The 144,179-nt window shown below is 37.3% G+C and overlaps 3 protein-coding genes and 1 long non-coding RNA gene across 7 annotated transcripts; 2 read left to right on the top strand and 2 right to left on the bottom strand.

Annotated features, from left to right (window-relative positions):
• Positions 1-37,771: 37,771 nt before the first annotated feature.
• On the top strand, positions 37,772-53,138 carry ALKAL2 (ALK and LTK ligand 2). 2 transcript variants are annotated; one of them, XM_068678478.1, is made up of 6 exons: positions 37,772-37,924; positions 38,481-38,815; positions 41,296-41,349; positions 41,454-41,534; positions 44,231-44,296; positions 52,493-53,138. In XM_068678478.1, exons 1-5 carry the CDS (start codon positions 37,920-37,922, stop codon positions 44,293-44,295), a joined length of 540 nt encoding a protein of 179 aa, XP_068534579.1. In that variant the 5' UTR covers positions 37,772-37,919; the 3' UTR covers position 44,296; positions 52,493-53,138. The 2 variants fall into 2 exon arrangements, with proteins under 2 accessions (XP_068534579.1, XP_068534580.1); XM_068678479.1 differs by having other exon boundaries at positions 37,774-38,125.
• A 3,387-nt stretch (positions 53,139-56,525) lies between these two features.
• Positions 56,526-71,825, bottom strand: ACP1 (acid phosphatase 1). Of its 2 annotated transcripts, none has more exons than XM_068678481.1 (6): positions 71,657-71,825; positions 64,567-64,640; positions 64,173-64,286; positions 60,352-60,413; positions 57,768-57,873; positions 56,526-56,899 (listed from the first exon to the last, which is right to left on the bottom strand). In XM_068678481.1, exons 1-6 carry the CDS (start codon positions 71,697-71,699, stop codon positions 56,822-56,824), a joined length of 477 nt encoding a protein of 158 aa, XP_068534582.1. In that variant the 5' UTR covers positions 71,700-71,825; the 3' UTR covers positions 56,526-56,821. The 2 variants fall into 2 exon arrangements, with proteins under 2 accessions (XP_068534582.1, XP_068534581.1); XM_068678480.1 differs by lacking the exon at positions 64,173-64,286 and adding an exon at positions 64,342-64,455 and having other exon boundaries at positions 71,657-71,811.
• An 81-nt stretch (positions 71,826-71,906) lies between these two features.
• Positions 71,907-115,964, top strand: SH3YL1 (SH3 and SYLF domain containing 1). 2 transcript variants are annotated; one of them, XM_068678476.1, is made up of 10 exons: positions 71,907-72,046; positions 82,093-82,203; positions 83,204-83,317; positions 83,819-83,883; positions 86,583-86,695; positions 91,683-91,811; positions 92,757-92,919; positions 93,664-93,736; positions 94,440-94,496; positions 115,373-115,964. In XM_068678476.1, coding segments are annotated over exons 1-10 (1,026 nt in total). In that variant the 5' UTR covers positions 71,907-72,045; the 3' UTR covers positions 115,573-115,964. The 2 variants fall into 2 exon arrangements, with proteins under 2 accessions (XP_068534577.1, XP_068534578.1); XM_068678477.1 differs by having other exon boundaries at positions 71,909-72,046; positions 92,757-92,907.
• A 15,932-nt stretch (positions 115,965-131,896) lies between these two features.
• Positions 131,897-138,640, bottom strand: LOC137853079 (uncharacterized). Its single transcript, XR_011094223.1, has 3 exons — positions 138,515-138,640; positions 133,315-133,386; positions 131,897-132,432 (listed from the first exon to the last, which is right to left on the bottom strand). It is a non-coding gene; the product is annotated as an uncharacterized lncRNA (long non-coding RNA).
• Between the last annotated feature and the right edge of the window lie 5,539 nt (positions 138,641-144,179).

The raw sequence follows: 144,179 nt of genomic DNA, 5'->3' as shown, positions 1-144,179 counted from the left end.
GATTAGGTAGTATTGTTTTTATAGGTTTTATCTAGTTATTTTAAAATAAGTAAATAAATAATAAATACATAAAATAAATAAAATAAATAAAATAAATAAAATAAATAAAATAAAAGAGTTGCAAAGTTTGAATAAAACATTTACTTACCTGTTAGAGGGTCAGTGAAGTTTTCTGCACAAATGGACTGAATTTTGAAAACTGTTGATAAAAATTCAAATTAACTTATTTGATGTTCGTTTGTTTAAATATGTGATATATTCTGTCCAGGTTCCTGAGCAAGCATAAAGATCTTCATGAATGAGATATAGGTTGTGTAACAGGTATGTACCAGCTGAAGAACAAGGTTTATATAGTGGTTTTGAATAACTCAGGATTTCATCTCCCAACAGGCATCATAGCAGTTACTCTTTCTTGCAGACTCAATGAGTTAACAAAGTATTGAACTAATTACTGTCTTAGGCTTCCTAACAAATATGTGAGCATTTAGACATCTCACTAATAGAGCCATTGGAAGAAGATAGTTGAATGGACAAGATGTCCATTCAACTCCAATTCAAAGAGTTGAATTCAATCCAATTCAATCCATTCAATGGACAAGATGTCCATTCAACTCCAAAGCTGGCATCTGTTGTTATGAATATAGTCTACAGTTATAAATCTATTCTCAAGTAAAAACAGTCTTTACTATTGATAAATAAATAATGTAATAAAATATTTTAGATAAAATCTATCACAATGTTATGGAATTCCCATTGAATGTTATGACTGTTAATATATATGTATACATGTATGTATATATGGCAATATATTAGTAAGCAACATTAAGTAACGAAATATATCGATATACTTGGTTATTAATATATATTGTGATAATACTAAATGTGATACTTATCTGTAATATCTGGAATTGCACTTTATTTTCTTTTTTTGTGTGTTTAATATTATGTATTTATATAACTGCAAATGTAATTTATATGCAAACATATATTTAATAATCACAGTTGTGATTTGTGTAGGATATAGTTCAAGATGACCATTCTGATGTTTCCAAGCCAAAGTATTAAGGTAGTTTCCTCGATGTTATATTTTGAAATTTCAGACTTTTCTTAAAACATATTTTCCAGTGAGCTTGATACACTGTCTTCCTCTGCTTCAAGTTTCAAAGACAATTAGGAAAAAAAAAAAAAAAAAAAAAGAAACAGACCCATTCATTAGGCTTTGTCTTACTGATGTATTCAAAAGGCCAAGGTAAGCGATTGGATGGACCTTGACTATAGATGGATTCTTCAACTCACCCTCTAGATAAACTAAATGAAGTTTCTCTTCTGAGTCTTGCTTTCTTGATAATGTACATTACAGTAGTCATGTTAAGGGAAACTATCTTTCAAGTTAGCTCTTGTGAATACCTAGTTTTAGACTTACGTTATCATTATCGTTGTTTATGCTACCATCTTTTTACCTTGTGAATTTTCTTTTTCTAGCATGGTTCTTTGCTCCTAGTGAAAGATAGAGCTCATAAAATACTTATCTTTCAGCTTGGTTTTCTGTCAAATTCCTTTCCAAGTCCTGAAATATATAAATCCAGAGGTTATCACATTTCTAGTACATCAAAACAACAGCTTAGAACTGTTGAAGTTTTTAATGAAATTCATTCTCAACATGATTCTTTCCATCACTACTGAGATGGCAATAACAGAAAAAAAAATGTAAGTCCATAATTAAAAAAGATTAATATATATATCACAAATCATCTAATAATATATTCAATCACAGTGGCATTCCATTGCAACATATTGTTAGCACCCAAAATTTACTTTCCTTTGTACAGTTTGAACAGTCAAAAAAATGGGAAATCTCAAAGGCGCTCAAAAAAACATGACTCTCGACTTTCTGGGAGAGTAAATTGACAAGATGCATGAAGACCATTAACACAGAAGGTTTATTTAGATGCAGGTTGGTGTCCCAAACCAACCAATGAGTCTGGAAGTTCAAATGAATGCAAATTAGAGTAGCTTTATTACATGGATGAGAGTGAGGGCATATTTTCTCAATCTTAGTGCTACACAAATGTAGTTGTCCTTTATCTGCTGTGTTGTGCTCTACAGATTTGCCAGTCTCTGTACCACATGCTAGTTCAATTTGAAACATGTATATTCAAACATTAGAATCTCAAAGCTCTATCTAGCTGATACTTAATCTCTTGAGGCATGTACATTTTTTAAATCAACTCCTCTTGGATTACATGTCTGGAGCAGTGAAGCAAGAACTGAAATAAATTGTCTTATGGTTCAGTTAAATTGTCTAATCACTGGGATAATGGATCAATTTTTCCTTTTCCTCCTTCTTTTCTGGTCAATAAATACTAATTATATAATACCAAGTAGAAAAGCTTGGCATTTCCTCCTCTAACACTCCTGGCAACAAGAAGGAACTTAACTAGCCGTTTTTCTGTCTCTTCCCACACAGGGAAGACCTGCTCTGGTTTAGGCACTTGAATCCAGGAGGGGAATGAAAAACAATACTAATTCAATATTATTGCTCAAAGTCAGATTGAGTTAATATGACTTGATGGGTCAGAGTAAATCTATTGCACTTTACATCCAGGAGTACCCAATTGTGTGTGTATAACTACCCTGTCTCAAATGTGATTAAAGTGTATTAGAGTAAAGCTCCTTCAATGAAATTTAAGGTAATACAATTGTCATGCAATAATGATGGATTAAGAACATGTACATGGCAAGGTACAACAGATCAGTTAACAACAGAGGTCTTTGTGGTTGATTCTCTTCACCTTGTACCTCATCTTGATGGAATTCAGTTCAGAATTAAGACACTCAAATGCAGGTCTCCACAGATGGATGACTGTAGGTGTGCTGTTTCTTTCATATTGAAGTTTCATTATTGAACTTTCATTATTGTCAATGGGTTGTCATTCAACATAGTTAATTGAACTAAAAGAGTGATTCAGCTCACCATAAAATAAATAACTGGTCATGTAATCTGGAACTGAGTTGTTGAATACCATTGCTAATTAACAAGAGGTGAACCACCCACACGAGATAATTATTTGTACTGTCTGACTACAGGAAGAGCATAGACTAACAGATCAGCCCAGATGTATAATTCTTGTACGACTGGAAGTGGGTGAAATAATCTAAATGATTTTATTGCAAGCTTTTATCTCTGTCTCCCTCTCATATTCATCCTGTGGCCACTTCTGCAAATTTCTCTAATATATTGCGAATTCTCTGCTAACATTTCAATCATTGTTAATGATGAAAAAAGAATAGATGGGGACTTACCCTGATTAAGTTTTTCTGAAGTTTCTGTAGACATTTTACAGGAAGATAAAGATAAATAGGTCTTAGTTTCTCATTGGAGAAATAATCAGAGTAAGCGCTGTTATCCTAAAGACTGTATTTTGGTTGCTCATGACAGTAAGAAAAAAAAAAAAAAAAAAGCAAAACTGGTAATAATGAATCACAGCTGAGAAGGGGAATGCACCAAATCATCCTCTTGGCTGTATTGATTACAGTGTACAGACAGCTCAATCTCTGATGTAATGGGAAGTACTGTCCATGGCACTTCCCTAAGGACTAAGGGGTTTTATGTTATTATACGAATGTCTTCTAAATGAGGATGAGGATTAATTCTCAGAACTCTGAAACAAAAGCTAAAAATAAGTTTTGTTCTCTCACTCTGTTGGATTTATTATATAATAACTCCCACCACTTTGTTCTCCAAATTGTAGCAAATTGGTCCTGTTTTTTTGACAGTTGCCCTTATCTCATGCAACCCCCAGACTAACTCTTATTTTATTTTGTATTGTTTTCTAAATTAAAATAGCAAATTATACAAATTCAAGCCCCCTTCTCCCCTCCTCCCTCCTCCCCCCTGCCCCCCAAGTGCTCTGTTGAAAAACGTACCATGAGAGTTGGGAAAAATATGAACTCTTGCTCCTTTTCTCAAATTCTGACATAGAGACCTGAAGTCAATAGTTTTTGTTTTCAAGGGATACAACATTGTGTTTTTACTGTTGGAAAGTGATTGATTAAATTAAATTCAGTACAGCTTTAGGTCTAGCCAAATATTAGCAAGCAAAAATCATATGCACATGTGTCATACAGGACAGATAGAAAGCAATGCCCTTGTCCAACAAGTGTTTAAAAATCTTCTAACACAACCCACCTTGAAATCTAGCACTGTAGACAACACATACTTGCAGCAGCTTGTAACTTTCTCCCCACATTGCAGGGAAGCTGCCCCTTATATAAACTTTCTTAGATACGGTAAAAAAAGGGATTTTACAGGGATGAGTTTAGATTAATTTCACCTTCACTTGAATGTCATAGCAATCACATACTGCTAGTTAGGAACTTTCTCTTCTGTAACATCACAAAGAATCTGAATAAGGGCACTCTGGGAGAACAGACTCAGCTAAGTATCTTTACCCTGCTACAAATGATAACACTACTGCAGTGTATTGGCCTTGCCTATTCACTTATATAGGTTTTTCAGTGTTTTAGCTACAATTATCATTCACTCTCAAATCCCTGAAAGCTCTATTTTCAGTCCTTGATCTAAGAAGTAGGCAATAGTTTTAATAATTGTTCTAAACTTCTGTTTACTATTCAGGTCTTTCACTTCAGAAACCCCCCAATTAAGAAAACAAGAAACAAACGTTTTAAATTTCCCAAGAAAATAACTTCCACATGGACTGTGTTGTACTTCTTTCTGCCAGTCGTTTCAACTAGCCCACAATATTAACCTTCATAGAACTGAAATATTTCAACTTCCAGTGCCAGATTGTCCTGTCCTTGTGAGAGAATGAGCTAAGCATATAGGAGAGAAAGGGGAAAGAACGAGCATATGACCAGACTGTTTTGGAACTACAGATTCAGTCATCATTCTGTTGGATATGTAGAAGCTAAAGGGACTCCTGAGATATGGCAGTAGCCGATGGAATGTGAGACAGGTGAAAACACAACAGTAACAGCAGGGGTAGTCAAAGGATGACCAAGCAAACACCACATGCCAGAGCTTTTCTGGTGGATGAAAAGCTTGACAGAAGCCAGCGGTGTGTGCTTGCAGCTCAGAAGGCCAACTGTATCCTGGGCTGCATCAATAAAGGCGTGGCCAGCAGGTCCAGGGAGGTGATGGTCGCCCTTGTTAGGCCCCACTTGTAGTGCTGCATTCAGGTCTGGGGCCTCCAGCACAAGAAAGATGTTTTAGAGTATGTCCAGAGGAGGGTCACAAAGATGATCAGACCCTGGGTATAGGGGATGGCATCCCTGCGTATGGCAGGAGGTGGTTGGAACAAAGTGATATTTAAGGTCCCTGCCAACCCAAGCCATTCTGTTATTCTGCGGTTTATGATTCTAAGATATGACTCACCAAAGAGGCTCATATTCCCAGCTTGTCCCATCATCTTTCAAAATGTATCTGAACAACTCTGTGAATATCAAAAATCATTCCTATTAGTGCATCCCCAGACTGCTTACTGGCATTACGGCTTCAAAGGCCACGGCTATATACAGACCAGTGTCTCTGGGTCCAGACAACCTGACAGTATCTAGTTTCATTCCAACCTTAGTCCAGCCATTTTGATGTCAAGCTATCTTATCAGGAGGTATACCTAGCACTCTGTCCCCCAGAGTGTTATCCCCACATGTGTATCTTTCCCTTTATATGGATACAGAGACTGTCCATCATTCTCAAAAAAAAAATAATATCCTTTAATAAGGAGTCAACAGGGCTCTTGCTGTTGATACATCTTGCTGTCTAAATATCAGTACCATGCATCAGAAGCATTCTCTGGAATCAGGTGCCAAATTAGAGAGGCAGGAAAAGATCTGTTCTAAATTAAAACACTACACTTGTCTGGACTGTGCAGAAACTCATGCAACATAGCTGGCATGTGTGCATAAGTAGGGAGATGTTCATTTGCTTTTAATGAAAAGGTTTTCAAAATACCATGAAGTAAACATTAATTATATTGATTATATTATATATTAGGGGCTGCTTACTTATGAACAGAACTAAGAAATTGTAATAAATGTTTTTCTTGTAGAAGTTCTACTTGAAAGAGGTATGTTGAAAGTTTTGTCCACAAGTCATCTGACTAAGATAAATGAATACAATGATATCTGTTAATTAATATAACATAATAAAATAAACATCACCAGTAAAACCAGGCATACTGGCAAAAGCGACTGTATACACCTCCAACACATCCACACCAGCTCCTATGTGTGAAAACAGAAAAATGTGGGCAGCATTACATAATTAATTCTGTAGTTACTGCTCAGATTTCAGTAGTAATCTATAAAGATTTATGAACAGTAGCTGACCTTCTTATGCAGTAATGTACATTAACATTATGCATGAGCCTCATAAAGCTATAAAATCGTTATGTACATCATCAGTTTGATAGATTGAGATTTGGCTAGAGAATCATTGTCTCCACAGAATCATTGTCTCAAGAATGGTGATTGTCTGTCAGCAGGACATACCATTCACATTTAATACCTTAAGATAAACAAGAGTCATTGTCCTGCCCTTATCTACTGAGCCAGTAGATATCAATGTGGAAGGTTATGAATTTGAACAGATACTATTTCTCCTTTGCAAATCCATGATGAATATCCCAATCACCCTTCTGTCTTCATATGTTTGGAAATGTTTCCAGGAGGGTTTTCTGCATCCCCTTCTGAGGTACTGAAGTGAGGCTGACTGTCCTGCAGATCCTCCCTCTTGCCCTTCTGAAGATGGGGGTGACCTTTGCTTTTCTCCAGTCCCAGTCACCACATCCTTTTAACGACAATTGAAGGTGGCTTCACAAGAACACCAGCATGCATGCCACATCCTGTCACGTCCTGCGAAATTGTACTTTTCCAATTTTTCAGATGTTCCTTAACCTGATCCCTCACAGGTGGGTCTTCTCCTTGGCCTGAGGGCCTGAAAATGCTGAAGATCAGTCATACCATTGAAAACCAATAAGAAAAAAATCATTGTGTACCTTGGCTCATCAATCATGTCCTTTGCCAGGAGGGCCCTGCCCCATTCATCAGTGGCCCATACCTTCCCTAGCCTTTGTTTTGCTTCCGATATACCCTTAGAAGCCCTTGTTGCCCTTCAGGTCCCCTACCAAATTCAACTCCAGATTAGTTTTTCTAAACCCATTCTTGCATGCTTCAGTGATGTTACTGTATTCCGTCTCGTGTTCTGTCCCTGCTCCCACTTCCTTCATGCCTCTCTTTTATGTTTGAGTTTACTGGGGAGTTTCTTTTGCATCCTGTCGTGGTTTAACCCGGCCGGCAGCTGTGTCCTGAAACCAGGACACATCCATGCAGGCCTCTGGCCACCTTTGCTTCTCTTCCCATTTGCCATTACTGACCATTCTTGGGCTTGGAGGAGAAGACAATCAAAAGTCAACCAGATCTCCAAGACCATGTTCTATGGTATTCTTCCAGGGAGAAGCCTGAGCAGGCCAAAGCCTGCTGTCTTGGACTCCTGCACTGTGAGTCCTGATTTTTTCCTTTTTCCCTCCTTTCAGGAACCTAATCTCCGCCATCTCATGGTCATTGTCGCTGAGCTTCAAATTCCCCACCAATTCTTATTAGTTTGTAAGAATCAGGTCCAGTAGATTGGACCTCTCCTTTTGGACTCTTCAGTCTCTTCTGGAAGGATGTTGTCACTAGTGCACTCCAGAAATCTGTGTTGTTTCTGCTGTGTTGCTCTTGCAACAGATATTGGGGTGATTAAAGACCCTCATGAGGTACAGTGCCTGTGAATGTGAAGCTTCCTTCAGTTGTCTGAAGACGACCTCATATACATTTTCTTCCAGATAAAGTGATCTGTTACAGCTTAGTTCTTGTTGTGTTTCAAGTATGTAACATAAGGCTATGTTACGAAATTTTTTATTTTTTTTCTGAGATAGCATTCTACATCAAGTAACCATGAAGAAGTTAAGTTCTAAATATCGACTAGAACTACAATTCACTTTTAACACCTAATCACAGGTACAGAGGTGGTTTGAAGATTTTAATACAACTGTGCTCTTCTGTGTTTTTTTTAAAGGTTAATACTGAGAAAATTCTTAGAGTCTGAGTTTGAATCATAATCACCTCTGCAAAACTGCAATTTTGACAAAGTAAAATTTCTACACTGACATTTTTCATGGAAGCTTTGAAGCTTTAATTTAGTGTTGGCGACAAATTTGGGGGAAAAAAAAATAAAAATTGCTGATATTTTCAGTGATGCCTAGTGACAGGACAAGAGGCAATGGGCATGAACCGGAACAAAAGAAGTTCCATCTGAACATCAGGTAGCAGCAGGTGACATGTGCTGTGCAGGTGACTGAGTGCTGGCACAGGATATCCAGAGGTGCTGTGGAGTCTCCTCCTCAGAGATCTTCAAAAGCCACCTGGAAAACTTGGTCTGGGTGGCCCTGCTTAAGCAGGGTGTTGTACCAGGTGCCTCCAGAGGTCCTGTCAACCTCAGCTGTCCTGTGGTTCAGTCATTCTGTGAAATATCTCCTCAATCAATTCATACGATTGCTTTAGTAGCTATCATACTGGAAAAGCTACTATAGCTAGGATTTTAGAACTCCTGTGAACTCTAGAAATAAATGGAATATTTTTGTACATATTACTAGGTCCCAGAAAATTACAGAATGCTAACATAATGCCAGAACATTTTTTCTTTAACATCTCTTTTTCTAGAGAGAAACCTTTCAATGTTTGGTTCAGATGTTGTCATTTACAACAACGTACAAAATTGTTTAATGTAATTATAATATATTTTTGTTGCGATAGGAAATTTTACCGTGGGCAAATAATAGTCTTTTTAATTTCATCACATGGAAAAACATAAATTACTGGCTAACTTTTGCAAAGAGTGAAGGTCAGGATTTTGATAAGTAACTATGGTTGAGTTCTTTGAATGAATTTTAGGTGCTTAATTTTAATGAAATAGTCTGTTAACTGAATAGCTTTGATCATGTGGTCTTCGTGGCACCATTTTTAATTGTCTAATTTTGCAGATCATACAGGAATGCTGAGATCAAATAAAAAATGCTTTGTAGTTAAATAAGTAAATAAATAAAAGTTTGAATATCAACATTGGCAAAAACAAGATATTTAATTAATTAAGAAAATTACTGATTAAAGAAAAAAAAAGAGTTCAGGAAATATATTTCATTGTAAGTCTATGAGTTTGTTTTTGTGAATTAGTCATTTATGATTTAAGAGCAACATGATTTTAAAATTGAAAGGCACACGGGGAGGAAAACTTACTGTGTAAACAAAATTCAAATCATCTGGTGTTTATTTGTCATTTTTTTCCCTAGTACTACCTGTTAAGTAGATAAAAATCACTCTAGATCAAGCACAAATCACACTGTTTCTGAAATCATTAAATTATTTTCTACCTCCTGAAATTGGCTTTACTTCTGTTCTCAAACCAAGCTGATCTCTCTTCTAGTACTGTTAAAATAACTTTTCCCAATCTCATTCCCTGTCCTTTATGTATTGTATAGCACACTGCCATCAGCAATGGATCTCAGTATCCAGGCACTAGATGCCCCCTGACATTGAAACCCCAGATATCTGCTATTTGCACTATTGCAATTATGTATATGTCCTTTGACTATTTGAGATTATAATTCCTAGAGATTTATTTTAATAATAATAATAATAATTATGATAAAGCTCTGCTGTGTTTGAATGGGCAGAATAACTAATCACTATATATCTCTGTTACATTAGTCCCCAGATCTGTTTTGTAGTCCATGACAGAGCCTGGAAAAGCTGATCTCTTACCTCAGTTATGATGTACATCATCACTACCTCTCTGCTGTTACACTTACCTTCTCTGTCCACCTTTTGCAGCAAACTCATCTGGTTTCATGTCTTACAGAACCTGGGGGTCTAGACAAAGTTCTTAGCATGACAGGAAAAGGAAATTGGTGTTTCCTTCCATTTTCTCAATTTCACTCTTTTTAAATTTGATCGTGCCACGGTTGCTGCATGGTTATGTGATTGTTCACCCAGGTACATTGAACAAATGTCTCTCACCATACATTTTCAGTTCTTAATTAAAACTCAAGCACCAAAATGTATTGGAATGATTATAGTGCCTCAAATTCTTACATAACTTATTACCAATGAGGATTAGCTTACCCCGCCAGCTACCTTCACTTGCTAGCAGATGCTGGCAGAACACTTTTTCCCTGGGGAGGTTTCTCTCCATCTGCAGTTCTAAACAGCTTTGGGCTCCTTTTTTTTTGATTTGTTTGTCAACAAAGATCAAAATAAAAATAAAAAATGTTCAAGGTTTCAAGCTTGTATCATTGTAGGCAAAAAAGGAAGTTATTAAGACTCCCTCCTCCAAGCAGAAGGACAAAATCATTGGGCAACAGAAATGTGCGCACATATCCTTGTCATCTCTTATTATGTAAGTTTTTGATATTGTCCTGTCAGTGACATTTAATGAACAAATCTGTAGTGGGTAAGGCTAAGATGAGATTAACTTTTTTCACAGGAGCCCATCTGGTGCTGTACTTTGCATTTATGTCTGAGACATTGTTGATAATACACCAGTGTTTTGACTATTGCTTGCAGAGTGTCAAGACTTTCTCTTCCTCCAAGTAATTTGGAGGTTAAAGCAACAAGCCAGGAGGGGGTGCAGCCAGGACCAATGGAACCAAACTGGTCACAAAGATATTCTACCACATGAGGTCAGCATGCTCAGAAGTAAAAGCAATTGGGGGAAAGAAAAAGAAAAAAAAAGAAAAAAAGAAAAAAAAAAAAAGGCATTTGGGCATTTGTCTTCCCAAGTAACCATTAGACATGATGGAACCTTGCTTTCCTGGAAATGGCTAATTTGCCTCCTGAAGGGAAGCAGTGAATGAATTAATTATTTTGCTTTGATCTCACATGTATCTTTTGCTTTACCTGTTAAGTTGTGTTTACCTCTAAACTGCCTTTATCTGTGTAGGTAATGGAGCACTGGCACAGGTTTCCCAGGGAGGCTGAGGAGTTTCCCTCCCTGGAGTTATTCAAAGGCCACCTGGACATGGTCCTGGGCAAGTGGATCCAGGTGTCTCTGCTTGAGCAGGTGTTGGACCAGATGCCTTCAGAGGTCCCTTCCAATCTCAACTATTCTGCAATTCTGTGATCCCAGCCCACAAGTTTTCTCACTTTTATCCTTCCAGTTCTCTTCCCCATCCTGCTGAGAGGGATGGAGTGAACAGACATGTTGTGCTTAGCTGTCTGCTAGGGCTAACCCACAACAAACCCTTAGCTTGGGCACTCTTGTGTCAGGCACTCTTGTGTTACATCAATGTAACACACTGATGACTCTTTTCTCTTCCTTACTTTCAGTCTTCTTGAAGGACAAACACCAGCATCATGTGTTCTGTGTTGGACTCTGAGCTAGGGTTACAAGTGTAGAATTTTCCTATTGTGGAGCACAAGACAGCCAACCCCAGCATATGGTTCAGTTAGTCAAGACAGGACAAGTAAGAAAATTACTGGGAAACTCTTGTTCCTTATGCCTTTTACCCTGCCACTTCCTCATTTACTGGCATTATAGGATTATGAAGTTCATTTTGAGTTTTTGTTTTGTTTTGTTTTGTTTTTTCTTTCCTCCCAGATAAACATCAATGTAAATTTACAGTCCTGGCATCAGCTATAACATTTAAATGCATATACTACAATACGAGATATGTTGTAACAGTGATCACAGATTCTGTGTTTATAACATTTTATCTGAAAGTTAATACAATTGAACAGATTGGAAAGATATTGTGCCCTTCACTGTCTGACTTCTATAATAAAATGATACATTAACCAAGCTACGTACTGGGTTTTTGCACTGTTTCTGCATGGTTTTATATTTTCTGTATCATTGTCAGCTAAGCAGCCTTTACAGTGTCATTATTTACACCTGTGAGATATCTTCAATGGTAGCATCTGAGAGCAGATGTCAGGCAGGATAAATCTAGCCTTGTTACAAAAGCCTATGATACACATATAAAAGAAGCTGTTCTTAGGAAGGCTGTCAGGTCCTTGCCCTTCTGGAGTCTGAGAGCTGTGTGGCGCCCAATGGAGTCAATGGAAAGCTTTTCATTAGCTTCAGGGAGCTTTGGATTAGTACTTCAAGTTTCTGTAGTAGCCCTGATCAGCCACTGTACAAATATTAATGAGATGAGTTGAACAATACCCTTAGAAGCTAAAAAGACAGAAGATATTTTTTCATCCATTTATTTATGATAAGGGTGAAGGGCCATGATGGAGGAATGTAAAGAGATACCACACAGTGTCTCAGGATGGGAAATGAAAATGCTCATTAAACTCTTTAAAAATCCAGAGGGATTTAAATGGGTGAGTTTCTATTGGCTCCCTAATAATTCCTCTTAAGGATAAATCCATCAGAGGAATTAGAGGGGTTATAATGGCTGAGGTTGATATATATTTGCTGAAACTTCTTTCCTGTCTGTCAGAACCATGCCTATAGGCTTTTAAGCATTTCATTCCCACCCCTCAAGTGGAAAACCACCAATGAATACTTAAAAGTAGCTTGAATATCAACCACAGATGATCACTTTAAAGTCTAAAATAAAATTATTTTCTCACAATGTTAATACATTTCCACAGCAAATTCTGGGTGGCAAAGAAGAGAATGGGTTCAAAAAGTAGTTAGACGTATTTTTTTTGGAAGAAAGGTCTGCCTAGCAGTATTACATATAACAGTGTGGATAAATAATGAAGTTTCTGTTGCACACAGTCCTGAGATGGAATACTTACGAAATATTGGTCTGTACCTTTTCACTTTTAATGCTATTTCCTAAGCACCCACTATTAGCTACTAGCATAGATAGTATCTTAGGTAAACTAGATGTTGGGTTTTCAGTGTGACATCAGAACTGTCTGCTAGTCTAGGTAGTAGGCCAGAAAGCTCATTTAGATTGTGATTGTCAGGTAAGGAGAGAGAAAATAAGGAAGATAGAACTGAGACATATAAAGACATGAGCAAATCAGTTGTGTATTGGATTAAGGTGCTTTATACAGACATGCATAGTACATGTTACTCATGTGCGAAAGAAAAAAAAAAATAATACTTAAAAAGAATTTACATTAGGTTTAAGGCAAATAGTCTCATATGTCTATATTTGGTAAGGCTTTATCCATTGTGTTGTCATTTTCCAAGATAGATGTTTTGGATAATATAGATTATATGTATCTTGGAGGAATTGCAAATTGCCATGTGCCTCCTCCCATGAGAAAAGCCTGGAACACTAGATAATACTTTCTGTCAAAAAAAATATCAAAATGCCATGGCAGTTATTAACTTTGTGAACCCTCAAATAATTTCCTAGTACAAAAAGAAAGAACACTTGAGAAAATACAAAAACATTCAGAATATTATTATAACATGAAGTATTGTTGATACACAAATATTTCATATTTGTTTGTCTGGATACTCTAAAACATTTTTCCAATAAATTGTATATTTTACAGTATATTATACAAACAGTAAGCAATTGGAACAATCTCTTAAATTTTTGAGTAGGTGAAATCATACATTGCATTTCTGAGCATGACATGATCAAGAAATCTTAATTTAACACTAGAATGACTGGATGAAATTTACATCCTGCCTCTATTACATTTAATATCAGAATGGATTGATTCTAGCATCCTTTTTTTGCTCTAACATTTATTGATTGATTAAATTTCATATTTTAGCTTTAGATGGAATATGATAGATTTCACAGATGAAAATGAATTTGAAATTTAAACAAGTGGAGTCTGATGTATCCTACTGAAAATCAATAAAGATGCATGTGGAATTTAAGAACACTATTTTAGTTCCAAGTAGTCCCTTGATTTCTTAACAACTTACCAGAAATGCAATTCCTACTAAAGGAAAACTCTCACTGGTGCAGCCGGAATCCCACTGTATCTGTTGCATTTAGTGCAATTGTCCATTTATTTCCTTGTTTGTAAAATGGTCCAATGTCTCTTGTGTTCCCCTTCTGTGTCTGCTATGTGGGAAATTTTATTTCCATCTGCATCTTGAAAAAAAAATAGGGTTGAATTCATCTTCAAGACAAGAAGCTGGATTGACCTTCGCTGCTAGATGCCCACCCAGCTGCTCTCTCACTCCTCTCCTCAACAGAATGGCATGAGAAAACAGGATGGAAAATTTCATGGATCAAGATAAGAACAGGGAGTTACTTATCAATTACCATTATAGGCAATGCAGACTTGATCTGGGGAAAAGTTTTATTTGTTGACAATTTAAAATAGAGTAGGATGATAAGAAACAAAGACAAAGACTAAAATACCTTCCTCCACTTCCCCCCTTTTCACAGGTTCAATTTCACTACTTAATTCTGAACTTCTCTACCTCCTACCCCCAGCCTCAAGTAGTGCAGGGGAATGGGGATTACGATCAGTTCCTAACAGCTCCTTCAACTTTACTTACTCCAGCATGAGGTCATTCCCACAGGAATCTCAATCTCTTGTTTTTCCCTTCTCCTCTGCCTGTGCAGTGTGTTACCCTTTCTTAAATATACTTTCACAGGCACCACCAGCTTTGCTGCTAGGCGCAGCTGTAAGTATGCATTCAGGGGTTGCATTTCTTTTAAACATCCTAATGGTTTTCTGTGACTATGGATAGAGTGTACCTACAACTCACTGGTGCCCAGAGAAGTGGGGTTCTAAAAAAAAAAAAAAAAAAAAAAAAAAAAACAAACAAAAAAAACAACATGATTTTTTAACCACACTACTTGACGTTTGATGGGCTCTCAGATCATGTTGTCAAAAGACTGTCAAGGCTTGTCCAGCCCTCAGACAATTACCTCCAATTCCTCCAATTATATGGTGATCATTATGGTCACAAAGAATTTGGACTAGGAAAGTAGGAAGGCCTGGAGAGACATTTTAGCACTACATGAGATTCTATTCTCTTTCTTGTCTTCTGGTTTCACACAGAATCACACAGAATTTCTAGGTTGGAAGAGACCTCAAGATCATCGAGTCCAACCTCTGACCTAACACTAACAGTCCCCACTAAACCATATCCCTAAGCTCTACATCTAAACGTCTTTTGAAGACTTCCAGGGATGGTGACTCCACCACCTCCCTGGGCAGCCCGTTCCAGTACCTAACAACCCTTTCAGTAAAGAAATTCTTCCTAACATCTAACCTAAAACTCCCCTGGCGTAACTTTAGCCCATTCCCCCTCGTCCTGTCACCAGGCACATGGGAGAACAGGCCAACCCCCACCTCGCTACAGCCTCCTTTAATGTACTTATACAGAGCAATAAGGTCACCCCTGAGCCTCCTCTTCTCCAGGCTGAACAAGCCCAGCTCCTTCAGCCGCTCCTCGTAGGACTTGCTCTCCAGGCCCCTCACCAGCTTCGTCGCCCTTCTCTGGACCCGCTCAAGCACCTCGATGTCCTTCTTGTAGCGAGGGGCCCAAAACTGAACACAGTACTCGAGGTGCGGCCTCACCAGAGCCGAGTACAGGGGGACGATCACCTCCCTAGCCCTGCTGGTCACAGTGTTTCTGATACAAGCCAGGATGCCGTTGGCCTTCTTGGCCACCAGAGCACACTGCTGGCTCATATTCAGCTGACTGTCCACCATCACTCCCAGGTCCTTCTCTGCCTGGCAGCTCTCCAACCATTCCTCTCCCAGCCTGTAGTTCTGCTTGGGGTTATTGCGCCCCAGGTGCAGGACCCGGCACTTGGCCTTGTTGAACTTCATACAGTTGACCTCAGCCCATCGGTGCAGCCTATCCAGATCCTCCTGCAGAGCCTTCCTACCCTCGAGCAGATCGACACACGCACCTAGCTTGGTGTCATCTGCAAACTTACTGAGGGTGCACTCAATGCCGTCATCCAGATCATTGATGAAGATGTTAAAGAGGACCGGCCCCAGCACCGAGCCCTGGGGGACGCCACTAGTGACTGGCCTCCAACTGGACTTGGCTCCATTTACCACAACTCTTTGGGCCCGGCTATCCAGCCAGTTTCTAACCCAACGAAGTGTGCGCCAGTCCAAGCCAAGAGCAGCCAGTTTCTTGAGGAGAATGCTGTGGGAGACGGTTTTTGGAGGTATAATAGCAAAACTGTATAGGAAGCTTCAGCAGTTAGCTCAGAATATTATTGTAGTGGAAATGGGTAGGAAGAACAAAAAGTTCATCCTAGAGTTAAGCTTTAGCATGCATTACATTAAGCATATGACTTAAACCTGGGTTTCTTAAAAATTTTTCCTGGTAGAAGGCCAGGTTAGATGGGACTTTAAGCAACCTGGTCTAGTAAAAGGTGTCCCCACCCATGGCAGGGGAATTGGAACTAGATGATCTTTAAGGTCCCTTCCAACTCAAACCATTCTGTGATTCTATGATTCTATGAAGTTCAGCACATCTTCTTTTCAAATCTATTATAACTTGGCCTCTAAACCACCCATTAAAAGAAAACACTCAATCTGATGATTCAGAAATACTTTATAACATTGTCTAGGCTATGATGCTGTTGCTTTAAAGAGACCCAAGTGATGAAGTGGTGCTAAACTGAACAGTTGCAAACTCTTAGAGTCTGATCTAGATTCTTTTGTTCTCTGTTTTTCTGAATTACTTCTCTGTAGCTATTGCAAAGAATGAGTTGTATGAGTGCTGTTAAGTAGGGCAGAAAACAGACAGAGGATGGAAAAGAACAGATGTCCTTAGAGAGCATCCTTTCAAACTTACAAGGACTATATCTGATGAAAGAAGTTTTAAACCACAAGAGTCTTTCTTTAGACTTAAACTAGAATCCTTAAACGAAACAACCCTATCACATTTACACAGTCAGATTTGTCTAAAAGTGCACACCTCTGACAAAGTTCATTCTTTAAGATAGAGATCACATCTGTAGAAAAATAGTTTTTTCACAGATTAGGTCTGTATTTTGAGGCAGCTCTTCTTTAATGAAGTTCATGTTTTATGTAGCTCCTGGACTTCCACTCTTTTTTTTTTTTAGCTTTTGTTTTTTTACTTTTTCTTAACTTTTTTTTCTTTTTTATTTTATTTATTTATTTATTTTTGACACTTGCAGTTTTGGATTACACACTTTAATGCAATATTGTACACATAGATATGATTGCTATTACTTCCATCATGCCTTCAATTTCCAAAACATAGCCCAAAGGAAAACTCTGGAGAGTTCAAACATGGCAGAAGTTTTTAAATTTGTGCTTTACTTTTTATGTTACATTGCAATTTCTCTATAAATACTTTTATTTCATAACTGAAGTTATTTTAGCCTTTGACAAGTAAACTTTCCTACTGATTACTCTATCTCATTTAATAATAATAATAAAAATGAAAATAAATTATTCAAATACTATTATATTCTAGTTGGAAATATGGCAGTAATAGTTATTTATCTTTATGGGCAATATAAAGCCAAAATAATCCAAATTCAATGAATATTCAGTAAAGGCTCAGAGAATTGTATAGTGAATTGTTAAAAAAATAAATAAATAAAGGTAATTGTGAATATAAATTTAAATGCTTTCATTTAAATACTTAAGCAGGCACTTACAAACCAGTATGGAAAAACTCTTTCCAACATGGTAAGAGGTCAAAACTTGTTGTCATCCATATTTGCAGCCTGACATATTCCAAAGCTGAGTAGGTCTACTCAGTCACAACAGTTTATCTTTAACTAGAACATAGTGACATTAATTGTAATAGTTCTGATGAAGCTACATCATGATAATGTAGCCCTGTAAATGGCTGTAATGCAGCCCTCCCCTTCTCCAACCATGCTGAGTTTTCTGAAAGCACTAGTGTCTCTAAAGCCAGTAACAAAATCCTTTTTTTTTTTTAGCAGAAATTGATTCAGAATCACAAAACCACAGAATCACAGAATGGCTGAGGTCAGAAAGAACCTTTGGAGGCTATCTGGTCCAATGCCTCTGCTCAAGTAAAGCCACACAGAGCAGGTTCCCCACGACCATATCCAGGTGGCTTTTGAGGATCTCAAGGAGGAGAGTCCACAACCTCTCTGGGAAATCTGTGCCAATGCTCCATCACCTGCACAGCATAGAAGTGCTGCCTGATGTTCAGAAGGAAATTCCTGTGCACATTGCCTCTTGTCCTGTCACTGGGCACCACTGAAAAGAGCCTAGCTCCATCTTCTCTGCACCTTCCCTTCAGGTACTTATATACACTGATGAAGATTCCCTGATCCTTCTCTTCTCCAGGCTGCAGAGTCCCAGCTCTCTCTGCTTTTACTCATAGGAAAAATGCTCCAGTACCCTAATGGTCTTTGTGATCATTTGTTGGACTGTCTCTCATATGTCTCTTGTACTGAGGAGCCTAGAACTTTTGACAAGCTTTGACAAACTTTTTGCATGAGAGCTAAGCTTGGTCAAATGAATTCCCTTTAGGTATAAAAGAATAGATTATATACAAAGTCACTGTAGTTTAGCTATTTCTCTGAGCCTTTAATATAACAGACTTATGACCTTTTTATGATTAAATTTGCTTTCAAACATTATTTTCCAGAACATTTTAGCTTCAACAGCTCACAAAGAATACAGTAGACACCAGTCCCCTGTGGTGTGCCACTAGAGCATACCAGATGGAGAAGGAAAGGCAGCATTAGAGAGTTCTCATCACTTTCCTTTGGTCCTTGAAACACAAGTCAAAGGGCAGGATTTTCCGTTAGCTTCTTTGATGCCTCTAACTTAATTAATCCTTGTTTTATTTAAATAACAATTCAGAGATGATTTCCCACATGTTATGACCCAAAATTAAGCAAATGATGTGAGATGGGGAAAAGAGTTCTGTCAAGAGAGGAGTCATCTGGCAATATAAGGTTATACTACTATTTCTACCTGTAACCTGAAATAGCAGAGGTAATTTTATGGAATATTTTGGAAGCATAGATAGATAACCAAATTGCAGACAAAAAAATCCTGAGTTGTTAAATAATTTATGGTTCACACATCTGTATTTTGTCCTTTTGTTCCTGTTAAAAAGTCTAGAGACAAATAAAACAGTTTATTAAAAAAAAAAAAAAAAAACTTCAGCTAAAAACCATTACTAATTGCAAAATTAGTTCACATACTGTGAGGGATTTGGAGAAACAGTCCAGATATATTCTTGCATTTTGAATTGCCAAGGGGCTTCTGCCATACTTTTTTCATTCTAAATAAAGAAAAACTCCTGTTAGCCTTATGGAGTCCTGATCCCTGTAACACATTCAACAGATGTCTTCTATTAGGAAGAAAACGCCTGTAGGGTTTAAGTACTGCCTAGTCAGACATCTTTAAATATGAACATATAAGGGCTGCAGATATTCGCCACATTTATCTCTTTTTTATGATGGAACTTCAGTAAGAATTTACACATGAATAAGGGAAACAAACCTGAAAAAAAAAAATCTTTCAGAAGACAGTAAACATTAAAGGAAGTAAATACACCAGTTAGTAAGCTTCCCTTTGTGACAGGTAACTCTATTAAATACAGTAAGTAGAAAGTACAGTAAGTGAAAGTACAAGTTTCAGTTGGTTCTTGCACACCTTTTTATTATTCTTTATTTATTATGTATTTATTTTTATTGTCATAGTTAGGTTAGATCCTATTAAAGTTACACTTTGCAACTAACTTCTAGGCCTCTAAAACTTAAACTCAGATCTGGTCTCTCAATAGTAGTTGGGATGCTGGGCACCTCAGAATAGGACCCGAAATAAATAACACGGAAGAGGCCAACTCAAAGCAACTGTTAGAAAAATTATTAGAAGAAAAGCATGTCTTTGAACATGTCCATGCTGTCAAAGAGCTAGGGATTTCATGTCTTCTTTCATAAAATCGTAGAATCACAGAATCATAAAATAGTTTACTTTCAGTGAAATACTAAGAATGCAATCATTCCATCTTTTCCTAATTAGTGCACAAATGTGTGTACGCACTCAAACACCCTCTGTGAAGCATGGGTAGACCTCACTTTGTTCTTCAGTCTGAAGGGGACCCGCATCCACACACAGACACATCTTAGACTGATGCAGGTAGTTCACCTAGAGTTGTTCTTTCTCAGCACAGCTTCTCAAGAGATGCAAAATGCCTGGTTAACACCAGCCAAAGCAACCTGTAAAATAATATTCTCATACATGTGAATATATACACATATTTTTATTTTTTTTCCAATGGAGTTCATGATCACTCCCTGGGCTGCATATGGTATACAATTCAGGTTCTCTGGTATTGAGACGGGGGCTGTAGCTATGCACTGCTATAAAGAGGGGAAGAAGGATTGAATCAGGCTTGGCAGAGCATGGCACAAAATTGTACACACTTGCAAAGGCTTTGTTTAGACAAGGGACTTTGTAATGGCTCACCACCAACCTCAGCCACATGGTGAAACAGAAGTAAAAGATTTGTGATCAGAGTTCTCCATACTTCATCTGTATGGAGTAAGCATGTGCCAAATGGGCAAGCTTTAGGGAAAGGAAGACTGCTTGTTAATTTAACATTTAGGGAGTTAAATTCTGCCTTTCCTAAATGAAGAAATACAAAGATGTGAAAAAATTTGTATACAAAAAAAAAAAGAAAAGTTTTGTTGCCATGCTACCAGCTGCAAAACTGATTAAAATACAAACTAGTTGATAGGGTCAATGTTGGGAAAGACATTGGCTATATAGAGATAGGGCAGTTGGTAGAGATAATACAGTTATTTTATAAGGCAAGACTATGATAATACTGTTCTTAATAGAGAGCTTTTTACATTTAAACTGCAGTAGTGTTCATAACTTCATCTCATTTGAATACAATTGAAGAAAAACAAGTATTTGTTGAAATAAATGTAGGATAAATATTCATAAGATGCATTTCTATGCTTTTGTTTCTAAAGAAGAACTTTTGAGGTTAAGGCTTTGCTAGGAAAAAAGTTTATTTATTAAGCTTAACAGGGCTATAAGTTTTACTAAGTGATCTCAAATAAAAAGAGATTGTTTGTACATCAGTAACAGTTGAAAAGACCCCAACTATAACTAAACTTTATCATGGTCAGAGGCAAAAAGAAATAAAGCACCTTTGTGTCTTAGGAGGGCTAAGGCAAGCATTAGAATTGTACCCACATCTTCCTGGGTCATATAAAAACAAGGGGACAGATCTTCACCCTTATGGATAAAAACTTGATTCTACATTGAAAATTGGGAAATATCTAAATTAAGGTTTCCTGTGTTATCTCAGTTTAACTTCTTTATATTTATTAAATGATCATCTATGTTTTTCCTAAATTTATTCAGTTGTGAGCAGAGCATGCAATGATACACTCAATTATTATTATTAAGTACAAAATCAATGTATATTTGTAGTACCTATGTTTTACTTGTTTATTGATGCTGAAATTGTCAGTAGAATATCTTCATTTTAAGTGTAAGATACATTGGTAACACAAATTAACATCTCAGAATCTAAAGCTCTAGGTCTCAATTATGCAAACATTAATTTTGTGATTTTTTTGTTTTCCAAACAGACAGATAATAAATCCAAAACAGTTTTTAATTACACAGTATAGGGAAATGAAGGAAGTACTTTAAAATTTGATACTTTAGCATAAAACAAAATATACATATATACTTTACCATATAAGGTGAGAGAAAATGTTTTATGTTGACATTTTTTCAAGTAAAAATTTGGACTGTTTCTATAGGGAAAAAAACAAACAAACAAAAAAAAAAAACCTTGATTTTGACCATGAATCCCAAGGTCTGTGTAATATTGTATTATGATAAAGTAAAAGAACATTGAGCATTTTTTAGTAAGCATAGGTTCTGGGTTAGAAAATCTCCTGGATATGTTATGTCATTTAAGAACTCACTCATGAATAGAAAATGCAATGAAGCATCTGCGAAAAGCCAGAAACATATCTCTGATATGGAAAACATAATATGGTTTGAATTAAGATTGGAGTATTGATTTTTTAATTCTGAAGGTGGAGAGCAACCCTGCTGATATGGTGAATCGGTCATGCAAAGTCTATTGTTTAATCTATGTGAGAAATTTTGGCAAAGTTTATTTTGGACCGTGAAACATTTTATGACAATTCTCATATTGTTATGAAAAACAGATTCATGTATTTTGTAATAAAGATATGTATATAATATAAGGATGTACATTAAAAATATCCCCTGCTTCATGCATGACATGGTCCATAACTGTAGAAGACAAAAAAGATTTGGGTGGCAGCTTATCTCTGGAAAGCAGAAACTGAATTTTTACTTCCTTATGTATGATTTGAAGGCCTGAGACGTTATGATTAGCACAGTCAAACAGGTTAGAATGAATACAGAAGCACATAGCCAACAAGTCTCGTATTAAAGTTTGGTTAATATGTTATTTCTATTTGAAGATGAAGATCAGGAACTACTAGAGATGTGGGCTCTTTGTAAAAAGAAACAAACAAACAAACAATAATAATTGAAATATATAACCTACTTTTACCAGCAATCACATCAATATTAGATACTAGACTTTCCAAAACTATCCATCATCTTGATGCAGAAGATGCAGAACTATATTGTGATCAGACGTCTTGGATCTAGAGGTCTAATCAGAGATCTCTGATCACTTCTAGAGGTCCTGAGTTATAGTTCCTGATCTATAACACAGGTATAAAAGTTGCTATAAGTAAGGATCTGTAACTTAAACCTGCCTCAAATTTACTGAAAACCCACTCACTTTTATTGCTAAAGTCCTACCCTAGCCCTGTGATATTTATATTTTCAAATCCACTATAAACAGATTTTTGGCATCTTCTGTACCATTCTCTAACTAAGACATCAGTCCTTCTCTAGCATTAAACACAGTTTTCCTCTAAATGACAGGATTTGTTTTAGTCCATACAGGATGCAGCAATTAACTTTTGTCAGTCACTTATTAACTGTTATGCTGCCTTACAATCATTACAGCGTCCATCCTAGATTTATGTGAAGTATTTTCAAATAAAATATAAAACCATTTACCCAGGCAAATGGTGTGGGAATTAAGTTTTTTTCAAATTTCAAATCTTTCCCTCAGCTTTGCTTTAGGGGTCCATAAATTCCTCAGCAGAGCCTCTTGGCTCCTTATTGGCCTAGCAACAAACTCAATTTCTTCATCTGTTTCTCTTACCTTTAATTTATTTCTATTCCTAATCCTCATTAGAACAGTAACTCCTAAAATGCAACCATCATACCTAAAGACTCAAAAGAAGTATTTCTTTTTCCTAACAACATTCAATCTCATTGCCTCTGCAAAATACATGCTAAAAGACTTCAGTCCCTGCTGTTCTTAATATTGGTATATATATGATAAAATTAGCTCAGGCTCCACCTTTTCATAGAACTAAGATCCCTCTCCTTGCAGAACTAACCTTAACTTCTCATTCAGATGAAAAGCAGCTACAATTTTAGTTCTACAGATCTGGCAGGAAAGATAAAGCCATTATCCCACTCTATAGTATCTGTTATCATAATCTGTTATCATAATCCTGATTCTTTTTTTTTTTTTTTTTTTTTTTTTTTTTTTTTTTTATTCTGGTAACAATAGTCTCATCCATAGGAAGAAGTCTCTAATGAGCATCATCTAGCAGATAGTTCTGTGGCTATTTCAGAATGCTAGTATGCAGTTAAGATACAGGAAAAGGTTGGGGTTAAGCCAAAATGAGAATTTACTGCATTATATTGTCAAGGTATGCTACCTGGCAAACTGGGATTTGAGCTGGACCTGGCAAGGTCTAGTACCTTACAGTTGAGTCCTGGGTTATTTGTAGGCTGTTAATAAATCTGAAGGTAAAACCTCTATTGGTAGTAATGTTGGGGAGAAGAGATGATGAAAAATTGGCGTCATAGCTGTATTTTGTATTGTTTTCAACTCTGTCCAGTCCCTCTCCTCCAATTTTGAGGTTAAGTTTAATAGGAGTGATTTATTTCTTAAGGTTATTGCTGGACATGCAGAAATTGGATGAAAGCTGGGTCTGGAATACCTGTATCTTCTTTCTCCTGAACCTTACCCTGAAATCAAAATATATATCTACTTTTAACCAGAAACAAGAACAAAGTGTTTGTCCTGGTGGTTTCAACCCTCATCTTAGCTCAGCGTGACTTGCAGTATGCCTGCAAAATCAAATTCTTCAGTGTCTATTCTGCCAGCATTAAGTGCATCACTGTTCCTAATCTTTGCTCTCAATTTGCATGTATTAGTCATAACTGCCACAGAAGAAACCATGACTCTCCCACTCCTGTTTGCACCAGCTTTTATTCCAATAACATGAGCCTTTATTCCAATACTGTATTATTAGCTACCCGGTCTCACTTTATAATGCTATGAAACTGGTGGGCACTAATATCCAACCTAAGGATTTAGGGAGGAATGAAATATCCTGGCCATAGCTAAGTGCCTAGGATTTTGAAAAAGGTGTGAGGTGACAATGTAAGACACGGTAAAAATTTAACTTTTACTGAGTTCTACAAGACTTGAACTGACAGCAAAACTTGAAAAAAACTTTTAAAAGCAAAACTTGAACTGACAGAGGTGGATATGTTCAATGAAGTTACTTCCAGTTTGTAATTCCCATATATTGAATTCTCAAGATCACTGACTTATTGAAAATGATAAGCTTGCAGTTTTAGTAAAGGTTCCACCTGCCAGCATAACAGACATAAATTCAGTATGAGAAGATTGCTGGATTTGATAGAGTAAATGATTAATAGCTGTTTCTCTAGCCACTGCAAGTACCCTTCAGTATAGTAAAGATGGGTTTGGGCTGAATGTGAGTGTTCAACACAGGCAGTTTGAAAAGCTCACTTTATTTGTAGATCTTACAAGGTCCACTGAATAGGAAAAGTATTAGGAAGAAGTAGTGAGACAAAGTTTTGTGCTAAATATTGTTTGCTTGCTTTTGCTTATCATTATGGTTAAAATAATAAAGTATAACAGCAAGGACTCAAGAACACTTAACTGTTACATTCTTATAACATTTCAACAGGGTGAACTATGTTTCTGCTACAGGTCCCTGTTAAGAAGTTTAACATTTGATTTCTACACAGTACAATTTCCAAAACCTAAATCTTCTGCTGGATGAAAGAAGGAACAAAGATCTAGGTGAAGATCTTTACAGAAGTTAACCAGAAGTAGGCTGTTGTATTTTGAATGAAGAAGAACCAGTGCTGGATTCAGGCTTAGATTGTAAAAGAAGAGTGAAAAGTTGAATAGTAAGTATGTTTCTTGAGCTTAACAATTCCTCAGAGCCGTCACAACTGCCTTCCATGAATTATTTATTCAATATGGATGGTATAGGATTAACATACTTACAACAACAACAGCAAAAAAAAGTCCTTTGCATTGTCTTATTTATTATTATTTTATTTATTATTATTTTATTTATTAATATTTTATTTTTATTTATTTATTTATTATATGTTTATTATTTTCTATTATTATATATACTATACTGTCATTTATTTTGTTATTAAAGACTTTTATTTTGACAGATGGCAGCTTCTGGGACTTGGTAGAGTGTTATTGCAAGACATTATCAAGGAGCAGAAAAAGTGGGCTGCTCTGCAGGAGGAGGAAAGCTGGGAGGAAAGCAGATGGAGCAGTAACTTGACTGAAAGGACAGACAGTCCCACAGTACCCAAGAGCAGAAAAAATCTACTGACAGTAACTAGAATCAACCAATAGTTCAGTGATCACTGGATAAGTTCAATGTGATAAGGTAGGTCTGAGGTCAAGCAAGATCAAGTCAGCATGATACACAGACAAGCACACAGCCAGACATGGGCAAACCTATGCTCAGAAAAGGACCAGGGGCAAGGGCCTGAACTGAAATTCAGCTCCTGAGCTGAATTCCTGAGGTCTCCATCATAGCTTCTCACAGCGATCTCACACAACTCTCTTCACAGCAGCGATCCCAGTTTACGTGGCTTCACTGTATCTGGTCTTCACCACAGGTGGTCAAACATGTCAGAAAGAAAGAAAGATTGCACAGGCATTGGTGTTCTCAGGATCCTGACAGCAAGGCTGGGGAACACATATCAAATGTTTTCACAACAAACTCCTATGATTAAGAACTGATTTAATGCACAGTAAAAGGAAAGAGGCACCTTATAAAGCAGATTAGCCTCTCAGTTCATTTCACATGGGAGTTAGTTACCCTTACAATATTATTCCCCATTAAAGTTGTTGTAGACCATGCAAGAGATAAGCCCCAGGTCAGCCTACTGTCCTTCAGTAAGGACATTAAAATGCTTCAACGTCCACAAAAGATAATCATGGCATCAGATATACCACAGTCAATAGTCTCATCTCTGTCACACTTTATAACTAATGTCATTGTCATTTATAACTAATGTCATTGTCATTTATAACTAATGTCATTGAGTAATCTCATGATTTCATAGACCTCTATCATGTACCCCTTTAGAACATAATGTACCCCTTTAGCATATAATTTCCTTGTTGAACAGTCTTAATATATTTAGCTGTTCCCTGTACAGAAGTTATTTCAAGTCACCTCTGTTAAACTTTTCTGAACCTTCTTCAGTTCTAGTCTATCTTTCTGCAATGAGGAAGGAGGATGCAACACAGCTGCAGATCACCACCCTCCATGGAAAATAAAGAAGCAGTTTTCATTTTGTTCTCTGTTGTGTTTGTTTGTTTGTTTGCTTGTTTTTTAATAGTTCTTAGTATTATCTGATTTTGAGCACTGAGATGACATTTTTAACAGAACTATGTGATTCCAGGATGTCATTCCGTAAGAATAGTAATCAGCTCAGAGCTCAATCTACTCTCTGTGTAAAATTTAGATTTCCCATACAATTTACTTGGATGTATCAATACTAAGTTTCATCTTCCATTATAGTCACCACTCATTTAGTCTCATAGTGTTCTTTTCTGATTTTTCATAGTATGACTTTCCTGATTAGCTTGGTATCAGTAAACGCTGTCACAGTTTCCAATGAATGTCTCATCTGTGAAATCAGGAAATTACGAAAATCTCATCTAGAAAATACCAATCATAGCTCCAATCCCTGAAAAGCTCTACTTAAAGTCTTCTTGCACTGTGAAAATCAACTCCTTAGTTGAATCTCTCTTTTCTGCATTGTAGATTATTTACCTATGCAAAGGCTTTGGTTCTTATTGGATTATTATTATTATTATTATTATTATTATTATTATTATTATTATTATTAATAATAATAATAATAATAATAATAATAATAATAATAATAATAATAATAATGTAGGAGCATTTTGAGAAAGTTTGTTGACAAAATCAGCTAGATTTCCCTAGCACATGTAGAATCTTCAAAAAAAAAAAAAAAAAAAGAAAACCAACACAACATGTTAGGCATGACTTTTCTTTACAAAACCTGTGTTAATACAAAATGATAGGCAGCTAAAATCACCTGAAATATAGGAAAACGGATAACAATAGGAAAAAAATCCATTCGTGGCACAGATAAGGGTGAGGAATTCTAATGCACTGCAAAAGAAATGAATCATAGCAATGAAACGGGCCTTTTAACTAGATATGAATTGTTAAATTATTAATAATGTAGAAAAGGAACATTTATTCAATTAATACTTTTGTTCTGTCTTTAGAAGGAAGCCGGATAAGATACATGGATCACATAGGAATAAAGGAAAGATAAAGATCTTACTTCACTAGTAACTGAGAAAGATATTAGACAACATCAAAAACAGATAAATATCTTACAGGCTCATAAGATGTTTCCAGTAACACTTAATTGCTTGCTGAGGAAATATCTGGCCTCCCGATTTTATTTTATTTTATTTTATTTATTACAGTGACAATGAAACCATAGGAGATTGAAAATACCTTTTTTTTTCTTGTCACCATTCATGATGAGGAAATTGAGTGATATGGATGCTAATTGATTAGCCTAATTCCGTAAATTAATAGAATTAAAATAAACAATTAAAAGATGGGATTCTACTTAATGTCATTCAAAAAAGATTTTATTAAAAATAGGCTTTGTTGAACAAGACGAGATGGACTTCTACACAGTAGATTTTCTTGACAAAAGTAACCACACAGATATCATATTATTAAGGAGTTAAATATGTGTTACTAGTATAAGAACTCAGTGGTAACCTGTAGCAAAATGATAGGATGAATTTGCACTGGAGTTTGCAAACGAGATATATGAAACTGTAAATCCAAAGACAGCAGTGGTGATACTGGCATGCTATGAACTCTTGATTTTTCCTATCACAAGAAGATGTTGTGAAAAAAAAATGGAAGAAACACATAAAAGAACATAAAAATATTTTAAGGGCTGTAGAAAGTGTCAAAAGAAACATTTTAATCTAAATTGGAACAAGATAGGTCATCAGGGGTTCTTGCCTTGAAAAACATGAAAATCTATTAAAATGGGCAAGTAAGCACAGTAATTTCTCTCTGCTATCTTCCAGTAATCTGTGAATAATCCACTGATGTCTGAATAGTTCATTGGGGCTGGCTTCAGTAGGACTCTTTGATTAAGTACATGGATATTTCATCAACTGAGAGAAGTAGGACCTTCAAGGTTTACGTGGTTCCACTGGGTCAAAAATCACTTGAGTTTGATCTTCCGTACGTATTCCTTTTGGGTATGATAAGAAAGAGTCATGCAGTTTCCCTTTCATGTCAATAAAATTGTACCTGTTTTCCACATTACCTAGAACAACTAATCAGAGCATCCATTTGCACCGGGCACACATATGATCAATACTGGAATATTGTTTCTTTTTCTGAAGTATCCTGTAGAAAACTACCAGATCCACTTGACATTCTCACAGGGTACACTGCTGGCAGATAACTATTCTGCTGTTGCCTTCTCACCTTGAATACATACTAAGAAGAATGAAATTAAAATGCTTATTTTTGCCATGAACATACAAACCAGAACTCTTTCTGATGTTTGTTTGTGTCCCAGTCAACTGCTCACCTAAAAGCAAATTTCTGCAGAAATATTTTGCTTTTTATCAACCGCTGATAAATCGCAAACACATCTTCCTAGTAGGTCCCACCAAACAGATTGCTTCAGTCAATCAATTGAGGATTTCAGAGACTTAACAGTCAACGTCAAAATCAAGTTTCTTGGCATAGTCAGTAGTTGCAGGACATCATCGAGCCAAGAACATAAAAACTTTGGAAAATCTAGTTAGATTCAAGCTTTAAAGATGCTGGAAAACCTTTCAAGTCTTGATTCAAAAGACATTCTGTTCCAGATGTTCCTTGTACTAGTCATTGTTCTGGGGAACTCCCAAGAGTGCTCCCATTAAAGAATTAGATGGGTACCTCATTTAATTATGGAAAAAATCATAGCATACGCTGTGATTTCCTTATTATCTTTATTATTTACTTTCCACCATCAATATTTTTTTATGAGGCTGTCTTCAAATCAAAGGAAAGATGTTTTGACATGTTTTCCAGAAAACTTTTTTTTGAAAACTTTTCCAGAAAATGGAAGATCCATCTAGTGCCTAATCACAACTGCTTACAGTCAAAACCTTTGAATACTGTCCTCTTGCTCCTCTAACAACCAGAAAACAACAAAGAAAAGGAAACAAATAGCTCCGTCTGAAATTACAATAATTATTAATTAATTTTTTTACTCTAAAATTCCCCCCCCCCCCTTTTTTTTTTTTTCCTCACAAAGAATAATTGCAAAGGTCACATCTGCATTGGTCAAAACTAATCAAAGAACATTCTCATTCTATGACAGTCCCTATTAGAAACATCTGACTTCATCTGCTGACAGAACAGAAACTATCGAAGTGGTAGTTCCACTAAATTTGCACTGTAGAACAAATATAAGATGGGTGTAAACATATCTATGGTCAGTACCTGATGACAGCAATAAAAGTCCACCTGCATTTCTTTCACTACAGAGGCAAATTCTTTGGTATACCAGAAAAAAAAAAAAAAAAAAAAAAAAAAAAAAAAAAAAAAAAAACATAGAATTTGCATACAAGAGTAACAATCTCTCAGTTGAATACTTTAATTGGAAATTAACTTTTTAAGACAAAAGCTTTTCCCTTGTGGTACTTTTTTTCCTCTACATCATTATAAAAATGCATAAAGACTTCCCCAGATGACAGTGCCAACTGGAAAAGGTGAAAATGAATGCTTTCATTATCCAGGCTGAACTCCATGTAAAACCTAAATGAATAATATAAATAGTGAATCATCAGTTAGAATTTGGTGATAGTGAATAAGTACAAATTCAACAACATAATCATAGTTATATGTGTGTAGTTTATATTTTTTTTTACTATTTTCTTCACCTAGCTGCAATGCAAAACCAAAACCAAATTGGAGTGAAGATGGTAGAAAAGACCTGTATATTGCGATTTTTGGAATATGAAAGTTTAACACTGTGAATGTTAACACCAACAACTAAAACAACACATGCAAATTGAAGATTGGCTTCATTTTGTAATGAATGTCAAATCCAAGTAAATTTTAAGCTTCTGAACCATTTTGCATTACTGCCAAATTGTTCTGTGAGACAAATTTGTACAAACCTGGTCTTTTAGCTCTAAGATTAAAATGTAGAAAATTATTATAATAACAAAAATTATTATAATAACAATAATACAAATTCAGATCTATAGAACATTTCAAATGGTCCCAAAACAGTACTATTCTGTCATGTGTGCAAATTTCTTCATTAAAAAAAATAGACAAGAAAATTTTGGAGGGAAATCAGATGAGAAAAGAGGCTGACGAGAGCAATTGCAGTAGTAAAATGTTGAGTAAATACAGTACAGCTTGCTGAAAATAATGTAATGTGAGGCAAACTCATTTTCTGCCTTAGGAAAAAGACCATCTTTTCAAGGTCATACAATATTATTTTTTTAATTTTTGTTTCCCCCCAGGCCACAACTAAAGATATTGGCTATTTTGGTCCATTGCCATACACGATCTAAAAAATCTCATGCTCAAACAGACAATGTATGGAAGGTGGAGAGAAAAAAAAAAAGGGGGGGGGGGGGAGATATTTTTAGATCCTGTTTTGCAACTAAACTGATGTCACTGTGTTTCTTCCTTATTTACACTGATTCTTTACTGCCTCCAGTGGAGGCTGTGTACAGATGCCTGACCATATTTTTGAAGCTGCTTATGAGCTCCCAGATTCTGATGCTTGCTTTACTCCAGTTTAAGCCATGATGCAAAAAAGCTCTTGCAATTTCTTCCAGCTGGTAGGAGACCTGAAAGGGACGACTGGTTTGAAGCTGCTTGCATCCACCCTTGCAATACAGGCAGAACTCACAGACTGTGCCTACACCAGAAGACAAAGCCGAACACTGTCAGGGAGGGCTCCTGGCACTGCAGTCCAGCTGTGTATGCTGCTGGATTGCTAGAGTGGTCCCTGACACGTGGTTGTGACAACTCTCCCTATTCCAGATTCTGTGGTAATGTTGGGAAGCTAGGCAGTCCAGGAAGTAATGAGTAGTTTGCATAAGGCTGTCCTCTCACAGGGAATAAGAAGGATGGGTTGTGGCCTATCCTGTGCCAGCTGGCACTGTCTTTAGCAATGGTCTTGAGCACATAGTATTTACTCCTACAAATGTAGCCTGTATATGCCAGGTCCTGGATTTCCTGCAGTTTGGCTGACTCAAGATGTTTTCTTTCCTTCAAAGGACAGCAGTCCTCCACGCAAGAGGAGACAATACTAACACATGGGCTAGTGGGCAATTTCAAGTGGACTTGAAGTGATTCGGTACCTAACGTGTGCAGAAAGGCTAGGAGTCAAAATCTTAGATCAAGATCATTCTTTATGTTTCTGTGCTGCTGCTGAGTAAACTTTAGGACTTTACCTGGAAGGCAGCATTTTTTCATTATGAAGCTGGTCACAAACAGGCTGCAGTGTACTTTCCTATGTATGTGCAACCAGTGTGCATTCCTATGGGGAATGCAATGAGGGTTTCTGGAAGGACAGAACCACTGATTATTTTGTAGGACTGTGGTCTTAAAGAGTATGCTTGCCTCTAGACAAGCAGCCTCTAGACCATGATTTTGTTGATAGGTATGCTCTACATGTGAACCACCAGTCACAGAGGCAGCTCAGAAAGTGAGTAGCACATTTGCCTACTGATGATCCAAAAGAGGAAAAAGGGAGGAAAAAAGTACCACAGCTTTTAAAAGTTCTAGTTGTTTGTGCATAGCATTTAGATGCTGATAATGAGTGAAATACCTTCTCATTGCCTAAGATGGCTTTGTTTTTCAGCGTAAATCTTTTCAGAAATGGTGCAAACACACATTGAGATAACATTCTCAAATTTAGGCTGTACTACCAAAATATGTTATCATTTATCACCAATGGCTCTACAAAACACATGTGATTCACTTGTCTTTTCAAGTTAAGATCTACTGTTGGGAATGAAGGCAGCAGCTACTCTGCCTCTAAAACTACTTTCTTATGTACACCAAAACCATCCTCTTTCCTTTTGCACAGAGATCAGAGCAGGCCAGCAAATGTAATGCGTTCTATCGCTGAGACATCATCTAGGGCTTTTACTCGTACTCTTAATTTGATATGGAAAAGCAGTTTCTTGCAGCTGCAGCTATATAACTCTAAGTGAACAGATTTAAGTCAGCAATCAACATACAGTAGCAAGTAGGCTTACATACAGCAGTAGGCTTACTGCTGCACAGTAGCTATAGAACTGCCTATGGCCTAAAATATATGGTTTTGTTTGTTTGCTTGTTTTTAATGCAATTAACCTCCTGCCCTCTCTTAACTGTTTAAAAGTTAGGTTTCTGGTGTATGTTAGTGTCCCATTCCCCCCATAGTCAATAGTCAAGAGAAGGTTGACTTTCTTCTCTGAGGCATTTATCCTTACTCTGCAAACTAAAGTATCTCTGAAAAACTACATACGTAATTCAGAGTGGTGGTCTCTGGACTTTGAGATTTCAGGGGAAACTTTGCACTCAGCGAAAGGTGGCTAAGAAAGGTGAGACTATTCTCATAAGGCTTGAATTCCTCCTGATGGTTCAGTAGGATTTGCACTGAAGCAAAATTGTAAAACTCTTTAAGATAATTTTGCAACTGTTTTAATGACTGTTGGCCAACACAGAGACATTTTTAGCCTTGGATTTACACACAGAGAAAAGATATAGCCAGAAATCTGTTGGTGGTATTTTTAAAATTTTTTGCCAAATACCAGGCTGGCCCTGTTTGTAATATCAATAAAACATTTAGGAACTATATCAAAGTTCTTCAGTTTTTGTTGCATTGACGGTTGATAGGATTTTAATCTTGTTGGCATTTGCATCAGGTAGGAAGTTGGGGAAAGCCCTTAAATACTCAATTGGCTTTAATGTCCTTAACATCTGTTGAAGTTTTTGTTCAAGTTCTCTGGTTGATTTTAGTGCTATAGGAATTCTTAATGCTTCATCTTTACTTTCCCCAGCAGCTGTCATTGGGTATTGCTTCTGAGAGTTGGAGGCTCACAGAGATGACTGAGCCAGGAAGATAAATATTATTTTATCTGAATTACAATACATTATATTGAAAACATATCATACATTTTCACAGCTTGGAGAAGAGATTTTGGAAAGTATCATCTGTTGGATGCAATGTATATTTTTGCATAGATTTTAAAACTAGCTATCATACATGTAGATTCCAAAATAATGCTTACTTGCATACCGTACTGACAGAAAAATAACACAGTGACACTGGCCAGAAAGAAAATCAGCTTGCTACCTGCCTGTGTAATTATTCTTTAATCATCAGGTAGGATAAAGTTTCCTCAATAAGGAATTATTAACTTTTATATGGGATAAGCAGCTTAAATTATAACTAGTATCTGTGACTATCAAATCCTCATTTTTATAAAGCATGTGGTGAATATTTTGGAAGTCCAGTTGCCATGTCAACCAGCAGATATCTACTCAATTAACTCAATAAAAATTGCCATGTATTTATCTGTAGCAAGATAGACGTACAATCTGAAGATTAAACACTGCTTTTCTTTCATGAGGAGTGAGAAGTCTGCTTTAACCCAACAGTGTAACTTCAAATTTTAAGATTATTGTAAATAGTTATGATGTTTAAGGGAAAAAAATGTATTTCAAAATCTGTTTTGAGGTTCTGAGGTCAATAAAAAGTAGAAAAAGGAACATTTTCATAGTCTAGTCATATGAATGTCCATCAGAATTTTCTTCTAAGCATACGCTGTATTGGTTATGAGCCTGATGTAGACAATCAGCTTTGCTCTGCAATCACTTCAGAAAATGTTGCACTTGCTTTTATTAAATATAGATAGGAACCTTTATGTCTGTTATAATCAGCCAAAACAAGAGCATGCTTGAAACTGTAAAGCTCTTAGCATGAAAATTTCACCAGTTTTAGATGACAGAACTGAAGGGTACATTTTCTTGTTTTCACGTACACCATGTAAGTAAAAAAAGTCAAGATATCTTTTCTGTACTCTGTCAGCATGCCACAATAGAGTAGACATGGTAGAAACAGTGACTAATGTGTGTTATTTAACAAAGCTAAAATTCTGCTTGGCTTTTGCTCCAAATTCCAAATGTAGTGCCTCTGTTTTGTAACCAACCAAGGGAATGTGGGAACATTATACTGGTTAGATCTATCCACCAAATACAGCATGTGATCTTTTAATTTGTGTATGCTTACTTCACAGGGTCCTTATTGTGAGGATCACAACATGTATTTTAAAGACAGAACATTAAATAACATTGTTATTTCCCAGTAAATTTACCAGTAAATAACATTTATAGATTTTGATTGCAGAGTAGACAACTAACTTTACATCGTGTAAAAATAATTAAAAAAAAAAAAAAAAAACAACGCATCAGGTGTTTTTAAATGAAATCTGTCCCCCCACGACATGTCAAAATACTGGTTGAATAGCACTATGTCGATTATCTGCTCTCTCTGGTTCAGGTTGCTTTTTGAGACTTGGATTTCGTATCTCCCTCTCAACTTTCTTTCATGGAAAGCAAACCAGTTTTTGTCCTGGCTGGGAAGGTGTGTTCAACTTTCATCTCTGTCTGAAGGGATTAGAGCTTACATCTTATAAATCCTGGAAGAATGCTTAGTGTGTTAGAGTGCTTAGTTAGAATGGCTGATAAGTGTTGATAGGAGTCATGCTTCCGGGTATTCAGGGAGGAAATCCAAGATCTTTAATGGCAAACAGTGCACCTACTCACTCCAGAAGCCTTAGGAGTCAGACTGAAGGTGGGTGGAACACTTGAGGATCAGTTTTGGCAATATGTATGCGGAACAGGAGCTTGGCAGCATTTAAGTGCTTAACGTTTAGGTAGTCAGCTTAGATTGAGAAATGTACTTAACAAAATGAAACCTGGTGGAATATTCAATTATCATTGCAAATCGATCAGTGCAAATTTTGCTTTACTGCACTGAAATCATGGGAACTATTACACATATTTGTATTACTCAGTGTAAGCAAATCAAAACAGACCCTTACCTCAGTTTCTGTATGCATAAAAAGACAACATACTGTTTACATATCTACTTCCTATCTCAGTTAATATTTCCATCATGCTTTGAGTCTGTATAAATTAATTAAAATATATATATATATATATATATATTCCTGAGAACTGGAATGAGGTTGTCTATGATGTTAATTTGTCCTTGGCATGTTTCTGGCCCATGCTAGACATCTCTTTCTGAGATTCATGTGGAAGTTACCTCATAAAATGGATTGATGCACAGTTTTTGATATGTCCAAGCTTTTCAGGAGGAAGAAAGCTACGTACACCTTATCATTCAGCGACTCACAAGTTGTTCCATGGCAGCTGGTCTCCATGCCAGACATGACGGACATGCCTTGGTACGTCTAAAATACGAGGAATGATGTGGTCTAACAATTGTGAGCTGAATGGTGCAAAGCTGCTTGGTGCATACTTGAAATGCAAGATACTTCTTACTTATGGTACCGTGACCAAAAATCCCACAGAAAGTGTAGTTTTAAGCCAGGGGAGAATCTTTCATAGAATCACAGCATGGCTTGGGTTTGAACGGACCTTTAGGATCATTTAGTTCCAACCCCTCTGCCATGTGCAGGGATGCCACCCACTAGATCAAGTTGCCCAGGGACTTGTCCAACCTGTCCTTGAACACCTCCAGAGATGCGGCATCGACAACTTCTCTGGGCAACCACTGCCAGTGCCTCACCACCCTCTGAGTGAAGGATTTCCTCCTAACCTTTAATCTAAATCTCCCTCTTTTAGTTTAAAACTATTCCCCCTTGTACTGTCATTACCTGATTGAGCAAAGAGTCACCCTCCATCCTTTTTATAAGCCCCCTTTAAGTACTGAAAAGCCGCAATGAGGTCTCCCCGGAGCCTTCTCTTCTCCAGGCTGAACATCCCCAGCTCCCTCAGCCATTCTTCACAGGAGAGGCGCTCCAGCCCCTCGATCACCTTCATGGCCCTCTTTCGGACTGCTCTAACAGCCCCACATCCTTCTCGTGCTGAGGGCATCGAGCTGACTCCAAACCTTCCTTTTCCCGACGAAGGAGACGAAGGACTCCTTGAAACACAACAGCACAACACCTGCCTGCGCGCTGCCTTTCCCCCTCGCCATCCTCCACTGGGTGACCCCAGCGCACAACCAGAGTCAATATTTGGCGTGACTCGGCGTGCAAACACAACCACGCCACGCCAAGCCAACGCCAAGCGCCGAACCGCTCTGCCGAGCGCCGAGGCAGCGCAGCGCCCAGCCGAGGGCAGGCTCCTGGACTCCTTTCCGAGCCGCTCTTGCTCGGTCTTGCCTCTGGGTGTCTTAAGCACGCCGCGGACGGCGGCCACGGCCGGGACACGGCGCTGGGGGGGAGCCGGGGGGCTCCCCCCTCTCCTCTCCTCCCCTCCCCTCCCCTCCCCGCCGTTCCGGGCCCCTCAGCGCCCGGTCCCTCAGGGCGGCCCCGCTCCCGCCCCGACCCCGTCTTGGAAAGCGCTGCCTCCGCGCCGTCCAACTTTATATTTGCCTTTATTTTCCTCCCCCGGCTGCCAAGGGAGAGGTTTATACACACAATCAGAGCAAATAGAAGGAGTTCAGCCGGATCGCGTTTCACCGGCAGCCCCCCTTCCGAGGGGGCTTAACGGGGGGGAGAAGGAGCGAGCGGGGAGCGGCGGTGGCACGGCGGGACGGCTCCGGCTCCTACCGGGAGCTGCCTTCCTCCCTCCTCCCTCCTCCTCCTCCTCCTCGTCAGCCCACCCGGCTCTCCGGGGAGCGCTTCCAGGCAGCGCCGGCAGCCCCGGGAAGCCGCCGGGGGCTGCCCCTGCCCAGAAGAGGCGACGCCGCACCGCCCGGACCCTCCCGCGGCCACCGCTCCGCCGCCCTTCCCGCTCGGCGGCGGCAGAAAGCAGCCGGCCCCCGGCCCCTTCCCCGCCCCAACACCGCCCCTTCCCCGCCGCCGCCCGAGCCTCAGGTTCCCGGTAAACCGGGGCCGGGGACCCGCCCGGAGGGAGCCGCGCCAGGGCCATGAATATTTCAGCGCCTCCTCAGCGCGTTTCTAATTAAAGGCTGGGGCCCTGCGCTCCCCCCCCACCCCCCCCCACACACCCTCCCCTTTCCCCGTCTGCCCTCCTCCCGCTCACACACACACACACACACTTGGGACCGGCTCCTTACGTCGGAGCGAGGAGAGGAGCGACCGAGCCCTGCCCGGGGGAGGGACGGGGGGGACCGGGGAGGGGGGGGGAGAGAAAGGGGAGGGGGGGTGGGGGGGGGGCTGTGCAGCAGCGACGCTCCCGAGGTTGCCAAGTGGACTTTTATTGTTTTCCACCCACTTCCAAGTCGATACTATCTGCCGTCTCATGTCCATCCTATAGCCTATATAAGCGGCTGCGCCGGCGATGGAGTAGGTGGCGAAGGGACGGGAGGGGGGCGGGCGGGCCGGCCGCCGACAACTCGGACTGTTCTGCTGCTGCTGCTGCTCCTACTGCTCCTGCTGCTCCTACTGCTGCTGCTCCTACTGCTGCTGCCCCTGCTGCTGCTGCCGCTGCCCGGGGAGAGCGGCCCCCGCGGGGAAGACAGCTCGCCTTGCGGCACGGAGAGCCAGGTAACCCGGCCAGCAAGGGGCCGGCCGCCTCCCTCCTCCTCCTTCTTCTCCTCCTCCTCCTCCTCCTGCTCCTTCTCCCCGTCCCGGAGCGCTGGCCCGGCCGGGAAAGTTGGCACGGGACAGAGAGGGGCGCCACGCGTGGGGCAGCCCTTGTGCCTGCGGGGTGCGCCCGGCCAGGGTGGAAAACTTCGGGGAAAGTTGGGCACCGCTCGGTGTGTCCCGGCTCGGCGGGGCTGCTCTGCCCCAGCAGACACCAAGCAGAGCGGGCTCGGTGTCCCGGCCCCCCCTCCGTGTTTCCCATTTCACCCCCCGTGTGCCTCCCCACCTGCAACCCACCCCCGTTTTTCTCTTGCAGCGGAATAGGAAGCCTCCCCCGCCGGCAGCGGATCGTTCCTCTTCATCTGCTCGCTCGCCCTTCGGGTCAGGCTGCGATGAGCGGACTGAGGTCTCCTGGGCTGCTGGGGCTGGTGCTCTTAATGCTCTCGGCGGGATATTGCAAAGAGAAGAGCGACTCCGCGGATCTGAAGGACAGGCAAAGCCTCTTAAATCTTATCATGGAGATCATTCAGGAACTGAAGAGGTACCACCTGGAGAAGGACAGTGGGGTGCAGTACTTCTCCAAACACGACTATAACTTAGACCGAAGGGAAGTGGCAGACTACGGAGGGTACCAGGATGAGCAGAGAGTTGGTAAGTCACAGCCCCTGACTGAGGAGAGCTTTCTCCTTCTGTAGGGTGCCTTGGGGAATCAGACATCACATCAGGTTACTAATTTTGTATCGAGGATCAACCACCCAAAATACCTGCAGACTCTCTCTGGTATCAAAAACTGACGCAGGCGGCAAATTTGGAATAGAAAAACTCCATTCGCATCTCAGAGCCTGTCTGGATAATGTACTCAGCTGAAAGTCTGACTTCCTGTGTGTTGGCTTTGAACAAAATCTATTAACAAGGGAAAGCAGTGAAATGGGCTGAGATCAAAGAAATAAGGGATGAAAATGCTCTTTCTCCTGGAAGTTTACCATTTTTTAAAATGTGCCTAGTTTTAAGTGTTTCTTGGAAATGACCCTAGCGGTAATTCCCCTGCAGGACTCTACTATGCCCATGCTCTTAGAGATATTGAGAAGTCTGTCCTAGAGCTCAGCTTCATTAAACTTTTCACCCTGCTTATTAGTGCTGCCTTTTGTATTCTGGAGGGTAGCACCTTTGAAAAATATTAGGGAACTGATATAGAGCACTCCTCTGTCACCACACAAGCTATGCATGCTCCGAGTCACTCCTTCAGTCATCCTTCTACTCATCTGTAACCTCCAGTGAAAGCCCCCATGTGTTTGTAAGATGCTCGGGGCTGGATGTTCAGAGCAGTCATACCAAGCCACGCAGTGATGGATAGCTACAGCTCAGTTTCATGATGTGCCTCTGTGCATCCTGCTGAAAGTTGACTTGACTTCTCCTGCTGCCATGTCTCATTTAGTGCTTGCTGTCACTCCCAAGCCCCTGCAGCGCTGCTGCCACTCCTCTTACCCCTCCTACTGAAAGGCACTTTCTGAATAATTTCCAGCAGATGCACTCACCTTCTTCCAATCTGGCTTTCATTTTCCTAGCATGCTATTTATTTTGCCTTTATTGATCTCATAAAGTTCCGTTGTACCTTTACTTCAGTCATTCATATTCAAATATCCTCATGATTTGCATTTGTTGATGATTGTCATGAAAATGTTACTTCCCCATCTAGACGATTAATGAATATACAGAGGAAGACAATTTTGTTCCATTTAAGCTCAGCACAGTGAGAACATTTTGTTTTGTAAATGTTGAAAAGTTAAAGAGGCCAGATGAAGCAGTGAACTCTAATCCGCACAACTCTAAATCTCAGCAAGAAACATTGGCATGGTTCTTGGCCATCCAACATCAGCACACTGGTGCAAAACATCTGGCTTGTATTCATCAGTTATCTATGTAAACATAAAACCACTTCAGAGCAGAATAGCTGGTACTGGTGTCATTGACTCCTAAGCAGGATTTTACATTTTATTCTTATAATGGAGTTATTCCCAGCAACTCTGAAAAGGAACTACTGCTTAAAGTTCTTCCTCTCACTTTTGGCATCACTTTCCCAGTGAGCCTGTCCCCTGGGAAATTTCTGAGTGAAGCATGTGTGTTTTTAATGCTCTTCGTGACATAATTAGGTCAAATACGATAAGGTCAATTTTACTTACACCGACTAAAGTTAGAAGTAAATGAAGAATGACTTTCGAGAAGTGTCTAACCTCAAAAGTGAATCAGATCTGGATGGAAATGTTCTCTGCTTTATATCTGATAAGAGGTGCCAGGGGAATGAAAAAGGCTGCTCAGGCATTTATGGTCAAATAAATAAAGCACCATGTAGTGTATCATACACAATCAGCACTAGGCTATCAGCATAGAGTTCGTAACGGAAAGCAATCAAAGATAGCTGTAAATCAGGAAGACACAAGGAAGGGTTAGGGCTAAAATGGATTTCAGTAAACCAGTTTCATTTTGCCATCTGCTGAACACAAAACGCGAGGTGGTAAACCACAAATATAGGGAGCCAGAAGAGAGCAATTTGCTTGGGATCATTTCCTGTGAATTTTATTTACTGCCAGAGGGGAAAAAAAAATATTCCTGTAAGTAGATCAATCCAGTCTCATGATTATAGCAGGACAGTGCTTGTACAAACATACCTCTGACAAAAGAATGGATATGGTTGCGTAAGAGAATTAGAAGGCACAAAACCAAACTTGAATGTATCTTTGGATCTTTACCAGCAGTGGGAGGAGCCTTTTCCAAGCAACTATACACTAAAATGTTGTAAAGAATTTAAATCTAGGTAAACGTGACAATATAATTTATAGAGAGCTAAAATCTGATTCCTAGTTATCAGACAACATCATTTATAACTGCACACCTAAGAGACACTACTTGTTTCATCCTCACAGTGTTTTTCATGGTGCATTTTACAGTGGCTTCATATGTAAAACAAGAGCTTGCAATTTGGCCTATTGTATGCAAATGAGTTCTGAGCACTCTGCATCTGTCAGGAGGTAGCAGTGATGTTTGCTGGTCAGAATTTATTCATTTTTCTCATGCTGTGCTTGGCAAGCACAGTTCCTACAGCAGAGTGACTATGCTTTTTTTCTGTCCAACAGAAATAGTTCCCAGAGATCTGAGGATGAAAGACAAGTTTTTAAAGCACTTAACAGGTATGTCTTAACTTTGTCTTGGTATCCATTATGTCGTGTACATACCATAAACTGTATTTTTTCCTGTAAGCTGCACTGACTCTTATTTTTCCCTTGTATTTCAGGTCCACTCTACTTTAGCCCAAAATGTAGTAAACACTTTCATCGGCTTTATCACAATACAAGGGACTGCACCATCCCAGCATGTAAGTGCCAAAACCAAAGGCTAACTTTCATAAAAGAACAGAAAACTCTGAAGTAGAGTAGTTCTGTGGGATACCTGCTGTGATACAATGTTAGAGTATACTTGTTGCAGTGCAGAATCTGTAGTGCTCTGCAGCCTGTTTGCTAAAACTGCCTTAGCATTACAGTGGGGGAAATGGAAACATTTTCACTGCAAAGAGACTGCGTAGAATGACTGTAAACACTGGTTACTTAGTTATTTATGCATGTGCCTTGTTTGTTCGAAGTCAAAGGTGTTTTTCATAGAAGCATGTGACTCCTTTCCCAAACCTATCATACCTAACTTATAGTGCTGCAAATTCAAAATAGGATCAGAAATTCAGCTGGGGCTATTTCCTGTTCATTATTTATGGAAAACATATAATAGCTGGCACAGGTTGTCCAGAGTGGCTGTGGAGTCTCCCTCCTTGGAGATCTCCATAAGACTCCTGGACATAGTCCTGGGTGGCCCTGCTTGAGTAGGGGTTGGACCAGATGCTTCCAAAGGTCCCTTCCTACCTCAGCCATTCTGTGATTCTGTAACATATTTTGAAGGCATTACACATTTTGAAAGTTCAGCTACCAATCTACCAGTCATGCTGAAAGTGAACCTTTGCAATCTTTCTCTTTAGTATATCACAAAAAAATGTAATGTTTCTGAGGCTTAATGAAAACAAACAACCAGCTGAGGGACACAAGTAACAAAATTCATATTATGTTATCTCATAATATGGCAGCAAATATATATATATATATATATATACATATTTTAATCTGAAATCGACATTTATCACTCAGGAGATATGATTCCAGACTCATACCAAGGTGGACCTGTTGAGTAAGAAGATGCTATTTTAGTGCAGCTTTTCAGAATGGAAGCACACTTTATTTTACTTTTCTGAGGTCAACCAGTTGGGTCAGTAGCAGAGCTGGGAATAGAAACAGGAGTTCCTGATTCCAAGTTTCAAGTATTAATAAATATTTCAGCCAAATATATTTTAAAGGCATATTTGGTAAGACCTGCAGACTTTCTTCATATTCATTAAATCGTCATATTAGGACTACCTTGGAGATAAAGACTTTTGAATAATGGCTAACCAGATCACGCTCAGTTTACATGGATGGTGATGGAGCTCTTAATAAGAAGGGTGCCTTAAATAAGCAAATGGACATATTACCTTTTTCATAAGAATCACATCAAAAACATCATTTGACTCAGCACTAACCAAGTGCTTCAAGCTGTGAAGCTAAAACCTAGTTGGCCTCTAAGTCCTTGTCCTTCTGACAGGTGACATACCCACCAGCATAATGCCTGGATAATGGAGGATAATTTGTACAAATGGAAATTATAGCATACCTATGCTGTGAGTTAAAGACTGTTAACATGGCATCTCTAGGAAACATAAGATGTTTCTTAGAAATAATGCCTAAGAAAATAAACATCAGTCACTGGACTGGACTGACTAGCATCTTCTTAAAGTAACTTTCTTCTACTAACATGAAATAAAAAACCTCCTTTAATTCTACATGCACAATATAATGTTACTTTTTGATAATATCCTGATTTCAGTTTAAACTTATTATATGCTCTAAATTATGTTCTAAACTACTGTTCATTCTACTGACATTTTATGTCATTCAAAGGCAAGACAATAAAGAAATTAAAAGCATCTGTGATGCTGCCACAAGGTGGGAACAAGTATAAACGTATTTTGTTGGCATATCTTCTTAGTAGCACAGACACCTAAGAGCTACTTTAGTCTCCTGTCTGTATGTGACCAACTTTCACATAATTTGCTTTCCATTGGCCATGTTAAAAAAAAAGGGGGGGCGGGGGGAGTCAAAAAACCAATTTGATTAATTTTGCAGATTTGCATTGGTTCTGTTCATCATTACACAGCTCCTTATTATTAATGCATCTAAATAAATAAATAAGGTACCTAAAACAAGAACTACCAACAATAGATCTACCATGAAAAAAAAATAAATTACCAGTTTCAAGATGGAACTTGATACAGTTATGAATGAATTTATAATATGTGGTTGCCAATGGGCAACGTTCCTATGAATATAGAAAAAAACACCAACAAATACAGGTGACGTTACTCTACACTGATATAACACAATGTATACAGTATGTTTCTATCAGACACCTTTTTTGTCTGGTTTTACAATTTTTCCAGGAAGAAAAGTTAACGTAAAATATTGCAGCTCCCCAATAAGTTGACACTTGCTCACTGATGGCTGGAATTCCAAGATGGATGAGCACTACTTATTCATCCTCTAGCATGGAAATACTACACTCACATATTTAGACCCCGACATATAAGCACATACACAGATGGGTAAATGTTTATACATACATACACTTGGAATACCTGTAAGCACATTCATGCTATTTATTTATAGATATTATGCATGCAGAAATACCATGCATACAATTATATGTGCCTTTAGACAATTATGTGCGCCTTTCGACATGGCTCTCATTATGGAGTTTTTACACACTACTTTTCTAAGTCTAAGGAACTGACTTCTATATTGTTGCAAACTAAGGTGTTCATTAAACTTAATCGTGACAATAATTTGCATGCCATTATCAATTTTGATTTTTAAAAGCAAAGGTTTTTTACTTCATTAATGTTTATATTTATGCTGGTTTGTTTTTTTTTCCTAACAGACTACAAAAGATGTGCCAGGCTTCTTACTCGGTTGGCAGTAAGCCCAATGTGCATGGAAGGATAAGGTAAGCTTTTTGACAGTAATAATGACATTCTACTGCATAGCAAAGCTGTGGCTTTTGTTTCATACATGAAAACTCATAATAAAAATAGTTTTTTGGCTAAGATATTCCTCTTTCATAGTATTTGGAGTAACTGGCTTAATCTGGCAAGTAATGGCAATAAATAAAGGCTACCCCCTACTGGAAGTCATTATATAAAAGTCCATGTGCATCAGCTCTGAATTAGAATTATACATAGAATTATACAGTTACCAGCTAGTGAATTTGTTGTTATAGAACAAAAGACAACAGCTGTAGCTTATTTTTTTCAATAGTTGACTCAGTATACAATTGTTTATATTGGTAGTGGCAGCCCTTTTATGTGTGCAGCTGTAGATCTCTGGTGTACATTTCAGTATAAGTTAATATACACGTAGCTACACACATGACAGCTTTATACGTGCAGATAGGTTGCAGGTGCTTTTATGGTACTTAAAATGTATTAGTAGCATTGACAAACTAACTTTAAGCTGTCCAGATTTCTAGGGATTTTCATTGTGTACACTATGTCTATGTACACTTCTATGTCTGTGGGTTATTCCCTCCCTTTTTGCTTAGATGTGCCTCTAATTCCTAGAAGTACTTTGGGAATCTCAGCATAAACAACAACAACAAAAAAGTATTTCCAAACTATCTGTATTTCTAGAAAACTACTTGTAAGAATACAAAAAAAAATAATTTAAATTCTGTCCTCAGCCTTTACCTGAGACAGAAATGTGAACCTCTGACAAAGGAGTAAGCCATAAGTAATAACCCATATGGACATTTCAGTAACAAGTGCTATCAAAGGTATTTTAACTCTGTGACAAGATACACATTTTGTGGGGGGGGGGGGGGGGGAAAAAAGCATTAAGGTTTAAGCATCTTATTTGACTTTTTAAAGCATGGAAACTGTTTTGCATGGCATTCTCACAAGCAAGCTAGTGATATGTGATCAAAACACATGCAAAAATGGTTGGCAAATATTGAAGTTATTAGTGCTTCAGTGCCAAACTGAAAACTTGTATTGAGCATAGTCACACAGCTACATTATGGGTATGGTATTGGTCAATACTTTCATTAGTTTGCATGGTAGAAGTCAGTACATTTATGGTGTAGGAGAGGCAACCATGAGGGAGTACATCACTGAAATTTAAAATAATCTTGAAAATGTAGCTGAATAGTCTAAAAACAGGATAAAACATAAGGGGAAAGCAGAATCATGAAGCCATGTAGGAGTAATATATATGCAGAAATATACGGCAAGCTGTGAAATGCTAGATAGGTAGTTCTGTAGAAAGTGCAGGAATTATGGTAGACTCATGTTTAGTTTGTGATCCACTATGTCACACTTGAAAAAAAGACAAACTGGAATTTATAAATAGAAACATTGTTTATAAAACGTGAAATAACCACTGTTGCTGGTAGGGCCTCATTTAGAATACAGCATTTAATTGAGGACCCCACACTTGAAGCCATATGGGTGTTTCTTGGTTGCTCTGAAGAACAGCAAAATGGATGACTAAAGAAAACACAATTTACAAGAACTGAAAGGAATTAGGATTATTTAGTCTAAAGGACAGATGAGTATGGGAAAACACAACCAAGCTACTTTACTTCATAAAAGGTGGCCACAAGCCATTCTCTTTATCCACTGTGGATAAATAAGATTTACTTTGTTTAAATTACAACGATAGGACTCCAACTAGATGTTACAAAAGACTTTTCTAACAGCCAGGGCAGAGATCATGTATTAAATCATTAGATACCATTCAGGATTCTGCCTTTATACTAAACTCCTCAACGTACTTTTAAGTATTTTCTGCCAAGACTTCCTAAAATAGACCTAGACTAGCCCAGCTTGAAGTCAAAAAGTTTCTAAGGTCCATTGACTGTTACATTACTTGATGTCATCAATTGAAATACGCAACCATCTGGAGGAATCTTTTATTCATACACCTTGTGTTCAGAGATGGAATCATGGAAACAACTGCAGTAAGACAAACAAAAGCTAGTAAATAAGTAAATCCTCTGATCTAATTAAGAGGAATTCCAGGATTTAACCTTTCAATTCAAAGAAAGCAAGGAATGAATTTGATAATGATTTGATAATGATATTCACCTGTGAAAGGTAGGTGAGTAGTGTATTACCAATACTAATACACCAGAGTTGGGAGATCTTTTCTCTCTTTCCTTCAAAAATTTTATCTATCATTGCACCTTATCACAAAAGCAAAAACTTGTAAATATGAAGGAACAGTGACTAAAGTAGTTCTCATCACAAGCTAGTAGTCTATTAAAAAAAAAAATCCATCTTATTTTGCCAAAGAACTCCTTAGCTCAACTAACTGGCATGTCTGAAAGTCTCCACAAGCCAAAGGTACAAACCATTAACAGTATCTGCACTCGTAAGCACCATTTACTAAAAGAATAGCCTTTCCTCCTACACCACATATGCCTTGAGATCCCCACTAAAGTCCCCATAAAATTAAGCATCTTTCCTACCCAAACCTTTTCCAGTGGATCAGATCAATTTTGTGTGGGTAAGACATCCTCACACAGAGAAGTACAATGCAGACTTTGTTTTCATCATTGCATGGACAGCAGTAGAAAAATGTAGGTTTTTGATTTTTTTTTCCAGTTATCAGTCCATTTTTTTTTCTCCCCAGAGCAGATAATTATCATTGTCCAAGGTCTTTTCAATGGATTTTAAAGTTTTGAGCATAGTACCAGCTGCGCATGGTAAAACAAAATTTCAAAACCATTTCTTGCTTAAGATGGCTCTCCAGTATAAGTTTTTTTTTTGTTTTGTTTTGTTTTGTTTTTTTTTTTAATAGCCTGGCAATAGGTAAACATTTCTGGTTTCTGCTATAAAGCTACCAGTTTATATCAATTCTAAAGCTTAGACTAATTCTGGAATAGTAGAGAACAAAAATTTATTGTGATACATGTACTACAAAAGTGAATACTTTCTAGTGATTTCCCCCAAAATCTTGAATTCACAAGCAGTATTTGACAGTTTATATTAACCATAATGACAAATACATTTAAAAAGTGTTTTAAAAGTACGACACATTTCATGTTGTTGTTTACTCTCTCCCAACTTCTACTGAGATTTATATAGAGATGCTGTCAAGATAAAATCTTAAGTAAGATATCACCCAGGGATTATTCATTGAGGAAAGAAAAACACCATACTTGTGCTTTTTCCTTACTTATTTTAATAGTCTTATTGCCTATGAAGTATGTTAAATATTTAAAAATAATGGAACCATGAATATGCATTGCTTTTATTTAACAAAACCCTTGAATTTATGCTGAAGCTAAATACACCACTAACTGGAGACCATATGCCAAGAATGGTAAGGAATAAAAATTTAGGTTAGAGATTTACCATGTTTTCTTCAAAATATATCCACAGATAGGGTTCAGCAAAAATAGTGTATCTTTTTTATTTCAAAAATGTAAGAAGATTTCATTGTTCTTGTTAGTTTTTAATCTCGCATTCAGATATGGAGTCCCACACATTTTTATACCTCAGAATTTGTTGTCGCCAACTATGGTGGTATATTGGATCTATCAGTGATCTGAGTCAATACAAAAAATCCTGTATCATAAGCTAGTAGAAGACATTCTTAGTTGTTAATGCCTACCTTTTTGTTCCAACAGAATTAGACTTTCTATTTTGCTCAACTTTGTTGAAGGCTTATCATTGGGCTGGGCTATAAGAAGAATAATTGCTGTTTGATATTTTGGCAAAGTGGTAGTTTGGCACATTTTTAAGATCCATGGACATCTGCCTATGATTAGAGATTAATGTGGGAGGAAAAGAAGTAAAAGAACAAAAAAGGGTAGATTTATTTTTGATTTGTTCTGACAATGAGTTTTGGACTATCACAGTTTAAAACACAATTTTTAAACTTGGTCCTAATATCAAACAAGAAAATAGGATATGAAAGCAGGAATTGGGCATCTATTATCACAGCGCATACTTAAGCCAGGTGTAGAGGGGTAGGTGTGTTAGTTACAATGTGTCTTGTGAGGCATTCATTTTTCTATTTTTTTGTACGTGTAACTAGGCTCCCTTTTCTGTCTCCTTTTTAGAGTGTAATTTCAAATTTGCTTCCCCCAGACATTTGAGCAGTGCAGGGGCAATTTTACATGTTCAGACAGCATCAGTCAATCCAGAATAGCATGTCTATATTAACACAGCATTCAGTAGTCCCTTTCTCTAACAGACAACCCAGGCCATCTTTCCAGCTTGCCACTAGTGCCAGCTCTGACTAGTTTTATTCTGCAACACTTTTCCTTCCTCTGTCCAACACAACTATCCCAGTCTATCTTCCATATTATTTGTTCTCTCCTTCAGACTCATTTTTCTCCAGCTTCCCTAACAGCTCCTATACTTCTTGTTTTCTTTGCCCCACCCCATGCAGGTACACCCAACACCCATTGTCCAAAATGAAGGTTAATGAATGTCAGGAACAAGATTTCTGAGTATTCACCTAAAGTTCTCACTGAATATCTTTTATAGTTGTTGTGACAAACAGTGATTCAGCTGGAAATCTAGCCTCCCTGGCACCACTTGTCACAATCATGTTGGCTTCAGTCAGATTTTACAATTTTTATTTGAAAACCACAGGTGCTACTGTTGGGACCCTCCCTTTTCCATCAGTAGGTTTGCTACAGACCAGTAGTGATCTCACAATATATTCTTAAAACTTCCTGGTACAATAAGGATCTAACTATACAAGTATTTATGTATATAAATAAATACTTGTATTTATCTTTATGTAAACTTTTTTTTTTTTGAGTTTCTGCAGTTATTTCAAATGAAGATAAAACTAGTGATACAATGTTGAACTAGTAAATACATGATTAGTGCAAGTAGTAGGGAGTCTCAGACTAGGTGAGGAAGGGAGCTTTAATACAAAAAGTACATGAAAAATCTACGTTATTTCTTCCCCAAAGGAAAAAACACACATAACTAGCAATATTTAAAATAGAAGAACAATAGAATCAATGCTTCTTGTTTAATAAGGCCATAACAGGACAAGAATAAATACATATATATATGAAGGTCAAAGATTCTCTCTAAAATTCCTAATAAGCTAAAGCATACTGATAACTTAAATTTAATTTGAAAAATCTGTATAAACTTTTTAAGATGTGTTAACCATACCAGTAATGTACATTAAGAAATCTGAAAGGACAATATAAATTTGGAAATTTTAAATATAAATGGAGAAAACTGAAATACCACACAAGACATCCCATTCCCATAATCCACATTCTATACTAACTATTTCAAACAATCTTTAAACCAATATATTGTTTGGACTCTTAAGTTTTACTTCAAATGTTTTCTAACTGTAGAGCCTTTAATTGCTTTCTCTTAGTTTCTCATTCAGACTAAGACCGAGTGCACTCAAGAAATGTCAGACACTTTCATTTCTTAAAAGAAGCAAACATGGGATTAAGATGTGGGTTTTGCATGTAACCAAGTGAAAGCAGATCCTTTTTTTTTCTAGAAAGCATACATTGACCCATACATTGACCCATACATTGTATACATCGTATACAAGTTCTCACAACATATTCAATCATGTCAGCTTGGTCACACAAAATAGTCCCCAAGTTAACTCAGTTAAGACTTTATCAGAATCACTGCTCTGAATTAAATAGCCAGCGTAGATGGTTACTAGTGTGGTGTAATTCAGCTTTGTAATAGACAGTTCTGAGTTTTATCTACTAGGGGAACTCTGTGGCTAGTACCAGATCTAACATTATCAGCTTTATCTTCCCTGTATGGATCTCTGAGATCTGATGTTCACATTGGAGCAGATGTCCACCTGGGCTGGGCTTTCACTGCTGGGAAACAAAAAGGAATTTCTGATGTTAGCATATGGAAATTCTGCTACAGAATCCTACTAGCGCAGTGTTTTTTAAAGTTTACATTGATATTTAAAACACTAACTTCCTCTCTTGGATAGCTTTTTCTTAGAATTTATGATCATGCACAGATAATGACTGGAACCAAATTTGGAAAGCTGTAATATGCCTTTGCAGTATCTTTCATTTGTGCTTTTTAAAACTGGAACAACTGTATCATTCAGATGGTTTCAGCTAACATTGCTGCTTGTTGTGTTTTTTTTTAAGGGGGGTGGGTGGGTGGGGTGTTTTTATTTCTTTTTCTTTTTTTTTTTTTTTCTCCCTTGTATTAACAAAGGAAAACAAATAATTGAATTAAAGAAAAAGAAATTGTATGACTGTCTACGTTCCCAGTAGATATTGCAGTCAAGTAGCATTCAGGATCTCCATTAAGAATACTACCTGCCATCCTTCAGCTAAATTTCAATTTTCCTAGACCAATGCATAACACAGACTATACAAAATTAAATAAAATAATAATAATAGTACAATAGATCAATTCATGATCAAAACCTAGGGTCTTTTCATGGGTACTGCAAATGTCAGGGATTTAGAGAACTGCAAACTACCTGAGCACTGAGAATCTAGGACCAACGGCGTTTGATCAGATAGCCATACAAAAGCAGGTATAGATGAGGCAACAAGTAAGCATACTATGCAAGTTCAACCACTGCCATTTTATCCAGCCTAGTAAACTGCATATTCCCATTACTATTAGTAATGAACAAACTATTTATTAAATTCTCTATTTTTAAATTGTCAGTTGTACCACACTGTAATCAGACTAAAAGCGTATTAGCTTTTAAATATCACTTTTCAGCTTAAATAAAGCACAGTATGGGTACACATACAGAAACTAAGCTAGATGAAAATGTAAGACTGAAAATTTTTATCAGTTTCCCCTCTAAAGCAAGGACATAAAAAAGTGTGCTATCTCCAAAGCTAAATTATATTAAGCTTGTCTGTAACATTATTACATTTCCTAACAGTTTTAAAACATTGCAAAATTAAATATATGTTTAAATAATACTAACAAGTACTTCTGTATGCATCGATAGCTTGATTTCCAATGGGTTATATCAAGTCTGACTTTGCATTCAAATGATTCTATTACAAATTATACTTAAGCAGTAGAAAATATAGAGAAACTCAAAATAGCAGAGAATTCACAGGATCATGGCAGAGAGATACATATGTTCAGATAAACGGTATGAAAGTTTTAACTATTAAAAATGACATAAGAAGCACTTTAATCCACTGCTTTTTTCCATCTTACACATGGATTTCTGACATTTACGAGGAACATTTATTCTGCATTTTTTCATTCAATAAAGACATTAAAAGGTTGTCTCAGAAACACACAAAGCTGGGTAGACATCACTTGCAGCATTTGATGGTCACCTGTACAGAAAATGCAGCTGTGGATAATGTCAACATACTCGGAAGTTACTGGAACGAGGGGAAATTTCTAGATATGTACACAAAGAGATGGTTCTATTACATTTTCTCAGCTGGCTTAAAAGTGTGGGGAAAAGTGTTGCAGTAACTTTCACTGCTTGATTTGTGAATGAACCCTTCTAGACTAGACAACGTATGTACATAAGCAGGGTAGAAACCTGTCATTTTGTATCAGTGACTTCCATACCAGTGTTACAGAAGTGGCTTTATTTTAATTCCAAGAACCTGCTCGGGGAGAGTTACTAGAACTGCCAGCAAATTGATCTGCTTCTTCTCAGTTTGATCCAGCTTCTACTCAGGTTGTGTGGCCTCACTGTTTGCAGGTCCCAGGGACAAGGGACAGGTCTTTCAAATCTTATCTTAACAGATTTGTATTACTGGACATAGTACCAACAGCTTCCTGATATCAAGACACTAAGACAGAAATTTACAATCTGTTAATACCATACTTGATGTTTATTCACTTTTTGACCTCACTGTTACACTCACAGGTACAGGCTAAACTTACCTACAAGCACATTTTGAGTAAGTAGAACTGTAGTATCCAAATCTCTTCGGTCTACCTAAAATGAACCAACACAAAAACAAGAATGACTTCCAAAGCTTCATCCTTGAGGAACAAAACAGTAATTTAGTACAGCTACGTGCACTATTAGATCTTTATGAAGTCATCACTAAATTTGACATTTTTATTTACTTACTATTTTCAGTGTGCTAAATATATTCTTAAACACTTGTATGTGAGTATAAAAATGATGAAAGGCAATTTTCTTCTTTCTTTTAATCCACCAGATATTATTACCATGAAAAGAAAAACCAAGAACCAAGAGAAGTGCCTTGGAAACCAACAGGGAAATAGAACTTACTACCTTTATAACATATTCCATTGTGAACAAGAGATTTATTTTTGCAGATTGACAGACTACTTCCCATAATTCTTTTAACATGCATTTTGTAGGTTGTCAACAGTTGGCAGATTGACATTCTCTTTACAGTAGCATAACTGCCAGTAGTACATAATGCTCAATACTTAAAAAACACACTACAACTGATGTGTAATGCTGCCAAAAATTATGTAAACACAAATATTTCACCATGAAAATTGATGTTCTATTGCTTAATTCTACAATTTTAAGGAATGTTTGTTTGTATATCTAGAACTACTAAAGATCTGCTCCACAGTAGTTGTGGTCACTTGATATCCTTCATGCTTATGCAATTTTTTAAAAGTTTGGTTAAAACAGACTTGCATTGGGGTCACATTGTACCCTAGGAGTACAAATTGCATGACAAACAGAAATGTAATTCAAAGTAGACATATTTTTGGGGACAGTGGAGCATGGATTTTGTACACAAAACACAAGCTGCCATTAATTTACTTTATATAATAAATGTATAAAACATTCCAGCTAACGTGCAATATGTAAATACTGTAAATAACAGGCATAAGTAATAAAGTGTTTGGTATTAAGATGTCTTCAGTTTGCTTTCTGTTCACTGAACCCAGAATTTGAAAAACAGATGGCATTTTCAGGTAGTTACTGTCATTTATCCATACAAGCATCTTTCCAATGAGAGTTTGCTAGCATAAGAAAGGTACACTCACCTTGGCGAAGTCCTGTAATTTGGACATACTCTACGGACTTGGTAGGATGGCTATATCTGTGTGTTCGTCTCATGAAATGCCCGGCCCACAAGGCTGCTCCAATTCCAGACAGAATTCTAAATTTGAATCTTTTTTTTTTTTTTGACAAATGGTTGTTTCAAAATAAATCAATCAATAAATCTGCAATCTATTCACAATACTGCAAAGAAATGATTATAACGAATGAGCCCAGTATTTTAGTTTTAACTTCTGAGGAGTCAGTGAACGCTCACTCAAGAAACCTTGTTAACATCTCCCTTTCTTCCACCGATCTGATATTAAGTCCAATTGTCAAAATAAAATGTCTCAAACAGGAAGAAAATCATTAAGCACAATTTGCAAATACCCCTCCAAAAGTTTTATCTTAATAAATTGAAGCATTTAGCTTCAATTTTATCCCCAATTAAATCTTCAAAATGTAATCACAACACTGAATACCCTGTTCCCTCCCCACGAAGTTAGCAGACTTCTTGAAATTCACACTTATGAGCCTTCAGCATCTAGCTCTTTAGAAGAAAAAAAGATAAAACATTGGCGGAGAAGTACAAGACTCCGTTTTAGAACATGGCTGTATTTACTAAGGGAGAAGTATGTAGTTCTAATTTGATTATAGTCATCACTAAATGCCAAAGTTTCATTTCTCACTGGAATATGTGTATGCTGAAAACATGGAGTAAAGAACGTACTGCTACAGGATTCATTTAGCAGCTCACTTGCAGTAAACATGTCAGTGGAGCTCTGTGCCTTTCTGTAGCTCCACTGACTGACATCAGATCAGAACATACTACTTAATAATGGAGTTTAAATTAGTATGATTATTTCAGTTTGCAGTAGGACACCTGAAATCTGGTTCAGTTGGAATTTTCTAGAAAAAATGTATTGTAAAGGGAAAACAGTAATTCATTTAATGGCTTAATAAATGAATATAAACAACTTAATTCCATGGAAGATGTTGGTTTTTTTTGTTTGTTTTGTTTGTTTTGTTTTTTTTTTCCTCCTAGATTTAGCAGAAGTCAGCAGGTTTTGACAAAAGATGCAAATTTCAGTATAGCAAATTTTACTTATTTATTCTGGGTGTAGGCTTAACTGAAACAATCCAGGGGCTTAGTCATTTGTAGGATTAATACAAAAATATGTACCACACGTTCACTGTTTCTCTTGGAAGCATGGAATGGTACTATGCAGCTGGCCTTCTTGAAGGCAATTCCTGCTCTGTATTCTCATATTCTACAAATTTCTGTGCAATATCATGTTGCTCTCCTCCTCTTCCTCCAAAAGAAACCCAGCACAGATTAAATAAATAAATAAATCAGCTTTTATCCTCCCAGTGGAGCTGGTGAATTATTTAGCCGATAGATTACTTGCTGAAAACATAACTTGGGTCAAACCTGATACTTTACAATCCGAAGTGAATTTAACACAAATAATTTTGACTTAGTATCACTTTAGAGGAATTTTCCTAAGCCTAGTAAAGGTAAACAACCATACCCTTTTATCTCCTTTCTGTTATCCCAGCAGCCCAAAGATACAGAGTTAAGACTTAAATCTTTACTTCAATACATAGGAAACTACAGGTTCTACTTCAGGTCAGCCATGAGTGAGCACAAGCCATTATGTTCTCAATCATCTGAGTTAGTTTACTTTCACTAGAATATTTTAAATGATCTTTCTGGCAAGAATAACATTAGATTATGCCTAAATACTTCCACTTCTGAGGCTAGTGCATAAACCACATTTGAGGTGGTTTGTCCCTAACTGCTCATTTTCCCTCATTTATTTTATTAAAGCATTAATAAAAGAAATTGAAAAACATTTTATGTATATTATTTTTTGTCCCTGCAGTGAAACAGCTCTTAACTTGCAAATTCCTAACTTGTTCACCAAAAATCACAACCATTGTTAACCCAGTAATACACAAGATCCTGGTCCCTGTACTCAAGTGTTCTATCTACCACTTGCCTTTTTGTAAGCAGGTTCTTACGTTTTGTGTCCAACTGAAAGCTTACCACAAAACTGAAACCTCATTAACACAAATACTTCCCAGCTGTTTTACAGAATGAGTCCCAGGAAATGCAATCCCCACTTTGAAGGCTGCAGTATATGCACAGTGTCACCAGGATCCCTCCCTCCCCAAGAGTAACACAGTCCTCTATGCAAATCCCTCTCCCAGAAGGAAAGGAGGTGACAAGTCTAGAGGCTATTCTATTAGTTTGGATGGCAGATGTAAGAATAACCACAACACAACTAAATAAATAACAAAGTAAATTTTACAGATAGAGTTTATAGAGCATGTGGTAATGCTAATTCATACTAGTATTAGCATTATTCTGAATAAAAAAAATATCAGTTATATTACATTTCTCAGTTATGTTTCTGCCTTAGGCAGAGATTGAATGTCATGTTCAGACAAACAGGCATGGATTTTTACAATGCATTCCGTTTTTGTCCAAGAGCAGAACTTTCTATTTACTGGCTTTCATACAGCTTCATATTGCATATTATATTACATACAAGTGGTCTGTCTTCAGGTTGAACTATACGCTTTTGACAAGCCATCCATTCTCCCGGGTAAATCTGAAAATATGGTCTGTCACTCATACAGAAACTGGGAAAATAGCAGGGATTTGAGTATTTTACTACTATGAGATACAAAATGTACACTTGATGTTTCAGCTTTTAAGCTGACATGTTTTGTCCTAAAGTAAATGTTAACGTTGTATGTACTTACATCAGTGTACCAGGAGTTGGCCACAAGAAGATAGGAAGATGAACCAGAGAAGTCCTATTAACTTCAGTGACTATTTTTGAACTGATTACATCTTAACTAGTACAATCTATTAGCACAAAATGATTACTTCTTTGATAACTGAGCATTTAAAACTATATAACAGCCCATTTTCACAGAATCCTGACAAAAGGTTTTACTTGCTTGAGCTCTGAAATAATGCTAAGAGTCTATCAACAGTCAAAACCATGCCTGTCTTGTGGCAGGCAGTCCCTTTTTGTCCACCAGGCTCCAGGTGAAACAGCTTCATTCTAAAAGTTGTCTAGGGATACTAGGATAACATGCCTAAGTTAACACACATCAACTATCATTTCACAGTTTCCTGTTCGTTTAAATTAACTAATGGCACAATAAGACCTAATTTTAGTTTGTATAGCACATAAAGAAGCAAGACATTACTTTTTACAGTGCTTCTGAGAAAGCACTGGAAGGTTTTACAGATAAATTTATTCTGAACAAACACTTTGTTACATTAATGTGTGAGAAAATGGTTGATCATCTAATCCAACTTTAAAACTTCTCTATGTTTTTCTAATTAGATGACAGAAAAACTACAATAAAAAATTAAACTGAAAAAGTTTTCAACCTACAGAGGAGGCATAATTTTACAATTTAAATACATCAATCAAGTAAACCTTACATATTTCAGGAGAAGCTAATTATTTTATTCTAGAAACAAAATGATGAAGCATTAATGAGGCTTCTCCAAAAATGCTTTACAGCATCTAACACACTGCTCGTAAACAGTTTCAAAGTCCTTTTCATTCCCCTAGAAAAAAAAAAGAAGAGGAAAAAGAATGTAAGTATACTAATACCATCTCAAACAAAAACATTTTGCAAGCTGGTTTTTCTGTTGTCAGTAATGGCAAATAACTTGCATTAGGGAACAAGAACAGTACAAATACATGGTAATAGTTGTAGCATGTTTCCTCCCTAATTTGAGCTACCAGTGTTTCAGGAATTTCCATAGCTGAACTCTCTTTGTACTCAGGAGCCCAGGATGCTCTTTCCTTCATGGTTTTTTTCTTTTCCCCATTCAATTTTGAAGCCCTTATAAGACTTATTTTTTTTTCTTCTTTACATTCACAGTATCCTGTCATGTTGAGTTTCACAGTTAAATAAAGCACCATGTGGAAACAAATACCTCTTTTTGTTTTGAACATGTCTCCTACAAACCCATTTGATGTTCTCTACTTCTTGTGTAACGAATAGCAATTCCTTACTAGTACCTTCTTCCATTAATACCAGTTTTAGAGAACCCCACTACATCTTTCTCCACTTCTCTGTCCTAAACTGAAGGATACTAACCTAATTGATTGCTCTTGGCTAATATTATTCAACATCTTTGACTACCCCCCCATATCTTTGTCTCTGTTTTTCCTAATTATGTTATCTTTGCAAGGACACTGACCATGGAGAGCTTCACTTAATATTCAAAACACAGGTGCATTATGAACTTAAATAATTTCTATAAGAATAAAGATGGTTTCCTTTCATATTTCAGTAGTTTATATTGGTTTGTTAATTCTTTAAAAAACAAAAAACATTTGGCTTTGCATATTATCAGATTAAACATTATAAGAAAACTGTGGGATCTAGCAAGGATTTTTAATCAAGCTAACCAGAGAATTTCTTACATAGTATGGATCTTCAATAATAAGTTGTTTCTGTGGATCATATGTCCCAAGTAGTTCAATTTTGGCCTTGCAGTCTTTAACCTGGTTGCTTTTCCTTTTCAGATCTCTGGAGAAAAAAAAAAAAAAAGTAAATGTTATCAATTTCTCTTCAGAATTTGTTGGTATTAATGTTTCTAGAGAACACAGGAAAATAATATCCTTCTGAACTCAGTTAATGCTGTTGACTTTCTATGCTGCTCCTTTTTTTTTTTTTAATTGAGTATCAAGGACATATGTAAATTTAGTTCAGAGTATAAGAAAACAGGCACTTAACTCAAGGCTTAACAGAAGCTTTTAGCAGTATGTTTATCACCTTCTTCCTCAAATAATTCATTTAGTATTTTCAATGTCCACCTTTAGCTCACATTGAATAACAATAATGAAGATTATCTACATATTTTTTTCAAAATTGAGGAAGCTTCCTTCATGGGTTAAAAATTTTCTTAATTGGTATGTTGCAAGGTCTTTTGATGCTGCCTCTAACTCCTGTGAAGTCCTTCTACAGTGAGTTAGCAGAGAATAGTAAATTCATTAGATGTCTTCCCTTTGACATATTTTAACATTTTAGCAATCATCACATCTTTTACATTGCCTCCCATTAACAGAGCATATTTTTTTTGAACCAGTCTTTTCCCCATATACTTACAAACAGCCATCCATCACCCCAAATGCAGTTAAAATGCACCTCTCATCACCTTCAGATTAAAAGATGCTAAGTACCATGATTCTGACAAACAGCTGGAACAAGTTAAGTTCTTTTAACTTATCTATATATCTCTATACCGAATCATCATTTTACTTACTCAGTGTTGAAAAAGTTTAAAGTGGTTTGCAATTGGTAATAAGAAATAATTCTCTGCAGAATACAGAATATTCTTTCTAATAGTTAAGTACTGAGCAGGGCTTCTGAAAGCACAGACTGTATTTCTAAATTTCATACAGTCCTATGGATGAGATGCATGTATCAAGTATAACATTCCCTTTAATAGAATGCAAAGTACACTACAACTGACAGTACTTTTTATAGTTCATAGGAAAAAAAAACATACTTAGTCATAAGCATAATCAGTTTCAAGAACCTAATTTCTGATTTATTAATTCTAATTAATGAAAAAATTAATTTCATACCTTTTAGATAGACAAAACAGAAGTGAGACTACAATACTGCTTTTCTATAAATAAAAGTCAGGACTCTATCAAGAAAGAAGTTATTGCTTGAATTTATAGATTTATTAAAAAGAAAAAAGAAAGAAATGAAAAGAAAGGCAGCCCTGTGCATGTTGACAACATTTGTATTTTTAGAGGACAAGAAGGATGTTTGAAGACCATCATCTTCTACATCCACCCAATTACAGTCATTTGCTTCAAGTCTTTTGGCATACCACCTCATGAACAGGAGGGGGCCAAGTGGCTCTGGTACTACAGAAAAAGTGATGTTCCCTATCTCCCTTTTCTGATATGACAGACACTCACTCCATCAGCACCTGGAACCAGCTACAAACATGTATTCCCGGGACAATGGCTGAATTAGGTTCACATTTAAGATGAAACTTAGAAATGTGGCAGTAGCGAAACCCCTAATTCTGTCATAGTTGTTATGTTTTGTCTGCTTTACAGCTCATATATAAATGAAAACTTACTTTGGTATTAACAATTTAAGAATGTGAATGAAACTACAGTAAGCAGTCACCTCTTCGCCTGACGCACTGCAATCAAGCCAAGTTTTAGTGCACGGCATCCATGAATAAAGGGCATAACAGAGGTCACTCAAAACATTCTGGAAAATTCAACAAATGATACTTCCTTCAGAAAAGAGGTTTTGGTTCTTAAAGTCTTTACGTGTTACTAATAGGGTTTTCTTTCTTTGTTTTATTAGGTTTACAGGTTATAGTCTTTAAAAACACTTAGACTTGCGATTATTAAAACTCTCTCCCTTAATCCTAATCATAAATACGTATGGAGTTAAGTAGAAATTTTGCTAATGACATCTAAATTATCTAGGCATCTACTTCACCTAATCTTTCTTAAGCTTAACTCATCTCAAAGATGCACTTAATTAAAACCATGGGAAACAGCAGCAAACAACAAGATTTCCCCCAGCTAACGACTTAAATTATTACTGAGCTTGCTATTTCTTGCTATTTTATATTGCTATATAAAAAGAGCGGGGGGAAGGGAGGCACACGCATTTAATCCCTTGCAGGTTTTTGGTGTCTTTTAGATCCTATGTAATCAGAAAACCAGATCACTTGGATCAAAAGACAGTGTCCTTGTTCTTAACTACACAGGCATCAGCTACACTTGTGTAACACAAAGCATACTAAACTTCCTTTTCCTTAATCTTGACTGGCATGTATAACACTAATTAAACACTGAATTTTAGCTCATTAAACATAAGAAATGAAGAATCCCTCTATTGCACTATCATCACAATACCCCCCAAAACAAGACAAGCTAAATAGTAAAACATGACATCTTCAAAGCGACTTGTGAGCTAGCACTACAAGCAATCCAAATTAATTTGTTCCATTTATTCATACATTACCTTAGATTGCTTTCATCCATGCAAAGTATATAATCAAAGCTCTGGAAATCATCTTTGGTAATCTAGAATTAAAAACATATGTTTTAGCCTACAAACTATGATTATAAAAAAGAGGAAAAAGTATTTTCAAGTTTCGCAGTTCTGATTTATTAAAAAAGACACATGAGGAGTGAAACTGCACATCCTTCATCAACTTGTACAATAGTTGAAGGTATTTTAAATCCGCCATGATTATTTATCCATTTTTACAAGTTTTCACACGCAAAAGTGAATTAGCTATTTTACTATTTTAGTTAGTTATTTTATTATTTTGATAATCAGGAAAAATAAATGGAATCAAATCTATGAGTTCACATTAAAGACTGCATTTCACGCATATTCCTAGGTGTAGCATTGTAATGAAAAAACTTTGAAGGTTTCTTCAGTACAAGCTTTTCTAGCAGGTGTCTGGGAAAAATGGGCTAGAAAAATGAATAAGCAAGAGAACAGACATATTATCCTATAAGCTACTAATTTATAAAAATATTTACATATTTGAAAAAATTGCAAAGTGCTTATTTGTGTGTAAACAGCAAATTAAGTGCTACTGCATAATAGGGCATAAAAAAAGACTTTCAGAAATTATCACTAGACTAGGCCTTAAATGAAACATTTCACACCAAGAGAACTGGATGGGGGGGGCAAAAGGGAGGAGCATTTGAAAAGAAAGGGTTAATAGTGAAAACTAATGCAGACTTGTTTATTACCACAGTAAAAATATTTGCTGTATTCATGCTGTGCCTTTGACCTACGAAAATATTTTTACAGTAGAAATAGCTCTGTTTTCCTGGCAACTCTAACAGAATCTCTACAAGCTTCTTCTGGTTGCTCTACACAGCTAAACACTGCCCCTGTGAAAATTAAGTTGGCATAGATTTATTTGTAGTGCAGACACAGACAAAAATTACAAAAAGCAAAAGATCAAAGGTAAAACACACCTGCCACACTTCCCAATCTTCGTATACTTTGAGAATGTGACAGTTACTACCCTATGAATCAGCACAAACACAAATCCAAATGCTGCCCTAATAGCAGGATTATTACTGGTTAGCTTGTGCTCTTCCATAGATATGAGATACAAAAAGCACAATTCAGTAAATACTGATGAACTGAAGATATTCCTCAAAACTACAGAAAATTGGTATTTGTGGGGAAGGACCTGAACAGGCAGTAAAAATGAATGTACGTTTTTGAGAAGTTGTGGTAAACTCAAGCAGTCAACTACACAGAAAAAGTGTGTAGTATCCAAAAAAAATACATACAACCATTATTAAAGACCATCAATGGAGAAATACATGATCATTCCAATTTGTCTGTTAAGCATTTGCCTTTATTTTCAGAAGGGTAATCTCCTTTTCTCTGCCTTAAAAAAAAAAAAGAAAAAAAAAAGAGAGAGATGCAGTAGTCTTCAAATTTATCCAACTGTGAAACAATGTTTAATACAACCTTCCTCTAATCTCAGTCTCACAATTAAGGCAAATGCTCGATATGAGTCATACTGAAATCAATTTTGACCTCAGCATGAATGGAAGCGAAACTGATTAATTCATATCTCTTTTGTGCACGAAGACTACGAGCTTAGAGAATTTCAATGGGTGTATAAACAGACAGCAATGTACCATCAACTAAAATGTTAACATTTTATGTATACATAGATATATATATATACTGCATTTTTTATTTAAAGTTTGATCGAACAATCACTATGATGAACATCACCTATGTAGGATGTAACCAGTTTAACATTCTATCTTATATAAATCGTTCTTTTGGTAGCTATTGGATTAAAAGAAGAGATACAATCCATAATTATGATAATTATGCACAAAATTACATGAAGGAAAGTGCTTTTCACCGGGTAAGTTTCCGACAGGAATGAAGAGGATAACTGTATGAGGTAGTCATCTTACGACAGTATTTGTAGACGAGAGAAGAAAAATCCCTCTTTTCTATTTCTACAGCTCCTAGGTTAAATCTTTCTCAATCTGTTCTGAAGCAGCATAATCATACACAAAATTCTATCCTTGAGTTTGTGTCTACAAGCAAAACAAATACACTTCTGCTTGTACTAACCTGACCATTCTGCAAAGCCATACTTTACGCTGTTGAGTCCCTCTCTTTCTGGAGGTACTACAAGACCAGGTCATCTCTACCCATTTTGGAGTATCAGCACAAACTATTTGACAGAAGTTTGAAAAAAATACTGGAGTTACATAGTTAACATCAGTGCAAAATGAACAGTTACTTGCAGTTCAGGGACTCAATTATTGTATTTTTGCTTTTTAATAAAAGAAGCTGGTTGTGCTGGGATGTTTTTACACAAATTTTCATCCTGTTATTCTTTCTATTTATTGTCTCATTCTTTTTAATTTTCCTTCCTTGAGTATTTAACATTTCTCTTCTACTTCAGAAATCTTTTCATTTGCCAGACATATAAACAAATAACTTCATTAAGGCGTTTTCATTCCCTCTCCTCAGAGTTCTTTCAAGGCAAGAGGATCAGATGTTTTTGGATGCTTTCCTGTGCCTTAACTGCCCGCAAACCGCTCTAGTAATACCCAAGGACAGTTCTCAAGTTTCCAAGTCTCATCTTTTAAGAATACAAACATGTTGCACTACTGTGACTGAAACACTGAGTGATTAGTTTGAGTACCATTTCGCTTGCATAATGATAAACAACCCTGTTTGTAAGCACTAATAAATAACAACTCCAGAACCAGGAAAAGATCACAACATCAGGCCTTTCCTACTAATTATTCTAATAGCAAAACATTAAAAATCTGGAATGGTATTATGCTCAGTCCTGTTTGCATTATTACATAAAAGAGATTAGCATCAGCAAAGGTCAGCAGAGAGCAATTGACTAATGAGGGAATTTATTTTAAAAAGTTGAAGAACTAACCATGCACTCCTTGAAAGTGAAGAAAGTAAATATGACCTCAGGAAGGTCTGGTAAAATTCAGAAGGGATCAGAAATGAAAGACAATAACAAGACTACTTGATCGTTTTGTCAGTAGATGAAGTAGTCACATAAAGTCGAGCTAAGTAAAGGTGAAGTCCTAAAGGAATATCTTGTATCCAGAGAACAGTTAACTCAAGTAAGTTATGTGCATTTATTTGAGTGTCTGAATGATTTAAATAGATGCAGGCGCGTTTATTTTCCATCCCTCTGGAGTGCCATGCAGAACTAAACTTTTTGTTAATGAAAACTGGGATGAGCTTTGGTAAAACAGAGGATTTCACTAAGGAAAAAAATTATCTCTGATTTAAGAATGTTTCAAGGATATGTTTTCCTCTGAAGTCACCACCAACTGTACTATTTATCCTGTGTTTGAGTGCCTTAGTATAAAGATATTCACGCAAGAACAGAATCTTTTTATGATGGGTAAACAGGCATTCTGCTTCTTTTTGGACCTGCTAAAATGCAATTTCTTGCTGAAAGAAGCATCACAGATGCTTCTAAGTGCACTAAGTCCACTTTTTAATACTATTCAAAAATGTTTCATAAAAACGCTGATCATACTAAACGCCCAAATGTAGGATTTTTCTTTAACAGAAAAGCTGCTCCAATACTTCTTAGTTATAGTTCCAATGAAACTTAACAAGAAATTCACTAACCTCAACTGCAAGGGTTAGGCCACGTGGGAGTCCTTTAAGAAACTGCACATAGTATTTATGATCTGATGCTTAACCATGCACTGGTCAAATGACTTCTGTGATGTAATGGTTAGCACTAAAGAAAGCATGGGTATGAACAAGAAAGAAAATATACTCTCTTCTACCTGCCGTGCTTTATGTGCTGTCTCAATGCCATGATTTCTTAGACAGCTTAAAGCCCTTGCATCTGGGGAGCGCCCCACGTTCCAGTCTGAAACGGCAGCACTGTCTGTCATCCACTGTAAGAACAAAACAAATACATATACACATTTAAAGAAAATTAAAGTACAGTACCTGCCTGGCAATATGATTCATGGTAATGCCATGCTTCTTCATGCAAGTCTGTCCTCGATAGTCAGGAGGGTTTCCTATTTCATAGGCAGATGTTGCTGCACTGTCTATCCTCCACTACAGAAAAACAAATTTACATTTTTATGTTTCCTTTCACACTGCTTATATTTGTACTAACTGGCTACAAGACTGTTATTTCAAAGGCAAGAACAGGAATAAACAGCTTACCTTATTTTCAACTTTTTCATCAGTTACAAGTTTTCTAAAAACTGCTTCAGCTATTGGAGATCGACAAATGTTTCCTATAGAAACAGGAAATTAAAGTAAAATTTAAGATGATTAAAAACAAAAAAAAATCAGTAACTGTGTGGATTTGTCAGCACAGATCAGATGAAAGATTTTTATTTACTTGGGTAGAATGTGGATTGCTGATGTTATTGTAACTCAGATTCTGCAAGAGTGGAAACATAATATCCATTAGTCTCTTGAAACAGGTATTATTATATGAAAACATACAACTTGTTAAAATAAATAGGAGGGGTATTGTGTAAGCACATTTCTCTTTTCTCCTCCTTCACAGAGGTTCTGTGATCACAGAAGACAAAAGGCAGGCAAAATTACAAAATTTAAATGACAGCAAAGTTCTTCCATACTGGCAAATTTCAACTAAAGCATTACTGGAGAATCTATAAATATTTGCCTCAAATATTTACATTACTACACACCTGTTAACAGAAACCTTTTGGACAATTCCAAAATACAACCACGACCAGGATGGAACCAAATTACTGAAACGGCTGAACGCATAGTAGAAATCCTCCTGACCACTGATGTGAAGTCACTTCAGGTCAAACTGAATCCTCAACAAGAGCAGCTTCCAAATATTAATTCCACCCCCAACTCCTCACCCCCAAAAGAGAAATCAATTAAACAAGCTCTCAACAAACTTCAGGAAAAGATTTTTTTTTCTTTCATTTTCGTCCAAAATACAGAGGATTAGTAATGAAATGTAACATGGCAAAGCTGAAGTACTGTCAGTCAGCCTAAGGTGCCTGTACTAATTTCAGAAATAGAAACTCAGTCTTGCCTTCCAGTGGCAACCAGTTACACCAGCCAGTTGATCTGACCTTATTTTCAGAAACTATTTCAACAATTAAGAAGTGCCCAATAATAAAATAATAATTATACTACTAATAAAAATACTTAAAAAAAGAAATAATAGGTCCAAAGTATTTCTGCTCTACTGTTGAAGCTGTATGTAGCTGGGTTAACCACTTAAGGTACACTTCCCGAACCTGCGTGCAAAAACAGTCTTTAAAAAAAGAAAAACATCTCAACAAATAAATAAATAAACCTATTCAACTTTACTTGAACTTCCTATCTTTTCATCCTTTCATATGAGAAACTAGATGCGTATTTATAGTTGATACATTATCCACATCCACAATAAATCATACAAACTTCCACTTTCCATCAAAGAACACGATAGTCCACGTGACTTCACTCATAGCTGACTTTGGAGCAGTTAAGTGTGAAATATCACAAATGGTAGCACTCAATTCTATACCTTAAAAAATCAGTTCAAAGATCAGTTCTGCTCCTGATTAAATTCCTTCCAAATTTCAAACAGTAAAAAAAAAAAAAAAAAAAAAAAATGCCCACAAATGGAACTAAACTGCTGACACCAAGAGACTTACAGATCAAGCACTCAGCAAAATATCAAGGTGGATATTTCACTACTAAAGAGGAAGAAGATGCTTTAACCCCGAGGTCATAATTAAATAACTTGTTGTCAGTCATGCCAACTATTAAAAAAAGTAGGTGAGAAGTAAAACTACAAAGTTTTAGAGTACACCAAAATGAATGAATTAATTAAATTAATTTTGATGGCAAATTTTTTTCCAGGGGAAAACATACTATTTCCTTTACTTGAACTAGCTTATTCCAAGCAAGGAAACTAAACTGGTCTTGAAAGAAAAATAAAACAGTTAAAATTTGTTTGCATTTATAAAGTGAGAACAGAGATTAATATTTATTATAAAAATGATAAAGAACGTGGTAGGTTAAAAAAATAAAAACCACTTAATTTAATTGAATGAATTAAGCATTAAATTATAATTTTACGAGGAATGGAACATGGCAACATCCAGCTTAAGACAGAAAAGAACCTTTGTAGTCAGCGAGTCCAATCCTCTGATACTGCAGGCATATACGGCACCACATCTCTTATAAACACATTAGGCTCTCTTTTAAAAGCATCATCTATCTTAAAAGGCTGCTCCAGAAACTCATTTCCTGCAGTAGCCAGAACCTTTCCAATCCCCACTTAATATTTATACTTGGAAGTCAATGCTCATTTGATCTTGGTTAACATCACTCTGTAGCTTAAAAACTTTCCTTCCCTTCAACAGATACAAAGCTCTTGTCAAGCACAGTTGTGCTAATCTAAACAAACCGAGCTCCTGGCCTCCTTTTGAAATTAATTTACCCTTATCTAATTGCTCCTGTTAAGCCAAATTTAAACAAATAAATTCAATAATTTTGAATTCCCAAACACTGGCAAATAAAACCAATGATATTCCAGGATTCTTTTTTTCTTTTTCAATCAATTTGGTTCACAAAATAAATAAATAAATAAATAGATAAATAAATAAATAAATAAAAAGTCCCCAAATATTTACTTAGTCCTTTTGAAAACAACCTAAGACAACTTCTGTGATCACATCTGCTTCCTTCATGAGTATCAAATTTGCGGTCATAGTCCCCACTTCTAATCTGCCCATTCCCTCTTTTGCTCCGTTGCTTCCAAACTATTACATTCTGCTTCCATTACACCAGCTGTTGAGAACATTCAGTTCTTCCTGTATGTTGTTTTTCCTTTGTATGAATTTTACCATGTAACTGTGCATGATCAGTAAATTTCGTTACTATGCTTAATATTTCAGTAATTCCAGAATTTCAAAATGATACTTTCAAAATAAAACCTTCACAAATTTTTCTGTTTAACCTTCTCCTTTATCTGACTTGTTCCAAATCATTTTCACTCTTCTATAATGTGCTCACAACTTAAAATAAATGTCTGAATATCTTTGATCATACCACATCAGATATCATCACGAATGGCAACACAAACATTGATTAAATATATAACTAGCAATGCCTAGGAACTGCAGTCACGTAATTTATTAAATATTTGTAACTTAATTTGTAATTTAAAAAATTTATGTCTTCCATGACAACACTTTCCAGGTATTACCAGAGGTATTAATTAACACTGCTGCAGAATCACTGTCACCATTCAAGTGTATTCACGGGGACTATGGACAGAATCCCAGAACTGACTTACCAGCTCTCTTCTCCTTATTATTTTCAGTATTATTTTCATCCTAACAAATTATTTTTATCTGTGATACTCCTTGTGACATTACAGCTCATCCCATCTTTAACGTTACTGTGACACATGCAAACTGCAACTCTTATTTCTCATAGTCATCACCCCTTTCCCACAGGATAACTTCTATCCATTTATATTCAGTTTTGCAACCCACTGCTGTCTCTTCAGTCTTCACGGAGGTTCTTTGCACACGCACCATATCTCCTAAGCTAAGGTTTTACTGTCATAATCGTAGAACAAAAGGAAAAAATTCACACAGATTCAAAGGAGGATTACCTTCCTCCTTGGACTCAAAACATGTTTTCCTTAAATGTTATCAACTGCTTCCTTAGCATTGATTTTATCAGTCTTCTCCTCTCCTCCTCTGGTATTCCTTTTTCCTTCACTGAGCAGTCTCCTAACTGATCTAATCATGCTTTTTTTTTTTTTTTTTAAATGTATAAGGTAATGGTATTGAAGTTCTCTGAATCTCTATCTCCTCCCTTCATTTTTTAGATTTCCATCTCTTCAGATAGTACCCAAGGTACCCAGAAAGAGCCTTCCCATTGAAATAAATCCTATAAACATCAAATAGAATGATTCAAGGGTGAAAGACAAACTTCAATTACAGAATCGGTACTGGAACTGTTGCCTGCTTTTACAAAGCCATGCTTTCTCACTCATTTCCCAAGGACAAGACTTCCACTGCCTATTACCCAACTAGCTCAGTTTTTGAGTTCTTCCAGTCCATGATTTAATCTTTGGTCTATTCCTATACAGAAACAGAAACGTCACTTCTCCCATCAGGAAAGACAACTTGACTGCATTTCAAGCTCAGGCCTGTTGGTCATCTCTACAAAACTACCAATCTTATCATCCACTCTCTCAATCTGTTTTGTATCGTCCTTGTTCCTTATTCAGCTCTCTAACTCTTTCACATTCTTTGTCTTCCCCAAATGTGAACAGATGCTCTTCTCTTCTGTTACAAACAGCAGATGGAATAACAAAGGAAGAAGTTTTACCAGCTTTCATCCTCCCACATTAAAAAACCCACTTTCAACTCCATGTGTAGTCAATTCATCTAAGTCATTATCATACTACTTCCTAATGTAATTTGCATTGTCCAATAACTTACCATCAAGCCTCCCCCAGCAGCAAGTGTTCAAAACTTCCCTACTCTGTGCCATTACGTACTCAAATCCCTGCCTGAACTTCATCATGGTTCCCAGTCATGTCACTGTACCTTCTCTGCAGTCAAGCCTGTCTGCAGACACTACTGGATTGTTATGCTTTCTTTTCACAGCAAGCTAAAAGCTCCTCAGTAAAAATAAGTTCTCGATGCATAAGCACCCACCCGCAACAATCTGACTCCTATTTTTAGGCATACACCATAATCTTATTTTCCTATTCTAAGATGGCTTTTATGACCATGCTTTCAACTCTCCAGTTCTCCTGTATCATTCTGAAACAGATTAAACAAGACACTGCATTCAAACAGCTATCTTACCACAGAAGTAAGGTATTTTCCTTACTTCTCTCTAACATTCTCTTCTTCATCCAAAAACTGTATTAGTTCTTTTTGTCACCTCACTGAGAACCCTCATGAAAGCAGCTATTTAGGACCTCTTTGATGTCTTTCCAAAGCTACTGCTTTCTCATTGGCTATATTTAAAAGTATGTATTGGGTTGTGACAACTGAATCAGGAAACTCAAATCTTTTTGTGAGAAGTGTCGTTTCCTCATACCCAATAAATTCATTGTCATTTTAGAAAAGATGTTACGCAATTTCTGATGGCAGCATTCATACTCAATGAATGCTCATTCATACAACAAACACCAACTTCTTCTTTTTTGTCAACTTTTGGACACTCCCCAAATCACTTTGCTAAACCATTTGTCTAGCAACTACTCCTCCATGCATGGACACCAACTTCTGGTCTAAGATACCCATACAGCTTGTTATGTTATAGTGGACAAGTCACAAAGAGGACAACTTATATAACATGGCATCATATTAAGTTCATTTCTAGAGCTCAATCATTAATTAGATGAGCTACGTAAGTGTAAAAAGAGAAAATTGCTTTCTGGTCCACCTCCAATATTAATTCTTTGCTTTAAATGAAAAAAAAATATATATTTCCAGGTGCCTTTTCATATTCTGTAATTAAATATGCTGCTGGATCCTCCATCTATTTCTTAGTGATGAGGAACTCTTATCATTAATGTAATTATGCACATTAGCTAGATTATATTTTGTTGTGTAATATCTGTTTATCTCATTACAAACAAAGAATAGAGTAAATGGATATTTTAATAACAGGTTTCTTTCAAAATAATGTAGAAAGAAAATATAATTTTTCATGAAGGCTTGTACTTTTGGGGATTTGCTCTTGCTGAATGTGGGAGAACATGTGAATTAATACTTCATTAATTAGCAAGGAATATTACAGGTAAAGTCAGTTCAAGACATCTACTCAACAGTCTTTTCAGCAATAACTGTAGGTTATTCTAATCAAAAGTTGGGGGGGGGAACAACTATTAAGACATGATCATTGCTTTTCAAGACAAATTAAAAATATTAAGCAAACTTTTTGGAGGAAGAAGACACAAGTTGCCTTAACTGAAATACCTATTTGACCACAAAAAAGAGCCTTTTGTGTCTATTAGCTTGTATGTTACATGCCACATACCATTAGGTTGTATTTTTTATAACCCTGTAACACAGAAATTTCAGAGATATTTGCAACATTTATTTTTCAAAATTTCATCTTGTAAACATCAGCCCTTTTTGATTTGTTCATCCTTTCCTCAACTGTAGGATCATAGATCACTCTACACCTAAATTATCTTCTGTCAATGGTGGCTGCTCAGAGTCCCAACTGGATGGTCTCAACGTATTACAGTGCAAATCACCATCATGGCCTTATAGACCTGTCCATACATAGGAATTGTTTTATAAAGATTACCACTGCCCTTAGAACATACTGCTGGGAGAGAAAGATGCATGTTAACATGATGTTTTTACACAGAGATATTTATACAGACATATTTGTGTAGGCCACTGGCTCCCAAACATACACCAACTGATAATTCCTTATCTAAAGGATGTTTTTCCCGAAGTTACTACTACAGCTTGCTTTTACAGTAAGGTAAATATCAAAACATATTTTACTAAACTAAACTTGTTTTGCTGTTTGACTAATCCTGATTTCTCCTGTTACAACAGCAAAAAAGCACTTAGCAAAAATAAATAAATAAATAATATTAGCTAATAGTCTTGTAATGAACCTGGCAAAATGCCAAGGATTCACAGGGATGAAATTCGAGCATATAAGTCAGACTATAAAAGCTAGGTGGCAGACAGTATTAAAAGCCCTACTAGATCAGAGCTGCGAGCCCTCGAGCCTGTTATCTCTGGGAGGGAGCAGACGTTTTGGGGAAGTATGTACCCAGGAAGGTGCATGGCCACGTAATCCCCGCAGTCGGGTTGGCGATTTGTGGTTGTGAGGAAGCAGAAGATCGCTGTGCTGGTTAGGAACCGACTGTCCTGAGCTTCTGGAAAGCCTCCAAACCCTTTCTGATCCCTCCACGGTTGTTTCCATGACTTCTCACGAAATGAGCTTCAGAACTAAACACACGCCACACGCTTTAATTTTCTTTTAACCTGCTGCCTGCCTCTCCATTTAGGCAGCTCTTCAAAACAGCAACAACAAAAAAAGAAGACTTTATTATTTTCACTCCTTCCCACGATGGCCAGAACTGCACAGCCCCATGTCCGCCCCCACCAAGCTCCTCGTACCTCAGGCCGCACCGTGTCTCCCCGGCCTCGCGCCGACCCTATCGCCCACTCCAGCCGCCCTTACCCCCGATCCCTGTCCCTGATCCCTGTCCCCGATCCCTGCACCCGATCCCAGGTCGCCGACCCCCGCCGCCCGCCCCGCTCACCCAGGCACACGAAGAGCACGGACTTCGCCTCCCCCGACGCCATCTTCTCCGCTCGGGAGGAGGAAGGAGGCGGGGGGGGGGGCCTCGCTTGCTATCGCGCCGCCTCGCTTTACGACTACAGCCGGCTGCGTTTTTTGCCTGATTTGAGAGAAAACAGAGGGAAAAAAATAATAAAAAAAAGTCAAACTGTGGAAACAAAAAAACACGCGCTGGGGGAGGCGGGAGGGCACGGCCCGCCCGCTGGCGGCGGCAGGCGGGCGGTGGGCGGCCGCCCCGGCCCCGCCCGCCTCACCTGGGGCAGGTGAGCGGCTCCGCGGGGCCGCCCCGGCAGCGGCGCTGAGGAGAGCGGCGGGGCTGGGGCTGAGGCTGAGGTGTCCCGGGCGGGCAGGAGTGAGTATCCCGGGGGGTCCCGGTGTCAGGGGGCTGCTGACACCGGGGTTGGTCTGACAGCCCCGGAGGAGGTGGATTCGCCCTGTAGCCTCCTCGGTAGAGGGGTTCGGGAAGCGCCTGGTGCGGTGTTGTTCCTGCTGGGCTGGTGGTGGAGCACAAAGGCACGGCTGGAAAGCCTCCAGTCCTGTGAGGAGATGCTGAAGGAATTGGGGTTGTTTAGTCTGGAGGAGAGGAAGCTCAGGGGAGACCTTAGTGCTCCCTACAGCTACCTGAAAGGAAGGTGTAGGGAGCTGGGCGTTGGCCTCTTCTCACAGACAACCAGTGATAGGACTAGAGGGAATGGCTGCAAGTTACACCAGGGGAGGTTCAGGTTGGAAATGAGGAGACATTTCTGCTCAGAAAGAGCAGTCAGGCATTGGGATGGCTTGTCCAGGGAGGTGGTGGAGTCACTGTCCCTGGGGATGTTCAAGGAAAGGTTGGACATGATGCTTAGGGACATGGCTTAGTGGGTGACATTGGTGGTAGGGGGGTGGTTGGACCTGATGATCTTGGAGGTGTTTTCCAACCTTAATGATTCTGTTATTCCTCTGAGGGACCCTGAGGCCACAGGGGCTGTGGTATGGCCTCAGGTGTGTTCTCATTGAGGGGAGCAGGGTGAGGAGAGCCAGCCACGTAATTCTTCAGTTTCAGTTGTCTGAAGCCTTTATCCATGCTTTCCATTGAGTGAGGTGTCTGGAGGTGTCAAAATTGGAAAAGAGATACCTCCCTCCTACCTTTCTGTGTGTTTGTGGATTGGGGAAGCGTGGGACAGTACATAGAAGCGAGCACTTGAGACTAGATGATCTCTGTGGGTCCCTTCCAACCGAGCTATTCCAAAACCAATTCTGGATTTCATGTAAAACCCACTGAATGAACACACACCGAGTGTGTACCACGTAGGTGTGCCTAGCTCTGAAGTGTGGCTCTGCATTCCCAGCCCTCAGCAGCAGGACAGTCACAGTCTCCACCTGGTCCAGTTAATGCTAACTTCAGACCTTTGAAGTGAGCTGGAACGAAGTTCCCTGTTGTTCTTTGGCTTGTATCGGTGTTCCTCACTGCTAGGAGTTACTATCTCTGACATAATCTGTCTATACTTAGCTTTTTAACACATCCTGTACATTGTTTTCAAAGAGCCTGTCGTGCCAGGGCACTATGAAGTGTAAGCTCTGTCACTCAGCTGGATAGAAACACTACTGTAAGCAAGACAGTGCAGGAGCTTAGCTAAGCCAGGGCTCTTTGAATGCTTTAGTAATACATGCCAAGCATTTGTCATGTTGTTTTGTTTGCTTTTTAAAGCCATTCTTTATTCCTTGCTTCTTGTGTGATTATTGTAGAAACTATTCATATTTGTTGTGGGAATTAATAACTTGTTATTGATCTGTGTGCCTAGGGATATGTATGGGAAGAGGAAATGAGGGACAGAATGATGCCCATAGTTTTTCTGATAAAAGCGCCTTCCACAAGAAGTAGCAGGAGTCTGTATTTTGTTAAGGTGCCCAAATACATATTTTTCTCATAGGTTACTACTGTAGCATATGGGACTATTGGGCACATGGGAGTTGCAGTCGGCCACATTTTTGTTCTCTCTGTGCTTCTGTCCCCGGTGAGAAGAACAGGATGGGTTTTAGGGTTTTGTTCTCAAAAGCACAGCTTTGTTTTAGTTAAAGCTTTGTTATATACTTGCTTTTCTCCTTGGATTGCCTGGAAGCTTATTCTTTGTGATTAAAATAGAGTTAGCCAACCAAAGCTGGGATTCAGGGATGGGGGTAAAGGGAAAATCCCAATCAAAATTTAACATGGCATACCAAGTCTTGTATTTAACATGAGAGACGGGCAGAACTGAATTCCTAGCTCTGGTTTAGCTTTGGTCATGCTACTTGTTTTGCTTGGTGGGCAGCACCCCAACCCCTTTGGTACTGACTGTTTACACATCAAACATATTACAATCAGTGTATGTGAAGACTTGCCAACAGGGCTTCAGCTAGACAGTTTCCTAAGGCTTGGGTGGCTTGGTGGTTAGGCATGGTGGCGTGTTTTGCACAAAAGCCTGCAATTCTTGTATTACAAATTCTTGGAAGAGTTCTCTTTTCAGCCTCAGGCAGCCTTCAAGGTAGCTGTCTTTGGTGCTTGTTGTAGAGCATCCCAGTGCTGTTTTCTGACTGTCTTTGTACAAATCGAATGCCAATCATTTCTTTGTCATCTGAAAGCTGCTGCTTATCATGTCCTGGTCTGCTTCACCCTCATTTGATGGTGGTAGAATTATTTTACTTATGTATTGCTGACAACTAAATTCATGTTATTTTTAATGCTTTAGGTGGAACACAGTTCTTCTTCTGGTCTTTCTCAACACCTGATCCTTGTGGAAATTCTCACATTAAAGGCTTGACTTGGTGTTGCAATGCTCATAACAGTGTCTAGCTTTAGTGGCTAGATTGATATTTCTTTGTTGGTGCTAAGTTTGAGCAAATATTATGTGTTCGGTCACTCTAAGAAGGGTGTCTTGTGTACCAACTTGAGTTGGAACAGGTATTGGCAGATTATTTATTAGCCTAACATCAATCCTGAATGATAATATTGAGATATACGACTGTGGATCCAGATGAGTTATAGAAGAGAATCTGCATAAACTCTATACTATGTAGGTGCCGTGCATTTTCTTAATGTTTCAATGACTTATCTGTTTAGGTGACATTGTCTCATATTTCATGTCTAAGCATTTAGCCTGTTAAAACCACATTATAAAACATACACTCCTCTAGTAGTTCTATTCTCCTGATGTGAGAAATCATCCTTGTTGTAATAGACCGAGTAGTGAAGACACATTTGTCATACTGACTTGTGATTTTTTTTGCCTTCATTTTCCCTCTTATATTTTTATCTGCTTGCCTTAATCAAATATTTGAAATATTTAAATCTTTATTTTCTTTAAAATGGTACTTTTTTTTTTTTGTGACCATTGTTTATCTCAGAAGTAAAAACTTAAGTCTGATGTAACCTGTCATCTTTGTTCTGCTTATTCACTTTTAGTACCACTCTGAATATTACCTGGCAGCTCACAAAGCTTTTGTATTGATTATATTTACTGGTAACAGCTTATTCAAATGTAGCGAGAGCTGTATTCCTTGTGAGAGAATAATACATTTAGTTTGTTGGTTTAGGTTGGATGTTAGGAAGAACTTCTTTACTAAGAGGGTTGTGAGGCATTGGAATGGGCTGCCCAGGGAAGTGGTGGAGTCACCACCCCTGGAGGTCTTTAAAAGACGTTTAGATGTAGAGCTTAGAGATATGGTTTAGTGGAGGACTTGTTAGTGTTAGGCCAGAGGTTGGACTCGGTGATCTTGGAGGTCTCTTCCAAATCAGATGATTCTGTGTATTTTGATTTCTTCCCCATACCCTTTTCATTTATCCAAGCCTAGTGTCAAGCCTACAGCTCAGTTGTAAAACTCTGAACTTAGGATTTTTGCATTCTTGCCATTGCTAAATGTTATGGGGATTTCTGAAGATTTCTAGCTACGGGCATTCTTCTGCTGTACCTCCCACGGGGTTGAAGAGATATCTTAAGTGCTTTTCAAAACAAATCACCTGATTCACCTGTGCCTCAGGTGTTTCATGTATCACTCAGTGACTATTAATGTGTTACAATTCCTGAGAAATAAGGAGGCATTGCCTCATTGAAGCATCTTGCATATACGAAGTAAACACATTTTTCTTTAAAGCCTCTTGTTCAGCTATGTCACTATGATAATAACCATATATAATCTGTCTCACATCACAGATCTGGTTCATCCTCCTATGAGATGAGAGGGGATTAGGGATGCTCCAAACTGACTTTGGTACCAAAACTGCTGGTAACTAAACTCGTCAAAAGCTTTTGATAATGTGGGTGGCTGTGTATTATAGGTGTTTGGGTTTGACTGTTGTTTTTTCTTTTTGCTTGTTTTCATATTTCTTAACTCTTCTCAAGGAAATAGTTTGAAGTTGAATTGATGACTGATAACATACGAAGTGGTACATTTTATGTTTGGATTAGTGAAGTCCTTTCCTCTTGGAGAAAAGTAATAAAAAAATAAATAAATACACACACAGTGAAATCATGGGTGTGATTTGTGTGCATGCTTTTTTAGCATGAACAAAGTGGAGATTTTATAGGGAGAAAAAAAAAAAAGCTCCTGTGCTCTAGGAGTGCATGCGTAACTGATAGCCAAGCCTGAAAAGGCAGATTGTCAGCACCAGTATCTCTGACCAACAACCTTGTATTCTTTTGGCCATGATGATACTAACATAACTAGCATATAAATACTTTTACCACGTTTCATACCAGTTTATTCAGCTAGCCTGTGCAGAGGCTAAGCTTATTGTTGGACATGTTCTTGTATGCAATTACTGCATTTCCAATACATCTTGCCTTGCTTTCAGAAAGGTCATTGGCTAATGTCTTCTTTCGTATCAAGGGGGAAAGGAAAGTATTAAACACATAGTACAAAACCCCTTAGGGTTGCAAAGGCACACATTGGCTTTCCAGTCTTAGGGTGGCTCTGCAAGTCTGTGTAGTTCCTGTCAATGTACTTCAGTAAATTTATGTACTTTAGTAAAGTATCCTTTAAAGGATTAGTAAAGAGGCTTTGCTGTGCAGGGGACCTGTTTTCTACCTTTCAGCTTTGTTTCCATCACCTTACACGATGTCTTCTGTCGTCTTCTGTCTCCCTTACCGTTCTCTAAATGCCTCTGACAGAATTATACAACATACACAATTAGCATGAACCTCGCTGTCAGTGGCTGCTACTTTCTCATTCCCTCAGTCACTTTCTCAGATTCCTTCTGCCACACCGGTAGTGCCTCCCGGCAGGATGATGCAAGTTCTGAAGCGTTCCTCTTTCATGTGCCTTGGATTCTCGCAAGGGAACAACCTCTGCCTCTTGCTGTTGGCTCCAAAACCAGGAGTATGGAGCTCAGGCTCTGACTGCTGGAGCCTGGTGGGTCCCAACTAAAGGTGGGACCTTTAAAAGCTGTTGCTTTATTTTATTTCATCCTTTTGATCCAGGTTGTTTTTCAGCTTCTACCGCCACCTCCTTGGACTCTGCAGATCTTTTCTTGACTCTTGATCTGGGCTTCTTTGCTGTGTGCCGTTGGCTTTCAGTACTGAAAGCAGTAAGTGGAGGGAGATTGACAGAGATCCATTTAGTAGTCTGCCCATTAATACGTGCTTCTTGGCCACTGCTCTAAATCCACCTCACTTCTTCTTGGGTTAGACAAAATGCTTGCAGTGCATGCCTCGCACGTTGCTTTGTTACCAGATGAATCCCAAGGCTGGAGTTGGCTACCACAGTACCACAATATTACATGTTAGTGAAACCAAAATGACATTCATCTCCCTAATTGTAATGCTGAGTTGAAATGTCTTGTTTAGGCTCTTCTCCAACACTGCTCTGTCTTGCTTTTCAGGTTTCTCCTTCCCCTACAATGTCTGCCTTAAACCTTTCTTGACTTGTTGTCATGTTTATGAATACTCTTAATCATTCTTTGTTCATACTTGCTTTTTGTGGCTGATGCTATTGCTCTAACCATGGGCATTTTGCAAATCAGCTGTATTTTAATTTATTCTTGTGCTGTTTCTGAACTGTCCAGTGAAGTGAAAGTAAAGACGAAATTACTGCATGAGACTTGTGCCATTATTTTTAATTGTTCTAGTAACGAAAAACTAAAAATTACTTCTGCCATAATACTTCAAAGCTCATACATACATGGATGACTTTGGTATGAAATCTGCATGTAGGTTTTGTCTATACTTATCGTCAGTCTCCTTTGAAACTACTTCTTGATGTTCAGGTTCTTACAGTGCCACCCAGCTTTATTTCATCTGTTCGTATTCAGCAGAATTTTGATTATAACAGAATTAGTTCTAGCTTTTAAGTAAAAAGGCTTTATTTATTCTTTATTACACCTTGCTCAGATAATTTCACCAAATGTTCAGCCAACACATTATTACTGTTAGTCAGAATGTAAATTAGAGGCTGACGCACTTGCCTCATCAGCTTACAAATTAAGCAGTTAATCAATTTTGGTGTGATATTCCCCCATGGGGCTTTGTGTTGCTGATTCACATATGTTCAATATCTTCTCCCTTCAACAACAAGCAGCAGTGTAAATGAAGCTTGCTCCCAGTTGAGTATTTGCTGGTCACGGCATTCCAAATCCGTCACTCAGTGTATCCTCCTGATAGACATTATTGCCTCATTGCTTCTCGTTACCTCTTTCCTGAGCACCGGTTGAATACCAAACAGACAATTACATATGCATACTTAAAAGCTAATAGTGAAGACAGTGGTACAGGATTATTCCTTACGTTACTGGAGGGATAAACCGAACGTGGAGCTTCTGCTTGCTCCTAAATATTTCATACAGTATTTGTATTAAAGAGCAGATATTTCTATAACTTCCATAGTTCAACAAATTACGGTGATGTTTACGTAGGTTTTAAGAGAAGATTTTTACTGTTCAAATCATAATGTAACCTTGAGAAGGACAGCTTGGTATGTGAACAGAAATTTTAACTATTTTTCACATCACAGAAATCCCTGTTATGGCTTTGACTATTTATTAAATTAAATATTGACAGCAATTAAAATAGGAGCAAAAATCTTGATTTTTTTTTTCCTTAACCTTCCGTATAGATTCTAGTCATTTCATTGTATTTTGGGGCAAGCACAAATATTTTGTAGTGCAAAAGCTTCCATGTACTTTTTATAAACTAGTAAATAACTAGCTTTGGATTGTCCTTTACATACTTGTGCAACTGTTTTTCCACTTTTTTAATGGCAAATGCTTAATGTTCTTTGGCTTTGTACAAATTTTCATGAAACTGATACATTTATAATCTGACAGTAAGAGTGAAGACTTATCCACACTATATATCTAGCCATGAAATGCTCTATTTGTTGATTATTATTGTCAGTTTCCTTATTTAATCTTGAATTCTGCCAATAAAATCTTGTCTGTGGCAGAGCCTGAGAAGGAAAGCCAGTTCTCCTTCCTTCAGCGATAAAAGATCAGATTTCTTTGACTATGGCATTGCAGCCTGGTGCAAGCAATCTTATAAAAATGGGAGTCCAGCCAGGCTTCATCAAGCATGATATTATCCATAATTAAGGTCAGGGTGTGAGTTTGTGGATTGGTTGGTTGTGTTTTGTTGTTTAAAAAGCAAACATTTTTTCGTTGTTTCCTTGAGACCCCCTGTAGGCATCCTGCCAGTTCCTTAGTATCTGCATAATGTTATGGAAGTAAGGAAACAGTGGTGGTTCTGGTGATTTTTGAGGATGGGAATTAAGCCTGTGTATGGCTGGCTGAGGAATCTCTTTCCATCTCCACTATTCCCTGGCAATTGAGGAACCCTACAATATCTGCCACAAAAAAATACCCCTTTAGAGAAACAGGAGCAGAAATCCACAATTTTCAGTTTGCTCAGGCAATATTTTTCAGTCCAAATCTTGCATCTGGAAGTAAAATGTTTATCTGCACTACTCCAGTGTGATCCTAGATAAAACACCAGGATAAAAATAACCCCGGTCAGAAAATGACGGAGACAGCCTAGGGATCCTGTGAAACATTCAGTGCAAAGATTGGAAATAGTTGCTTTGATATCCCCTCTCCTGCCCCACAGATGTGACCACAATAAGATTTTGAAACTGATTCAAAGATTCGGAGTTGAAGAGACAGTGAGATGGTAGCAGTATTGCTTTTGCTGGCTCATGAAGGTCAGCTTTAAATTGTCTTCAATTAAGCAGTAACGCTTGTGTGCATGTAAACACACACATGCTTTTTCTGGTAGCCATAAGGTCTTTCTGAAGCAGTTCTGAATCCGAAAATGTGTGTGGAAAAGGTGTTTTTTTTTTTTTGTTTGTTTGTTTTTTTAACTTATCTCTTGTTTGCAGACTTACAGATCTGAAAACTTTATTGTCAGTAGACAGACCTGGGGAGGGGATTGAAGAGAGGTTTCTCTACTGATGTGCTTGAAGTAAGAGCCTTTTTTGACCCCTTTGAAACTAAGAACCATCAGATTGGAGATGTTCCTCCAAAATCTGAGGTTGGCCAAAGAGAAACAAGGTGGAGAGAGGAGGAAATGCATGTGAAGATAAAGAATAGTAAAGAAGCACAGAGGTATATTTTATTTCTCTGTAATCTAGAAGCTAATGCTTGTTTTTGCTCGGTAATGTTTTTCACCTCCAATTGTCAGTGTGCACACCTGTTATTTTCATAAAGTCTTGATGACTTTGCTAGGAGTTCGGCATGGCCAGGCATGCAACTGTCCCTTTTACCAGAGTTAAAGTAAGTCATGTCTTCCATTTAATTCATTTTTCTTTTAATCTTACTGAACCGTACCATGCAGTTTGTATCTGGGGAAGATTGCATAAGTAACCCTTTCCAAAATCAAGACCTCTCGACTCACAAAACACAGTAAGTGAAAGCCTGCATACTGAAGCATTCACCTGATTATGCAATGGCATGCACTGTGTTGCAACGTTACTTATGAAGTGTAAGTTATAGCAAGCTGAAAGTGTTACTCATGCCTTCTTGGGAAGACTGGTGTTGCAAGATGTTTGTCATGATCGACATTTTGTATGCTTTCTACATACAAAATCGAAAATATTGTTTCGTTCTTACAACATGCTGGTAATGTTTTCCCTCTGACCTTGAAAATATGATGTTAAGTACAAGCAGCAGAAGTAATGGAGACATTTGCTCTAATTTAGTTTGTTCATCTACCAGAAGCAATTAGCCTTTAATGTTTCGCTTGGGCTGCACTGTCCTCTCTTGCTGTGGTCCATGCAGCCAGTTTCCAGCCAGGTGAACCAAGGAAGAGACACCTTCTGAACTCCTGCAAGCCAGCTTTCAATTTTAGGGCAGTAACAGCCTGGGAAAACTGCATGTGCCAACAGCTTTTCTGAAAGTCATGAGCTCTTAGTGTTTTACCTTCTCCAGTCTCTACACTTGGAGACTTGGCCATCATCTGAACTTTCTGAACACAAACAGAAGGGATCGGGAGGTGGAGTTCACGTCTTCTATTGGTTATAACAGCCCAATGTACTCTTGCATTCCATGAATCTTTCCTTATTTTCTCAGAGATCAATATTTTTGCACAACCTTGTGATGACTTCTGTCACTTCAAACTCTCCAGTGTTGTGTTTTTACCAAAGCCAAGCATTGCTACAAGCTTTCATAGGGTAGTTCAGAGTCTCAGCTGTCAAAATCTCTCTTGCTCTGGGAGTGTCCTTTCTTGACTGCAGAACATAGTAGAGGATATAGTTCACTGAAAAGTAGATGTGTAACTCCAGTTCTGGTCAGAAGAGTCGGGAGAGAAACTCTGCTAGCTTGCCCTAGGTGCTTCACTTAGTCTGAGCTGACTTGCTCCTCGAGCTTCATTGACTTCCTCTCAAAATATATTTAGCCTTCACTTTCATGGCTTTGGGTGGGAACATTGCCCAGAATGAGGAGGTAAATGAATGTTCAGGGAACACTAATTACAAAAACTAGGCCACTTTTGACTGCAAGTTACTTCTCTATGCATGAAGTCTTTTCCGTGCTTTTTCAAACTGAAAAACAGCGGGACTCTTACTGGAATACTGTGACTGTCTCTTTTCAGAGACAGACCATGATGCTATGTGGACCTTTGATCTGACAATTTATGTGCTTACTACTGGGACAATTCGTTGCTGATAAACTTGCGATTGGTGGGTGTTATTTCCAGACAAGAAAACAAGATTTTAAGTGAGAGTTTTGAGGGTTTTTAGTAAATGTAACAATCAAGACTGACTCTTATATATATTTTAATCTGCTTTAAGGCCTCTATTTGCAGTTTTACAGGTGAAATGTTACTATTCATACATAAAATGATATTTATAATGTTGCGTAATATTAATTGATTCTGCTTAGTAGTCACTTCTCCCATAGAGTTACTGATTTATTTTCTTATCCTGAACTGATCATAGATACGCTTCTTTCATGTTTTACAGTGAATAATCCTATACCTTCCAACTTGAAGTCAGAAGCTAAAAAAGCAGCTAAAATATTACGAGAATTTACAGAAATAACTTCCAGAAATGGACCTGATAAAATCATACCTCGTGAGTAAAGAAACACGTTTTAATTCAACTAAAACCTCTAATTCTCACCTGTGTTGAAATCAATCTCTTTTTACCAATGTCCTCTGTTTTCACTGACCTTAACTTGTGAAGGTATGAAGAACTGGGCCATTAAAACTTCTGCAGAAAGTTTTGGAAAGTAAAGGGGTTCAATTTGCTGGGTTCTAGGCAGATATTGCTTATTGAGAAAAATGTTTTGCATGTTTATAGCCATAGGGTATCCACAGAGGAAGGCTTCTTTCTGGGGTGGAGTGTCTGGTGATCACCCTGTGAATGTCTGTTCATAAGGAGAACCTTGAACAGTAGCAGTAGTTTTTGAATATCTGTGTTTATGAGAATTACCTAGATGAAAAGAAGTTGCAGGAAAGAACAGGGTGCATTTCTCCTTTGATACCGATTAAGCACCATTATTTGTTGCTGTCCTCTTTATTTCTGCCGTGGTTATTCTGTTTCTTCTAGTACCTTCCTTCACCAGGTGTTGCTAGTTGTGGCTTTGAATTTATAACTACTATGTTCCAGGAGGCCTGTAATAAGGCTTGCAGGATGATGACATTGTATTTGACACAAACACTGTCTAATGATATAAGCTGATTAGGCTGCTGTGTATCACTGATTTAAATTCAGACCTCATTCCTCCAAAAATCTGTAGAGACACTGGTTGTCAACTATTCACTGCCTCGTTATCTTGACAAGGGTGTTCTCAGACAGTGTTCATGGCAATAAATGAGCTAATTCAGCGTGAGCTAACCAGGATAGCTGAAGCAGTTGTGGCAGTGCAGAGATCTGCACAGTGCTAACTTAGTGGTTGACTAAGGAGTGGAGGTGTCATCATTGTTAGTTCAGTTTTCTTGCAGTTTTCTTTGAGTTCTTGCTTTTGCTATTTGACTGTTCTGTGATCAGAACTGTTAAAAGTAAAGTTTCCTTTTTCCCATTCTTTGAACTTTGATTACAAGATTTTTAATAAATTATTTTCCTTTTTCAGCCCATGTAATAGCTAAAGCCAAAGGCCTTGCAGTTCTGTCTGTTATCAAAGCTGGATTTTTGGTGACTGCTCGAGGTGGAAGTGGAATTGTATTAGCTCGTCTTCCTAATGGCTGTAAGTCATTATTTTAATTCTCCCATTAAGTACAAATGGAAGAACTTTTTCTAACTTCTCTCTCTCTCTATATATATATACATATTTTTTTCTTCATTATTTCTTTTTGTAACATAAAACAAGCTAGTAGCTGACATCATCTGGTTGGAAAGCTTTTTTTCAGAGTTCTATACCTGTTTTTGGCCAGATGTAAATGTTCTCAGTATCTTTGTATCAAAGTATGAAATGTAAAAGCATAGTATAAAATCATTTTTAAAAATGAATTATGTCCAGTAATGGACAACTGTATGATAAATTTGTAACATAGAGACTTGTTTAAATGAGGATTTCTATTTCTTCCATTCCTACCAGTGGAATAAACCCTTGTGGTTGTGTGATTGCATTCTAGTATGTATGAATATAATTTCAAGTGGAGAACTTGCTAGCATTTTTGAACTGCAATAACCATACAAGTATTTCTTGTAATATGTAGTAAAACTTCTGTACTTCTTTTCTTAACAGCCTGGTCTGCTCCTTCTGCAATAGGAATTGCTGGCGTTGGTGGTGGATTTGAAATTGGAATTGAGGTATTATTTTGCATTTGAAGTATTTATTAGTGTGTTTATTGTTGGTTTTCTTTTTTTTTTTTTTTCCAAGCAATTAAATGCATTGATAAAGATCTAAATGTTGGTGAGAGAGTGAAATCTAGTTTTCTGTGAAGGAGGGTGGGGAATGCAATTCTAAGATTGATTTATACAAGCCAAACTAAATATGGGAGATTGATCCTATCAATCTCATTGCATGAAGAAATTAAAAATAAATAAATAGTAGCTTTTCCCTTATTTCCTTGATTTCTCACTTATAGAAGACTGAATTTTTCCCTAATGGGGAAATTCAAGTCAGCATTCCATTATAAGCCAAATGGAATTAATTAAAAGTATACTATATTTAAGTGTGTCAAGTACTTTGTTAAAGACCACAAGGACTCCATCTAGCAATAAATGCTGAAAGGAACTGAAGGTGATGTAAAACGGAGCCTAGCTAATGCCACCGTACTTTGTGTTCCCTACTCAAGCTTGTGATTCTTGGTATCACCCTTCAGTTTGGGAGCACCAAAACTGATGGTGCCTCCTCTAAAGAAATGCTACAGAAAAAAAAGTCAGTTTCCAGCCAGCAGAAGCACTTAAAGGAGAGACGTTCAGAGGAATCCTGTTGATCTGTGCCCTGGCTGCCCTCTGCCTCTTTGTACCTATTCTTCCTCACAGCTTCTTAAACATTTTTGCCATCTGTTCTCCTCTTTCTCACCCTGCCCTCTGGTCCCATCCTTCTATTTTCTTTCTATTTAGCCTCTGTTCACTGATTCCCAAATGAAATCAAATATGACAGTATTCTGCCAGCAAGATCTCTTGCTATGGGCATTCTGCTCCTCAGAAGAATCCATGTAAAGTTGATCTGGATGGTACACAGGAGCCCCCAGTATGCTTCATGCATCCCCAGTTACCCCTCTTCTGACAACTGGTCACCTGGTACTCACATAATGAGCAACTGTTCGATATTTTGTTAGATCCTCATTGTTCACTGCATGATCTTGGGTATTATTACCGTGTACTTTTTGAAGAACACTATGAATACAAAATTACTAATTTTTGCAAGGGTTTTTCTTTGGTTTTCATGACTGCAGGATCTGAATACATTACAAAACATTGAGTTTGATGAGCCCCAGGGTTTTTTGTACATTCTCATTTTATGACAATGAAACAGACTCTTTAGATGCTTTGATAAATCAATGAAAATTTTGCTTTAATCATCTCCATCTGGTCTTTTAGATAATATAACCATTTACTACTGATATTTACTAAAATAATTTAAATACACAAGCTATTTCCAAGAGGACATTTTTTCTGAGCAATCTCATTTGAAATTTTAGTCACCCAGCTTACAAAATAAGGTTTTCTTACTAGCATTATTATAACATGAATTTATTTTCTTCTTCTAGAGGAGAGATGCTATTCAGAAATACCTGAGTGGCTTAGGAGTCCAGACTCCAATTTCAGCACTGTTTTAGCAGTTTAAGAACTTATACATTGTAGAAACTGGTTGAAGCCTATTCCTGTAGGAGAGATCATAATTAACATAGTTGTATTTGTGCTTATGGATGGTTTTAAACATTAAGAAGGAAATCACAGTTTTCATAAGTCATAATATTTGCATAAAGTTTTTCCAAATGAAAAAATTCGGTACCTCAAATTAAACACCAATTTTAAAATTCGTGCTTTCCTTGAGGGTTTTATCACTGTGGATTCATTTAGCTTTAGCTGTGGATTCATTATCTGTATGGGTAAAAGGAGGTAGCAGCATCCTGAGTGACATTCTGTCTCCATCCCTGGATGATTCAGAAACTACTCATGTCAGATGTCTTTTGTTTGGGATGGGGTGGAGGTTATCAGGGGGCTAATAACATAGGCCTCCTGCACTGTGTAATACTCGCGGGCCAGAATTGTTTTGCAAATAATCTGGTATTTCCTCTTGTATTCCCTGCTGTCACTGTTTGGAATTTGGGGTAAGTTGAAAGTTTGTTCTGTACCTGACTTTCAGTCACATCCATCTGATGGAAGATCAGGCACAGTAGTCCTTGGGTACACAGGACATCTGTTGAAAAAAGCAAGCTGCAAAAGTATAATCTACTTTGCTGAACTCTGAAAAAAGCTGGCACTGCTGGAGTCCCGGGTTTAATGTTGAATTCACCCATATCTGTCGTGTTTTTTTAGTGCATGTAGTGTATTTACTGAGCTTTATCTTTCAAAAATACTTTCTCTCTCCAATTATGTGTTTCAATAGTTCTTGAAGAGGCTGTCTATGCCTCATAAATTCAAGACTTAAAAAAAAAAATCAAATATTGATTTATATATATGTGTGTCTATAGTTATGTTTATAAAACTCCTGATTTTGTGTCAAGAAAATACAGTTAAGTAAAAAAACTAAGTGAAAGGATTTTTAGTTTTCAAAAACTAAAATGTAAATTTTAGTATCCATTCTTGCAGAAAAGTGATCAAATTGGTTATGAAAACTGTTTCAAAAGAAGCATTTGCAAGAATGGAAGTAATTATCTGATAGGATGGGAGATTCTAACTTGAAATAAGACTTTGATAAATCTGGAGCTAGTTTTTAATTTGGGGAAGGAAATGTCTGTAATGCTACCACCTGCTTTCCCACAAAAAAGAAGATTCTTCTCCCATGGAGTTCAAGCTTCTTAAAAAGCATGGTACTTTTTTTGATGTTTTTGTAGGTTTCAGACTTAGTAATAATATTGAACCATGAGAGAGCAGTAGAAGCTTTTGCCAAGGGAGGGAACCTTACACTCGGAGGAAATTTTACTGTGGCAATTGGACCTCTGGGGAGGTGAGTAAAATCCCTTCGTAATATGGGTTAGCTTTAAATATGGAAAATATTTTTAAAGGCTGTATAAATATTTGCATGGCTTTCTCTGATATCTTAAAAAAACAAGCTGGGCAACCTGTATGTTGACTGGGCCATATTGGTTTGGTAGCATAATTATAGTGTTATGACTTTTTACTTCCTTGTTTCTTTTTTTTTTTTTTCTTTCCCTTTCTTGATAAAGGTATTTATTCACAGAAGGAACATGTTCTGAAATTTACTCTCATTTTTGCAAGACACTGCTTGGGTAGGCTCCTCAGTCATCCCGGTCAAAGTGAAGGAGATTGAAAAGGCCAACTGAATCTGTCAAATAACAAATGGTTACAGGAATGGTGCCACTTATAGGGGTTTGGCTACTTAGACCATGGGACTTGCTTGAGAAACCTGATCTGCTGGGGGCTGATGGGGTCTGTCAGAGAAAGGGAAGAGCGTTGGTCTCTCTCACCTATCGGTCATAGGCTCGCCAAGCTGGAGAGTTGCTGGGGGAGGGGAATCTCAATCCATCCTGCTCCTCCCAGTTTGATGTCAGTATCAGTGATAGATGCACAAAGCCTGGAGAAGGGTCGTAGGTTAGCTGGAGAGTGCATGAAGATCAGCACAAAGGAACTCCAGCCATGAGGCAGCTTCATCACGGTCCCAACTCAAATGTCTCTATTCTAATGCATGTAGCATGGAGAATAAACCAGACAAGTTAGTTATATGCACGCCTGCAGGGCTATGACCTCACTGGCATTACAGAGATGTGGTGGGATGGCTCCTATGACTGGAGTGTTGGAATAGAAGGATACAGGCTCTTTAGGAAGGACAGGCAGGGGAGATGAGGAGGGGATGTTGCCCTCTATATCGATGAATAGCTGGAGTGCACAGAGCTCTGCCTGGGGATGGATGAAGAATTGATAGAGATCATATGGGTCAAGATTACAGGGAGGACAGGTGACACTATAGTGGGATTCTACTACAAGCCACTTGGCCAGGAAGACCAAGAAGATGAGGCCCTCTATAGACAGATAGAAGCATCTTCACATTCACAAGCCCTGGTCCTCATGGGATACTTCAACCAATCTGATATCTGTTGGAGGGAGAGCACAGCAGGGCATAGACAAGGGCATAGCTTCGTGGAGTGCATTGATGATAACACACTTCTCCAAGTGATAGAGGAGCCAATAAGGAGAGATGTTATGGTGGACCTCATTCTCACTAACAAGGAGGGACTGGTGGGGAATGTAAAACTCAAGGGCAGCATTCCACTGCAGTGACCATGAAATGGTGCAGTTTATGATCCTGAGGGCAGCAGGGAGGGAGCACAGCAAGCTTGCTTTGGCCTCTTCAGGAACCTGCTTGGTAGAGTTCCATGGGACAACACCATGGAGGGAAGAGGGGCACAAGAAAGCTGGTTAATATTCAGGGATCACCTCCTCCAAGTGCAGGAGAAATGCATCCCAATGAAGAGGAAGTCAGGTGAAAACACCAGGAGATCTGCATGGATGAACAAGGAGATGCTGGCCAAACTCAAGCAGAAAAATAGAGGCCTACCGAGGGGGTAAGCGAGGACAGATAATCTCTCTGTGTTCTTCCCAGGCTATCTGAGCAGCCAAGAATCAGGCTAGGAAAGGCAAAGCCCTTTTAGAATTAAATTTGGCAAAGGGACATCAAGGGCTACAAGAAAGGCTTTTGTAGGTACATCAGAGATAAAAAGAACAGGGAAAATTGTGGGCCCTCTCAAAAAAGAAACAGGAGACCTGGTCACCCAACTGTCACAACTTCTCAAATATGATGAAATTCCCACTGACTGGAAGAGGGGAAACATAACCCCCATTTATAACGGGGGGGGGGTGGGGGTGGGATGGGAAGACAGATCCAAAGAACTACAGGCCAGTCAGTCTCACCTCTGTGCCTGGCAAGATCACAGAGCAGATCCTCCTGGAAACCATGCTAAGGCACGTGGAAAATGAGGAGGTGATTGATGACAGCCAACATGGCTTCACTAAGGGCAGATCTTGCCTGACAAATCTGGTGGCCTTCTATGATGGCATCACAACATTGGTGGATAGAGGAGGAGCAACTGACATCATCTAACTGGACTTGTGCAAAGCATCTGATATTGCTACATGATATCCTCTAATTTGGTGAGACACAGATTTGAAGGATGGACAAGTTGATGAATGAGGAGTTGGCCAGATGATTGCACTCAGAGTTGCAGTCAACAGCTCAATGTCCAAGTGGAAATAAGTAATGAGTGGTGTTCCTCAGGAGTCAGTATTGGGACCAGCCCTGTTTAACATCTTTGTCAGCAAAATGGACAGTGGGATTGAGTGCACCCTCAGCAAGTTTGCTGTTAACGCTGAGCTGTGTGGTGTGGTCAACGTGTCAGAGGGAAGGGATGCCATCCATCTTGTGCCTACCTCATGAGGTTCAACAAGGCCAACTGCAAGGTCCTGCACCTGTGTTGAGGCAATCCAAAGCACAAATACAGGCTGGGCAGAGAATGGATTGAGAACAGCTCTGAGGTAAAGGACTTAGGGGTGTTGGTTGGTGTGAAGAGCTAAACATGAGTTGGCAATGTGTGCTTGCAGCCCAGAAAGCCAACCTAGGCTGTATCAAAAGCAGCATGGCCAGCAGGTCAAGGGAGGTGATTCTCCCCTTGTACTCTGCTGTCATGAGACCCCACCTGGAGTACAGCGTTCAGCTCTGGGGACCCCAGCACCAGAAAGACATAGGCCTATTAGAGGGAGCCCAGAGGAGAGCCATGAGGAGGATCAGAGAGCTGGAGCACCTCTCCTATGAAGACAGGCTGAGGGAGCTAGGATTGTCTAGCCTGGAGAAGACTCAATGGAAACCTTATAGCAGCCTTCCAGTAACTAGAGGGGGCCTACAGGAAAGCTGGGGAGGGACTCTTTGTCAAGGAGTGCAGTGACAGGACGAGGAGTAAAAGTTTTTAAACTAAAAGGGAAGACTTAGATTAGATGGTAGGAGGAAATTCTTCACTCAGAGGGTGGTGAGGCAGTGGCACAGGTTGCCCAGAGAAGCTGTGGATGCCCCATCCCTGGATGTGTTCCAAGGCCAGGCTGGATGGGGTTTGAGCAACGGTCTAGTGGGACGTGTCCCTGCCCATGGCAGGGGTTTGGAATTAGATGACCTTTAAGGTCCCTTCCAACCTGAACCATTCTCTATGATTCTAGGCTCAATAAAGAGCACAAGTACTACAGTGCCTAAGTGAACTGTTATTTTCATTGACCTGTGGGCTTTGCTACTGCAGATCTGCCTGGCAATAAGTTTAAAAAAAAATAGGACTACACCAAGCAATTACTTTTAAAGCTTAAGTGATTAAGCCAGCTTACTTTGAAGGATGAGATGATATAATCACAGAATAATTTAATTTGGAAGGGACCTTAGGAGATCTCTAGTACAACTTCCTACTCAAAGCAAGGTTTGTTATGGCTTCAGATCAGGTTGCTCATGCCTTTATTTCAATTGGGTTTTGAAAACCTCTGCTTAGCCTCTCTGGGAAACATACTCCACTGCTCAGCTATTCTCATGGTTAAAAGTTTTGCCTTACAGACAGTCAAGTATTTATTTTTTTTCAATGTGCCTATTGTCTTGTCTTTCCACCACGTACCACTTGAAGAACTTGACATCATATTCTTCATTGCCTCCTCATAGATAATTGAAAGCTACTGATGGGTCCCCCCACCTAAGACTTCTCCAGTCTAGTCAAGCCCAGTTACCTCAGTTTCTTCTCTTGGAGCACGTATCTTTTCTTGCCTGTTTTTACGATGAAGATTTTGCTGATATTTTGTCATATTTTTCTGACAAAATAGGATAAGATGCTACCTGTTCCACTGATGAGATAGATATATGGATCAGTGGAAGGTAGTGCATGACATTAGTGTTGCAAGGTGTTCAACATGCTGTGCTCCAGCATCCTTGCGTCTATGTTGGGACATTGTGGTTTAGGTGTACAGGCAGAAGTGATTCATAAATAGGTGAAAAACTGGATCGTCAGGCTTGAAGAGCAGTGTCAAAAGATTAACATGATATCCAGAGGCCAGGTTCTCGTGGAAGTCCTCAAGAGACTATTCTGGGACCTTTCCTGCTTGATAATCTTCATCAGTGACCTGAAGGAACAGCTGTAAAATAGCCTTTTCGAGTTTATATATTACACTTCGTAATCTTATCTTTCTGTTGAGGTCTGATAAAGCCTTACTTGATATATTTTGTGCTGGTTTGGGCACCATAAAATCAAGAAGATTGGGATATATTGAGTAGTGTTACATGTTGCAACAAATGTAATCACAGCTTTTTAAACACTGTCTATGAAGAATGACTAAAGAGCTGATTAAAGAAGAGACTGAGAGGTGATAATGTCCTTAAATGTATAAATGGCCACAAGAAGAAGGAAAAATGCAGTCCCCTTTCCCCATGACAGACAAGACCAAAATCAGAGAGACTATTGCTGCAAAAAGGGCTTCTTTAAGGCCAAGAAAAAAAAATAAGGAAGTAGCAAATTTGTCTATTAAGCATGTGGAATCTGTGTTATTGGAAGACAATTTGAAACAAGCAACCAATATGAACTTTTTATCTGTTATTGTGCCGGCTTGGTAAATTTTAATAATTTTCTGAAATTCTTGTGTTAAGGTTAGTAATTTTTCAGACTTCTGAATGCAAGAGGAGGTCTGCCATAGAGTATTCTCATGAGGCAACATTATTCTGTGCTTTGGAGGAAACCTTATCGCCCACATTAATTACTTTGTGCTGGGTTCTGTCCGAAATGAAAACTGAAAGTGGATTTTACCTCTGACCCAGTTGAGCATATTCAGCAGAGAATGTGAGAACAGAGAAAAGTGAAGCCCTTGCAGGCTTTTGGTGGGATTAAGATAAAAAGGCTATGGCTGCTCATGTTGTGTAGCCATACTGAAGACTATCAAGCTTTTTTTTTTTTTTTTCCTTCTAGAAACTTAGAAGGGGATGTTTCACTGAGAAGCTCTGCTGCTGTCTATACATACTGCAAATCTCGAGGACTATTTGCAGGTGTATCTCTGGAAGGAAGTTGTTTAATTGAAAGGAAAGAAACCAATCGCAAGTAAGTTTTCTTTGAAGTTAGAGGATTCAGTGAAGAAACAGTGACACAATGAACTGGGATGCATTCAGTTTGTTCTCACAACTTTCTTTTTCCATTCCATGCTTATTTTAGCGTTTCTGAAGAGGTAAGGGTGTTTTCAGTTTACCCAACGGGTATTAAAAAGATAGTGAATGCTTAAAGAGACTTTAGGTTCAAAAAGGTAGTTATAGAGATATTTACTGTATATTGAGAAATATTTCAAGTCATTTGAAACAAACAAAAAAATAAACCCTGTTTTAGACCGTCACTGAATTTAAGAAAACAGTTTGTGAAATGCTGCAGATTTCCTTTGTATAGCCTATTACATTTAAACTACTTAAGGCACCTCCAAATGGGTGGAAATATTCAAAATGGTTTTACTGTGCTGCAGATCCTAAAATATCAACCAAATAATTCCAAGAACTAAAATACAGTAACTGTGAGATGTCTGCTGTATTGTAAATCTGTGTTTATGAAAACTTTGGTGTTGCTAATACCAGCAAAGACTATTACTAATTTTAATGACAGCATGTCAGTTCATAAAATTGCAGTGCCAATGCATTATTAAACAATTTTACTGCATCATTAAGGAATCTGTTAAAACATTTTTTAGAAGTATTATGTATTTCTTCATTTTGCTGCATGATTGGCTTTTAAATGGTTTCCTTGATACATGCTACGTGACCAGGAACGAAATATTACCAGTGAAGAACATTTTGAAATAAGGTGGTAGGCAATCAAGTTTGCAGTAGCTATTTATCATTCAGAATGTATTGCTAAGCTAGTGATGTCACTTCTAAATAGGAAAACTCTATTAAGAATAGGAGAGGAGGGGAAATGCATAAGGTGGGCTTATCTAGACACTAAAATATAGTAGTGATCAAAAAACTGGAATCTCTTTTTATTTATTTATTTTTTTTTAATCAGGTTTTATGGGCAGGATATACGTGCTAGTGCTATCCTGTTGGGTGATGTTCCTTCTCCTGCTCAAGCAGAAGATCTTTATGAGATTCTAGCGTCCTTCACTGAAGAGTACGAGAATGAAGAGCAAAAAAATAATCCAGGAAAAACTGTAACGGTACAAGGAAGGGTTTGTGCATTACTTTCTCACAGGCTTTTTTCTCTTCTTAAACTGTTTATAATCAGTGGTAGTGGTAATGTTGGTGTTCTTGTGGCATTCTTAAGATCTTTATTGGATGCTTACAAATGTAACGCATAGCAGATACTTCATAAAATCATCACAGAATGGTTTGGGTTGGAAAGGGTCTTAAAGATCATGTAGTTCCAACCCCCTCCCCCCCCCCACCATGGACAGGGACACCTTCCTGTGTGTAACGCCCACTGAAGTACACTCTGCAGTATTCCCCTGCTAGGCTGTTCTAGAGAAGTATGTTGCTGGTTTGGCTTTACATCATCTAGAAAAACTATATATCCTTGTTTTCAGAACAATGTATAATCAAATTTGAGGTGATGATTAGAAAAGTTTTTTCAACCTATTTCTAATCAAGTTAAATACTGAGCATACCAGGTTTGATTTGCTATTCTTCTAATTTTTCTACTTTTTCTGGCTTCTGTTAAATGACATTTAAAATAATATAATTCTTAATATTATGGAGGATGATTTTTTGATTGATGTTACTGATGGGCAATCTTTTAGTTTTGTCTTTGTTAAACCCATCATAAATTGCTCTATAGTCATGTATATGTCACTAGTTCTGTAGTGTACTTCTTGAGTTCTTACATTTTCAGTGTAACTTGACATACCTCTAGAGTATGAAGTTAAAATCTACTTCCAGGTCTGATACAATTTATTTTAAAAATGTATATGTTTTAGGTATATGACCCACCTGCTAGACCAACGTCAGGACCAGAACCACATAAACCTGCTGTTGGGCCAACACCACCAGGTTAGAAAACATTTTGATAATGATTAATTAATCTCTTTATAAGTGTAGAGCATTAAGGCTAACAAAAATTTTGCAATTACTGTAGTAGTAGCTGTCTGTAGGAGAACATGTTTTTATATGTTCTCCCTTGAGCTAATACTGAGAGCATGTTGAGATAGTGCCATGAGCAATAAATGGTAAAGCATTTTTGTTTGTTTTATATTAACAAATCTTTTCTCTGACAGATCTATAAAACTACTGAAGGTTTAGTTACACAAGTAATTATTCAAGTAAAGCATACGTGTTTACTAGATATATAGAAGCCCCTTAGTACAATGACATTTCTTAGTAAAAAGTGATAGTTCTACTAGAAACTACTAATTCTACTTCTAGAAACTTCTGGTTTCCAGAAACTTAGTTTTCTGTTAGGTTGTTGTTTCTTTGAACAGTTCTTACAGCTGAGTAGAAGAGACAATTTTTGACTCTAATAATTTACCTGCCAAAATACTCACATGGAATGTAAGGCAGTATGCAGCTTCTGTTGTTAACTTGGTTTATTTCTATGGGCAAGGATAGAAGGCAAGACCCTTATTTCTATCTCCTGTGCTGCTCCTTAGATAACTGCAGTCATTTTGGAACTATTGAACACGTTAGAAAAACAGCATGTGAAATATAACAACAAAAGTTGGTATATCATATAACTTGCTACTTAATTTTCTTTCAGCTGAAAAGAGTTCAAACAGGCTTTATCCTGAACTTCCAACTAATTATGCCTCTGCGGGTAAGTACTGAACTTACACATGTTTTATTAATACAATGTGAATCTGAGAAGTCCTAAAAGTACTTTGGAAGACATCTTCCAACGTCTGCACATTCCTTTATTATCCATGTGTTAAAATGAGATTTGGTTGTATATGCTTTCCTGAAAATATTTCATAAATATGCATCTTATTCCTTGGCTTTACGTTCCAACAAAAGATGAGTCTTATTTTCTTTTTTCTGAGCAGCGAAAGGTTTTTTTTTTGCTTTATTCAGTGAGCTTGAAAAATACTACCAAATTAGCAAAACTGTTTTATGTTGCCATCCAACTGAAGTGAAAAAGTAAGATGATATAACAAGCTTGTGTCCAGACCCTTATGCAAGGCATTATAATTCCTGCTTTAATTAAGAATTACTTCCACAGATCATATCTGATGATGCTGGAATAAACAGATTTCCACTATGGTTGTACTCCTCAAGTTTTTTAAGATATCTCTGCATTGTACCAAAAAGGTACTACTTGTTTGGTATTTTATTCTGACTCAGTTAAGCTTAAAGCAGTTTCAGCTCTAATAGTGAATCTTACTTGTAGTATTTGCAATGTAACTCTTGAGCTGTGGAGCCCATCATCTGGAAACGTGTGATCCGTTAGCTACATTTCCTAGGTGTAGGTGGGTATAATGGCCAGTGCAGGGGTAAGTTTTGATACTGGGCAACAAACTTGTCTGGGTTGTAAATAGTAAAGGAGATGAGTTTTTCCAGTTTTGGGGTGTGGGTGGAGGAGGGCTAAGGTTGACATTATGGTCAGAGGTTTTAGTTTTCCAGCAGTTACAAAAGTCACAGAAAGGTTGAAGCATTCATCCATCTCATTAAATGAACGAAGAGCTAGACTTGCAGATGAAACATTTTTAATTATATTTTATGTAGACCTGAGTTATCTAGGTAGGTAATGTAATATAATCTTTTTCAAATGCAAGAAGAATGTTACATGAAAAACATGTTTTTCTAAACTGATAATGCAATGCTTGACTCAGATGCAAGTAGTGTTTTCATGTAACCGAATAACCCTTTAACTTAATGCACTTAGCTGGAAAATGAGGTTCAGAAATGCTCTAAATTTTTTCCAGATATTTAGAAATATCACAATTTTATTTAAAGAATAATAATTTGAAAAGACTTTTTGCAATTCTGGAACAAAAATAAATAAATAATAATAAATAAAAAAAACAACTGGCCTGTATTGTGATTCAGTGAAGTTTGAAGTTTTGCATCTGATAGGTAATGTGTTCCTTTTCGGGAGCATTTATGAACAAGAGTGGGTCTATGGCTACAATATTATAAGACAAAATGCTATTCCTAAACTCAACTGCTTCTCCTTGTAACACTATACTTTTTTATTTTTTTTTTTTTTGTAATTAGGAAAAAGTAATGGTGTGGTTTACAGCTTTTAAGAAGTCATAGGACTTGCTTTAAAAAAAATCTTGAGAACTTGTGCTTGTATTTTCTAAGTGATTGAGGTTTGATTTTTGTGGTGGTGGTTTTTTGTTTGTTTTCAGATTTCTCTTGGATGCATTGGCTTTCTTAGCTTTCATAAGTACTTGAATCAAATATTATAAAATTTAATTTTATCTTCAGGAAAATGTGTGCCCTCTTTGGATTTTTTGAACTGAATGAATTATCTATCTGCAGATACTGACTCCTTAACACTATTGTGTGTAAAAATCATCACTCTCAAACTTGATTACAGTAAAAAATTGAGGAAATCAGAATATGAATTGTAACTAGCTTTCTTCAGCAGAAACTTTTCATTTTGAAAATATTACCAGATTGTTAGTGCACCATCAGGCATATGTTTGTATTCCTGTATACTGAAAGAAGTGTTATATCAAGCTTTCTGATGAAGAAGTGGAGGCAGACAAGAAATTTATCATAGTGTTTTAGAAGCTAAAAAAAAAAAATCTTCAGTGATAGTTGGAGTGATTTTTTTATTTAACATCATAAAAAATTCATACCTTCACATATTAATTTGTCTGCAGCTTTTCAGATACTTTGTTCCCTCTTGTTCCCTTTGAGACACTTGTTCTGCAATCAAATCACCTCTTGATCTTCCTTGATCTTTCGATTTCTAAACAGACTGATGAGCTCTTTCTCCTAAGTATTTTTTTTTTCCTCTCAAATTTTAAATAGCGCTACAAGTAGCAAGTTTAGAGATGTGAGCTCACAGACATCACTGGTTTTTGGAAGCCCAAATCCTATTGAATTTAGACAAAACTCTACTCCTTGTAATTGATTTATTATTTAAACCTTCTTATGTATTGCTAATCCACATTAATACAGTTGAGCCAATATCAAGCCTTTCTGAGTAAGTGGTGCCATGAAGTTCTGGCAAACTCAGTTTGTGTTTACTAAATCACTGAGATGCTGCTTTTCATGGTTACAGTTCTCCAAGAATCAGGTCTGATGCAATTCTCTATAATTTTAGAGATGATCTCAATAATCTCAATTGTCTTTCAATAATCTCTGAATGAAAGCTGGTTGAATAAATTTATGAAAATTTGCTTGCTGTGAGAATTCTAAGAAAGACTTTATGCCTCCTTAAGCATATTTTATCAAGAAAATTTTAGGGTTTGTATATTTCCTTGTTTTGTTTGTATGTTATGGGGTTGTCTGTGACCAGTTACAGACTTGGTAATTAAGCCAACAAAATTACATGGACGAAGAGTCCAAGAGATGTAAAGCTTAAACTGCTTTGCAGCTCTCTGAGTATATCATCATTTTTACTTGTGACCACCTCCTGTTTCATTTATTATGCTTATGTTCTGCAGTTCAGTTTCCATCTGACTTACGATCTTGGCGTTTTTGTACTTTTACCTAGTAGGGTGATACTGATCAAATTCAGAGAAAAGATGAAATCTATAGTGGCACTGTGACACCATTCTAGATTTCTCTGCACTAGTACCTCAAACTACATGTACTGCTGAGCTCGGTTAACATAGTGTAGTGAAACAATGAAGCTTTTAGAGCTTCTGAAAGAGGGCATCACTGTGAATGTGTTTGCAACTTCACAATAGGCTTGCTTTACGAAGTGTGTATTGAAGCATTCATTGTTTTTTTTGTTTGTTTGTTTTTCTATAAGCTTCTCTTAGATTTAACAAAACTAGTATTAGCTTAGAACAACTCAAATTTAACTGGAAATCTGGCATATAGCTATTTATATCAGCTATGCAGTTCCACATTTAGAAATCCACTGATTAAGTAAATAACATCTGACAACTGCACTACAAAAGAAATGCAAGTGGGCCTAAATCCTCTCTTGATGAGGCACCTTTGTGTTTTTTTGCCTTTTTTTTTTGATCTGAAAATGAAATAGTCCATGGAAACGTGACTTATTTCTGTCACTGAGACTGGCTTATATTTTAGAAACGTTTGCCCAGAGTCATTTTCATATGTATTAGCTTGTACACTTTAAATCTATTCAATAATGGGTGTATGAGAGCTTTGAGATAAACAGAATAATATATTCCACCTGATGAAGTGCTGATAAAGGAAGTAGTTCTTTCAGTCAAACTTCCCATATTTTTCCATGATCTCTGTGATGTTACAATTCTAGCTTCTTGTTAGGTAAGAAAGTTAACTGGTTAATGAAGTTGTTTTCACATTGTCTCTTCATGTTGATGTGGAGTAGACTTGAATGAAAGATAATGATTAAAAAAAAAAAAAGTGGGTAAAATAAAGTAATGCACTTGGATAAAATTGGATTATGTCCATATTCCTTCAGGCACTGTGGATGTGTGCTGTGTAGTTGGAAGTGGGGAAGAAAAAGCTTTTCATTTTTCAGTACGTGAATTACTCCTTTTCCAAAAAAGCCAGAAATTTGCTGTTGAATCAAGTAGAACTATTTCACATTGGAAGCAAGAACCCTCATCAGACTGTGTAATCTCTTCCTTCTATTTTATATGAAGAGGAACAGTAATAGATTGCTGACCCTAAAATGAATAGGAAGGTTAGACTAATACATATTTGTTTTTGAAAAAAAATAAAAATTATGGAATTATGGAGTGTGATATATGAAGTCTAAGGTTTTTTATGTTTACTAAGTTAGTTGATAGACAATGTCATGAATGCTTAACCCCATGTAAAGTACCTAAAGTAACTTTTTTTTTTCTTTTGAGTTTTAGCTGGACTTGGTATATTTTTGTGGGTTTTGTTTTGTTTCTCTCTTTTTTTTCTTTTTTTTTCTTTTTTTTTTTTTTTTTAAGAGCAAGTCTTCTGACATGTTTGTATTTAGTTACTGGAATAATACAACATCCATCTGGTGGTCCCCATGGTATTAACTTTCTTGCTATTATGAGCTCTTTCTTAATACTAACCAAACCCAGGAAATCCCAGGAAATTATTTTTGAGACTATTTTTATCTCTGAATCACTTTTCTAGGATCATACTATTACTCTTGTGAATGTTATAAATCAGATAATCAAGCTGCTTATGGCTTATGTTGTGGCAAGCTGAGAGGAAAACATAGCATTCAGGAATTCTTCTGGTCATACTGAAATAAATAACTTGCTGCGTATAATCAGCTAACTCAAAATACAACAAAGCATGAGGCATGAGAAACTGAGGTCAAATGTGTTAGGATGATATTGGGGTCTTCCTGATATGTGCATGTGTTGGTGGAGAAGTGTAATGCTAAATATGACCTAAGTGAAATGCAGTGTGTTTTTTTTTTTCTTGGATTTTTTTTAATGGCTTGGAATAAAAATTAGGAAGTTAGAGCCAATTTGTAGGAAAATGATGGTGTGGTATATGCTTCTTTTTAAGCAGCATAAAGATAATTCTGATTCACAGTAGTTAAAAATTTGAAGTTGTTCATGTGAACATACATGTTAGTGTCAGCTAAAGCCTTTGTCTGAGGCCCTTTTAAAGCCCACAGCTTGATGTTTTAGCATATTTATGAAATATATGCTTAAAAATTTATTTCAAAGCATTAAATAGTATTTTTGTTCTGCTGTAGTAGTAGGACAAAGACAAATTCAGATTGCTTTCCTATCTATTTATCTATTTAAAAAAAAAAGCCATTGGGATTATGGGAATTTCTGCTCCATTAATACTAATGGAAGCCAAGTAGGATTTAAGTACCTGTAGGAAGTGATAGGCACACAAGATTTCTATCCAGACTGTAGGATATTGCACAGTGTTTGATTGACTTGTGATAAAGACTGATACTCATCTAAGAGATGCAAATCATTTTATAGTTGTTCTTGGGTGGATAGGATGAAGCTTTTAATCTATCTTGATAGCAAGAACTAGAAATTTTTTCTACGTCTGAAGACTGCGTTTTTGAGAACATCCTGTCTACCACACAGTTCCCATCTGATGGGAGGCCAGTAAGACATGGGAGGAAATGCTACATAGTATTTCCTGGAAGGATACTGAACATCAAATTCACACTAGTGTTAAAGGAAGGCTCTGGTAATAAATACTGGGAATAATTTCTTTGGGAATTAATTAGGATTTCCTGTGATTCAAAAAAGCACTTCATACTTTTCCACAAGCAGCAAAGTGAATAGGGCAAAAATAGTATTTCCCCCAAAAGTGATGTTCGCTATCCTAGAAGGACCATCCAAGGGACCTGGGGTCTTGCATCTACCTTTGCTGTGCTTTTTCAGCATTGCATCATGTTGATCAGTCAGATTGAACAAAGAAGGTGTTTTGGGAAAAATACTCAGTTCCTGAAAAGGAAACAGAAGGCCTTGCAAAATTAAATCAAACACCAATATAGACTAACTTAGTATGGCAAATAACTGTTCTATGAATAATATAAAAAAATACTTCTCACTTTTACAAAAAAAGAGATAATTTCAAGAAGCTTCTTACCTGAATGGTAGTAGAATAACATAATAGCAATGAGAACATACTTGTTGGGTCAAGAATAAGCCCTAGCATAGATTTCAGCAGCCCCTAAACCTATTGACCCAACTAAACTGAACAAGGGGTTTCTGAACGTTGTAGATATCTGCATATTGTTATGAAAGTGGTAGACTTCACATTAAAATAGTCAGATATTCACTGGCTTTCTCTGCGGAAAGCAGTTTGTGAATCTTTCTTTACTAATGACTTGAAATCTTTTTGTGCTTTTCGTCTAACTTTATTTGTGGAAAGATTAAATCAGTTTTGTCCCATGCTTTCCTGCTCTTTAGCTGAAATATCTTTTCTGTTTTATTCCTTTGCTAATAGATTCTTTCATCTCAGATTCTCAGATTCTTTCATCTGAGTTTTATTCTTTAAAGCTATTTTTTTTTCTCCCTTGGAAACAAGCTTTCTATCCTTCGTCATCCTGTTCCTCATCCAGTTTTGAACATTGGTGATGGGAATTGTCAACAGGACTTCAAACAATGCCTTGTACAATAATATTATTTTCTATGTTTCCATATAAGATCTCTTTTTCTCATTAACTTTTTTTCTAAACAGTCCAGAGAAGTTTTTGTCTATGCCAGGCTGGAAAAAAAAAAAAATTAATTGGTCAATATTTACAAAATGTTAGTGTAGATTCTGTGTGGAAATTACCTAGAATGAAATTGGGCTTGCTGTTGGTTTTGTTTGTTTTCAGGCTGTAAATTGTTTTTCAGAGTAAGGTAAAGGCTAAACTTGCTATTAGGTAAACTAGTGCATGTTTCAGTAACACAGTGGCAGAACTTCTGAATCTGACAGTAGAGATTTAAGAAGCAAAATAAAGAGACATTGTACTCAGGTTGAGATGTTAACTCAGCATGTGTAGTGGAAATGTGGAACGTCTTGTAAACATAATAAAAGATCTGAAAATCATTCCTAAACAGTCAAGCTGACCTGAATAAAACATTGTTCAGTTCTCTTTACTGTACTGCATTTTTCAGAATATGAATGCTATGCTTTGCATTGCATCTCATATTTTCCAGCATGACTTCATCCAAACCATTATTTGCATTAATGTTATCTTGAGCATAATAAAACCCTTGACATTGATATAGTTTATTTGACCATTTCAGTTTGAATGAAAATTTAAATGTTTTTTGAAAAGGCAGAAAAAATATCTTAAAAGTAATCAGCAAAAGTACGGTTATGGAATTGACTCTTACAAGCAGGAGGTGTTTTTTTTATATCCTAAATATCAAATACATCCACAGATGCTTGACAAAAAAGGCACTCTTTAATGCAAAAGCTGAGTGTGCTGAAACAAAGATAGAAAGCGTTCCATCAGCAGATGAAGATGATGAGCCAGCATGTTCCTCATGGAACTCAAAACTCAAAAACAGTGAAATGTGTTCCTATTGAATGAGCTTAATTTGCACAGTAACTTAAACTTTAAATATAGTCAGGTCTGCTTCAACTACCAATAAAACCATTGGTTTTGTCTGTGAGGTGTGATGCAAGTTGTTGGCATGAAAGCTTCTTTAAAGTGGTCTGTTTCCAGCATATGTGGAAAAATTCAAAAATACTTGAGCCTCATTCTGTTTTGTTGTGTGAAATGTATAAATACATTTATATATGTACATATACACATAAAGACACGTATAATCTCCATTTATTTTTTTCATCTGTTGCTGAATTTCTATCTGTTCAGTCTCTGTAGCACCCGTGGATAGTACACCTTGCAGGCTACATCTGTGCCTAGCATTGCTTTGTGCTCTCTTTAACATCTAATATTAAACCTGGATGAATTTTTCCAGTCACCATTTTCTTTGTTAATATAGAACATCGGTTATTCCCAAAATCAACCTGAAAGCTTTGTAACCAGAAAGAGCACTGAAAATCTGGATGAAGTACCTACTTGAACTACTATGCAGTATCTAATTCTGCAAGTAATTCAGAAAATAGGGTTTGCTCAGACAAGTCCCATGAAAGTAGAAGAGGACTCAACACTTTGTTTTACTTGCTTTTCCAAGACTGGGGTGTACATTTAGTACTGAGACTTACTAGAGAGTGTAATTCCTGGAATGATACACAACTTTCTTGATATTATCCAAGCTACCTTGAAAAAACTTCATGAAATTGCATTAAATATACTCTTAAATATACAGCTGCTCTTAAAACAAAAAATCCACACCTTCTTTAGCCGACCTGTTCCAGTGCCTTACTACCCTCTGCGTGAAGAATTTCCTCTGAGCATATAACCTACATTTCCATTCTTTTATATTTAAACCATTCCCTTTGTTCCGATACTGTCTGCCCATGTAAAAAATAAAAAATAAAAAATCCTCCATCTCTTTTTGTAAGCCCCCTTTAGGTACTGAAACTCTACAATGAGGTCACCCTAGAGCCTTCTCTTCTCCAGGCTGAACATCCCCAGCACTCTCAGCCTTTCTTCACAGGAGAGGTGCTCCAGCCCTCTGATCCTCATGGCTCTCCTATGGACCCACTCTAACAGGTCCACATCCTTCTTGTGCTGGGGACCAGACCTGAATACCCAAAGTGAGGGCCTCACAAGGGCAGAGTAGAGGGAGACAATCACCTCCCTCAACCTGTTGGTCGTGCCCCTGTTGATGCAGCCCAGGGTACAGTTGGTCTTCTGGGGTGCAAGAAGATTTTTATCAAAAAATAAAGAAAGACAAGTATTTTTGTTACGTCAAGCTATAGTCTCCTTTAAGTAAAAAGAACAGCTAAGGCAAGGGAATATTTGTTCTGAGAGTGATTTGCTGAATATCATGTCTCCTGACCTTTGATCAGATGAGCATTATTAGGGATTAATTGGATCAATGGTGGCATATGACATACTTCAAGTATCTGCACAGAAAGACCTATGCTTATATCTGATTATAGCAGCTTAGTACCTGTAGATATAAAATGTCTTAGACCTTCTCAACCATCTGTTCAGTGAGACCTGATTCTTGTTTTGTGCATGCTGAGGGTTTTTGAGGTGACTCTACATTTAAAAATAAATAAAAAGTGCTTTTAAGAAAATTAGCAGTTTAATATCTATAAGACATTTGAGAGTTCAGTTGTAAGATTCCTGACATGGAACATTAACTCAGATCCATCTCCCAAACAAATGGTTCAGAATTTCTCCAGAAACAACTAAACTGAAATTTTTAAGTATCTATATGTCTGCTCTGCTCTAGAGACTCAGCTTAAAACCCTTTCTTCTCATGTTAAAGGCTGAGAGAGGTGGTATAAGAACATGGAAAAAGAATTGCAGTAGGTTGAAAAAGGAACTGATCGGTGTTCTGGTGTGTTTCAAGAACTGAAAGAATTACTTTCATAACTTAGTATTTAGTATATTTAGGAACTTTTGGGTAGACCTGTGCGGTGTCAAGAGTTGGACTTGATGATCCTTAAGGGTCCCTTCCAACTCAGGATATTCTATGATTCTATGATACAGTTGAGCTGCTGTTTTTCTGTGTAAATGAGAGTTTCACACAGGCTTTTTTGTAAGTAGGCATTAACACCTGGAATACTTTATTGCCATACAGGGCCTGAAAAGTTAATTTCTTCAGAAAGTTCTAGTGTGTAACATAGCACAATACGCTTTTGCTTTACTCCTGCTTGCACCACCATCATCTGATGTTTCATTTTGTCTTGTGAGAAGAAAGACATGACATCTAGTTTACAGCCCTAAAGGTCCTCTTCTTCTCTGCTCAACAATTTGTATCTCTTACCCCTTTTCACATATTCCTTACTTCAACTCCATCTTGTCTTTAAAAACAGAGGAATTTGGGGATTCTAAGGATGCCTATCTTTCACTATGCGTGGTGATAAAACCAGAAAATGGACATTGCCCAATAAATGCCCAGTAGTGAGCTTTAATGTTATAAGGTATTTTATTTCTTCTCATTGTGATGTTGTAACCTAGATAATGCAGGAAGCTGACTTAAATTTTGGGCAGCGTATCTGTGAAACCAACATCAACTACGTGGGTTTGGGCCAGAGTTGGTATTACCTAAACAATAGCTGTTATGAATAGCAAAGCCTTGGACTTAATAACATCAAAGAATGGGCCATTATCTTTATTAAACTTCTACATCCATAAAACATGATGAAGTATACACATACAGTCAATTAAACCTCAGAAGTTCTTAATCTCCAAGATGCCGCTTTGCCAGAAGTCATGTGAAGTAAGAAACAGTATCAATTAGGTTTTTTTATTGCATATGATCATAAATAGGTATTTTTGAGGCGGTACTTTTTCAGTATTCTATAACCTCACTGTGAAAATACATTTTTGTTTACATTCTAGCAACCAAGTGAGTGTTTTTTTTGTAGTTGTTGTTTTTTGTTTTTTTTTTTTTTTTATTAAATGAGTCATAGAGTATATGCAAGATTACTTTTTTTTTTTTTGAGGGAATACTCAAAATGATAGTCACATCAAAAGCGAACCATACATTCTCTACTACATAAAATAATATTGTTTTCTGTTCTAGTTTTCATAATTTTGATTTTCTTAAACTCTTGAGTGGAAAATTTAGCTGTAACAAAGGACTTTGTTTTGTGTGTGCTCATAGTTAGTAATAAACATAAGACTACATACTTCTATAACTTTGTTTTTTTACATTCCAAAGTATCTTCTGTGTTTTCAGAAGTATTCTATGCATTTTTTATTGTTGTCATAACATAAATTAAATAGTTTCCATTGTTTTGTTTCTAGGGAGACGTATCTAGAGGCATACATGTGTTCTTTGGGGCAACTGAACTTTTCTAAGATTGCCATTTAGAATATCTAGATTTTTTATGATCGAAACCACTTCTAGTCCACATATCTCGAATTTTTAAGAATTTAGTAGTGAGGTAGGTTATGTGGTACATAAAACTAGAGGACTGAACAGCTTGCAGGAAACTGGTATGTAGGAATAAATAACGGTTCCCTCAAAATCCAGCAAAGCCTTACCTCTTTGTTACACGTGCACCCTTTACACTGTTTCTTGGACTACCTCTGACACAATTCACCTAAGAATTCAAATCACTGCAGGGCATAACTTTGTGTTCATAGATTATTTTTATAGGTGCTGTTTTACATAATAGTTCAGGACTCAAATACAATGGCAACAGAGATGGTAAGTTTAGATCTAGTAAAAGGTAGATATTTCTGAGTATGCCTGATCATATATAACCAAAGCCTCAGATTTTCCTCATATTCTTGAAAAAGGTGCCTTACCACTGAGACATTTTCAGCTTTATAACTCTTCAGAGAAAAGAGCATTATATCAGACAGCAGGCAGTCCAACTACTCTGTCCATATTGGTGATCTAGCACACAATTTAGTGCTTTCACTTCAACCTGGTTAATGCTGCCTTCTAATGTAATATCAGGTAAGTTTTAGGCCTGTTTCCTTACTCTTTGAAATAGCTGCCCTATTTAATACATGTGCTGGTATTTCTTCTTGAGGTCAGGGAAGAAATAAAGGCCCTAATTGCAAAGATATCTTTGCAACAGGCTGCCCAGGGAAGTGGTTGAGTCACCATCCAAGGAAGTCTTTAAAGAAACATGTAGATGTTGAATTTAATAAAATAGTGTAGTAGTGGACTTGTCAGTATGGGATTAAAGTTGGACCAGATGATCTTAGAGGTCTTGATCCATTAGCTTTGTGTTGTTTATCATTTATTCTGCAGCCTTGGTTCACTGCTATGTCGCTAATACTTCTCTCATTCTTCTATCTCAGCTTTCTGTGGCTTCCAGTTTCTCCAGTGTTCTCTGCTGTCCATCCCCTTCATTTTTTTTGTCTGCTGATTTCTTCATTCATGACTTTATCTCCTCATCAAAAGATCTGTTGTGGCAGTCCTCTGTGCTGGTTCATCTCACTTTATTTTTATCCTTTTGCATTCAAAAATAAATCCATAGTCTCCACAGAATGTACTCTGGGTTCATTAAGTTCTGTCACTCTTCTGCATAAAGAGCTCTGCTCTTACTGGTGTAACAGTCAGTTACCTATGGGTATCTTTCTGTGGAGTTAGGGTGATGACGTTTACATTTGGATTTCACCTTACGTGGAATGGTAATATTCTGTTTCTACATTTTGAAGAAGAATTAGGGAAAATTGAACAGGTGCAGAGAAGAATAAGTATGGTGACTGGAGCAAGAAGTCACTGATACGAGGTAACTAAGTTATTTCTAATGCAATAGCCTGAAGATTTGAAAAATGATCGACTGTAAAAGCATAAGGAAGGTAAATGCCAAGAAAGGAAGGTTTCAGCCAAAGGCTAATGTTGATAAACAAACAAAAAAAAGCAGATGTAAACTAGTAGTGAATTACTTGAAGCTGAACATTAAGAAAGTTGTCTTAGCCACTGGGGGAGCAGGACTCTGAAATAGCCTCTCCAAATGGCTAATGGGGGCAAAAAGAGTGGCCAGAAAGTTGGTTTAATGTCTGCCAACACACTAACCGAAGTATCAGAGAATGTGCTTCATTTAGTTCCATGCTCCTGACCTCATCTATATAAAGGTTGTCTTTCATCTAATAAAGCCTATAGTTAACCATATTGTTATCTTCTTTTATGTTTCTGTTTGCAGTTCCTTAGTATTGTATTTGACCCTCTTTAAAGCAGTATCTCTTGCATCCAGCTGAAACCATAGGCTTCAGCTATGCTTCTAAATTAAATGCTGTAGGGAAATGTACTTGAGTACTGAAAACTTATCGCTTTTTCTACTGAATTTTCAGCAGGTCCCTGGCATGATTTTGATCTGGGAAAGGCAGTGGGTGTCAAATGATTCCGTACTAGTTTTGGAAGTTCCATGTGCCAGCAGCTGTCCCCAGTAGGCGATCTGAATGAAGCTACCTTGGTTTCAAGACAGTGCAATAACATGCACAGGGTCATACTCTGACATTTGGCCTTGGTATAGCTCCATTCACTGATGTAAATATAACTGGTAGTTCCAAGTCTCTGGTGACCTCTTTGTAATCATGTATTAGATATTGTATTCTCTCCTCCCTTAACCTGATAAATGGTGATCATACGCTTTCCTTGTAACATTCATGCTCCCTAAATTCCATTGCTTGGCTAAGTCTATAACTGCCTTTATGTCTACAGTTTTTGTGTGTCACTGCAAACATCTCTTTATCACCCCTTCATTTTTCGGTTAGGATTTCCCAGCCAGCTACCCTTTGTCCTTTTTCATTTGCTAGAAACAATTTTCTGCAAACACCTCGTAACTACCTTTGTTCAAGATCCATCTCTCTTTGCTTTATTCTGCTACTCCTTCATTAACTAATTATTAATTCAAGCTAAAAATGATGAAATAGGATATGAAACTGCTTGTTGCTGATCACTACAGAGCATGTGTGATTTTCAAGTTGAATTTTTTTTTTTTTAGAAATTCTCACCTTCTAAGCAATGTGAGAGAACATATTGTTCTCTGGATACTGTTTCAGATGCAGCCTTTTCTTTCAATCCCTGCTTTTTGTCCAGTTACTATTCAGTTGTTGGAACATCCTTCTCTGACCTTTGCAAATTCAATATTCCTCTACTCTCACCTAGATTCGGTTCTTACTTGAAAGTTAATGTATTGCCCTGTCTCTTTGACTGCTTAAGTTCTTTTTTAAGTTGTGTGTCTTGTAGTTCAAACAGAACCGTAAGATCTCCCTGTCAGATCCAGCTTTCATCCTGTTCTTGTGAATTTTACAGATTGAACTTAGTGGTTTGCCTACTACTTCAAGCTTAAGCCATTTCTCTGCCTACATTCAAACCTAATCATAGCCCAGCGCTGCTGCATTCCTTAAGTAAAAACTTTAGGTCTGTGGTTGTTTGTCCTGAGTTTTAACCCTAATTCAAAAAGTGTTCTTGTCATTAGCAGTGACCCTGACGTCCTCAGAATTTACTATGGGATATTTCTTTGCACACACCCTGTGTTCCACATTCTAAAACAATGTGCTGGATCCAGTAGAAAATGCATCCCTTCAATCCTTGAAGTTCCTACCCAAATTCTATTCAAAATATAGCTTGGTATGCTTTATCAAAACACGAAGGAGCAGCAGCAGCAGTCACTGCTATAAGAAATGAACATATTTAAAGCCCTATTAACAATGAATCAAAGAATATCCCAAGTTGGAATTAATTTACAAGGATCTTCAACTCCTTGAACTCCTTGCTCAGCACAGGACCACCCAAAAACCAAGCCATATGTCTGAGAGCATTGTCCAAATGCTTCTTGAGCTCGGTCGGGCACCCATACCACAACTATAAGAATGGAACAAAGTACCACGTACTAGTAGTTCCACAAAAATAGTATTAGCCTAGTAAGAACTAAAGAGTCTCCAGTATGTTATTGTACTTATTTTATCAAGTTTTTCTTCCTGCAGTTTTAAAACCTAAAACAAACAAACCCAACTCCTCTACCACCACCTTCACATTGTTTCTGCTTGCAGGGCAACACAGCAGCACGCTTTCAACTAGACAAGTTCAAAATGTATTGTTTTAATTTCACTTGATCAAACTCTACATTTACTTTAGGATTTGGCTGATCATTATTTTTTTTGGCTTTTATAAACCATAATCTAGTTAACTGTGCACATTCATTGGTACATGTGGAAATAGGAACTGTTGCTAACTGGATCCTGTAATCAAATTCTAATTCCACCTTTAAAGTTTTGCCTGTAATGTAGTAACTCGTATTTAATTCAGAATGAACCGTAATTAATTTGCTGGTATTGCTCTATCCTTTGCTTGTCTTGCAACGATCCAGATCTATCTCTATTCATTGTAAGTGCATCAAATCCAGAAATATAATGCCTCATCTCATTCTTGATATTGCTTATCCACCAATTAATCTTTCTCTTTTCCCCTTACTTTACTGAACTGTGATCCCAATCTTAACGTTAGCAGTAGCTCAGTCTCCCTCTCAGACCTAGGGTAAACTGATTTACTTCTGAAGAAAGAGTAACCATCCTAGCTTCTTGTGGGGCTGCTAGTGGTTTTAGCATTGCATTTGGAATTCCTGTTCTCAGCCTAGCATTATCACCACAGTGCATACTTGTCCTCTTACCAGATCAGCAGTTAATAAAAATCAATTCTTTAATAAAAATTATTAATTAAAACTAATCGATGGCCATGAGTAGTTTGAACACTAATCTTCACTGTGAGAGTGGACACTTGTGCAAGAATTGTTACAGAGAAAGACTGCTTAGTTCACTTAACTGAAACCAAAACCAGTATCAAAGTGGTTTGTTAATTCGCTAGTTACAGATAATGTGCTGGTAGTATGTGATCAATATCAGTGTTACAGCAAGTAAACCAAAATATTAGGTAACTGCAAAATGTTAATAAACACCTCAACTTTCTGAGTGCTCTTTATAACTAATCCTCCACATTTTTAATTGCACTTATAGGCATGCATACACTTCATGTTATGTGTAATTGTAATGGCACTTACAGGCATGCATGCGTATCAAATGTGCAGTTTTCCATTCATGCACATCCAGCCTCACAGGCAGTGTAAGCTGCAAACACAAACACACACCATCTGTTCTGGCAGTGCGTGTTGTTCCACTTGCACACACCTCTTGTTGGAGATGTGGGTACTCCAGCTCTGTGTGCTCTCACAACCCAATGATCCATAAGCTGGCAAGAAAGCCCCACCACAAAGCCACATGTGCATGAAGAGATGTCTTTACTACTTACACCCCACGTTGTCACTCCTGTAGATAGGTGCAGATTGGTCACAGTGCCTGGTGGGGAGGTTGCTCTGCCTGGCATGGGCACAGGCAATTCCAGGAGGGTAACTTGTAGTGGTATCAAGTCGGGTTTTGACTACTGCTGTTTCCAGTCCAGACTCTCTCCCCACAACTGCAAGTTTTCATGCTGCTTTTATACTTCTTATTAAAGTGACTTAGTTTCAAAAGTCTTCTTGAGGATTATCTGTTACTGTTCCATTGAGCAAATGCTGTTAAATCCTCTTTAACATGTCCTGTTGGGAACTGACAATAGTCTTCCTTTTCAACATGGTAGTTTGGTGTTATATGTCACAGAATTTCTAGGTTGGAAGAGACCTCAGGATCATCGAGTCCAACCTCTAACCTAACACTAACAGTCCCCACTAAACCATATCCCTAAGCTCTACATCTAAACGTCTTTTAAAGACCCCCAGGAATGATGACTCCACCACTTCCCTGGGCAGCCTGTTCCAATGTCTAACAACCCTTTTGGTAAAGAAGTTCTTCCTAAGATCCAACCTAAAACTCCCCTGGCGCAACTTTAGCCCATTCCCCCTCGTCCTGTCACCAGGCACGTGGGAGAACAGGCCAACCCCCACCTCGCTACAGCCTCCTTTAATGTACTTATACAGAGCAATAAGGTCACCCCTGAGCCTCCTCTTCTCTAGGCTGAACAAGCCCAGCTCCTTCAGCCGCTCCTCATAGGACTTGCTCTCCAGGCCCCTCACCAGCTTCGTCACCCTTCTCTGGACCCTGTTAACATCCTTCAGACAGTTTAGTGTATAATCTATGCACACATGTAGTATTCATACGTACAATTGTATCTTTGCTGGTGGTTTTGTCCAAACCATTTGCTAAAGTTGGCCATTAAAACCTATAAACTCTTCACTGCTGCTGGCACCAGTTGCAGGACCAAGCAACCTAGTTCTTCAGCCTATTTTACGTTTCTTCTTGAACTTTAAACTCAATACTAATCCTTTCCAAACAAAAGTGTAGTGTCCTATGACAGGTAAACAACTAAAATTTCTGTCTGTTCACTGTTAGATACAGCACTCATCCTAAACTCATAAGCAGTAACTGAGGCTTTCAGTCCCTGTTAACACTATATACTAGTGATAATAAAACTTTGTGATACTTGATATATTTGTTTTTCAGAGCATAGATGTTTGTATCCATCTCAATCCCCTAATTGTTTTCCATCGTTTTGTCTGTTTGTTGATTTTCTCTTACTTCTGCTGCACAAACAGGGTACATGTGGTTGCTTAGTTTTCTAGGTCTCCATTTAACCAATGAGAATTCTGTTGGAGCTTTTCTGTAAGCTGATACTTTTTGGTGGAGCTTTTATGTCAGTAGTATACAACTTCTGTCATGTCTAATGCTGGAGATTCATCTAACTCTACCGTTTTGTGTGGCAGTTCCAGTCACTTCTCCCTATTTCTTTACAAAATATAGAGAAAATAGAATTCAGTACATTGAACATATTACTCATTCATATTGATTTGTAAGTGACAAAAACTTAAGACATATGTTTTAAAGGTTGTACAAGAACTTTGAGTAAGGTAGACAGGCTCTTCAGTGTCAAGGTAAAATAAACCTAGCTAGACTATTGTATTTTCATACAGTATGTTGCATGGCAATGGAAACAATTTTACAACCTTTCAACTTCAAAAGAAACCAGACCCACTGCCCATTTTTCAAAGCAGAGATTTAGGGAAATGTTCATAATAGATGAACAATCAATAATGTGATTACAATCTCAGTCATCAGTACCCTTGATCAGTTGACTTGACTGAGGTGACAGCTGAGTTATAGGGCTTCTTTAACTAATTAGTGTAAATGTAGCAAGTATACCTTTCCTATAACAATTTTCTTGAAAACACTTTCATTCTGCCCTAAGTGTACTGTAAGTTAGGATAGTTTTCTCTCTCATTTGCTATGGGGCTGGTACTGCAGAGTACACATGATGAGGTATAAACTAGAGTGAACCTACTTTCTCAAGTCCTTAATCCACACCAGTGGTCAGAAGTCCTTAGCAAAAAGTTTGTGTCATTATAGAATGTAAAGGTGGATGAAAATGATATTGTACGTACCATGTCTGTGTATGTTAGGACAATACACATGAATGCTGGCTCCTGCAATAGTAGGTCTCCAACCAGAATTTCTATATTTCTGTTTTGACCAGTGTGTTTGTAGAACTGTGCTCTGTGTATTCAGATACCATTATTAAGGACGTTCCACAATGTAATTTGTTTTTATTCCAGTATGCTTACTCATAAATCTCGATGATTTCAGTATCATATGCTGTATGTAGCACTGTAGCACCATCTTGTGTGAGCTGCAGATGTGCTTCCAATACATGCATTCAGCAATCTTCATGTGTACCTACTACAGTTTCATTTAAAACTATTTAAATTTTAACAATACATTCTAAAAAATTATTACAGTGCAATTTGAAAAAGTTTCACTTTCTCATCTGCATAATATCACATCTATCATAATGCAGTATAAGATATATCCACCTGAGTTTATGTAAAACTGAAATGAGGAAACAAGAACGTGAAACATCTCCTCCTTATAATACATATGGCAGTTTTCATGATGCCACAAGATGCCTCTTTGTTAGAATGCTCCATATAAGGTATGGAATGCTGCAATCTGAAGGCAATAAATATGTATTTTATGTGGTTTATACCACCAGGATACAGAATTAATGCACAGAGATTAGAATACTGGTGAGAAATAAAATTAAACTATAGTAGGGAAATAGCTGCTGTGGAAAATAAAGTTGGAAATGTTGTAAAACACTAGATGGTAATGCTTAAATTTAAAATTCATTAATTTAAAATATAATTTAAAATGCTTTTAAATGATAGCATGTATCAGATGGGGCAAGTATTTGGAAGTTGTCGTTCATAATCAGTTGTAGCACTTTGAGGTTTCTGCATGTTTGGAAAGATACACATGCAAGGGAGCAACAAGTGGGAAGCAAAATGTGTAAAACAATCCTGTTGATATGATAGAGCAAGCAATAATTGAAGATATGATTGTGGTGCATCAAATACTCTCCTACACATCAAAGCACATTTCACACGCGCTTCTTTTGTTCCATATTTTTGTGCTTTCTGTCTAGGTTCCCTTCATTTTTCTTCATACTTCTGTTGAGCCAATCTCAATGTACTCAATAGTTTGTATAAGAGGAATGATAGTCTTAATTCAAGTTTATTCCTGGAGGTAACTACTACTACTTCCATCTATGAGTCCAACATAGCAATGTTGGAAGTGATGGTGACTCAAGTGATGGTGACAGTTCTTCTGTTAAATGTAATTAAAAGAGGCTCTTGCTGTCAACTTCCCTTATTGCCACTTTCAGTCTTTTTCTTTTTCGTGCTATCCATTATCTTATTTTTCTAAGTGTATTAACATTATGCAGTAATAAATAAATAGTGACTCTAATTCTCCTTGAGTAATTGTCCATTTGGACATTAAGACAATGGGAAACGCTTGTAGTTAATATGTAATATGAGAATTTGTGGCCTTCATTGTAACTCGGCACTTATAGCCATACCTGCTGCCTGATTGTGGCATAAGGGTAAACCACAACTCATCTTCCTTTATACATGCAAATGAATCATGATTTTTAGCACCTCTTTAGGTGCTAGGGCATGAGAAGATACTGATCCCCAGTATCTTCTCAGTGTTCTTCAAGTAGGGAGTAAAAGTCAAAGCATCTTATGTTTTTTCCCTATGATTTCCTCCATCATAATATCTGGTTTCAAACCATACTTTCCATGTGAACACATCGTATCATCCTGACTCCATCATGCTTGAATTCTTGGTGGAAGCTTATGAATTCCTGAATACTTCGTCTGTAAGGGTTTCGACTGAGAAAGTAAAAAGGATGTTTAGAAAAGCTGCCTTTTTTGGTAGAAGTAACTGGTGGAGGTAGGGACCTAATAAACACAGGCATTCTTGTCTGGTTTTATTTTCACACCAAAAGAAATAGTGATGTGTGACTTCAAATTATGAATATAGACAGAGAGAGAAAGATTGTGTGATGAAGAAAGACAGCATTTGACTTCGTTTCAGTCAACATTCTCCTAGCCCATGGCCAAAAAAAAATTGCATTAGTCTTTAGTGATTGTTACAAATTGTTGTCGTGACAGGAAAGAAACTAGTCGATGGAATGAACATATATATTGACACATTGCAAAAAATAGCTATGCTTTTTATGCATGTATTAGTCATTGTCATTGTCCTCTCTGTTCATTATTTGTTGAGAGACGTTTGTATTTGGGCTGGGGAGGGCACAAAAAGGTTTTTCTTCTGTCATTTGAATTGATAAAAGCAACTAAAAGAAAAATTCTGTGGGTATCATTTGTTGAGGACAAACTGACAAAAAAAGTTGTAGTGGTGCTTCTCTCTACGTCCTTTCTTGATCTGAACTTGAAATATGTAAGCCAAGAGGATCTTGGCTTCTGCTTTTGCAGCAGAATTCTGGCAGCAAACATGACTTGGAGATGCAGTCAATGCTGTAAACCTTCAACCTTTGTTTGAACATATGTGCAGCCACCATGACCATATAGCCAATACATCCTGAATTATCTGAATTAGCTACATAAAAGCCTTAATTATTTCCTCTTAACTAGTCTTCCATTGCACCTCATAGGTGGTTTTTTTCACTTTTGGATGTGTTCATGCAAGAGATTTAACTGTTTACTAAATCAAAGTGAAACAACATGCAAGATACACTGAAATCCTAGACACTATAAGCCCAGTGAGAAGAAAGCGAAGAGAGAAGGAATGTGCTATGAATATTTTGCATTTTATATCTCAAGTACTGATTAAAAAAAAAATAATAAAGCAAAATTGCTGCTGTAAGTTTCACATGTTGTGTCGAGAAACTCACAGGGAACAAAGTCCAAATCCAAAACCCAAAAGTTGTTCTGTTGAGCAACCTTTCAGTGTACTGGCACTTTCTTCAGCTCAGCACACCACTTTTGTTCCTACTGTCTTCATGGAACAATACGAATCATACAAAGAAAACTGCTGATCTTTATTTTGGACAGAGTGCTACTTTATGAACTCGGTTATGTTGGTAGGCTAGATTCCAAATGTCCTGTACTAAGAATGTAGTAGAAAGCAAGGGCTTTTTCATCTGCAGTTGATACACTCAGATAAATTTGTCTGATATCTTTGTTACTGTTTTCTACTGTTACTTAAGAATATTTTATTCAAGGACTTAATGTATGTGCAATTTAGTAATTTTTCTTTAATTTCTTTCACTTCAGGTAGCTCTTCAAGCAATTCCGTAGAAGTGACAGCACTTTATTCATTTGAAGGACAACAGCCAGGTGACCTGACTTTCAAAGCTGGAGAGAAAATCAAGGTCACAACCAAAACAAATTCACAGTTTGATTGGTGGGAAGGAAGAACAGGAGAAAAAACTGGCATCTTTCCAGCCAATTATGTTGCCTTGAGTAATGACTAAATTTGTATAGAATAAAACGTTGACACTAAATATATTTAGACTAAAAAATATATTTTAACTTCTCAGAATTTATCAAAAGGCGATTCTTAATCAAGACAAATTCAACACAAAATTCAACTGCATGTAATGGCCTTAGCTTTCCCTTAAACTTATTTCTTAAATAACCATTAGGTGATGGTCAATTTATGATTAAATTTTACTTTTGGTTCAAGTTGATATATGAAAAGTACTCTACTTTGCATCTAGTTTCAATTCTGTAATGCTATATACATGTATTTTTTAAATGAGGGAAAACTTAGAAGTAATTTAAAACCAGACATGCTGAAAAATACTAGCTTCTTTTAAATTATGATTTATGGTCTCAATAAAAATACTGTCAAATTTGCATCAAACTATTTGAGTTGGAGTTCTTTACTAAACACACGGTTATTTATTCAGGTATGGCAGAAGAAATTACCTTCACTTGGTTTTAAAAGTCACTTTAGTCATTGCAGTTTTTCTTAGTAACTACTTTAGGTCTGGTCTCCAGTACAGATCAGTGCAGCTGACAACAGTGATCTGCTGTTATGATCTACCAATCTATCAGGTGCTATTTAGCTTAAAGGCATTCCACCTGAAGGGCAAGGCTAAGCCTAGTATAGCAGTAGACTTATCATTAGAAAATCATTCAGTTCCAACCATTGACAAAAATTTCTGGACTTCTTTCAGACTGAGTCACACATTTTTAACAAACAAAACCAAAAACGAGACAGAAGCAAGACCAAAATTAAGTGTGCTTAATACATTACAATGACAGTATTCCCTATACTTTGCCTGACAGATGAGGTAAATGTGTATGATCCATCTTTACACAAACACCACCACTGAATACCCGTATGCTTTACGGTATTTTTGTAAGGTATTTTCCAAACAGCTGAAAAGTGATATGTAAGCGTAAATGAAGTGAAAGTCTTAGTATACATTTTCTGAAGGATTATTGTAGCATCTACCAATCTCAGGTAAACCAAAAAACTAATTCTGTGTTTGTCTATTTTCACAGACTTCATATATTGCTTACTAAGCAAAGAAACACTGAGCCATCCAGTATCAAGACTGATTGAATAGAATTAATAATATTCAATCGGTTTGATTGAATCAACATTCAATCAAACCGAGAAACTAGATATTCCCCATACTTGCAAAGAATCGCTCTTGCATTTATTATACCCTGGTGCTGCACTTCAGTTATGCAGTACAAGCTGAAGCATCCACTAGCAGAATTGTGCTATAGTACTTCATTAGTCATTTCCGGAATGCTGGCTGCTTTTTCAGCCAGTATACTTGCCTTTGTATAGGGTTGTTAAAGCTGCTTAACTCATCTCAAGTGCTTGCTCCCATGAAACTGACAGAATTTATGGACTTGCACAGTAAAATCTTTTTATCGTTTATGTAAATTCAGTTTCTTGGATTGCTTTAGCCTAGGGAAAAATGAGGGTTGTCTAATCTAACTGTTCATGACAGTCTGTAGACTCTGCAGTATAGTACTGATTAATCCTAAATCCAAGGTGAAAGGGAAATTTTAAATGGAAATTGTTATCTCATACCTGGAAAAATTCTTTCGTCCTCTAAATATAATATAGGAAAGAAAATTCAGTGGGTTAATCTAATGCAAGAAATGACATTAATTTTCAAAAACAAGACTTCTTGAAGCGGTACAAAACTACACTGCCTGATTCTATATGCCTTTGACACAAGCCAGATCAACCTACGTCAGTGGACTAAGACTTAATTCCAAAAGTGTTTTTAGTTACAGGCTTTATGGGAAAAGGCAGCGTGCACAATTTTGTAAACTAAGAGATCTGTAAAGGGCAGGTAGCTATATAGCAGGTTTTCTTCAGGAGGTCTACAAAAAAAATATTAAAGAAAGGGATATATAGAGGGATGCAGAGGTTTCTCTGTATTTGGTAATAAAGGTTTTCCATGAAAGAAGGCTCATGTATGAGTTCCTTTGCTACAGAAAGCCTGACCCAGATCCAGAAGAAAGAAAACAGTGGAGGAGATGGTGCCTCTACCACAGAGTATTAGAAGTGTTTGTAGACCACTTATGAGGTGCCTGGCATCTGGTCTTTTAGTGAGGGGTTGGAAGGATAGATGTCTGTGGCCCCAAATCAGTAAGTATATTGTACTAGAAGAGGAAAAAAATGTTGTGGAACCATGGGGTTTTCTCAAGGAGATACTTAATAAAAGGTACAGAGATTACAGGCAACATACTTCTGTTGTGGTGTTGGGCAGGCCCAACTCAACATCTTGCTTATTTAATTAGTTCTCTTCAGCTTATAAAGCAACGATTCTTATTGATCAAGCAGTTAATCATACAACAGTAATTTCTCTATATATAACACAGATACCTTCCATGTTTATTTTAGGTCTGTGTTCTATGTATGGCAGCCTGATTTCATGTCACTCTTGGTCGTGTGTCTCAGCACCTTTAGGAGTTTTTCCCTGGATATTATTGCTAGTCACTAGGTCACTAGTCTGGTGGGACAGTATTACAGGTGTGCTACAAAGAATCTTCCTTCTGAATTGCCTAGCTGCTGTATTTTCACTAATGCATGTACAAATATTTCTGGCAGCTTTTCAAGAAAGTTTTCACCTGCTGTGGCCTTTATTAAAATATCAAATGATTTATCTGCTAGGAGCATTTGAATTCATCTTCCTTCTATCTGTGGCCTAAGGTTTACCCTTTCAGAGACTGAGATGCTTGCATAAATGTCACAGCTTGAAGGACAAAAAGAATGAAAAGTCACTGTTATTTTCTCACCCTCAGCATGAGTTTGGGTTTGCTTGGTTTCCAGAGTACTCAAAGATGTTTCTCATAATACTTCAGAAGATTAAACAACTTTTTTGAATTAAATCTGAGACTATGAAAGCCTTACCATCTATATCCATTTGTGAGCTTTTACTGCTCACAACTGGAGAAAGACAAAGAGAAGTCAATCGCTCCTCTTTTAATAGTTTCCATAGTTCCACTAAGCAATATTTCACCCTACCCATATTTTCAAACCTAACTTTGAATTAGTTCCCAAGCTCCCTCTATCACTACTGGAAGGCTCTTCCAGAGCCCTAGGCACATTAAGATGATGTGGCTTCTCCATTGTTCTGAGTTTTTTCAGTGTGTGCATACAAGTTTTTCTCTTGAGACCTTTTACAGTCCAATACGAATTCCATGCAAATTTCATTTTATTTTACCCAATAAAAGCATGCTGAAGAACATATATTGGTGGTAACAAGACTATGCTGAGTCTATCCAGCAAGAGTTCAACTCACAGGAAGATCCTAGCGAATACAATCTCTTCATCAGCTTTAGCCTTAAGACCCCTTTTCTTTCTCCTTTTTTTTTTTTTTTTTTTATGTGGTTGCAATTCATACAAAAAGCTAGTTTCTTCAAATCCATCCTTTCCAGGAAATAAAATTTCAAAAGGTTTGACACCTGTTTTAATATCAGTATTTAGCAAGATTTACGTTAGCAGACTCTGAAGTATGTTAGTTTTGCAAAGAGAATCTATTGCACTTCCCCCACACACACTCAACCAAAAAATATTTGCAAAGTTTTATACAGTGTTTGTAATGGTGAAATAAGAATATCTGACTGTTCCATGCATCCATAATGTTCAGTATTCAAAGTATTTAAGCAACCTGTCTGTCAATAAATGATGTAAAGACAAAAAGTATTTGTCCCATTAGTAATGGGACAGGATAATTTTAAATGTTATCTTTAAGCCATTAAGATTAGCATAGAAAACAAAGTACTCATTTCATCCTGATACAATCCAAAGACAAAAAATCAGGGGGAAAACTGAAAAATACATTTATGGTTCCCTTCTTTATTATTATTTTTTTTGTTCTTGCAGGCTTTTAATCAGCTTGCTGTTAAGACAGAAACTGCAAGTAACAGTTACCAAGAGATCTTTTCTTCCATTTCTATTTTAATTAAGGCATCCCCTTTAATTGAGTATTTAAAATGGTGTTTTTGCTTTCATGAATTTAAAAATATGTTTTGTAAACCTTATTCATTTATTCCTAACACATCTCCAACAGCTTACATGATTTTGTCCATTTATGTTCATTTGCAGTAATTTCAAGTGCACGACAAAAAACATAATTACAATATGTTCAAACCTTACTCTTTACAATATCCATTTGCAAAAATCTGTTAATTTACTGGTAATTAAATTTTAACTTATCTTTTAAAAACTAACTTAGGCAATAAGTATAACTGCAAACTTTTGATCTGACATTTTCCTCCTTTCTTTTTTCCCTTTTATTTTCTGACCAAAAGATATTTTTGCTAGGTCTGAGTGTAAATTTCCACGGTAGTTGAAATCTCCAGTTCTTCAGCAATATATAAATACGTAATCCCACTCTCAGTTTTCACATCAGACCAAACATTCCAGTTTATTAAACGTTCCACAAAAACAGCTCAGACATGTCTTTCCTAATTAACTCTTCTGTTTCACTTTTTCTCTACATGTATATACACACGTGCATGTGCACTGGGTGAATACTTTGGATAAGGAACAGTTCAGTTCAATTGAATGTCTTCCTTAGTGATTTTCTATTCTATTTTCCTTAATGCAGTGGGAGTCAGATGGTAGGTATTCCTGCCATCAGGAATCCTGAGGAAGGTCCTCAGGATTGAGTATAAAATGATAGAAACATTAAAGTTGGAAAAGACCTTCAAGATCATCTGGTCCAACCATCCCCCTGCCACCAATGTCATCCACTAAACCATGTCCCTAAGCATCAGGTCCAACCTTTCCCTTAAATACTCCTAGGAACGGTGACTCCACCACCTCCCTGGGCAACCCCTTCCAATGCCTAACTCCTATTTCTGAGAAGAAATGTCTCCTAATTTCCAACCTGAACCTCCCCTGGCACAACTTGAGGCCATTCCCTCTAGTCCTGTCACTGGTTATCTGTGACAAAAGGCCGACCCCCAGCTCCCCACACCTTCCGTTCAGGTAGCCTGAACCTCCTCTTCTGAACAACCCCAGCTCTCTCAGCTGCTCCTCACAAGACTTGTGTTCCAGGCCCTTCACCAGCTTTGTAGCCCTTCTCTGGACATGCTCCAGAGCCTCAATGTCCTCCCTGTAGTGAGGAGCCCAAAGCTGATCACAGTACTCAAGGTGCAGCCTCACCAGAGCTGAGTACAGGGGGATGATCGCTTCCCTTGTACTGTTGGCTACACTATTCCTGACACAAGTCAGGATGCCATTGGCCTTCTTGGCCACCTGGGCACACTGCTGTCTGGTGTTCAGGTGAGCATCAATCAGCACCCCCAGATCCTTTTCCTCTGCACAGTTTTCCAGCTACTCTGCCCCAAGCCTGTAGCACTGCATGGAGTTGTTGTGGCCAAAGTGCAGGACCCAGCACTTAGCCATGTTGAACCTCATCCTATCCAGGTCCCTCTGCAGAGCCTTCCTACCCTCCAGCAGATCTATACTTCCTCCCCAACTTGGTGTCGACTGCAAACTTACTGAGGGTGCACTCAATTCCCTCATCCATGTGATCAGTAAAGATATTAAAGAGCATGGGCCCCAGCACCAACCCCTGGGGAACACCACTGGTGACCAGTCGCCAGCTGGATTTCACTCTGTTTAACACCACTGTCTTGGTCAGGCCGTCTAGACAATTTTTAACCCATCAGAGAGTGTACGTGTCCAAGCCATGGGCTGCCAGCTTCTTCAGGAAAACACAGGCATCTCATTGATTAATAACAGTTTATCCTTTAAAAGCTCAATAATTTCCTGCAATAGTTCTAATTGTGCTTGTAAAACTTTTGAAACCAGATTTTTAGAAATTGTGTCAAGCTCTTAGAAGAGGTCTTAGAAACATACTGCATACATTTCTACCAATTCTATAAACTGCTTATGTCTATGAGATCATAAAGAGGAGAAAAAATGATCATACATATGTAGCCTCTGCAGACCTGTAAAAGTATTGTCGGATCTAAAGGGAGCTGAAGTACAGCTTCTTACATTGATTTATTGCAGGTACTTGGATGCAAAAAACTTTTGAAATGTAGACCTTTCTTCTGTGTTTGCTAGATATAGACTCAACAGCCTGCCTATTAGCATCTATTTCAAAAAAAAAAAAAAAAAAAAAAAAAAGAAAACTTGCTCAGAACATTTTGAAATCAATTTTGGTTGTTTCAAGAAACTAGATTTATCTAACATTACAGTCTAAAAGTTCATGTGAAACCATTTGTAAGTTTTTAATTGGTTCTTGCCCTTAATTGAATTAGAAATACTGCAAAGAAAACTTCTTGGTCTTTTCCCATGCCACAACTACTGTAAGAAAATACATATAAAGAAACAGCAAGCTGCAGTCTTTGGAAAAGGTTTCAGTTCATTTCATCCAAAGGATGAATACTTCCCTAAATGTGAGGAGTGTATGAACTAGTGCATATTAACTATAATACTGAATTCATATCCGAGAGCTTTTCTGTATATACAATCTGTCTTGTAATTCTTTACCTAGGAATAATTTTTACAGTAGAAATAAAAATTCCTCTAAATGCAGACTTCAGAGGAATTCTGCCATCTGCCTCACTAATCTGAGTCTTGTGATCTACCTGTATAGAGATTTACAGTTAGTACTGGCTTTGCTTTTCTCTTCAATGATTTTTGAATCTTTCACCTGGCAAAATTCACCTTCCATCTAACCTTATGGAAAAGACTCCTTGCACACTTATGCATGTTTCTAGCTTTCTGATTGAGAAATAGTTAGAAATAAAAGTCCATGTTAAAGGTATAGAAAGAATGCCAGGCAAGTGCCTAGATGTGCTAAATGTAACTGTCTACCGCATGGAAGATTTACATACCCAAAGAACCAATTGTTTGATTGTTGAATGAAAGGAGGACATTGTCTGTAATTTTAATGTCTGAAGGTCAATTTAAGTATATATAAAATTAACAAATACAATACAATACCAAAATTGTAAATATATAAATATATACACCAAATACCAAATACAGTTAGTTCCATTCACAAAGGTCATAGTCATAGTTAAAATAATCTTAGTTTTAGATTGGATATTAGGAAAAACTCCTTTACCGAAAGGGTTGTTAGGCATTGGAATGGGCTGCCCAGGCAAGTGGTTGAGTCACCATCCCTGGAGGTCTTTTAAAGACGTTTAGATGTAGAGCTTAGTAATATGATTTAGTGGAGGACTGGTTAATGTTAGGTTAGAGGTTGGACTATGTGATCTTGGAGGTCTCTTCCAACCCAGACAATCCTGTGATTCTGTGATTCTGTAATCTTACTGTTTATAAAATTTTTTATAAAATTTTGAAGAGTTGTTTCTCCTCACTTTTTCTTTTCCACCTGTTTATCCTTCTGCAGTTTTGTACTATTCCTGTGCTATTCATGGCCTTTTAACACCTGATTTACTGAATACTAGAGGACTTATGTTTGACAATGTCCAGGACAATTAAGCCTAGACTTCATGTGGATTCTCTGTAAACATCAGTAACGCTATTGTATTAACGCAAGTGTTATTAGAATTCTGAGTTCCTGAATATGCTGTTTTCACAATATTTGAAGTGACTTCTGCTTCCATTCATTTTTATTTTATTTTCCAAATGCAAATGCTACTCAAATAATTTTATTGAATGGTTTTTAATCATTTCAGACTCTATTTTTTATTTAATTATGTAATTTATGTCTCACAATAAATTTAGATGATGCTATTGAGGGAAATATATGAAGTACCTGGATGCAAAGCTGTTCTCACAAATTGACAGTTCCAGCTCTTTGGAGACTTTTTTGATTAAGTATCAAATCACATAACTAGGTGCTATTCTGTAAGATTTTACTAAATGCAGAAATTTGGGCCACAATGAACAGCTGTGATGTCTGTTAAAATACTGGCTTTAATTTGAGGTATACATTCTGTGGTAGTCATTATTTTGTGGAAACTAGATCTGCCCATTACCTTTTAAAACCTGTCTCAGGCTATTACTTGCTCTCAGCCCTTTAGTGTGTCTCTTGTACTTTCATGTTCCCAATTTCCTTCTTTCATATTTGATGTCAAAATTAAGGCCACAGCTAAGCCAGAAATTCAAAACACCAGTTGCTTTTTCTAATTTGTTTCTTGTCAGCCATCAGATTCTTACAAATGTGAACCAGGACAAGCTGCTTTAAGATTTCACAGCCTAAATTGTATTTGATGTGTTTTGGATCACGTCTTTGGCATATCTGATTTCATGCTTTTCAGGCTAACCCCTTGTTTCCTTGTGGCAATGATGAAAATACTTGAACCTGTTCCAGCTGATTTGAAATAAGTGGGTTTCTTTTGGTAGCTTTGAACTAGTCTTTAAACGTTAAATGATGGTACATCTACTGAAAACCTATGTTACTCCACTGGCTTTACTGGGAGCCAAGCTGCTGCTCAAATTGCAGTGTAATATGGAGATTATTGATGTATTTATATGCTTCTGAGAACCATCCAACCAATATTTTCTCCATCTCCATCACACCCTCAAGCCTGTGTCTTAATTTAGCTTTCCATTAGCTCAAATAGGATGCCTATTTTGCGTCAGTCCATGCTAATTATTTTTTATGTTACCATCTCTGTCTTCTTCTGGTTAGTTAATTCTGTCATTTGAAAAGCCATCCCATACTTCTCACAGGTTTGAAACCAATTACAACTGAAACTCTGAAGCAGCCCTAACCTTTGCAGATTCCTCTGCAGGTTTTTGGCATCTTTACTTATAGATAAATAGATATATAGATACATAGATAAATAGATAGGTATAGTAGTATGGTAATGAATATGACAGCTAAGGGAGGCAGACTCTCTTTATAGAGATTTCTAATTGCAATTGCTCTTTAGGGAGTGTCAGAATAATTTTCTAAATAAAAAGTAGAATTCTAGAGTAATTTCCTTGTTTTGCCTTCTCATTGCAATGTAATCGTAATTGCAATGCTTGTAACGCTACCTTGCTTGTAATGTTACCTTAGCTTAACTTAGAGTCCATCATAATGTCAAGAATTTTCCTTTTACAACAAGGCTTTTTCTACCAATACAAAGAGGTCCCTTTCTGTGGAGAAGTGCTCATCACCTCATTGCTGATAAATGTTACAAAGAAATGTGTAGAGGAAAGATATTCAGCACAAACCAACAGATCATGCATAGAGCGTTTTTATTTTGGAAAATGAACATATACTTTTACCAACTATTTTCAGGTACCTGTAGGTTTAGAAGACTTTCCTAGTTAGATTTTTGTTTTTCAAAGCAGTCAGTCAAGAGACATAGGTTACATGAAATGCCTTCTAGAGTGCTTTCTGAAGTCTGTAGTAGAGCAGATTGACTTGTTCCTCAAAACTGTAATCCTTATGTCATTTTGCTGACAAGTCTTCAGGATAATCTCCATCCATGAAAATTCTTGTCTTGCATTTCAGTAGTAAGTATGATTTTTTCTCCATGGTCTACTAAATTAAGCAAGGAGATACAATTTCAAATCCTATTAGCTAGAGCTTCCAAACTGGAATGTGAACTGAAACTGTGGATCATTGCCACTGTGAATGAAGAATGGAAAATCTAAGAAAGGGAAAGATATAATTAACAGCAACACCAGTTCATATCTACTTCAGAAATATGAATTAATATGGGATATTAATCTTTGTTGCTGTTTTTGACAGTTATAAGCTATCTGCTTAGTTCATCATTGCCTTTTTTGGTACTAAGACAAGTGTTGGATAAAAATATATAACTAACTGATGTCTTTCCCTATTCAGAGAATTGTGTCCAAACCCTTTGTTTAGATTAATACCCTTCAGGTTAGTCTTCTGATAGTTTAGAAATATCATTGGTAAACCTAAGAAATAGAAAATAGTGAGCTGAAAAGTGAACTACCTGAACTGAAGAAATAAAAAATATCATGAAAAGAAGTTATATCTTAAAACTGTTCAAATCATAGGTTGTTAAATGGATCATCTTAGTCTAGGTCTCTGAATTTAACAATGTTTTGAAGATATCTAACAACAATGTGCATACTAAGCCTAAGGAACTCAGGTAGCCTGGAATATCTTTCTTTTACATGTTATAATATTAAAAAGCTATATTTATATTTCTCTCCTGAGGGTGATGTCAGAATAAAAAGCCAGAATGGTATTCACTTGCATTTTTAAAATGCCAGTTTTTTAAACATGAAGAGTCTTCTGTTAACAATTGGGCTCTAAAATCCAAATGAACAAAATGTTTAACATGAAACTCAGCAGTTTCACATTAATAGATCCTGGCTGACAGTATGAAACTTGGACATTATTGATTACAGTTCCAATGAGATGTACTAACTTTAATACAGTGTACTAGCAACATGTGCAGGCAAGCCAGATGCAAAACTGAAACATTATCTAAACAGAGTTGATTTCAAATGTTTCAAATGTAAATAACCCACTGGGTGGTCCTTGAGACTGTCAGCAGTCATTACTTTCTGCAGCATAAACAGGGCTGTCAACTAGGATTTCTGTCACAAAGATAAAAAGTCATTCTTCCCTAGTAAAGCCTAGGCTGTTGTTTTTAACGAAAGTCATGCACCTCCATGATAGATGAAGAGTTCCTTTCTGGATTTTACTAAAAGTATTTTCTAAGCTGCTGTGAAAAAGCAGTAGATGTCAGAACAATGTAGAGTAGGAGATAAGTAAAGGTTAATAGAAATAGAGGAGTAAGTCTTAAAATTCTGATACATTTAAATAAATGCATAAATTACATAGATTTGCTGTGTTTATTTTTTGAAGTCTACTTCAGGTAGCAAAAGTTTAAGAATGAAAATAGGTAATGATAAATAAGAAACCTATACCCTTAGATGAAAAAAAATCACTATATTTTTGAGCCTACTCTTTGAATTAAAAATATGAACAGTATCAGTTTAAGTGATCTAAAGTATTAGTTGATCATAGGGATTTTTAGAACAGCTTTAAGTCCTCTAATCTGATTCAGATTTTTCAAAGGAATATTATTACAGTGCCCGCCTCTGCTTAGTTCAATGGCAGCTGAGTAATTCAAACATCTTTACAAATCTGGTGTGTTGTCTCTAATAACAAAATTGTTTATATAGTGCTATCTTCTGTATTAACAGTCACATCTTGTTTTTTATCCTCTGAAGTATACAGGACCATTGACATTGACTTCCATGGAAACATGGCTTTGAACAGTGGAACACAACAAAGTTTATTTCTGAAGTTGTTAAAGATTTCCAATTGACTTCCCAAAAGTAAATAAAATTTATAGGTTCTCTTCAAGAGCTCTTTCAGATTTCCTCCTGGAAATGGATTGTCAAGTGTGTATATCTCCCTTCTGCAACTGTCCTGTGCAGTGCTCAAAAACAAGAGAACTTCATGCTCTAGTAAACTGCAAAGGCGTGTTCTTCCTATGCAGGTATTTTCCTTATGCCTAAAGAACTGAATATAGATTTGACATTCCATGAGAAAGTAATCCTTTTTAACCTGTATTTATGCTTGCTTACACAGTGCAATGAAAGACAATTAGAGTCTTATCAAGTGAAAACATGAAAAATGTGGCTCATTCCTCCTGATGCGTAGACTCCTGAATTGATATTATGTTCCGTAGTAACTTTTGACTGAGGAAGAAAGGGAATTCTTCCTCTAGAGTGTGATCTTGAACCTTAAAATCTAAGGAAACGATATACATTTTAATGTAATAATGAAAATAGTGGAAAACATTTGTCAGGGCTCCAGGGTAAATCTGCTCTCTCATACTTTTGTCACTGGGAATATCGTCACAGTTCTTTTAATCTTAAACTGCTCCCATGGTTGCACTTCTTTGTTTCCAGATGGAAAGACATCTAACTAAGCTCTATTTGACACTGCAAAAAATATCCCTTCATCTGTGAACCTATGACCAGTGATGCACAATTAGCTTTCTTCAAAGTCTCTTATTCATTTAGAGATAAATGCAGAAAAAGTTTTAAAAACCAAAAAAACAACAACAACAAAAAAACTTTATTCATCTCTCTTTATTCTTTATTTGTATGTTCTGCAAATTCTGTGTAGCATTGTTTTTTTTTGCTTGTCAGATTGCCTACATACCTCTTTTCTTTTTCCTTCCCCACCCTTCTCTTTCAATATGTTCCCCATTTCATCTCAAACAATCACAAGATATCCACTTCACCTTTCTTTCCTCAAAATATTTTATATGGTCCTTTTGACCCTTGTGTTTCTGTCTTGGAAAAATACCTGTGTAACATAGCTGGCATCCTGAAAGAGCATTTTCTTATTTAAATTGAGCACTGGTACTTTTGTCTTAAGTTGTCTATAGCAGGTTATCTTATATAGTGCCACTGTTTTTTTCTTGCTACAGAATCTTCCAATTTGTATAACTGTGTAAAACAATTGTTTGGACAGCCCAGTACATTCTATTGCTGAAAGGAATTCAATGGCCAAGCCCAAATGAAATCAATAAATTAGAGATGCCTATGACAGTACAGTGACATTTATTGCATATTTTTCTTTTTGTGTCACATTTAACTTTAGTTCTAATGTCAATATATTTTAAATGGATCTTTAGTTCAGCAGATCACATCAACACACACTCCGAGGGCAAGGAACCTGTAGGTATCCCATACAAGTTTGAGTAGGTACAAAAACAAACAAACAGCCTTTAGTGAAGTGAGATGAAACCTTCCCAAGTATCACTCAAATAATGGCCAAACTTAACTGAGAAGAATCTATTGCAAGGCTTCGTACCAGAACAACAAGGCCTTAAGGAAGTATTGCACACATTGCAGTGGACATTGGAGGACTGCAATGGTATCTATGCTTTGTGAAACAAGTGAATATATGTTAGTGAAATGCCTATAAAATTCCCCTATTAATGTGGGAAAGGTGCATATATTAATTAATGTTTATTCATATCTAGTTTTTCCAGCTTGTGATTTTCAGTTTAAAGGCTATACAATTATAAATTCAGCATACTACAAGTACTTATATTAACCATCCACAGATTTTTTTCCTTACATCACATTTTTATTTGAGCTCTATCCCAAACTTACAGCTATGTGCATACAATGGGCAGACCTAAATAGATAAAATGATGGAAGCAAGGGGCTCATCCTTGCATAAATACCAAGAAGTGTTTAGGGGCCAGTGTCTCACTTTCTGTGTCCTGAAAGGGGAATATGCCCATTTCTCGGTGTGTGTTCTTTTCTGATTCTTTGATTAAGATCTGTCATTTTTGTTTTTTACAAACGTTTTCAACAGACTGAAATGTTCCATTAACTACTCCCTTTCACAAGAATTTCCCATTTTTAAAACTAATTAAAATAGAATGTGTTTAGAGTTACTTTTTTTTTTTTTAATGTGAAAAAAAGGTTGAAGGATAATTTCAGTAAAAATGGGGGAAAATAAATTTTTCTTTAATCTGAGGGTGGTGAGGCACTGGCACAGGCTGCCCAGGGAAGCTGTGGATGCCCCATCCCTGGAGGTGTTCAAGGCCAGGTTGGATGGGGCTTTGAGCAACCTGGTCTAGTGGCAGGGGGTTGGAACTAGGTGATTTTTAAGGTCCCTTCCAACCCAAACCATTCAGTGATTCTATGATTCTATGAATCATTCTATGATTCTACGATTCTTCAAGTGTATATCAAATGTTCCAGCTCCCTGAGACTGCTTCTACTGTTCCCAATTCAACGACATTTTATAGCTTAACTTCCCATCTGTGAATTAACTCTGTTTTCCTATTCATTCAGTGATTTTCTTACATATTGCTTTTAGATTTGTGTTTATGCATTTCATGGACATTCAGAGCAAAGAAGCATAAATAGTGGTATAAAAAAGGATTGAAATCCCTGCAGCAGAATGTGTATGTCATGAAATCTGTAAACATGCTCTTTATAATTATAGACCTTTCACTTTTTTTTTTTGTTCACCTGGCATTATTGTTATTTCAGTACAGTTCAAAAGCCCAGTAATTGTTTATAGTCAAGAAAATTCTTTCTCCTATGCACTATTGTGCTGATGTATCTGTCTTGCATGTTAATACACTGAAGTAAGCTGAAACTGTGATTGCTAAGAAATAAGATTTTCTTTCAAATCCCGTTCCTCAGTATCTTTATTATAAATATTATTTGACTTTATTAAATTAGTGCCAGAAGGCTTTACTGCATAAGGAGGTAATAAAGTGGAAGGACTGGACAAGCTAAGGGTATATTCTATGTAGCAGTTTTTATTAGTGCCTCTGTGTGTGTGCGCATCTATATGTAATAAGTGTTGAGGAGGTAATGCTGGACTGAACCTCTTTCATTGGATTATATCGAGTCTTGCCATTTATATCATTATTATATTATTAGCTGATGTTTATTTTCATAACTGGTCTTTCACTAAATCTGTAATAAATAAATAAATACATAAATTATAAAATAAAATAAAGAGCCTGCTTTGAAGTTCAGGGTTATGTTGTGCTGGGAATAGTACTTAGAAATTGGCTGAAATACAACAGAAGAGGGAAGGGGCTGAGCATGGGAATTCTAAGGCTGAGAGAATCGAAAGCCATAGACATTGTGAAACTCAGGTCCTGTGACCTTTAATAACATAGCTCTTCCCTTGCACTCCACAAGCATGATTTACTTGCATGAATAATATCTAAAGGATCAAAGCTCTAACTTGATGCTGTTGGACATCTTGGCATCATTTGGTTTTGTCTGCTGTAAGATCTAATTTTGCTTTGATTCTAAAGGGAAAAATTAGAAGACCAACATCCCTACATAGTCACTGGAGATGGGTAAGTGCTTCCAGGGAGGGCCACTTAGATAGTGTTAGTAAAATGGCTAAAGAAGACAAGGTAGATAATGTACTTGTGAAATATAACCATGCCATGGGGTTCTTCACAGAGACTTGGGTGCATGTTAAGATTAGTCAAAGAAAGATAAACTCATGGTGGAGTTCTTGCTAGTTTCATTTGGAATGTTAATAGCCCAAATTAAACAGTGTAGAGTACTCCAAATACCAGAGCAATGAAAAAGTTTACAGCAATGATATCAACATTTGGAATATCCATATTTTTTCAATCTGTTCATTTCCCATGACTTTCAAAATACTTGCACATTGCCAAATATAACACAGGGTGCAGATATGATTTAGGCCTGATTTTAATTTGAGTGCCTGGGTGTAATTCCTTCACTGATGTTACCCCACAAATCCAAAATAGAACCAAAACAATATTGCTTTCAATTATAAAACAGTGTATATGCCCATAACTGAAACAAACTTCCAGGTTACTGTACACAGCAAGAAAGCCTGAATTGGTACATAAGAATTGTCCCTTAAGAACAGTGATTTGGTAAGATCAACACAGAAAGATGTAAACCCTGTTAAACTTGTATCTTCCGTGGGCAAATGGTAAGTAAGTTGTTCTCAAAGATTACCAACCTGTCCTTTTCATCTACCGAATTCAGGTTTTATATGCAGCATTCACATTGAAGATAGTGGTACGAGATTAAGTGTAATCTCTTCAAGTTCTAATGACACCTTTTTCATAAACAGAAGTGATCAAGAACCAGAAAGCCAAGACTGAGAAAATGGCAAAGCATCAGGGAGAGAGAAAAGTCTGGAAATTTGTGTCCAGTTCATGAATCTGCCATTTGTTAGATATAATCCCTTGTTTCAGCCAACCTTGTTACTCAGTCTTCTCCAAAAACAATGATAGGAACATGCTGTTTTTCAAACACTTCAAGGACTAATACATGAAAGATATTGAATATAGGCATATTTAAAATACAGAAATCTATTTCTACAACACTCTTGTTAGTAACTTGGCAGTAACGGTCAACTTAATACTTGAGTGCAGTGCTTTTACAGGTGGTTCTGTGCTAGTAACTTCTTTAGGGCACAGGGCAGTAACATGATGATCTCCTTGTAGTCTCCATGCCATTGACAAAAGTAGAAACAAATGAGTCTATTCTAAGTTGTTCTGTGCAATCAGGTTATGGAAGTAACTTTGACACTGAACTTCAAAACTTAAAGGACATCTACCAAAAGTGGTACAGGAGTACTGCTCTTACTGCTGCACTAACTGAGCAGACCTAAGTTTCACAGGAAGTTAATTTCAAAGTTACAGAAGTTGTTATCTTACTATGCACCCACAGAATAATTGATATTCTATCCTAGAGAAGACTTGCCATCTTGGGTAAACCCCAGCTGTCCATCACTCCCAAAGCAACCCTTTGGCCCCTTTATATTTTCATAATTATATGAATGTTATAAAAAAGAAGTAAGAACATGGGAAAGGAAAAATAAGTTTAAAATAAGCATTGGAACTGTGGGAACATGGTAGGGGAATAGTAGTGAAGGCAATAGATCTTGTCCACAGCAGCAGTGAGCGCTGAGTAAAATTGTGTCATGTACATGATGATTTTGTTATGAAAGGCACCATCACCTGGCTTATGTGAAAGACAACAGGAGCTACAAAAATAGGTCTTTCTTAGAGATTCCAAAAATGACCATAATTTAGTGATTACTGAGTCCAAGGCCAACAGAAGGCCAAACCACGCAAATACACCTTATACTTCAGCAAGCTTGGGTGCTGACTGTGTGCTGGAGGCAAAAAATCTTATTGTTGTTACACAAAAGCATCCTATCTTTGAGCTTAGAGAGAACTAACCTGAAATATCGGTGGAAAGCAGATTATTACATGAATCAAGTATTACATGAATGTGAAATCTAGACTGGAGGTTCTCTTCACAAAAAAAAATAAAACAAAACAAAACAAAACAAAACAAAAAAACAGCAACATCAAAAAAAAAGCTCACTCAGCTCACTTTTATTCCTTTTCCATTGTGGTCCTTAGAAGTCTTTTAGTGAAAACTGAACAAAAAAAAAAAAAAAAAAGGAAACTAGAATAGTTCATACACTGAAAAGGTTTGATACAATTGCTCTTGAAATCACTAGGAATCTTTTCATTAACTTTATATTGAATGCCTAAGGACATTTTTTCTTTTAAGAAATGAGCTGCCTCACTGAACTTATTTGAAGAGTTTGGGGTAAAGTAAAGGGCATTTAATTTACAGAGCTGTTGGCTAATGTGTTAACATCCATAGAGTTAGAACAGTCACAGCCCCAGGCAAATCACAGATGAAAAGATACCATCAATGTCAGCAAGAACAGTGGTGGACTCTGTTAGCTCAAGAGCATAGGTTGTACCCATATTAACCATCCACTTATCTTCTGCTGTTGGTGGTGTGGTGTTTTTTTGTTGTTGTTTGTTTCTTTGCTTCTTTGTTTGTTTTGATGTTTGTTTGCTTAATTATTTAAATGTTCTAAATTAAATCAATATCATTGGTACAGTGTGGGAAGCTGATAAAAGCTTCTTGAGATATTTTTGCAAGACATACAAGACGCTACTTCCCAAAGTGCTAGTTTCCTCATGCACATTAGGCAGGAGGAGGCAAAGCCAAAGCTGTGTGGGACAATGGGAAAGGGGTAAGGAATATGGCTCTACTGGAAGAAGTTCCTGTAATTCCAGACAAACGGAGAAGATAAATAGTATCTAAGTAGCTAACACAGTTTTACTGGTTTGCTTCAGTCTGGTCTGCTGCCAAGGAGCTGCTGTCTTACTGTTAGACGTCACTGGGACTTGTGAGGAAATGAGGAGCTGAACTTGGGAAGCAACTGTAGAATAGAGAGGGGAAAAAAAAAAAAAAAAAAAAAAAAAAAAAAAAAAAAAAAAGATTGTATCAGAAGATTTACACCAAAAATGTGTCCCAATGTTTTGCAGTTGTTGTGTCAGCCTCATTTTATTTTGGGAGTTGTCTTTCGGATCTAGGAGGAAGACAACAAAAGAACTGAAAAGTCTATTTTCTTCCATAAACGAAAGATAAACTGTAAGCCTGTTTTATGGAGTTTCTAGTGATATTAAACATTTTGGTTCTAGTGATATTAAACTCCTCATCACCTTCCCATAAAGCCAAAAGCATATACACTAAATTTGGTACAATACAGAGATTAACATTGCCTCCATGCAAGGACTACACAGAAATCCATGAAGACAAAATGGTTAAAACTCAGAAGCCCTGTCAAGAAAAATGACAACTCACATGTGTCTGTTTGTAATTCTTGATAGCAAAACTTTCCCTCCCACAGATTATTAGTGGCTGCCTCAATTGCTGGTTATAGTGAGCCTGCTATGATATCAGGATGAACAATAAATAGACAGCATTCGGGTGTGAGCAAACATGCAAGCAATGGGCTGTACAAATCTCAATGAATCAGTTCTCCTTTTGACCTTCACACATATATCCCTAATGTGTGTGATTTCCAGACTTCATCTGAACTAAATAAAAAAAATATTTATTCATGTTTGCTGTCCTGGATTTGGATTTTTTTTCCCCTTGCTTTTGGTACATCAGGTTTCTTCCTTGCACAATCAAAGAAAAATGGGCTTTAAGCTCAATACAAAATCCATCACATAGGCAAGAGACAGAAAGATACATTTATCGTCACTTTTCTTCTTAGATACTTCTGCAGCACAGGACAGCTATGATTACAGGAAACATACCCAGATAATTAGTTTTTTGTTTGCTTGCTTGTTTGTTTGTTTTAAGGAAAAGCACAAAGACTATCTCACAATCTCAGATGATTCTTAAGATACAGAAAATTGATACAAATATTTAAATACATGTATGTAAATTTATGTGATGTCACAATGATGATGTTGGTGTAAGCTTCAGACATTTTAATATGCTTTTAATTTTTTTTTATCACATCATTAGCTGAGTATCTGGTCTTTACAATGTGGAATAAAATTTACAAATGAAATAATGTGCAGAAGGGATAAAGTCTTCATAAAAGAAACATATTTTGAGTATAGTTTGGCTGCCATTCAAAAATGCAGAATTCTGATGGCTCAGTTCATTTCAGTGGGAGCCTTGTTCTCAGACAGTCTAAACTTTGTGATCAGTGGCAGCCAGCAGAGCAATAGCTAACTTGTCTTTTGATAGATGGAGCTTCTCGTTAGCCAGTTGGATTAATAAACAGTTTTGAAATTATTTTTTTATTCCCTTTTAAATTGACAATACTTGCCATCATTGAAAGTTTGAATTAGAAAAGAATGTTGCATCTTCATGTTTGTATTCATACATTGAATTTAAAATAGGGTGTTTTGTTTTGGATTCCTCTCATTCTCTTTGAACAAACGTTTGTAATATTTCTTTATTTTTGAACATACCATGTTCAAAACATGAAATGTTTTAGGACAATTAATTAATTGTTAAGTTTTTGCTTTTTATCACAAAGGTAAATACATATCAAAGAGAGAGGTTTACAAGACAGTGAACTCTCTTGATCTTAAGATTATGTCCTGAGTGCTAACACCTAGCATCTGAAACAGGGAGAAGTAACTAAAGAAGTGTGTCTTGTTGACACTGGAGTCAAAAAAGCAAGGTTGATAGTAGAGTGAAGGTTGCTAGACACTGACAGTGTCAGCTGAAAACACACAATCTCATTCTGTATAGGTGAAAGATGCATAGATATATAATATTTATCATTAGAAATATATTTAATGTGTGCTTAAGTTACAGTGGAATTCAACAAATACTTTATTTTATTGGGTACTTCAGTTTCTTTGATGAACCAGGGCCTAAGCAAAGTAGTTTTATAAAGAAAAAAAGACTCTTTCCTAGTCTTGATATTTTTTCAGTTCTAATTGCAATATGGGAAAAATACACACACACAAAATAATTAAAAGAGAAACAGAAAAATGGCAAAATTTAGAAGAAGAAATCACTGCCTGTTTTCAATTTCTCCCTTTAGCTTTTAAAAGGTAGGCACCGTAGATTTTGAATACAAGAAGGATGAAAACAATTCAGAAGAGTGCATAAGGTTTGCAAGCAAAAAGCAAATAAATTACCAAAAACAGCTGACTTGTACTGGTTCTTCAGAATAACATCTTGATAAATTTAAGGGACCAGATGGACAAGAATGTTGAACTGGAAAAAATACTGAAGATAAGACCAAGAAAGTCATCAGCCTTTATTTTAAGTCCCTTAAGACTTATTTATTTATTTATTTATTTATTTATTTTCCTGCCACTGTGGTATAAACCTAAAGAAAGTACTGACTACCCTCACATTAATTTTTATAAATTAAGTTTTTTTTACAGGTAGAACATTTTCAACTTGATCATACACAGTGTTTATGGAAATATTTGCTAGGAGGAGAAATAAATTTATCAGGTTACTTTTCATAGAGTTTTTTTTCTGCAGATCTCCTAGGAACTGATAGGTGTTCAGCATTGCTGAAAGATTTGGGGTGAAATCATGGCCAATGGGAATTTTGCCATGAACTTCGAAAGAGTAAGATTTCATCCTAGATCTTATTTGTCTAGCAAGAAGGAGCTTGTTTTTCTATTCTTTTTTTTTTGTGTGTGTGTGCACAGACTGTCAGCATTACATGAGACAAACCATCCCCATTTCCAGAGGGCCTTTCAAAAGCCGGGTGATTGCCAAAATTGCAAATCCAATTTGTTCACAGATTGACCAGTGTGTGATCATTCCAATTATACTTGGCACATGTCAAGTGGAAGAATCAAACCTCCCTGTTTTTGGATCACTTATAAACACTTCAAAAATAAACTCCTGATATAATTAGCTGTTGAAATGCTTGGCAGGCTGCCCTCAAAAGAATCCCCACCAGAAGAAAACACCCTCCCTTGACTCTTCCTGAGCATGTTCTTCAATAAACCACTCAGACCTTGTCCCCTGCACCTGTGTTGATTAGTGCAAGCCTCCCCACTGTCTGTGGATACCCCAAAAGACTAGTTTTCCCACAAGTGAGGTCCAGGAACTGTGTTGCCTGAGACCTGGACAGTGTGACAAGGTCATTCCCCTTCCCGATCTTACCCTACACAAGCTGTTGCTTAATCCCAGCTGCGATCTGAATATATGCAGCAGCACTTGTTGAAACTCTAATCCTTCAGTAACTCTGTTACTGGTAGATGTTGAGTTTTTTGGACATCAGTAAAAGGGCATGGCCCTACCTGTCTGAAATCCTGCATAAGAGCTACCTTTTGTAGCAAATGTCTGCCTTTTAAAAAAATCCTTTTTTTCTGCCTTTTGCATAATCCGACCAAAAGGAAAAGGAAAGAAAAAGGCACTCATTTTTGCTGCTATCTTGAAACACAAAAGCTCTCACTCTTATTTCTTTATGGTTTTCATTTTCCTTCCCATTGTCATGAGAATAGCTTCAAAACAACCAGAAGCTCAGAAACAGGAAAAAAAAAATGCTACTGAAAGAAGGAAAGCAGAATAGCAGGTAAATATACAACGAAACCCAAGTTTATTTAGCAAAAACACATTTCTAAGAACAGTTTGGCAAGAAAGAAAATGTGCATTTGGACTTTTTAAAGTCACTTTTTACTTTATAGTCAGAACACCAGGGACCTTCTACTGGTTAAGCTTTAAAATACATTACTTCTGAAACCAATTCATAGTCTTCTTGTGCTCCAACTTCCACTCTATGCTGTTAACTCCCACCCTATTTCTATAAATTCAAGTCTCAAGATCATCCAGATCTTGAACCCTCTTTGTGCTTGTTATGTTTCTTAATGTTCTGCCTTTTTAACAAAGTTCATAAATACCCATTTTATGTGCTAAGGGCACCAATAAAAATATTAAATCAGACATCTTATGACAAATATCTGTCAAAAAAATATCTGCCAAAAAAACAACAACAAAAAAAATAATCATCTCCATAGATACCTGCTCAAAGCAACACATCACTTTTTCCCTATTAGGTATTTCCTTCCTGATCATCACTTTCTATTTTCTTCATCTTCTCTATCTCAGTTTAGCTCTCATGTAGGAAATGATCAAAGGTTACATCAAGTGTTTTAGACAAGTCTAGATAGATTGCTTTTGGTTCATCACCCTTTCCCAGGAATAGCTTATCAAAAAAAGCGGCCAGATAAGCCTTGCATAATCCATATTTGGTAAATATCGTTGCACTTCTTCCACATGTTTACTTGTGTTTTTCTTCAAAATGGTTCTAAAATCATGAATACTGACAAATGAATTGGTTGATGCCAGGTTTGTGTTTTTCTTTCATTAAATATAGTTAGTAAGTTTATTATTCTCTAGTCAAAAGCTACCACAATCAGTGTGATGGATGTATTTATAAGTTTCTACTAGACTTCAAGCTCTATGAACCAGTTCTCTAACTGTTCTGGGATCATCTGATTGCTCCAGATGAACAGTGGTAAGCTAATTAACACTGTCAGCTGTCTTATACACAATAATGTTCACATCCATAAATCAGCTCTCCCTACTTTATATCTATACAGTCTTTCCATTGAAGACTGGTAAACCACTTTATTGTAGAAGTATCTCAAGAAGGGAAAATCAAATTTTGAATTTAAGTTCATGTACTCCATGTAAATTATGAGATCACTACCCAAAGACTGCTCTTCTGAGAGAAAAATAATTACAAGTGTAAGTATATATAAACCCTACCACAAGTTTTATGAAAATAGCTTTCAGTAATCTTTATACCTAGTAAAATAATGAGATCCCCCTCACACCTTTCCACATAAGAAAAAGAACTACTTCCCAAACAACAGGCTAAAAACTAATTCTTAACATCCTCTAGAAGACTGAAGGTTTTTTATATCTCTGCTTTTTTTAAGGCAGCGTAGCAATCCCCACTTGTATGAACGGTGTTGAGACACTCTGCCTTTCCTGTACAAACCTGCATTTCTGAATGTCTGTAAATCAGCCCCTCAGATCATTCCAGGCAGAAACTTGGCTTCCAGACTCTCAACACAAATGAAAAGGTTTTTCTTTTCTTCCTGCATTTGACAAAACTAGATTTGATAGCGTGTAAGCCACGCCACCGGAATGCAGTAAATAAACAAACATTTAAAAGATATATTAGCAGACTCGGATAGTTTGTTTACCTAGTTTCAACTCAAGTGGCTGCAGTTTAAGGCATAGTTCAGTTATTTAGCTGTACTGTGACTTCCAGCATCCTGTCCCCTCACTGAAGGAAGGAGTGTGAGCAAAGAGCTTCATAACATGTAGGAGTAGGCAGGAACAGCAGAAACAGAGAAGCACCAAAAGATCAGGACTATGTATCAGAGATTGTATTACATGCCTGAATCCCACATATTCCTGGTGAAGCTTTGCCAATGGTTCCTGAGTGCAGAGGGTACTGTAGGCACTGCTTCACACAGAGTATGAAGTACTGGGCAAGGAGACCTAAATCTCCCCATCCCAGAAGGTAAGCTACTGCTGTTCCATTTTCATACCATTTCCATAAATGGGGAGAAATACAGAACATGGAGAAAGAAGGTAATGGACCAATATTCCAGAAATTCCCGATTATTCCCTCCTTTCAGGGGTCTAAGGCATCAACACTGCATTTCAGGCTATAAAGTTCTCTGAGTGCTATTGCTCAGTAACAGGGAGTGTCTTCCCTCAGAGTCCTTCCTGGGGTCAGCGCTATGAATATCCCTTCCAGCAGAGCAAGCTGGGGCAGGCAGCAGCAGCCACAGATGGCATTTGGCTTGGAGAATGTTGAGTTATGTGAACACCAGCTTTCGCAATCTGATTCATAGCCTGAATGAACGCTGCAAGTTTGCAGATTGGTATGCAAACACATTCAATGGTAGATTGCAGCCTTACTAGCACTCTTATTTAATCTGGAGAGATTCAAATTACAATGAACATAAAAGGCCTTAAGAAACCCCATTCCACTTAAATTTCAACTCTTCCTCCCCATTCTCTGTTCCTTTCCAGAAGGGTTTGGGAGTCCAAGTTTTAGAAAGGTAGTAAAAGAAAAACAAATAGTTGTGTATCTGTTGGACTGCCACAGCCTCATTAAATTGATTACTTCAATTCCCTGTGGAAGGAAAATGTTGTCTGCTACTAACTACAAAGTTAATCAAGAGTCTTGAAGAAAAAGTCATGTTGTAGAAGAGGGAAAAAATACCCAACCCCTATGCTCTCTTCTCATCTAACTTCAACACTAAGGTAGAGTCATTTAGCTTTGCTTGGACTTGTGAGGCATCTGTTTCCCTTCCATGGCCACACAAGGAAATGGACATCTCTAGGGGATCACACTGGTAGCCTCACAGCATCTCAAGACATCAGTTGAACTTCTTAGTTCAGTTGATGGCCTAAAGTAAATTACACACAGCTTAAAGGTGTGGAAAAGACTCAAAAGTCTGCTTAGTGAAGGTATAGGTAAATAAAGACTTCAACTACTTAAAAATTATAGAAGAAATCTAATAGACAAGGCTACCACTCTGATCTAAACAACACAGACATTATTCAGAAGGTCAGCACAGGGCAATAACCAGTTTTTCCTCACTGGACCACTCCTAGAGTATCTTTCTGAGCTTTAATGACCACCAGTGCAGCAGCCTCTTAAAGCAAGTTTCCCAGTTGTGCTGCTTCTGTTGACAACAGTACAAATGATACACGTGGAGAAAGTCCCATAACTGCACTTCAAGCTGCAAAGCAAGCCAGAAAGCTCCCATGGTTTGGTGTAACTATGCTAAAAGCTAAAAAAGTCTAAATGTAGATGGAAACACATTTTGCTGTGCCTATGTTAGGCAGAATGAACAAAAGTTAGTGGTTGTATCTGGAAATACTTGGGTTTGCTCTCTTGTGTTATAGGCAATAGAAAAGCTTGTTCCTACTAAGCTTTCTCTTCCAATTATGTTAAACTTTTTCTTTCATTTCACTCTTCTGGGACTAACAACCTTATTATCTATTCTCTTCTAAAATCTCTAACTCTTTACTTCTTTCTCTCAAATTGTGTAATTCATTAAAATAATTAACTCAGAGCAGTTTTTTTTTTTTTTTTTTTTTTTTCTTAGCTTTTTGTTTTTTGTCTGTTAAGTATCTTAACTTCAAATTTGCTGTTTCTAATTCAGACCCCAAGAAGGGGTAATCATTCCAAGCTTGCTTGTCTCACTTGCATACAGGTTTGCAAAGTACCACACAACAAAGGCCTGTACATTTTAGTGGTACATGTTGAACAGACCTCTTGAATTATAAGAAAGATGTAATAAAAAATATTAGTTCCTATAGTATACTTTTTTTTTTTTTTTCAGAACTGCCATCAATTAGACAAAGTGATATTTTATGTCCTTAATCACAATACTGCTTCCTTAAGACAATGAAAAATTTTGCACCTTCTGTCATTGATTTTCAAAAATCTGGTCATGTGTTACATTATATGTAAAAACTGGTCATCACCTCTTTTCAAATGAAGTCCTATGTTTCCAAACTGCTTGTTTCGTGTAGCATGAAAGCCTTTAGAGAAACTTTTTCCCAGGACTTGATCTTGTAAATACAGATTTTTTTTTTTTCTCTAGTTGTATCCTTGCTTGCACTTGTCATTTTTATTTATGTGTTTCTGTTATAATTACCTAGTTAAGACATTTGTTCTGATTTACTTTTTCTCTAAAAATTTCATAATCAAGCCCTCTTCAATTTGCTTCTTTATTTAAATTCTAATTACATTGTCACTATTTTGGAATATAAGAATTATGTCTATGTGCATAATTCAAAACTTGGTTCAGTAGCTGACCTCTGAAATATGGGATGATGAAAGTTTATGGCAAGCCTAAAGTGATTATTAATTCAGAGGTGTAAATGTTGGCATAATTTTTAAAAACTGCTTTTGCTCAAACTAAGCATGAATCCAACCCAAAGTGATTTAATTTGTTTCAAATTATCCAGGTTTTATTATGATTGCATTTTTAGTTGGAGTCAAATATGAATTCATCAAAGAGCACCAACTTGGTATTCTAGATGCCATCTTACTCGAGCAACACTATAAAGATAATATTTTGCTTTAAAAATGCATATTTGTGCTGCCATCTGAGACAGATGTCATGAGACCAATGCTGTTAGCTGATTGGGCAGCCAAGGGCAGGAGCGATAGCTGGCTTGTCCTCGTGTTGGAGCAACAGAAGCAGCTTCTTCTGCCACAAGATATTTTCCATCTGATTTGAAGCTGAAGACCTTACCTAGGACTCAAGTGGGTTGAACACAGTGTATAAGGAATTAGATCACTCACTTCCATGCTCTGGGAATTACCTTAATGGTTAGCAGCATATTACAGGACCTAGGAGGAAATACAAAGAGTCTGTACCAGAGAGACTAAAAATCTAATATTTGGCAGTGCTGTTATAGCTCTGGGGTCTCTGCGTCAAATAGATCCATGGGTGTAATTAGGCTTCCCTGTATTTTAGCTGTTCTCTCTGATCTGAAACCAAACATTTTTCCTTGATAAACAAATTGAAAAGACTTTGTCATGACTATTAACATACCCTGAACAGTATGAATTGCAGGCACAATTTTCAAAACCATTCTTTGTTACTCTAATTGTGACTTTGGAAATCAAACATATTCTGTACCACCATTATTGATTTCAGTGAAACCACTTAAAAAACCTTTATTTTTTTCAGGCTACTGGCATTATGCCCTAGATCTGAAGTTAAAATTATGTTCATATTATTTTCCCAGACAGAGACCAGTCTCAGCATTTTTGAATCAATAATTTTCCTATCCTTTCCACATATAAAATGGTTCTGTTTTCTCTTTGGTTTCTCCATAAGTCTTAAGATACTGTCAGAATACAACATGATTTATATTCATTGTGCTTCATGTATGTTTCCCAAAGGTGCCAAAACAATAAACCCTGGATAATAGATATAAGCTATTGCTGATTACTCAACCAAGAAATATATGACAACTGTGATAGCATGGTTTGTTCTTAGCAATTATTTGTATTCTCTGAGAGCTGAAAACTATTCCAGAGCTTGGGAGCACAAAGTCTCTAATCCTACCATTAGGAAGAGAAGAAAGTCACTGCACAGCCAGGCTACAGAGATTGCTCATCTCTTTGTCATTGCATAGGGGCAAAGGCAATTATTTCTGTTGAGCCAGAGCACAGGTTTCTCTCTGAAGGAACGTCAGGCTGGGTGCACTTAATTTCTCCAGGGAGAAACATAATTTATCCTATTCATAAGCAAGTAAGTAGGTTAGCAATTAACTTAAGACGAGCCCGTATAAAGTAGATGGTATGAGGCAAAAGAGCTGGAACCTCAAGTGTCTGCCAAACAACAAGACAAGGGCACATGGATCAGGGCAGGCAGCCTCATGCCCTCTCCATCTCCATCCAAGGTCAATCAGGCACAAGCTGCTTCACCAATGAAGGTAGAAGACAAGAGTTGTGTGGAGCAGAAGCATGATGTAGCCACTCTCAGTGGGGCTGTGGGTGGAGCAGCAGCTGCTCAGGAAGCTGTGCACAATGACCTGGACCCATGGTATAAGTGCTACTTAGGCAAGCAGCTGAGAAAAGCGACAACTGAAAGGTGGAGAAACCCTATGAAGATGTGTGATACGAAATTTAAAATGAAACACTGTTATTCTATCAGCAAAATGTTTTTAGTACAAATGGCTCTCATATTATAAGCACTTGCAGTAACTGCTCTCCAGAGACCAGCAGAGAAACTGTGGACCTGGAAATCTCACGGAATGAAAGGCACTCAGTTCTCTCCCAGCAGCATAGTGTTACAGGCAACATTCAGAAAACATGTCTGAGTTTAAAAATAAAGCAAATAAACAAGTAAGAGCATTGCCCTCCACCACTCCCCAGCACAGATATCTTCCTGAGAAATGAACTGGCTGGAGAACTAGTTCTTGAAATTGCCAAACCTGCAACATAGGACAAAATTCAAAATTCATGCCTTTTTTTTTTTTTTTTTTTTTTTTTTTTTTCCCACCTCACCTGAGCTCCCTCAATAGAATAAAGGCTGCACCCCAAACATTCAAATCATGTTCTGGAGAAGACTATTCCACAGCTGAGGACCACTGAAATGCTCCGAAACTTATCACTAAATTTGGGAAAAGGGTTAGACAGGCTCTACTGCTTAGATTGCAAGGTCTTTTCATGACTCTTCTCATCCTTTTTTCTATTTAAATATTAAACTTCCTAGCAGGAGCAGGTTCTTGCATTATTACTGGGATTGTAGGTGCTGGCAATACAATTACTCTGACAGTGCAAGGTCCCACCATGTCATCACAGATCATGCTGCTATTTATTCACAGAATGGCCAAGGTTGGAAGGCTGTGAAGATCACCTACTCCAACCTCCCTACCAAGCAGGATCACCTACAGCACCTTTTGCAGGATGGCATCCAGGAAGGTTTTGAGTATCTCCACAGAAGGAGACTCTACAACCTCTCTGGGTAACATGTGCCACTGCTCTGTCACCTTTACTGTAAAGTGCCCTCTCATACTCAGATGTAACTTCTTATGCTTCTTTTTTTGCTCATTGCACAACCCCCCTTATCTTCTTCCTTTCCCAACAGGAGATAGGACCTACCTCTGAGCATAGGCACATTTGCATTTACAGCACGGCTGACTTCTTTACAAATTAATCCTAATTTTGGAAGAACCCTGTTATAAGAACTAAATCTCCAGAGTATTTTTTGTGCAGAGTTTGACCAAAGTCTCTCTGTTTTTTGTTTGTTTTTGCATTCATTTCTGTAATCTCATGTGGATGGGTAGAGGGGAAGATAAGAGGAAATTTTGGTAGAGGTG

The sequence above is a fragment of the Anas acuta genome, chromosome 3 (genome assembly GCF_963932015.1).
Source record: "Anas acuta chromosome 3, bAnaAcu1.1, whole genome shotgun sequence".
In the NCBI taxonomy this organism is placed as follows: domain Eukaryota; kingdom Metazoa; phylum Chordata; class Aves; order Anseriformes; family Anatidae; genus Anas; species Anas acuta.
Note: the sequence above shows the minus strand (reverse complement) of the source record. Positions and strands in the feature narration are given on the sequence as shown.

Coding starts and splice junctions, on each gene's coding strand:
- ALKAL2 (XM_068678478.1), top strand. Junction 41,350..41,453: donor GTTTTTAAAGCACTTAACAG/GTATGTCTTAAC, acceptor CTTGTATTTCAG/GTCCACTCTACTTTAGCCCA. Junction 41,535..44,230: donor GGACTGCACCATCCCAGCAT/GTAAGTGCCAAA, acceptor TTTTCCTAACAG/ACTACAAAAGATGTGCCAGG.
- ACP1 (XM_068678481.1), bottom strand. CDS start 71,699: ATGGCGTCGGGGGAGGCGAAGTCCGTGCTCTTCGTGTGCCTGG. Junction 60,414..64,172: donor CAGCACATAAAGCACGGCAG/GTAGAAGAGAGT, acceptor TTTTAATTCTAG/ATTACCAAAGATGATTTCCA. Junction 56,900..57,767: donor TTATTGAAGATCCATACTAT/GTAAGAAATTCT, acceptor TTTTTTTTCTAG/GGGAATGAAAAGGACTTTGA.
- SH3YL1 (XM_068678476.1), top strand. Junction 86,696..91,682: donor GCAATTGGACCTCTGGGGAG/GTGAGTAAAATC, acceptor TTTTCCTTCTAG/AAACTTAGAAGGGGATGTTT. Junction 94,497..115,372: donor AACTAATTATGCCTCTGCGG/GTAAGTACTGAA, acceptor CTTTCACTTCAG/GTAGCTCTTCAAGCAATTCC.